Here is a 144,179-nt window from a genome sequence, read left to right on the forward strand (position 1 = left end):
ACAAACAAAAAAACAAAACAATGGACCATGTAGAACCTTCAGTACCTTTCATTATGACATTCATGCCCGTGATGAGTCTACATAAACTTTAGGTAGGCCATATTTTGTCATTTGAAGACTGTGAATTGGATTTACTGCTCTACAAGATGTTGATAAAAACAGATTAGTAGTTTTTCCATTGTGGGCTATGGTCACTAGAAATAATAAGTTTGGTAAAGATTTTTCTTCTAAAGGAAAAAAAAGAGAGAGTGAAAGTAAGGGTAAGGGCAACCAAGTAAAGACAGGATATCCTCCAAGTGGAAAATGCCCTTTATGTCATTCATAAAACAACAGCAAAGAAATTGATTAAGGTATTCTTGAATTATTACCTCTGAAATGTAAAGTGAATTAAAATAACACCACCTCCACATCACTCGGGAATGTGTATTTAGTTCATTTCATCACCGCTCAATATGGGTCCATTTAAGAATCAAATATTTTCTTATTACTTGTGGAAGTCACACACCCATTCTCTCTCTCCCTCTCTCATACACACACACACACACACACACACACACACACACACACTCATATACAATGGCTGTCTGTCCCCTTGGTTTCAAGGTTACTTTAGAGTTCCCCTGTTGCTCACAACACATTTGCATCAAACCACCAGCCAACAGCTGCCAATTAACAAACCGCCTCTCTGTTAATACACACACGTCACCGTCAATTAGAGTCATGGGTGATCTCTCTAACAACAGAATAATACAACACACATACACTGACAGACAACCACTGTATCACAAGCACCCTGCAAGGGAGAGCGAGGTCGGCTTTAGATGTATGGAAACTGTCAAATAACAGCTAATGCTTTAGAAGGGAAAAAATGAACCGGGCAAGTGAGAATGGTGCAACAGTGCAAGAGGGAATGTTCTGTTCCAGGACTGAGGCTTTCAGGATTAGCTTTGTCATGCTGTTGCAAGAGTAGAAACAGTCATTGGTTAAATGAACCCTGACAGAGTGAACAGACACACAAAACACGGCATGAGATGTACACATAAAATAGCGTGGCAATAACACTGTGCTCAAGGCATATTTGTGGAATATTAGATAGATTTGTAGTCTGTATGCATGTTTGACTACACACACAAATGAATTCAACTAAAGTGTTATGCATATGCTGAATCTGCCTAATTTAGCTCCATAACAGGGAATCAGTTTTTGCAAAGAGGAATTTTATGCCATAAGTTTTCAGCAGCACTGTACAAAAGCCTCAGAAGAGGAGCAAATTGCTGCAGGACACACATACTACACAAGCAGGCACATATAATTCTTCTCCTCCTGCTATCTGGTCCACGCACAAACATGCACGCAGTCTAAAATGTGCACATATACACGCGCAGCATAATGATAATTTCCTCCATGCAGCAGCTCAAAAATTGAACTATTTATTATTGTCAATCTTGAGACAGCACAGTGCAGGCATGGTAATGAGAATTTATTAATGTCCACTAGATGGCACCCTCTTCCTTTTCATTTCCAATTTAACTTCTCATTTTTCAGCTGATCAGCCGACTCTGAGGTACACAGAACTACGTGCATGCTAAATACTTAACTAAGATAAAGGGCACTTTACCATATTAGATTTATTTGACCACAGAAAAACAAAACAAAACACCGGCAGCATTCTGAGTCTGTGCATTCACTTAGCTTTGATGTTAATCAATCGTTGCCATGTGGCAGTAAAGATCTGCCACCTACCTATGTTACATTTTGTTATGTGCTTGACTTTGTCTTGGTCTTGCACAATGTGACTGTATCAGCAAGAATATATCAATCAACCGATCAATCAGTACCACTCAGCTTGTGGGAGGTTGACTGTACCCACTATGCATTGAGTCGTACGGTCAATATAGTGACCTTCAAGAAAACTAAAGATTGGGGGAATATAATCAGAGATATTGGGCATCAGAAGGTCCCAGCCATACATTGCAAGTGAGACTGGCTTCTCTGTGAAGCCAAAGGAGGCAAAAGGAAGATCCTTGCAAGCCATGTTTGAATATTAAGTGGTTAAATAGCTTTTTTTTTAATTCAAAATTAAGTTTAATTACTCAGTACAGAAACTATCACTCAAAAGGAATCCTCAATGTGACCTTCAAGTTATTTAATTTATAATTTAAACTAAAAACTAGTTTTGCTATAAAAAAAAAATCCTTCAGACCTCCAATTCAGTTTTAAGGTTAGCTCTGCGATATTTTTACAGTTTCAGCAAAAGAATTTGAATTTATTCTTGTGTAGAGCAAAGAGAAAACATGAACAGTGAACACTCACTTTAGATTCAAATGAATAAAAACTATAAATCCTGCTTTTATAGCTATTAATGAACAGTATGGGTAAAGAACACATTAAATATCTTATGATCTAAATATTATAATTGTTTGAACATCTTTGTTAAACTACTATCAAACTAGAACATTTAATAAACACTATAGTTAGAGCAACTAGTCATTTCAAAGTTAAAGGGGTAGTGAAAAGGCGAACGCACTGAATCATGAACAAATAAACTTCCCATCTGATGTTGTTTAGTAAGGCGCACGTAAACAATGCTGGGACACAATGACGATAATTCAGTGTGACTACTTCTGAGATGTCTACTGAGGAGACTGGATGTTGGTGCCAATGACTATCATTTCTTCTTGCCAGCTTTCTTGGCTTGCTTGTTAGGTGGCTGTGCGGAAGCAGAGGTGAAGGCTGCTTTTTCCAGAGCTGCCGACTGGGCCTCCTCCAGAGCTTGTTTCTCTTCTTGTTCCTTTTTGATGCTCGCTCGATGACGGCTATTAAATGCTTCGCACGCATTGTGAAAGTTCTTACAGCGCTGCTCAAAGGCTGCCTGGAGACAAGAGAAATGGCAGAGAGAAAGTAGTTAAAGAATTAGAGGGAAAGGCAGCTGACTCCTTTTCACTTTGATAGTCACAGTGGCTCATTTCTTTCTGTTTCATTACATTCTTCTGCCTCTCTGTCACTGACCTGCATGTTTTGATACATCTCCAGCTGACGTCTCATTAGCTCCTTCCTGTTGAACGCCTCCTGTTTTCTGCACTCCAACACATGCTCTCGGACTAACCGGTAAGTCTGGATCTTTTCAGTGCGCTCCCTCTGCTGGGCCTCTTCTATGTGCGAGTCCATCACCACAGGAGAATCCTTTTGGTGTCTACATGTATGCACAAGAACTAAATGTATACGGTGTGCACAGCAGTTTTCTGTCACATGAACTTATACCCATCTAATGAGAATGAATAGAAATCTGAATTTATGTTCAAGTACTTTGTACTATAGCACAGTGTCATTACATGCACTGTAGCTACTGTGTCAGGATCAGGTGTTAAACAAATTTTTGGAGAGGGAAACTGAGGATATAGACACGCCTGTGTGTACACAAGTGTGAATCTTGATGTGCCTGCCTGACACCCTTTAATAAACTTAACACATCTCTTTCTCTGCTCATATTGCAGGCCAGTGTCGACAGACACCATTAGCTGGACACACGTGTTGGCACGCACATGCGCACGCGCACGCTCACAGCAGGAGAGGATGGAGAGGTGATGGGAGAGGGGCACATCTCATTGGAGTAACGAGCTCATTGGGTCCCTGAAATAGCTCTCTAATTAAAAGACCCAAATATCATCTCATTTATCCTGGAGAGGGATGGACAGAGGGAGAGATGGAGGGAGGGAACAAGAGATGGTGTCAGGGAGAGTAATGGGAGACCCAGGGGGGACTGTGGAGGGAGATTCTTCCCTTTAAAACTCTTACTCTGACAACACAGTCACACACAGGACATAGACCAATTTGGAAAACCACTGGCTAGTCTGTTGGCTTAGCCTTTGGTGCGCAACGTGGAATTTTGGGGGGATTATGGTGAAACTGTTTCCTAACTATACTCGATCAGTTTACACTGTACAGTATGTATCTATATGCAACCAAGGTTAAGTGAAATGTGATTGGTCAATTGCTAGGCGACTTGTACAAAAACCAAAAAGCCCTTTCCCTATTGATGCTCAAAATTAAGTGCAAATAGTTGTTTACGATGGGTACACATAGATGGGCAGCAAACTCATAGTTATTTGTAACCCTAGATGTGTATTGATATCAAAGATATTTAAAATTAATCTCTTGGTAATCGTCATGAATTGCAGGTTAAAGGACCCGAATGTAGACTCTGGAGGCAGAGGGATAAAACAGAAGGTGAGCCTTTGTTTCACAGTTCAAACTAACAATGAAAACTAGAAGCCCAGACTCTAAATTAGCCCAGCAGATCACAGAGAGAAAACACACGTGGAAGTTAACACAAAGACAGAATTATTTATACACATGGGAAGAGCAGGCCAGGAAAGAGCTGAGGAAAACTAGACACAGTTGTACACAATCAAGACAATGAGGTGGGGGGGAAAGGTAAAACAGGAAATAACTAAGAGTCACTAAATACAACAGACAACTACGCTACCAAAGGAAACTAATCACAAACAGACTCCATAAACAATAACTAGAACTCAAATGCAACAAGAACTGAAAGGCATGAGTGCAAACAGCACAAATCAACCAAACAGAAAACCCCTGGGGGTGACAAAGAACTCGAAATTCTAAATTAAGGACACAGGGAAGGTTAAATAACACAAAACATAAGGAGGAAAAATATGCTAACTAGCCTTTAAAGGAAACCAGAGTAACATTAAAGTAGAAATCTGAACCAAAGATTAACCCACACAATAATCCCAGCCTCAAAATATAGAAATCAGAACCTAAAATATAAACAAAAAAAAAATGTAGCTGCAGTAAAAACTCTCTGTGACAGTTACTGTCAGTCCTTCAGTAACTGATGGTGGTGGTGGAGTTGCTGTATTGTCATTCTGAGGGCTGAGGCACATTTAGCTGTGCTGTTACAAACTGAAGTCAGCTATATAAGAGGAGGAATGGCAGGTTCACAAATGTTACATTTGTGTATATTTTTAATGCATGAACATCAGCCTGTAAATCCAAATGTTTAGAGATTTCAACACAATAAACTACTTACTGTTTTTGCTGTGTCATGTACTAATCACCCTGATGTTCAGAGTACCCACTCAAATCAAGTTACTATCAAACACTAGAATATGAATGATTAAGTGCAAAGATATCAATTCATCCATATTCCTAACTATTTATCCTATTTAGGACTGTGGGATAGAATTTAGAATCACCAGTTAACCTGAGATGCATGTCTTTGGACTATGGGGGGGAAGTCCAAGTACCCAGAATAAACCCAGACAGCCAAAGGGATAATTTAAAAAGATAAAGAAGAACTAAACAGCAAAATAATACAATGCTTATTATGTAAATAATTTCATTACATTCATAAAAATGAAAGGTACAGCTTAAAAAAACATTATGTCAGTAGCTGTACTAAATAGCATCCACCTTATCTCCATACATTACACACACTGCTGTGGCTTGAAGTCCTTGCATTGCCCTTTCAGGCCCTGTTAAGTATACAATGTAACACTGCTGTTCACACTGGACCAATGAGAGCAAAGGTCATAAAGACAGGAAATTACTAACAATGTTCTGCAGATATTGTATAAACCAATCTGTTCCTGAGAACAAGAACACCGACATATTCACCAACACACACACAAAAACACACATGCAAACACACACAAAAATGCCCTAATGCCATAAAGCCTTCCAGCTCTTAATTCAGGTCCACAAATCTACATTAGATAACTAGACTGCATCCTGCATATTAGCCACAGGACCTCAACAGGGGGAGGAAAATGCAAGCATCTGTTTTAAAATACAATGAGATGATGTAACTTTCTTTGTTGGCTGTGTGTCATTTTCCATCTATATCTTCTAAGCTTGCATGCTGGAACAAGCTGAACAATCAAATAGATAGTGAAAGAGTGAAAAGGGACAGAGACGGATAAGTATAGCAGTGGAGAACCTGGTTAAGTGACTGTAGTCCATGTGAGGAAAGGAGCAGGGGGTGTCAGTCAACTTCTGATTGGATGCACTCTGAGAGATGTCTTGACCAGGTCTTGAAGCATCTATAGAAGTACCAATAGGAAAAGCTCACATTACCGTACACCATATGAGTTCACATAAATATGTGTCCATTTACTAAAGATTCATACCAGGATCTTTGTTTTCCTCTGTAGCAGCATCACCACACTCTTTTTGCTGCACTTGTTTAAGAAAATGGAGACGAGACTGAAAAGCCTAAAAGCAAGACATAGTAAATCATTCTGTCTGTGGCGTATGTTTCAGTGTAGCCCACTTAAAAAAAAAAAAAAAAATAGAGTACATTATATATTCCAAAAGAAGACAGAATATATTGAATTAAAAGGGTTACCTTGGCAGAGCGTCCCGGCTCGGCCATTTCCCATGCATTTTTAATGGCTTTAATCTGGTCTATTCTTTCTGTGTCTCTCTTAACGTCGATGCCTTTTTCTTTGCTGTTGTCCGTGACAACACGTAGCATCCAGTTTGGTTTAGTTAGGTCAAGGCTCTGCACAGACATTTGCACACAGAGTGCAAAGAACCCACAGAAGAAAATAACACATGCTGAGACACAAACACTAGAGCGGAAGGTTGGTTTGCTAAAGTACGTATGTCTACTTCAAACTTAGTTTTTTTGCCTTTGTTTTACACAACAGATAACTTTTAGTTCATTTGGAGATCGCTTAGTGTCTTTTCTCCATTAAAGTTGCACTTACCATCAGATTTTTAAAAAAACGAAGGAGGTCAATATTAGAAAAACTTTTAAATGTCACCGTGCTTAATGTGTGAATTTAATGTGTGGCACAGCTTTGAACAAAATGCTGCTATTATGTGGATCATAGGTTTATTGAGTGGTTCTGACTGATGAACCAAGTTCTTATCTGAGACATCTGAGACTATTATTCACACTCACCATGCAGATTATGTTACCATGCATGGTGAGTGTGTTTCAGACATCCTGTATACAGGCAGGCCAGAGATTTGGTTCACCCTGATATGCATTGCCTAGCATTTCATAGCTGGATGAACATCTTTGGAGAGACGTGAACTACACCGTCAAAACAAATGCCTCCATCCTGTACTCCTCAAACTACAACAAGACCTCTGTGACATATCTTAGCACCTTCTCTTAACTTAAAAGTCGCTGTGAAAAATACATTTAGGTAAACATGGCCTTCAATCTGAGTGGGTGACTGTATAAACCAGTATATACATGTGAATGCATGCATATACCTTTCTATAAGCGCTTTTATATTTCTAGTCCTTATGTGCAGTTGACAGACTTGCAGAGTTGTGGCGTTTTGTCTTTCCTGTACCGTACTGTAGTAATACATTACCGTTTCGTTAGCGGCAGCTGACTTCCCCTTGTCTCCTTTGGTTTTGCGCTGGGTTTTGGCTGCATCAGACTTGTGGCCGTCACGATTTGGTGTGCTAGTGGTAGATGAACGCTTTACATCCTCAAGCTTGCTTACTGCATTATAAAGCAGACATTAAGAACATTAACGTTTTCTGTTGTCTTCTAAAAAATCTGCTGTGCATTTAGCTGCATAAATACTTTAACTACGGTGTCCACTTTACCTTACATCTAGATTTAAATTATTTAATGTTCTTATTGGGAAATGTTAAAATTTTAGATTTTTTAAATATTTTTTCTAATGTGAAATGTTAGAATGCTTCAGTTTTGAATGCATGCCATGTCTATAGACATTCAAGAGTATCAGATATTCACATTCTACTTAAACAATTAAAGATGGGGACTGCCACACAAACAGTGCAGGTGCTGTGCGGCTGAACATGTGCTAGATGGCACTGTTGCACTTTAAAAACTGAGTCAGATTCAACCTCCAGCTTAGATGAAGTATTAACTATGAGTCTCACTTCTCTGATATAAAGGCGTAATAATCCATCATTTAGCTGACACCCTGCCATTCTGCCTGAAGAGCTTTGGTGAATACTCAATGACTTACTCCTATCTCAAGACATAAAAAAAAAAAAAAATCAATGCTAAAACTGGATGTAAATATCAATCTGTGCTGTTGTAATTTATCCCAAAAGGATCCTGAAAACTGATTTAAGTTGGACATGCTTGAAGAAATTGTAAGAAAAGACTGTTGTGTGTTCTCATGGTAACGCTGCAAAGAACTGAGGTTGACTCCTCGAACAGTAGGACTTCAGGCAAATACGTGAAAATGTGCATGCATTCAAAAACATAAGCAGTGCAGTTTTTGCGTTAACTACAGATTGTTAAACAGCTTGTTAAAGAGGTTTCAAGGCTTGGCGTGCCATGTAGTGCGTGCGTATCCATGTAGCATGCAGGGAGCATGATCAAGGGCAGAGGCTCACCACTGAGACAGAGTTAAACTGGATGAAATTAATTCACTTTCCTGCTGAGATATTTCCCAGGACACCAGGGGGCAAGAGCCAGCTTCATTTGACATCCCACTGACCCATTTTCATAAGCTTAGGGAAAACATAGAAGGTTTTGTATGGACACTGACATATAGATAGATATGTGGGCTAATGTGGGCATAAAGTGGCAAAAAAAAATCTGAACATGCAGGAAAAACGACATTTAAAAAGACAGAAAAACACTGTCTATTTATGGCAGTCTCAAATGACAGTGTATTTTACACACTGACACGCACATACACACACACACACCCAAACACACATGTCACCTGTAGATTTCATATCATGCAAATGGAATAACTGAATGGTTAAGTACGGGGAACATTGGCATCAGCTCTGGAGAAAACACAACGGGAATTCGTGATAGCAAGCTTTGTTTCCTCTCCAGGCATTCATGCACGCTCTCCCCATGCAGCACCCCGTTCAAATCAGCATCGACAGATGCTGCGATTATTTCATCCCCTTCACTTTTTTATTTTTTTTAAGAAGCTTCAACCAATTTCAAAGACGTGATTTTTCAATTGATCCAATTTGTATAGCATGATTAAAGGCAGAGAACCAAGAGCTGGTGGCAGAGGACGGGATTACTGCCACAGCCAGCGACCACTGGGCACAAGAAATCACACTCTGTGATCTGCAAAAGCAGCTGCATTCATTTGGCTTTCATTAGAGTTGTGATTACAGGCCCATGGCAAGTGGAAGCAAAGAATAAACTGTGCCTGTCTTGGCCCCTGACACTGCCTACTGAGTATCACTCACATTTCAGACTGAGCACAAAATAAACTGTGCGAAAACAAACATTAAGGGCTTAGTAGAAAATCCATTCGGAACCAAGTGCTTAAATGCTGACAAAGTTTTGATGGAATAATAAAAATGAACTGCTTCATGGCCCATTACAGTCCTATCTGTGAGAAGATTCATTGCATTATAATGAACAATCCCATCATAAGTGTATGTTTTCCAGGAAAAAGATGCAAACAGGGTTTCTTTCCTGGCTGTCCCCTTGGAAACCGATGTGGTAATAGTAAATGTCTTGAGTATGTACCTCTTGTCTGATTGTTCTCCAAGTCTTTGACTGAACAGGCAAAAGCCAACTGGGATTCACTCAGATTCCAGGTCTTATAAAGCACCTCTGCCTGCACCACGTACTTGTGAACCTGTGAAGCATGGATGAACAATGTATAACACCTGCAACAGAGTACAATACACAGACACACACACAAAAAAAGGCATATACGACATGATATATGCAGGAATCAAAACTATGAACTAAAGCCAACACAACCTGATAATATATTATAAACATCTGCATCAGTGTTCATGACACAGGGAGACAAAAAAAGACCTAGAACCCACTTTGCTGCTGTGGTAAACAATTAAAGTGCATGTTCACCACAAAAACTGAGTGAAGGCAGAGGGCTGGTTAACCAAGGTTATCTCACGTAACACCCACGTCCATCATGCTGAACAGAAAGGACAGAATTCAGACAAAATTCCAAGAAGTAAATGAAGCGTATAAAGAAACACAGAAAAAGCACTACAAAAAATGAAAGTGGCATATATTTAATTTTTTTCCCATTCACTTACATATATCTTTGAGCCCCCGCCCAAACTCACCCTACACAAGTCTTTACAATTATTCCACCATTACGATGCATCATTGTGTGTGTTGTGAGTCCCTGTGGCAAACAACGCCACCCTATTCACTCACCCTCTGCTTTAAGTCTTTATCTGCTCTAAGCTCTAATCAATAGCTGCTATCAGTGTCATCTGACATTATCTGTCTTAGTGCTACTGACTCACTGTGTTCCCAAAAAAAGATTTTAAAAACACACATGGCATATCCGAAGCGAACGTCTTCACAGGTCTGTAAAATTATGTTTTTGTAGCCTTAATTCACTGCTTTAACTGCGGCATTAACTGTGTGTATTTGTGAGAATTTGCCGAGGAAAAGCGATTATTATTCACCAGATGCATCACTGTAAAAAAAATCACCACAGAAAAGAATGAATAATAATAATAATAATGAATAATAATAACTATTTTTCATTTTCCACTGTGTGTGTGTGCATGTGAATATGTGATGATACACACCTACAGAGCATAACATATGCTTTTGCAACCCTTAAACTAAGACAACAGGTGTGTTAGATGGGGGGTCTTCAGACATTACAGTGAGTCATAAATCATGCACAAATCATGGCTCCCTGACAAGCACTGATAAGTCAGACTGTAAAAAAAAAAAAACACCCCTCCAGTTTTTGCTGCTCTCCTCTTCTTGTCAAATTGTGTCTCTGAGAATGTGAGTGTGGGTGAGACTAAATTTGCGTGTGTGTGTGTGTGTGTGTGTGTGTGTGTGTGTGCTTACAGGCGTAATCTGGCAGAAAAAAATGATATCAACAGGCAGCAAGCACGTGGGTGAGAGAGACAGAGAGGGAAAGTGAGATGCCCATGAAAGTGAGAATAGTTAAGTGTTTGAGCAGTAGCAGATACCACGCAGACAGTTGTCAGTGATACCATAGTCTCTGTGGGAGGCTGGTACTGGTCAGATGAGGAGATAGATTTTTTAACTGCGCTGTCTTCCCCTTCGTTTTGCTGGAGAGTGTTCTCCGAAACAGACTGCTCCCGTTTCTTTTCTTCAGTGTCTGCAACAGAAAGAGAAATCTATTAACGCTGATAAAAGACAAGAATAATGAATATACTAGGAAATATTTTATAAACACTCTAGCATCTGGTCCAAATAAGTGCAAAATTCTAAAGCTCTTCTCCTATTATTTTAACATTTAAAATTAACTCTGAATAACAGGTAGAGTTCCAGCATATTAAGAACACTTGCTCGTGCTTTCCGAAGTGGTTCAAGGGCGGTTTTGTGTACAATTTGGTTTTAAAATGAGCATACAACAGCAGAGCTTTCTCTCAGCATATGAGAGAACAAAAAGTGCCACATTTAAAATGTTTTCTGCAAAACGAAAATCATACTCAAAAGGTCGGGAGGAACATGGAACTCTTTTAAGGAGGATTTTGTAGAAATTGCTGGCCAGCTGTGGATTGTTGGGCAGCTAGAAGATGAAAAGAAAAATGAAATAAAAGAGTAGGAGGAAAGATAATCCTCTTTTTTTAAGTACAGCATATGTTTAAAAAAAACAAACCCTAATAATATTAGCAATATTGACTGCTGAATCCGTTTTAACATTAGTAGCATACTACCTTCCTCATAAATTTGATGTGTCTTGTGTGTGATGCATTTGTCTTGTATATTTGTGAAACACTATAAATGTTACTATAAGCAGAATAAAGATTCAGGTTTGCTGTTGGCGACTGTAGTAGCTCTCACCAACTAAAACTGCAATGTGGAATTTCAAGAACTACTGAACAACTACGGTCACAAAAGGTTACTGAAAGAAACAGTAAAACTGTGAGACAGTTAAATTGGTTTCATATGTCGAGTGTTAAATTATGAAACAAAGATCATCACAAATGAAAGAGATGCTGTCCAAGTACTGTATCTTTCTGTCAACGAGTCTGCCAGATTTTCATGCCAGTAAATGCCACTTTCAATCCAGAACAACCTCAACAACCTTCATCAATAGCTTTGGTTACTGCACCTAATGACACCTCACCTTTGTTCGCCAGGAAGAAAAAAACAGGAATCACCACATGGCCCTTCCCGGTTTTGCCAGCTACTTGTTTCTCATGGTCCAGAATGGATAGACGTATCAAGACATCTGGATGGGAAGTTTGAAGCTGAATGGTTCCTATAGTGTCTGTTGTTACATGTACTCTGTAACTATAAAACACTTCACATTATTAGAGCATTAAACTCTCTTAATAAAATGCTTTTTCCATTTTATTAATATTAAAAAATAACTGTGTGCCACACAATTCTCTTACCGACAAATGAGATTTTTGTTATTTGGAATGTAATAATCCCGGAATTCCTCTACTGAGAATTCACTAACTGGAGTGTCACGGGACAGCTTTGGAAGTGGCTCCTTTGAGCCGATCAAGCACATCCTCCACTTTGCGCCAGAAGGGGGTAATTCAGGTGTGATAGCCTCCGCTACAAAGGTATAACCAAGCTGGGCCAAGGGATAGAAAGTTCATCATAAAATTATAATTTTATTTTAGAAGGGAGGTATATTGGAAAGATAATATCAATACCAAATACTATAATAAAGAGTTTTAGAAGGATTTATTTTATATATAATACTAAAAAAGTTCAAAAAAGGCACCACGCAAAAAATTTACATCAAGTACTTTTTTACAGTTGTCATATCCACACACCTTATTGGGTTGATAGACATGGGGTGCTACTCTGTTGAAGACCATGTTCACCTCCTCTCCTGTGTCATTATTTATGACGTGCAGCAGACAATTAGGGATTGCAGAGTAGACCTTTGGTATCACCAGCATCTCCTCAGAAACCAGGAAAATCTCTCTGTGAACCAGTAAAAAAATTAAGCCGGTAATATATCAAATTCTGCTACTTGGTACTGTTAGTAATGAGAAATATTTTTCTAAACTTTGTTTAGCTTTATCAGCATAAATCTGCTTTAAGCAGAGACATTATCAAAGGAAGAGACATGTCAATTCTAAAGAGACATTTATGAGCAACACCAAAGATAGCACGGCTAGGTAGCAAGGTTATAAGAGGACAACATGCATTTCCACCAGGGTTTTCCAAGACAGCCTAGGAATTCTCTTTCACTGAGTCTACAATGTTCTCTGACCTAAAGACCAAGACCCATGAGTTGGCTGTGTCTGGAAGAGAGACAGTGTAATCAGCAAAGGCGATTTTAGTCCATTCATCTCGTAGACATGGGTAGAGGTCTGCTTTCCTCTTAGAATTTTTGATGATATCCCTGTGCAAGAAACATAGAAAGTTCAGAGCACATTTAGAAATTTCAGCTTAAGCTAAAACCATGTCATGAATACAGTATTAATAATTAATTAACCCTAACATTAAAATAATAATAAAATAATAAGTATTCATTACAAAGTCCCAGAAAACAATCTATGCCTCTTTCATAAGAAAAAACCAAGATGCACTTTGCTTTTTAGTGTGATCTTTGACTTAAGTGATTATTTCTGTTAAGAAAAACACATTCAAATGATCACAACCCCCCAACCCCCTTCATCCGCCGTACACACATTGACCGAGCTTTTATTGCTCATGCACACACACATGCATCCCCAGGCAGCGGGTCATTCGGCAGACGCTGGTAGCTGATTGGAACGGGGAGAGTATAAACAGCAGATGGTACCACTGGGAAAAGATGGAACACAATGTGGAAAATGCTCCCTACATGTCCCCCACAGGCTGCCACAACCAGGAGAGGGAGCAGATTCTGGACATGCAGTGCAACAGAGAGGCTAAACGCATGCCATGCAATATACACAGCATTGGCACCGGAATGCATTTGCAGCACTTTCATATACTTTCAAATATTTGTGTTGCCAAAAAAAACACTACGTTAGCTAGACTCACCATGTAAGCGCACACGGTCAGTACATTTTTATTACTTAGTCACCTCTGTCATACACTTTTATAGACCTCAGTTGTTCATTTACCTCAGCAAGAAAGCTGCATGTTTGTGTGCATCAGATTCAATTGTCCACCACAGGGATGAAAGGATCTTGGACGCACTGAGGTTCTCCTCCGTTCCTGAACGACATGAGCACACGCACAGAAAAGTAGCCTCCATTAAAGATGAAAGAAAAATCCATGTGGCTGTCAAACGCATGAAAAAATAATTGAAGTTGACCTAGTTCAGAGTGGGAAGCAGATATTGCAAAGTGCATTTTTGCTTCACTCAGCGATAGGCTAATAGGAGAAGATTATTCTCACCTTGGCACTTAATTTTCACACTCATCTCACCTGAGAGGTAACCCCTCTGACAGAACGCAATTTTTGACAAGGAATCCTGCATGCTTGCGAGTATGCATGTATCAGTCAATGTGTGCGTGTGCACGTGGGCAAGAGAAATGCTCAGAAGAGACTGCTTAATGCTGTATTTTTTCCCACATGTTCACATGTGGCAAAAGGTATCCCCAGTTTTTCCCGCCACACATCCTTGCCCTCAGCTCTCTTTTCTAAGTGCCACTTCAAACTGACCAGTAAAATGTAAGAGTGGCAACTGAGATTTACAAAAGGAGCTAAAAGAGTGGAAGAAAATAAAGCAAAAACAGCGTGCATAAATACCAGGGAACCACCGAGGTGCTTGAAGGGAACCATGTCATTAACAAGTACTATCCTGGGCAATGTGGCCATCTTGAATGAATGGTTTCTCAAAGTGCTATTAGACAGTCAGTCTCACTCTGAATGGAACTCTAAAGGCTGCACTTTGTGCTTTGATTTGAAAGAACTTAACTATGTTAGGCCAATTTCATAAAAAAGTCAAGCTGTTCAGTGTGTGCATGTACATAACGCTCATATTAATGTCACACGACCACCAGCATTATAATTTCGAGATGCCGGCAGACTGACTCTAATGATGTGGGTATTTTAGATGTCTCAGACACTCAAGCTACATTTTCAAGCCATGGGAAATTAGGCACTCTCTCATTTATGGTGTATTACAGTGCCGCTTTAGGCAAACCCCGCATTAATGAAACTGTCCATACGCCCATATGTACAAGTTACTCAGAGGGGTCACAGTGTCATGCGTTGTTGCCTGGAGAAGGCACGGCAATAAACAGAGGATGGCTGTACATCGCCTTCAGTGATTCCTTAGGAATCAACAAACAGTGATGGACCTTCACATTAAGACGATTACTGTTACATTACCTCTAAAAACACATCCAAATATTTTCACTAAAAATGAGGGAAATTTCTAATTTACCAGAAAACTGTTCAAAAGCAACGCTGATACTAAAACAGCATATTATTCCAAAGCCAGACTGGAATAGCTGCACAACACTGTCTCTATGTAATCTCTCATTTTTCCTAGAAAGTGTCCACTGCTTCCCCGTCTTCTCTTCCCTATCTTTCTGTTGATGTCACTAATGAAGATCAGTCAGTGATGCAAGAACGCTGTTTGCACATGTATATGATGCGCATGTTTCCTCTACGTCTGTGTATCCCCGATGTAGTTAGCCTCCATCCGTCAGGATTTATTAGTAAGAGTGGCAGTCTCATCAATACATATTTGCGTTGCTGCTCAGGAGCTCGATGTACGCCAGCAGGCTAAATTATACAGTGAATGCAGAACTAACAGGTGTTTTGTGTGTGAGGGGTTTTTTGGATAATAAATGACAATCTAAGAATGAAAAACAGGCCATTCTGTGTTTTTGTGGGGTTTTTTTGCACATTTTCTACGCATTCTTAAATTGCTGTAGTTGCTATGTCTCTCTTCTCCTTCACAGAGCACAGAAGATAGCCGCTGTCTACTCAAAAGCCAGTATTTTTTTATCATTGATTTGAAAGATGAGCTTTGAATCACACCACTTTCCTTGAAATATTATATTCTCTGTGTGTGCGCGTGTACATTCAGTTGTTTACCAGGTTTTGAGGCATCAAGGATCTCGCGCACCAAGTGCCCTCTGAATCCAGCCTGCAGAATGGTCACTGCCTTGACCTCTCTGTCTGTTGGCTCCCTGTCGCTCCACATTTCTGGGGGCTCCAAATCTGCATTTACTTAACAAGCAGAATGAGGGCATAAAACAGCAAATTGTGGGTGAATATAAATTAATGAAAAGAGCGACACTGCATGTAATCAAAGACACATTCATTTAATATTCTTTTGATTTAATGTGTAGTTGCAATCTTATGATATTTCTAATGTGAACAATTACTTAGGATGAGTCAGTGCCTTACAGTGTTTAAAGCTACTGAGTTTCGCAGGTATAAAGACTTTTATAAGCTGCACAACTGACAGAAGTGGTCTTTTACAATTACATGTACAATCTATGTGCTTCTAATGTTATGTATATAACATGATAGCATACAATATCTGCAAACAAATAAGTGGCACCTACATATAGCGGGGTATTCTTCAGGGAACAGTGAAGGGTCAGCAGTGAGAGCTTGTACAGCAAACTGCTCATCTGCTTTCAGCTTTCTCCCCAGAGCCTCACGCAGCATGTGGTAAACTGCCAAGTTAAACACCTACAAACACCAGCACACATGCAGTCATGGTAAAAAGAAAACACACCTTCTGTCAATTCTAAGGTTTTACATACCAGGACATAACAAGCAAGCAAGCCTGAGCAGGTCTTAAAATCACCTGAATACAACCTGAGATGAACACCAACATATGGCATATTACAATGTGTCATTTATTTAAAATATAGAAGGAGTGTGTGAAAAACCAAGTACACCTTTACTGCTTCCATTTGAATTAGGAGGGTAGGTAGCAGCCAGGACCTGCTAATCAAATAGACGTAATTAATTGATCATCAGCAAATGTGACCATTTGGGTGTGTGTAACACAAGGCCAAGGAGGAAAGACAGCAGCAATGACCAAATTAAAGAGGATGTACTGTCTTTTTGCTGTGGTTGTACATTTTGCAAAATTGTAACTATGTGACTCCATAACTCCTATGACCAATAGCCTTTCATGTGTAGGAGGGTTGTTAGGCCCCACATCAGTCATTACCATTACCTAAATTCTTTAAATAAAAACCTTTTCTTCCATTGGTATCTTTGTAAGGCTTGTGAAAAATGCATTCGGTTCCAAGTAAAAGACACCACAGTCGCATAAATATGGACTCCAGTGAGGCAATTCAGAAATTCTGACCAGTCAGAAAGGATTATTTCTCAGAGTTATTGTAAATCAATGTCAATTAAGCAAAACACTAATTTTCTATAACAGCCAAACATATTTACTCAATAATAAATTAAGTTTCTGGTAATTCAAAGCCATAAATCAATTTATCTAATCTAAATTAAAGACATGGCCTAACAACTGTAAAATGAATTTTTCAACATGTAGATTTAGCAGCTGTCAACTGTCAATGACTTGCCAAAGGTATAAAGGATGCTGAGCTATGCACTCTACATAGAATCTAACTGTGTGCACCTATGAGCAAACTACCTTGCAGTGCTCCCATTTTTCCTGGGTGGTGCTGATGTTTCTGGGACAGTGAGTTTCTTCCAGACTCTTTCTTAATGCTGGTTGCTGCTGCTTATCACTAAAAGAAGCCACCAATCTGGACAGGGCTCTAAAGATGGAAGAGGCCTGCTCAATGAAATGGGCACTTTCCTATTAAAAGAGAAGAACAGTTGGGAGGCATCTCAGTTTTATTTAGTGTTGGGAGTTTACAGAGAAAGAAAGTAAACAGGGACAGTGTATCACGCTACAATCTGGTGCACTTCCATGGTGATCAAATCAGAATTGCTTATAGAACATTTGCTATATGCACATAAACAGTGATGGGCTAAGGCTACACAATCGACAAAAGAAAGATGAAAAATATACATTCAGCCATACAAAGGTAAGAGAAAATGTGTGAGAGCAGAGTCACTGTCTAACATGATGTGATTTTTTAAATTGAAGCTGGAGTAAGCCCAGTTTCAAAATGCCACAGTGAGGACATTGCAACAAGGGCAATGTTATCCTCTTTGTCACTATGTTCCAATAAGCTCTGCTTTTTTAAAAATAATGTCATGAGGTAGGATAAAAAGTTGCACATATTCTCTTTAGTTTCCCTTTATTTTATTCTGTTTCAGTGATTTCACCAGAAAATATCATGACAGATGTGCTTAAATTGAACAGCATGAGGGCTAGTTTCTTCATGTGTTTAACCACCCCTTATATTTCTTAGTCAGTACGTGCCCCTTTGACCCTTTCTATTTACATATACTGTATCATCAAAGCGATCACTTCTATTTTTGTGAACATTTTCCTGGAGATAAAAAAAGAAAGAAAGCCGTTTAAATGTCAAATCTTATATCAGAAATGTGAACGTGTATCTATTTATTAGCAGCATGCTGCAGAAAACGCTGCAGGATAATATTCTGAAAGGAGCGCCACTGCTCAGAAAGCCACCCATTTACTACAATGGAATTGCCATCATTGTCATAAATAAAGGCACCTTCGTAAGGTGTGGCATGATGGTTTCTTCCTCTCCAAAGATAAATGGTGTCTTGCTGCAGAGGTGGACATGGTAACCCAATGCTGCATTTATGTGGATGCACAGCACATGCCGCCTGATGGGGAGAGCACAAAAAAACGCATTCTGAAAGCAATCACTCATTCATTGCACTTTCCTAAAACCTGTGGTTTCCTGCCTATTTGGCTTGTGACCTTCAGTCTGTCCACAGCGGGCCTGACGTGTGGCCATTAGTTCAACCGCAGAGTGACGTTTCCTTCTTAGATTCAACTATAAAACTATCTAGGATAAAGAAATCAAAAGAAAATCAAACTATTTGTGTAGAATCACCAACTGTTTTTGTCCTACAACCACATTTCCAAAAAAATTGCTTCTGCATTCTGTTTTTATTTACATTTTGCTGTATTTAACAATTAAAGCTACTGACAGAGAACGCGAATAGCACTGATAAACTATGTGATGGTCTGGTGGGAAAACTTGGGTCCTGTAATTCATGTAGTTGTTAATAGAAGCTACAAAATCAAAGAGAAATCCCTTTCTTTTTTTTTTTTGCATTAGAGGAGCTATGTTCCTGTCAAATAATACTGACTAGGTCAGACAGTCAGATGTGCAGTAGCCTAATGTCCTCGCCGCCAAGTACCAAACTGAGTTCACAAGGCCTGGTCAGGCATGAGAGAGTGGAGCTCCACTTTCTTGGCCCCATTAGCTTTACATAATTTAGCCATTACAGCCCTAACTAGATGGATGAGCACTGAGGCGGAGCTGGGCTAGTACTGTGGAAACATTCAAAAGGGAAATAAATGCGAGCGAGACAAAAGAAGATGAGGCGTATGGGAGAGAAGACAGTGAGAAGAAACTAAAACAGAAACTGAGACAAAAGATTAGGCTTAAAAACAAGATGAAGTAATGAAAAAAACCTCTTTAACATTAACAGATTAGCACAGATCATCATGTGAGTGGCGAGACCATAAAGTTTAACATATGAAAATGGGCATACAAAGAGAGCTTTAAAATGATTGCTGCCCAGAAGCAATATCAGATATTATGTCTTGGAGAGCTAATACTATGAGGTTTATGGGCATTGTTAGTTGAGTGCTGTGTGTGTGATTATGGCTCAGTGGTAATTGCACTCCTCCATACCTGCACCTGACCCCAGAAACTAGGCCCTCTGCTTCTAGGCCAAGTCACACCCAATAATAGAGACTAGGACAGATGCTTTTTACTGCTTTTCAGAGCATCTGAGGTAGGCAAGATATCCTCTGCAGGGTACCCTCTGCAGGATACTCTACAGCTATGCAGAACAGATCTTTGCTCAGCTGTATAAATCCCAACAAGTGTGAAACATGAACATTTTCTTTTCTTTGTCAAAAGATCTCACAGGTGCTGTACGAAAAAAAATCACCATCATTAGAACAAGTTTCCGTGATGACAATTACATACCGCTTAGGGTAATTTAGGATTATGAGAGTAAACGTGAAGGAGGAGAATTGAAGTGTTGAGAAATGCTAAAACAGCTGATTTTTGGTTTGAATACATAACTTGACAATGAAGTTAGAAGATAAGGTTTAAAGCTGCATACGGATGAGATTAGAATGGATACAATTGTAATGCTTTTATTTAATATTGTGTGTTGAGTGTAATGTTTTATTAGGAAATCATAGCATCACCAAAATCCTAGGCAAAAGAAACAATGGAGCATAATAAGTACAGTACGATGATACTGCAATGGCATTACTGCAAATTTAATCTAAGACTATCATTTTGATCAAAATACTCTACAGTTCTTAATATTAATCAGTGCTGTCCTACCCCGAGGGCAAGTTTAACACAGCTGCCTTTGTGGAGGTGGTCTTGATGGAGAAAAATGGCAGCTGAGACTGCAGACTTGTCCAGGAGTGTGGCACGGCGATGAGAACTGCAGACCTATGTGCTGCTGACATTTCCTGTTCTGTGAAAGTGGAGTAAAAAAATAAATGCACTGGTGGCTCTCTGCAGGGAACACAATTACAGTGGTTTCACAAAATAAAAATAACCCAAAATGTAGATTAAATACGTCTTTGATGCACGGTTTGTACCTGCGAGGAGAGTTAGTGTTTGTGTTTCCATGTATGTGTGTTTGTGTCTGTGCACTGATAAGCCCTTACTCTCCTCAGCTGCATGTCCCCAGAGAAGAAGAGCAGAGAAGCTGATGAGGATCTGGGAAGGTTGCAGGCTGTCCACACACAGGTAATAAGTGCCTCTCACCTCTGGACACTGCTGGAAGAAACACAGACACAGAAAAGGACAAGTGGAAGAGAGAAAGAGCAGAAAGCCGTCGGGAGACATGGAAGATAAACTAATAGAACGGTGGCTTAGTGGAGGAGAAGTTGAAGGAAAATTCAGAGAAGAGAAGGAAGCATGGTGGCAGTGGGGGAATCAAATAAACAGAAGTAAAAACAAAAAACAGGTGGAGGCTTCATAGTTGGCACCTAAATGAGAGATACAGAAACAAAGAATTAAGTAATGTCAGAAAAAGCAGCTGCTGAGAAAGGCAAAGCAGGAGACAAAGAGAGGGGAAGACTGACAGAGACCAAAAGGGTCAGAAAGCATGAATTTCAGAATAACAAGTCGGGACAATTCTTAGTGTGCAAATGGGAGTGTTGCTGTTGTTTACATGCTTACTTCAGGGCTTGCTACAGTAAGGGATCCGGAGCTAAGAGTCTGTGTGGATGATCCACTGGATTTGATGGCTACTGTTGTTTTGGAGAGGACAGTATTCTGCAGATAACATCAGCTTAGTTAACCACAATATGTCCCGTACAATTACTAATTGTATGTCAAAGCACAAACACATTCAATTACGTGGGAAAATAAAACCAAAGTTTAGTCCCGTAGATAGAATTTGCACAGTCTGTACCTTAAAATGTGATTTCTGAATATGATGCTGGTAAATCTGTGGTTTATGAAACACCAAGAGAGTCCTGAAATTAGAATACAAATAATCCCACTTATTTTTTTATTTTTTTAGCATGAGCGATTATGATATTAATCAGAACCTATTTCTGCATGTGTGTATGTGTGTCTCACTGAAAGCATTTATCAAAGTCCTCCAGGTCAACCCAGGTCTTCTGTAGGACCGGTTTGCTAGTAGCAGAGGATTCCTCAGTTACAGGCTCTTTGATTTCAGTTTGGGGCCTATCTGCAAGTAAAGCTTAAATTGAATATAAGGTGACATCGTTCCTGAGTAATAATACATTTATATACATGCATTTTCTTGCGTTAGTCATTTGGTATAACGTAGTATGCATGTAGAATATAGACACCTAGCTGAAAGTGGAGCCACTGGGTAAAATTCTTGATATCCTCTTTGTCAAAATGCAGGGAGTAACTAAACGCTTTTCCTTTTGTGACTCATAGCAAGTTATCCTAGACTCAAATCATTATCTTAAACACAGCGAGCCGAATTGGCCAAACTCCCACATAATGGCACAGTGTAAGCGCACATGCACATCCTCACTCCCACTCACCGACTCCCACTATCTCAATGCATCTCATAGACATATGCACACATCCCCAAAAAACACACACATGCACACCCATACACATACAAACAGTCTGCCCCCGAGCTCTACTTAAAGCGAGAGTCTGATCAGAAAGCTGAGGTGGCGAGGGCCACCGTCTCTGCTGTTGAGCAATGGTGGTCCGTTAACTCAAACTGCAGGTGTTACTAAGCAACTAAACGGGGGCAGAGAGGAGGCAGGGAATTGGCCGGTTGTCACAAAGCATAATTTCAGTCCTATCTTTTTCAAAACGTCTCGACCAACCGCTACAAGCACGGAGAGGACGATGGTTGGATTGGAGGCAAGAGATAAAAATATGTCTAATTGCATTAATTGGGACTATGTTGCATGGATGCTGTTTGAGTCAAACAGTAATGAAGACCTCCATTACATATGTCAACTGCATAAAAAAAACAGAAAAAGCTGAATTTCAGGGGCATTTGTTATTTGTGGCAGTCTAATATTTGACCTCGGGTAAAGCCATCTTATGTTGGGATTCAAAGACAGCTCGTATTAGGAGCCTGGTGTTGCAAAGGAACAGCTTTTACCATTGGAGATGTCATCACTGTTCTTCTTGTCCTCTGCAGTAACCTAAAGGGACAACGAGAGAGTGAAAAAAGAGAAAGTGAGAGAGGCATGAACTGTGTGTTGCTGACAGAGTAGCACTGGCAGAGATACGCCTCCACCCTCTAGTGATTCCATGCCAGCTGTGGTGTTGGGCCATTCTCACCCAACACTGAGACACAGTTTAATGTGACAGGGTCTGCCCCTCCCCCTGCTAAAAACACCAACAGGGAATACCAGCTCTAATTTACCCCGACTGTCAGTGACAGATGAGGAGTTTTAATGTTGTTTAGCGTGTTGCTTCTCTGAGAGGGGATTTACTAAACAGTTCTGATTTCATGCTCATCTGGCCAGCACAATAAAGAAACATAGCTAACGAGTTATTATCATATGCTTCAAGTAGTATTATGTTCGGTGTGAGCAAGAAGGAAGATGCTGTGGTCTTTAAAAGAGCATTAGAGCTATGAAAAAGAAGTGCAAGAATTAGTACACCAATATCAGCTGGCTCCAACTTTCCTCCAGCCTCCCCACCGTCTTTAAAAAAAAATTTTTTATGTATTTCAAACAATGCTCCCCTCCGGGAAAATTCTGGTGAACGTCCAACAGTTTACTCAGCTCCGAAGAAGAATTATATATCTTCGTGTCGTGTAACTTCAAAGCAACCCCTGCCAAGACTCTCTGATGAGTCAGAGTGAGTGTGTGTGTCTCTGCGTGTGAGTCACCGCATATTTGAATAAGTACCCAGAGACCCAGACAGACGGAAAGAGGCATTGTGATTGGGAGGCACACTTGACCTCCTCTTCATCACTGTATAGCAACACTTTCCTGCTGCAAAAATGTCAGCGCGTATGTCAACGTGTCTTGTGTGCATAAAACTTTAAGCTTTCGAGCTCCAGTCTGTGGTAGGTCCTGTTCACCGACAGCACAGCACTTTGGTGCGCTGCTTGTTTTACCTGTGTAGACTAAGGAGATATTGAGACAGACACAATTTACACACAGGGCTCCTAGCAGTTTAGCTGCTGCTTTTGGCTTTTCAGCAATTTTCCACAAAAAAAAAAAAAAAAAAATCACAGTCATGATGGGAGAAAGATGGCATTATCAAAAGGCACCCCACAGTTTTATTTTTGCACAGACAAATTAAAGCCTTTCCAATGTACTCTTAACATATTTAACATTCTCCCCCTGTGATAAACCGTAATTAGTGATGCAAACTGAAACTATGCAGGTGCTTGGTTGTTTAATGACTACCATACTCATATTAGAATAAAACACAATGCTCTAACGCACACTACAGTTGAGAGAGCGGGCCATTTAGGGCACATCATGTGAAGGCACCTTCTTCTCTCATAGAAATATAGAGCTGAATCAAAAAACCAAAAAGAAAAAAAACCCCTCTCATGTCATTTATAGTCTGTCAACACGTGACCCTGCCATGTGCTTGTCAAGAGCAGGAACACACACTTTAGAGAAATGTGGCCCATGTGACCCACACGCGCGCGTGCGCGCCGGCACACACATCAAACGACACATTAAATTAGCATGTCCACACTGCCCTAACCTAACCGCTCTATAACTGGTCACAGTTACACAAGAGGGCGATTAATATGAACTCTATTTTTTCCCCTATGCTAGGAGTGAAGTGTAATAATGAAGCCCCCTGGAGACGCAGACACTGATGGCTCATCATCTAATTGCGCTCCTTTTTTCATCAGCACAGTACATGACCTCTCCCTGCATGAAACCCACGCATTCAGCTCACCACCACCGCACACCAAAGATTCTCTTTTCCCCGCTTCCCAGTTTCTTGCCCCGCTTTCATCTATTTCAGTGCAAATGTGACTCTGTTTCTATTTTCTTATTTTTTTTAGTTCCCCTAAATATTTTTTAATTGAACAATACAGTTGTCCACCCTTTTTTTTAGTCTTTGTTATCTTTGTTTCTGCCCTCTTCTCTTTGTCTGCATGTGTCTGCTACAACGAATCCCCACCCCCTGTTATTTCCCTTTCCTAGCTGGTTCTCTCTTTAGTGCAGATGTGCCCCTGGTCAGTAGTGGCCTGGCTGGGAGACAACAGAAGTGACTTTGAGACTGGGGGATGGCAGTCGTGTTGTCACTGACACACAGAACTACTCTGAATAGCCTTTGACCGCATATATGCCGGGCAGAGAGAGGAGTGAGGCAACAGGAAAGCAATGAAATGAAGACATAACAAAGGGCAACAAAATTTTTTTGCAGAAATAAAATAATGTCTTCATTCATTCCTTTTTTGGCAGGTCACAGATCCTTAAATTCTATTTGAGGGATAACAGCGGTTCTACAACGATGCTTTGTTTGCAAATATTTGTGAAATCTAAAAATATTTCGCCCTCGTGGACCATAATGCTATATACCTCCATTTTGTCAGTGCAGTTTGGTGAGTTAGTGGTGCATTCAGCCGCGCCAAGCTCAAGGCCTTCTTGAGATTCAGTCTCCTCTTCCTCAGTAATGGAGACCAGAGGGGATCCGTGGGAACACTTCCTGGGAGTGTTTTGCTTGGTCTCTCTGACACATAAAGACACATATTCAAGCACCAAGTTGTGTGCAAATGTAACATATCATAATCATACCATACACAGATCTCATTGCATTCTATAATCTGTAATTTTTCTTTGTTGATCCCAAGTAGATACAAAAAAGTATAGTATTACGGTAGTAAATAGGAACAAATCTCTAATCTTTACTCCACTGTGGGTTTTAAAAGACAAAAACAAAATTCCCATAGTTCACATTTCTCAATTACTATGAATGCATTCATAATAGAGTCGAGATGGTGGTTAAGTAAGATCGTAAAAAAACAGGTGATAATGGTGTATTATGATAATGGTGATGTACTTTGTTGACCTCCATATGGAAGCTGTTATCATGCTTTCCTTTTTCTTTAAAGAGGTCAGGCTCAGGTTACCTATAGACTACTGAAAGACATCAGAAAGGAGAGAAGAAAATGTTCTTTATAAATTTATCAGTTTCAGTGTACGCACAGCTCTGGAACTGAGCCCCCGCTGCTCCTGGTACGGTAGGAGAGAAAAGGGCTGGCAACCTCAATGAACTGCTCTGGTTTTGACAAAGGGATCTCTACAAAAAAAGAGAGAAAAAAAAAACCCTTTACATATCATGCCAGCACCGATTTTTCACACTCTGACTCTTTTTACTTCATTTTCTGTTTTTCACTCAGAGATCAGCTGATGTCAGATATGCCTGAGCCAGCAGCTATTTTCAAAACTGAAATAATGTAGCTGCCCTACTCCTATTTCCATTTCAGCATGCGGTGCTGCATGCCCTCTCTAGTGCAGGTTCTAAATCTCCTGCATTAACACTCACTTTTCGTTGGAGTCATATTTATTTATGACATTCACCTACACGCTATCGCATAATTTGCGCTTTTCTATTTGTTTGATATCCTCCCCTGCATACTCCTCCTGATCCCCCTTCACTGCCTTTTTTCCAAACTTAATTTTAACATCTTTCATTTCCTGTTTCAATCTTCCTCTAACTTACTCTTTGGTTCAGCAGTGACCAAGATCTCCTTGGGCTGACGGATGAGTTTCCAACGGGGCACAGGTGGAGGTTTTGGTGGTGACTCTAGCGGGCATGCGCGGGTACGAGTCAACAGGACAGCATGGCTGTGCAGCAAGGAGAGGCCATAACGACGTAGAAATTCAGAGGAATTAGCCTGCATAACCGACACACATACACAGAAATCATGCATGCAGGAGTCAACCATGAACATTTAAAAAATACTCTGGCAAATATTTAGAAACTGTTCTCCAATCAGGTTTAGGGATGTATATAAGTAAACATTTTTTTAATCTTTAACACCCACTGCATTTTAACAACATTGTGTGAGTATCTAAGGTGTTAGTTTAAAAACATAGTGACATATTAGCACGGAGGACAGAATCATTCAGGCAATAAGTTCAGAAACATCAGCCAAAATACATGAAAATAGAATATGTAAGGCAAAAACAGTGATTGTACAATTCTAATGAGCTTTAAAGTCAATATTTGGTATGATCACTTTTTTATACATCATAAGAAAGTGATCATACCTTGGGAAAATTTTCTCTTCAGGAATAATTCTCCAGGCTTCTTGAAGGACATTTAAAGCTCTTCTTTGCATGTGTTTTGCTCCCTTCTCTGTCAAGATGATCCCACACTGCTTCAATAATGTGGAGCTACAGGCTCTGGGGAGGCCAATCCCTGACTGAGTTTCATTGTGTGTTTTTCCTACCCAGGTATAATTGTGGCAGTGTGCTTGTGATTACTGTCATGTTGACAATTGAAACCCCCGCCAATGAGATGCTTTTCAATTGGTCTTGCATGGTGGATCAAAATCTTTTCTGCATTCAAAATTCCATCATTTGTGGTGGCTATAGCTCAGCAGATCATCTACTAATTTGGGGGGGGGGGGGGGGGTGTTGATTGAGTGCACGGGAAGAATAAAAGGGAAGAATAAAAAAGAGGTATATAAGTACCAGTCCATTTACCATCAATTTTGAAAAGATCTCCAACACAGCTGGCCCAAACCATGACAGAGACTCCAGTGTGTCAGTATGTTTTACAGATGGCTGTAGACACTCACTCTCATGAACCCCACCATACATACTGGTGGCATTTTAAATCAAAAATGTAACATTTGGAAATTTTCCATCAGACCTGTTGCTACTGAATTTCAGTCCAGTTCTTGTGTAATTTGGCATACCTCAGCCTTTTGTGCTGTTTCCCTTTCTAGAGAATGGCTTCTTGACAGCCAGCTTTCCACTGAGACCATTTCTGATGAGCTTTCAACGAACAGTAGATGGCTCAAGTAAAGGGTCTAGTGTGTCTCTCAGGTCCTGTGCCAGATCTTTCCTGGATATTACTTAAGCACAAGACTTTCAGATACTGTTCATTTGCTATAAATATTTTTCAGGCCTCAGATTTTTTAAGGATAAACTGCTAATTATGCTGAAATATGTCAAATTTTAAAGAGCTCTCCTTGTTTTATGCCTGTCAAACTCTGTTATCGTTCACATTTTTCAAAGATTAAACTCAGGAAATGGGAACAAATTATGTGTTTTTGTGACAGACCACTAGTAACAAAGTGCCTAAAGATAGCAAAGAACCAGTTTCAAATGGTAAGTTGTGTGGATACAACACTGGTTCATTCTGTGAATTAGGTGGTTTTATTAACGCTTGAATGATTCATAGTTAAAAGTTAAGTGGCTTAACATACAAAAAACCTTTGGAGAGCCTGCAGAACTATTGCTCAGGAGCTACAGTTAAATAAATATAAAGAAATGAGTCTTGACTCAAGACACAATACGGTATATGAAATGATTACATAAAATTTGTGTATATATACTTTAAACCTGTCACGATGTGCATGTTATAGTTACATCAGAATTTGAATTTGTATCCTCCCAAATTTGCACTAAATACCCAACTAAAATCCCTAGCAAGTAAAATCGAAATTTCATAGTTCCAAAAGTCTGAAGAGCAAAACTTGCACGTTATGACTCAACATATATACATGGTCAACATTTAGGAGGAATATTAAAAAGACATACCATTTTGCGAAACCCAAAGGAACTGTTATGTAGTTGAAAAGGGTAGCAGGCAGCAAAAACCACTATGTCAGGGTCTGCTGAGAAACAAACACAATGAACAATAACAGGTACAATTAAACTGCATTGTCATAAGTGTTAATATACAACTAATTTTATTTAGAGACTAAATGTGATTGATTCTAAATAGTAACATCAATATAGTGAAAGTACCACATAACAATTAAATTAAATCCAACAAAAGAGAAAGCATAGCTGACAAAACATATCATACACAAAATATCTTCCTACAACCTGTTCCACACCCCCTGCCTGGAACAGGGGTCTACAGGCAGTTTGTGGTACGCTTTGGCTTAGTCCCAGTTTGCTGCTGGTTTGCGGCAGCACCTGCTCGCCAACACCTCTAAGGGGAGGGGGTCCATATGTGTACATGTGTCTTTATGTCTTTCTGTGTGTCATTAGTGGGTAGGTGAGAGTAGGGCTGGGTATTGTCACTGATTTCTATAATCGATTTGATTCCGATTCACAAAGTCCCGATTTGATTCCAACCCCGATTCGATAAAATTTTGATTCAGACAGTCAGAAATATTATAATTCTGATAATTTATCAGTACATACCCATATTTCTATATCTATGTATAAAAACAAAGCTGACACTTGTGAGACTTCATCACTGGTGTGAGCATCACAGCAGGTGCCTTTGTGTCAAAGTAACTGAGGTTAAAACACAGAAAAACACGAAGGAGATTTCCCTGGTCTGGATTTTTATAGCAGATAACCTGCCTTAAAAATATTCTGCAGTACATCAAAAACGGAAGAAAACCCATGAATCATATGAACATATGAACATTACCTGATGCTGCTGAGGTGAAGCAGAGCAAAGTTAGAGGGTTTTTTTTTTTTTTTTTTTTCTTAAGAGACACAGCCAAGCGTTTTGCAATTTGGCATGATTTTAAAAAGTTTAAATTTCTTTGGTATTAAACAGCAAAAATTAGGCTTTCTTGTCGGAGGACATTTTTGAAAGAAAAAAAAAAAAAAAACAGACCGATAGCACTGTACACAACACTACACTGGTGTTTAATAAGCAAGTGAATAATGCAGAAAACAGAGATTTGAGATGGTAAACTGTTCTTGAAGTACACTGAGCGAGAGAAAGAGCTGTGCAGGAAGTGTGATTTTATTGTGTTGGAAGCAAAACAGCAAAAGTAAGAGGGAATTAATGACAATGTTTATCAAATGTAAAGTGTAGCTTTGATCTTCTTTTGTTGCTGGTTAAGTGAATTTTGGTCAGTGAGTGATGAAACCTGCAGCATCAGAATCTGTGAGATGTCAGCTTTCACCACCCGATGGCGTGTCTGTTTGTGTGCCGTCGGGTGAACAATCCGCGCTTTGTGTTTACATCTTTGTGCCGAATTTGTTTACCGGGGCGTAAACACATTCGGGGCGATCGTGGCTACCGGGGCGATCGTGGCTCAGGAGTTGGGAGTTCGCCTTGTAATCGGAAGGTTGCAGGTTCGAGCCCCGGCTCGGACAGTCTCGGTCGTTGTGTCCTTGGGCAAGACACTTCACCCGTTGCCTACTGGTGGTGGTCAGAGGGCCCGGTGGCGCCAGTGTCCGGCAGCCTCGCCTCTGTCAGTGCGCCCCAGGGTGGCTGTGGCTACAACGTAGCTTGCCATCACCAGTGTGTGAATGTGTGTGTGAATGGGTGAATGACTGGATATGTAAAGCGCTTTGGGGTCCTTAGGGACTAGAAAAGCGCTATATAAATACAGACCATTTACCATCTGCTCTCATTTTCTGTTTTACCTATTTGGTGGTTGTTGAAATAGTTTTGTGAGCTTTAACCTGAGATTCTGGCATTTCTGGCAAAATAAATTTATATTTAAAAATCAATTCAGGATTTAATGAATCAATATTAAGTTATTCAAGTTAAAAATCGATTTGAATCGGAAAATAAATTTTTTAAGCCTACCCCTAGGTGAGAGGTAGTGAGCGAATGGTCTGTATGAGTGTGTGTGTGCATGGCTGGGGCTCGCTGAGCCTTTGCCCCTGTGGGACATGGTCAATGCTCCCCACTGAAGGCTTCTCCCTCTCACTGGGATGCAGGTGTTTGTTGGTTCCACGGTGCATGGCTGGATGTTCTGGTGTGGTCGTTGGCCCACTTCCTGGCTTGGACCTCCTCCTTGGGACCTGGGATCTGGCTCTCAACTCATGCAAGGGTGGCCCACCTCTAGCAGGGTCAACTTCCCGTTGCTTCTGGTCCTCTGGGACTCTCACCCTTTGGCCGTGGGGCCTTCCTCCGGGGATGTCGCCAAGATGTGTGACCTCAAATCCTCAGTACTCTTGGGAGCTGTGGATTGCACGGTTGTCCTGGTTCCATCTCAGTCTGCCTCTGGCTCCTGGGGGGCGTTATTGCGGCTTTACACCTTCATTATCAAGTACATTTGAGACAAAGACACAGATACTCCCACCCTCTCTCTCACACATTCACACTATAAGAAGATTGTTGACCTATATATCTGTGTATTTTCTCATTTTTGTGTTCCACGTGCTGTATGTTTGTTTTTTCTTAGAGGTGCAGCAGTTGGCAATACATTGTGTATTTCTATTTGCACTCTATCCTTTTATTACATTTACCCCTATTTTCCCAGATTAGAAAGATTAGATTAAAAAACACTATTGTCCTCCACAGGTATAAGCAATGAGGCTATATTTAGGTTCTTTAGGGAATTCTTCCCCCTTTAGTGCATCTTAAAAGTATATCATATAAGAGCACATGGGCCAGGAGACATGGAAAATCAATTTGGCAGACCATGGTGAAGAGTGATGGGAACACCGCCAGGCTAATATAAAGGCTACACATTAAAAATTGAAAAGAGAAGTTGTTCTCACATTGAGTAGTAATTTAGCATTTCACTGGAATTTCACAGTGAGCACCAAAACAGCGAAACAGAAGAAACATGTAGGGTCTTTTAGTGTTTGCACACGTAGAAAAGGACAATGCAGCAGATTTCCCTCAAGCAGAAAATGTTTTGTGAAGTAATACCACCTTCACATGCGTGACATCACATTATGTTAATATGCAACACTTGAGTTATTCCAAACAAGTGGGACTGTAGCAGAGCACGGGGAACAGTCTACTGTCAGAAAGAGCAGGTGGGTGAATGTGAGAGCAAAACAAAGATAGATTTTAATTTATATAGAAGTTGAAAATAGAAAAACATCACACAAGGATTTCTGAATTCACTACTCTGAATATTACATATGCGGGTTTTAATACAAGAGGAAGCTTCCACATAATTACCTCATAATTACCTGTTTTGCCCCTTCACCTTTAATATGCAACACCAAGACCTCAGCTAATTTATCCACGCAATTAGCATTTTGAGCAAAGCATTTAAATGAACTGTACAGCCTTAAAAAGCATTGTATTTCTACTATGGCCTGAAATGACTCCAAGCAACAAATACATTTGTGAGGACGTTTCATTTTTATCTTCCTCAGATAACCACAGTTGACCGGGGAAGCTCTCCTGCCCTGCGGGAGCACCAAATAATTTACCCTTCTAAAGCTCCCTCTGCTGGTTTATTTATGGTCTACCATACACACATTAACCCTCTGCACTCCATAATATATGGGCTGCAGACCTCACAAAAGACAGGAAGTTATTCTCGATGTAACATGAAAGAGGCCCCAGGGCTGACAACGAAGTTCAGAAAGTTTGGCATTTTGAAGTACAGCAAAGTAGTGACTTTAGGTCTTAAGCCTGTCCTGTCCTAAAGTAAATCCCTAGACCAAAACTGTGATTGCTACAAGTTGGATTTCTTTAGCTCTATAAGCATTAACTCTATACTTGTGAACTCTTAAGCAGGACCTCCATATTTAAATTAAGCAGACCTTCCTCTACCTCTCTACCAAGTTTCATGAAATTCAGTTTTGTCCTTTTTATGTCATTGTGGTGAGAAACAGACTGGCTTCTGGTGTGCCTTGGGAAAGGAAATATATATCGCATATAGCTGTTAATTCAGCAAAGGAAATGTAGACATGACATATAAATCCATTAATACAGCACAGTTACAAAGACACAGGACACAGAAATGATTCTAAAACCATCTGCTGATAAATTAATTAACTGAGCAGCAAAGCAATTCTGTGCATACAAATTATGACAGTAATGGCTGACTGCATTGACTTACTCACTCAATTAAACGTGCAAGCAGAGTGTGTAATTGAGACAAAAGTTTGCAAGTATGTATAATTGCATAATTATTTGCCTCTTTGTGACTTTGTGTCTTACTTGTTGTGTCTAACTGAGGCACAATATGTACCTTTACATTTCTCTGACTCCAGTAGCTGATTCTTGCTGTCACTTAGGGTGGAAGCCTTGACTTGAGCTGCATTTGCGGGCTCAGGCTTCGTCACTGGCAAACTGTCATCCAGGTGTTTAAATGTAGGAATGGAGTGTTGTAAGAAATCCCAAATTTCTCTCAAGTACACTGACCTGAAAGAGAGGTAAAGACAACATTATCAGGCTACAGCAGGTTACATTAGTTTCACTGTAATCACTTATTAACTATTTGCCCCGAATAGAAAACACTTCACAATGTCACCAGTACCCTTAATAATGAGTTTTGACACCTGAGTATATATCAATAAAGACGTTGTTTGACAACCATTATACCATGCTCCCGCTTTTTTCCAAGGTTATCCTTTGTAAGGTCTATAGGTATAGATCATTCTCACTAATTTGTGATGCACACCCATTCATTTTGTTCTGGAAGCAGGCCTGAAATATGTTTGAAACTGCTCAGCTCAGAAAAGTGAAACCAGGCTTAACCCTAGTAGTTGTTTGGATTTAAAGCCTTTTTATTTGTAACTCATGCCAACTTTAAGTGTGTCTAATATCAAATGAAGTACACTTTTGCTTAGTGTCTTTGTGACTACTGCAATTTCAGTTCCTCTTCCTATGCTGTCCCTTTGTTTGCAATACAATAGGCTGTTGTATACACAGTCATGTGAAAAAGCAAGCATGCATCCAAAGGAAATTATTGACTTTTTTACTGATTCAGGGGTGGCGGTGGACGGGTGGGGGAGGTGGACTTGATACTACAGTCAGTACATGCAAGAAGTCCCCTGAACATCTCACAAAGAAATGAATGAGCAAAAATAAAAGTCTGTAGTGTTGTTCAGGTATACCAGCTTCACCAGTCTGCACTTTCAAAGGTTTGGAAACAGGTGATGACTGGACAGAGCATGCAGGAGATGAACATGTGTCACCAGCTCATTTCATTTGACTTCTCCATGCAATTAGTTTCTCTATTCTTGCATGAGCTCAATTGGACATGACATGGACTTTGGAGCTTTGGAGCGTAAAGGAAAAGCCAAGTCCATTTAATGTCTGGTCCGAACACTTCTGAAGTTCTCATGCATCACTCAGTATGGTAATGTCTAGAAAGGTTAGGGCTGCGGTGTATGAATAAAAACAACTTGAGCTAATATTGCTCAAGCGGCAGTATTAGTTGCACTAATACACAGTTACTTGTTATTAGTAAAGGAAGAGAGGATGTAAATGTGTTATTTATTTTAGCGTTTTTGACCGTCTTTGTGTTCAGCAATATAATTGAATATTATAAGCAAAGGAAAGAAGCACCCTAAGGGTCCTTTACAGTGTCACATAACATTTAACATAATGATATATTTATTTACTATGTTTATATTGTCAGAACTTCTACCTTGCAGTAACTGAGGTATATCGGATCCTGTGTATTCTGTGTGGGCAAGTGCATAAGTAACTACAACTTCATGTTTCATTAATCAGTCTGAAACACAAGCAAACGTCATGCTCATTTATTGCACGTGTTGATAAGATTCCCCAGGCGACCCACTAACAACAGCTAACCTGCTGAGCTACAGAGAATAACACTCCCTGCCTCCACCACCAAATACTGTTGCCCCATTAAAGCTCTATCACTGATGAGCTGCAGCTCTACACTGAAATTACTCTCCCTCCAGTATACAACATATCTCCTTCCATCTCTGAGGACACATGCAATTTTCTGCATTATTTTTGCCACAGCCCTTAAACTATATAAAAAAATAAAAAATATCAGCCCTGTTAACAAAGACACACAGTAAACGGAACATATATTCCATGTACATCCACTGGATACCTTATTAGTACACTTTGCCAGTACTCGATTGCCTTCAAACATTCCTCTGAGATTTTGGTATTGACATCACAGCACCACACAGTTGCTACAGATTTACTGGCTGCTCATCCATGATCTGAATCTCCAGTTCCACCACACTCCCAAAGGTGCTCTATTGGATCTATTGACATCTGGTGACTGTGGAGGCCATTTGAGTGAAGTGAACTAACTGTCATGTTCACAAAACCAGTTTGAGATGATTTGAGGTTTGAGTCATGGCACATTACATAAAGTCATCGTTGTAGTCAACAGCAATACTCAGGTGGCTGTTGTGTTTGAATGTCTAGGGGACTTAAAGTTTGCCAAGACAATATCCTCCACACTGGATAGTTTCTCTTTTTTTGACCATTTGGAGCACATGGTTGTGTGGGAAAATCCCAGTAGATCAGCAGTTTTTGAAATACTTAGACCAGCTCATTTGGCACCAACAAATATGCCACGTTCAAAGTCATGTAAATAACCTTTCTTCCTCATTCTGATGCTCATTTTGAGCTAAATCAGGTCATCATGACCATATCGACATCCCTAAATGCACTGAGTGGCTACCATGTGATTGGCTGACATATCTGTGTTAATGAGCAGTTGAACACGTGTACTACTGAAGCATCCCGTCAGTGTATAATTTATTGAACAGAAAGTGATATAGAACATACAAAGCACATATCATACTATAGATCAAAAACTATAGACAACCATTTAAGTCCTTACTTTATAGGACGAGTTTCTGGAATCCAGCTGGTGAGGGTGTGGATAAAAGTGAACTCGTCCATCCCCCCGCAGACATCTGACAAACTGAGAAACAAACACATAAGAACTTCTTTTTCTTTTGTTCAAAATATGCAACATACCAGATACACCACTCAAACTACCATTTTTAGCACTGGCACTGTTCTCAAACAGATCATGTGAGGTGACGGTTTCAACGCGGGAAATAAGTGTTTAATATGATTGGTGACAGGGTGGTTAAATCATGAGAATGCTGTTAACTGAGAAGAAATATTGAATGTCTCTTTCTGTTTTCAAACATAGTAAAGAACTGTGTGCTTAGATTGTGTAATTAATTTCCAATCATGCTTTTGAATTACAGCTAATAGGACAACAAAGGTCATTGATACCTAGTAGTATTCTAAGAGTCACAAGTCAATAAACCTGTAAGGCATTATCCTGACCTGGGCATTTTTATGGTATAGTTTTTTTTTAAATACATATCAAGAATATCGAGAATTTAGGTTCAGGCTACATTCAGCATTGTTGAATTTGCATTAGTTGGTCAACCTTGTTACTGCTCAAATAATTCTAAGGAGTGTGTGTGCAAGAATGTCTACATTAGGTATCCTTTTCACACAATTTTCGCTTGAAACAGACAGCTGCCCTTGCTTTAATTGGTCCTTTTGGGATTTTATGACGTCCACATCCAGTCCACATTCATACTATGTTCGAGTAAGTGAAATTCATGAAACTTAAATGGTAATGCCACAGTCTTTAATCCTGCCAAAATTCATTCTCAGCACCAAAGTGAAAGAGCCCTCATATTCAGCTTTTCACAAAAAAATGACAAATACTTTTTCTGAAAAGCAGTGGCGAACACCTGAACAGGTAAGTTAGACATTTATTATATTAAAACCTATGTCTTATAAATTATTATTATTATTATTATTGTGAGGAAGACTCCTTATTTTCTGCCCTAGCGGAAACATCTATGTCTCAACCTTCAAGAGACAACAGAACAGCCCCATCAGAGGCATGAACATTGTCTATGTGCCACCAAATTACACCGTCAAATTACACCCATGGCAAATACATAGGATAAGTCATGGGAAGGTGCAGCCAAGTCAGCAAATGGCACTCCGTGGGGGTTCTTGTGCATGTGTGTAAGCTTCAAATTTTTTCAACAAATGTGGGCAACACACATATGTTTGCCAGCTTAGGGATTAACGTCCTGAAACTAAGTTTCACAGTGAAAATTGGAAACAGTTAAATATCTACAATGCAGTTAGATGGGGAGGAAATAACAAAAACCAAAGTGAGCAGATTTAATGACTTTCTCAATTTTTCATGCATATGTAGTTTATCCCCATACATATTTATTAAAATGAATTAAAATTTAACACTGTACAGTAACCCTGCTGAAATAAAGTAGGTTTAGTATACAGTCTTGGGGTGCATACTGTGTGATGTATTTTTACTGTGGCCTTATTTGCTCCTACTTACAAAAAACCAGAGGTCTGTTCTAAAGCAGCATTACATTAGGATTATAAATTATTTCCCCAGCTCCTTGGGGTAGTACTAAAATACTTATAAAGTTTCTGTCTGAACATATGTTAACTCACTTTGTGTTTGCCACTTTAATTAGAGCTTTAGCCAGCAGCATTGGCCATAACTCTGACTGACAGGTAGAGGCAGGGAGAAGCAGGTTATTGTCCTCATCAAATGGCATAAAATCATCCACTAATATCTTCCTCCAACAACCCTGAAAAAAGAAAGGAAGGAAAGAAAAGACAGTGAAAAATAAAATGACGTAACAATGAGTGCTCCTCAAATAAGAGGGCTAAACCATTGATTTGTGTTGTTTAGATGATTATCTGGCAAATTATTTTGTTATTTTATACAATACATGTTGTTTTTGGACTACACAGTGTGTAGTCCATAAACAACTTTTTTGGAGTTCCAACTTTTTTGGAACTGGGGTTGCATCTTTAGGATAGGACAGCCTTTTGGTATTGCTGTCCCACATTTCTCCTAGCATTTGCCACGATTATGCTTGTGTCTTAAGCCATTATCTGTGTTGTGGTCTATCTGGAGGCCATCTGAGGGAGTTTCACGCTGCTTGTAAGGAAACGCAGCAAAGCAGGTAATAATCACATCTGCAGCTCTCCTTATCTATCAGAACAGTGTACCCAAGTAATGCAAACCCACACAGAGGTCGAACGAATATACCATTTCTCACTTGCTCTACCCTTTTCTCATCAAACCACTGCCCAGAGAAGGACCGGTGGATGAATATACAGTCCAATTGGGGAAATTATAGGACAGATCAAGAAAAGCAGGAATGGGAACGCAGTGTTGACAGGATCCATACGGTGTGAAGAAATTATTCGTGAAAAATATAGGCGCGGAACCACAAAGAATCACATGACTGAGAGAAAAGGAGCAGCCTTTAAGGAAAAACAGAGAAGGAAATGGGAAGAGGGAGATGGGGGCTGGGTGCTTAATGCCATCTCAACAACCATCTGCTAGCGTGCTATGGTTGGCACGCCAACGGCTGCCTACAACCATGTCAGTCTTGTTTGTCAAGGCAAGAGTCACAGTGTCACAGTCACAGAACAATATCACTCTGTCTTTTTCACTCTCTTGTTGACCCAAATTGTCTCTCCCTCTGAAAAGACACAAAGATGCAAGGTCTGCCATACAGAGAGTCTATGGCAAGCCCTCAGACTGTGTACCTGTGCGATGATGTTTTTAAACCTGTGAAGTCTTTACACTTACACATAATCAAACTGAACAACGCTATCATGCAAAAAAATCCTTACAGGCTCTGCCTGCTCTCAGGGTTTTACTAAGTGTAGTTATCAAACTTGAGCTTTGCTCTGTGAGAAGCAGCTGACTCCTGTTAAGCCTTATCTATTCATCAGGCAATGTATGAAGACCAGCCACTTTTGGCACAGCAGCGAGACTGATTGATTTGAGCTCTGAGAGGATAAGGCTTTCTCATCCCTTCCCCCCCTACATCCCCCATCAGTCCGTTACCACTCCCTACTCATGTGCTACATCCTGTGGTCTGTTGAAGAATGTAATGCAATGTTTTGCCATCCAGCTATGCCTATTTAAGAAAGATTCATTAACAAACAGTTGCTGTAAAGCTGCGACTTCCTAAGTAGTGATAAGAGAATTTTCTAGTTTTAAGTTTCTCACCATGTTCTGCATAAACGTCAAATCAAAGCAATTCTCACTAGTAAAATGGGCTTCTTCCAAACCATAGCTATGTCTGAGTATGTGTTTGCATTCTGTCTGCATCCTTACCATCCAGTAAAGTCTGACCATGTATTTGCCATAGCTGTTGAAAAGTGGCACATGACCATTCACCACCTTACACATAGAGTAGATGTGCCCCCAAGGTCTCCATCCCTCGTGCTCTGTAGATGGGCAGTTAAACTGCATCCAAAGAATGTGGATCTCGCTGACAATCCACCTCATCAGCTTCATGGATCATGGAGCAGAGACAGGATGAAGAAGAGAGAGGAAAAAACGGTCTGTATGTGTTAGCGAAATCCTCAATCATCTGATTTTTAATTCACAAAGGGCATTACATTTTCCCCCATATAATTTGTTTCTGTCAGTCAGACATCACTCTCCTGACATTGGAATTAGACTATCTGAGCACTGATGGATGACAGCTAACAACAAGTCAGTGTAAAGTAGAAAACAAATATTGAATACTAACCTCACTACAAAGCAGATGGCAATTGGGGGAGACTAGGTCAAATGTCATTTGATTGTCAACAACAGTGGGAGTCTAAAATAAAGCAAAATAGTTTTCACTGTAGGTAAATTATAATAGACATTTATTCGCTTGAGAATCGTCACAGAAAACTCACAGAAAAAGCTGCACTCAGGATAAAGTGTATTGTAGCATGTGTGCATAGCATTCATTGTAATACAATACTGATGTATTACAATACATACATACATACAATACTGATGTCAAAGGTCACCAGTTTAAAGTACAAGGGACGTACACAGTAAGCTCAACCCAGGGCCTAAACTGGTGTAACCTTACATGGTAAATGGTCTGTATTTATATAGCGCTTTCTAGTCCCTAAGGACCCCAAAGCGCTTTACATATCCAGTCATTCACCCATTCACACACACATTCACACACTGGTGATGGCAAGCTACGTTGTAGCCACAGCCACCCTGGGGCGCACTGACAGAGGCGAGGCTGCCGGACAGTGGCGCCACCGGGCCCTCTGACCACCACCAGTAGGCAACGGGTGAAGTGTCTTGCCCAAGGACACAACGACCGAGACTGTCCGAGCCGGGGCTCGAACCGGTAACCTTCCGATTACAAGGCGAACTCCCAACTCTTGAGCCACGATCGCCCTTACCATGACACTCCCAGAACTGTGTCTGCACTGAATATTTGACAACCAAGTTCATAGATTCTACCATGTTACTAATTAAATATGGATAAATGGGTCAGCTGACTATGAGGCAGGCTGCAAGATTAAAAAAAATGTTTTGTACAATCGCAAGCAACTCTAAGCAAGAACCAAATTTAAACCATATCCAAAAACAACGTTGCTAATCTAGTAATACTTTCTGTGGAAACAGACTGAAGAGAGAATGCTGTAGAAGAGCTGCTGCCTCCATCTGCATTGCTGATGGCTTTTGTGATTCGCCCCTGCTCCTCTTTTATGAAATTAATTAAATGATTTTGACATCTTGAGTGAAAAGGCAGCATGTGACCTGGCAAGGACTAATTCAAAAAACAGGAAGCCTGCAGTAATTGCTCAATACTGCACTAAGAAGGGGGTAACAGAAAAGTGGAGTGATGCAATTAAAACTTCATTGGAGGGGACTAGAGAGGATGTTTCCTTAACTATATTTCACACTGTGTGGCAAAGAAACACAGAAAGTTAAAATAGGTTTAGCCTGCCTTTTTTATAAGTAGATCTATCCTGTAGTCTAGAAAGTATCCAATAATAACAAACGGCCGAAAAGGCTAAAGGAAGTAGGAATTGTCTTAAAATTTAATGTCAACTGACATTAAAATGTGTAAACCTATTGCACGCATATTCTGGACCCTGTATATCATTGTTAACGTTGCCAGGTATATAAAACATGAAATGAACTGCCGATGTCTAGGTGGAAAGCCCTTTTGTATAACAGCAGTCATCAGTGCAAAATCGAGGCAGGCAGGAAACAGAAGCATAAAGGTTACCTTGTCAACAATAAACTCTGCTGGGCGCTTCCAGGTGTGAACTTTCAAACACGGAGGCAGAAGCAGCTTTCCTTCGGGATCCTCAAAAAATGGCTGCATACAAAAGGGAACAAAGTGAATGTGAAGTACAGAAACCATAAATTAACACAACTTTACAATTTATGTAACCCTAGCTACGCATATTATATATTCTTTACAGGATAGTTTGGGTAATGATAAATTAACTGATTATTTTAAAAAAGTAAATATTGTCCTCTCCATATTTACAGCACTAGGACTCCTGGTTGGCTTGCCATCTTCAGGACCTCTGTTTGAGTCCCATTTCTCCCTGTTGACGTCTGCATCATTCCACTCGGGCCAAATGGGGACCCTGTATTTCCCCACACCTCCTAGGCTCTCAGAGGAAGTGGCTGCTAGAGACGCTGCTCTGAAATTATGACATACTTCATTTGTTCTGTGCGAGTTTTTAACAACACAGCTCCACGATTTATTATTTAAACCCAACCAGTTCCCCTTTACCCTCAGACAGCGAAAGAAATACTATAAATACTAAAGTACATCTCTTCTTAAGTGGCTTAATGGTAGCTAACGCTAAAGCTAACTATGTCTCTCCTTTCATTACACTGAACTCACTCCGTCTGCCGGTCGGATAAAGACACTTTGCTCGAAGATGACTCCTTTTTCTTTGCATGTGCCTTGGACATTATTGTGGCAAAGACGCGGGCAACTCACATAGTAAGAGAAGGAGCCTCTAGAGGCGGCCTTTGTTTATCATCGTCTCTCTGTCTTTGTCAAACTACTCTTGAAAGTGTATACGTTGCTACGCAACCGAGCTGTAACGCGGAAGAGGCCTTGAACAGTTGCGTCTTTTGTTGCGTGCTTGTGAAGGATGAACAGATTTAAATTTTAAGCAAAGTTACTTCCCATCTACCACAAGAAAGTGGTATATATTTGTTATATGAGAAGAATTTCTTAACATAAAATTAAATTCAAAGCATTACTACCAAAAACTACAGAATATGCCGCAGAGTTTCATAAGCTGAAGCAGACTGGAGTACCGACAATGAAAAAGGTTACACTAGTGCTTGTAGGCTTAACAGCTGGCAGATCTCTGTGCTAGGTGTGTGGAAGAGCACAAGCTCTAGTGGTGAGAGAACCCTGTCTGATGACTATCACACACTGTTTCTTCAGTGGAGTCACATGTAGCAACCCTGCACACACACATCACAAATACAGCTTCAAACATAGTCGTCAGTGCTTTGAATTACTGCAAGGTAAGTTTAACACAATGGGTATAGTGTTTTCTAAAATGTGGTGTATATAGTTTTCAATATTACTGTTAATAAAGCACTTCTGATCAACCAACAATTGCAGTGTGAATTTCCTATGAAGAGATCCAAGTCCTCACAAGCATTAGCATTAGTGCTTGTGCTCAAAATGCTAATAAGAAATTTGTTACTAGGAGAATAATCCCAGCTCAGCCATGCTTGAATTTCTACATGCCAGAAAAAGCAGGGTATTAATATAATAAGGAATAGTTATACTCCTGTGATCTTTTCGGTATACGGATCGGAATACGTTTACTAATTCATACAATCTATCAGCAGATTAGGCAACATGATTGATTGATTGGTAATAAAAGATTGGTAACGTACACTGTCACAGTGTGTTTTCTTGTTACATATGTTTAGAGTTCCGATAAACACATTTATCAATTCATACAGTTGAGCAGACAAGTTAATCACAAGTGGACAGCACAAACCTGTTCAAATGTTTATTCTAGTTTTGGTCTTGAGTTTTTTTGTTTGTTTTTTTAAAGTATTTCTACATGTAAACGTGTTTAAAAAAAAAATCCTTCGCATTTCATCTGAACAGTTCAACAGATTAGCATCCAAAAAGACGACTGAGTGTAGTCCCTGTAGTCTGTTTCTGCTTTTCACAAATTCCAAAGTTATACAATACATAATCCAACACAATTTAAAAATGCATACTGAAACATACATGAACATACTATCATACTAGTGGAGAGACAATCAAAGAAAGGTTTCCTATTGTCTCATTTAGTACCATCATTAAAGTTTTTATTATAACTCTTATTACTGAAATACTTCATTGTCCGGCTGTATACTTCTGTGTAAAATAAATGCGCGATCCATTGCCTCATTAAAATATGAATCAACTAAGGCACTTTTAGACAAAATATGGCATTAAGACAACACATTTCTAATAAGATAATACTTAACTAAGATGCCCATTTACTTGCTTTTTTACACGGTACTCTAAAAAAAGAGAAAAGCTACAGACACAAACATGGTTTGCTGCTGTAAGATGAAAAATTAAGGGCCATTAAAGTCCACCTGCGTTGGTTCTGAGACACTTTTTTGTTGCTGGGTGACAAAAATAAACAGGAGGCTGAGAGAAAGTACAGCAAAGAAAACACACAGACTTTTAAAGGCTACAGGTTATTTTAGAGCTTGGGTTTCTCAGCCTTTTGCTTAGATTGAACCCTTCTTCAGTGTGATACAGTCTCAAGCCTTCAGAGGCTGTCAGAACAACAAGGGGTGAGTGAGTGAGGCGAGGTTTGTTGGTGGTGGTGAAATGCACTGTAACATTAAGACAGCACCGTAGATCCGGAAAGAGTCGTGTAGATACAAGAAGGGGAGCAGTTAAGGCAAATCTAAATAAAATGTATCTGTGTAAAAAGTACGGATACAGAGGTCAAATGGGCATCAGTGAAGAGAGAAGTTCCTGGAGCTTTGAAGACTCACAATATATATATATATATATATATATCCTCTCCAAGGCTGCAATAGAGAGCAGGAGCCACAGGCTGGATGGGTGCCAAAGGGAGGCTAATGTGAATGGATTGAGTGTTAGCAGCAGCCTGACTTGCTCTCAGCAGCCACAGTCTCCTGGTCCAGTTTGATCCGGTCTCCATTGCTCTCCTCATATGGCAAACCTTTGTCGTTAGCCAAGATGTTCTCTACCAGGAATCGAGCAGCTTCATCCACATTGATGTTGTCCTATAAAAAGGTCAAAGCATATATTAGAGAGGTGAAAAAAAAATAATAATTAAAAAAAAATGCAATTTACAGCACAGTATGTATGGAGACTGGAAATTTCCTCTGCCTTGGCCTGCACTATGGTCCTCAGAGCAGTTTCAGAAGTTCACGAAAGCCCTTTATGTGAACCAGCCTGTTAAAGCAACAGCTGGGTAACAGAAGGCAAAAGTAAGACCAGCAGAGACAGGCTAAAAATCACTGTTTGCCTTTGTCCTTCACACTATGGCCCAAAGCTGTCATAGCATGGGTTGAAGAGGTAATGAATATTTATGGATTTTGCTCAGACTCTACAGTAGCAAAGATGTTTACAAAAAAGGCCTGGGCACCTCAAGTAAAGGCAAACAGAAATAAAATCAAGTCTTAAAATATAATGAGATAAATTGGTTTGTAGCATTTACTCTATTAAAGACTACTGAGCTAATAAACAGTACTTGCTGGTATGCTAGCTCAATCAATCTAGTCTTAAAGTAATTTCTTTTAATAAATTGTAATGGCATGTGGTTGTTGACGACATTATAGCTCATAGCTCACTGTGACTTTGCATTTTCCCCTTGTACTGCCTTAGGGAAAATATGCTCTTCGTCATTTGAATCAGCATGAAAGTTTGGCACTGATTAACAGAATCCCAGTCGCAGGTTGTTGTGGGTTGAGTTTAGTGCAAGTGTGACAGGCTCACAAAACATTAACCCACAGAAAGGAACTGCACTCATCACACGCCCACATAGACATGTCACATGACTCAGTACGTAGCACAGCTCCAGGAACAACAGTTATTTAGAATGAGCTAAATGGGAACAGCTGATTCCAGAGTCATCAAAGCATTCCACAACATGGAAACATAATGGATGTTTGTTATTTGAAATGTACATGTGCGTGACTGTAGGCATTTCCCGGCTAATCGCCTTGTCATTTTGAAGTTTCCAAAAAGGAAGAGGCTCACTGAGGGAGAAAAAAAAAAAAGAGGTCTCCCGGGAGTCTTAAAATATAGAATATTCATGATCACAAAACAAAGTTCTACAACATGTACTAACAACTGAGGCACAGAACTTTTAGCACAACTAACTTTAGCACTACACTTTATTTCAGATGGAAATATTATACATATAGGAACATTTTATAAGTTAATTCATTACCAGTAATGATTCAGTTGATTAATGATTAATCTATCTTTTAAAGGCCCCATTTCTTATCCACTCTTAAAGAGTTATAAGATTTTTCTAAACTTTGTGAAGTATGAGTGTATCCGTTTTCCTTTCTTTCTACGTGGATAACAGTCCCTTAAAAGGGCGTAGAGAACAAACAACATTAACATTAATATATCTCCAAGCGGTAGGATGTGGGACCTTTAAATTAAAGTGTGTGGAAGAGAGAGATGAGAATTAGCTTACAAAGCAAGTGCAAGAGGGCAGCAATCTCAAAGTAGTAATAGCAAACCAGTGACATCATGGCCCAAGTTGAGAAGAAACACTACAAAACATTATCATTCAAACCTTTATCCCTCTAATCCTTGCAGCTCTGGGCTGCAACATCCATCACTGTTATGTGATACCTTATCACACCAGCTGTCCAACAAATTTTTCACCGGATATTGTGCATGCATGCATGCCAAAGACAGCTGGATTGATGATTGTCTTTTTGAAAAGAAATTTAATTGTTCCGATGTATATGGTCATTTTTAAATCATTAAACAGATTGCAGCCCTTAACTCTAATCTAATGCAAATTACTTACAAGCCTCCATATGTAACACTGAATTCTGAATCAAAAATGCTAACATGAACACTGCTGAATGGGCTTCTGACTAAAAAAAAACAAGAACATGTAACAATTTCACAATAACTACAGTCAACCTAACGTGATTACGCCACACAGAAGATGTCTCACTTCTCTTTGGAGTAACTTTTGAGGATTTCCTGTCTGCCAACAATGGTTTAAAAATCTGTTCAGTAAAAGAATAAGCATCTCCTTTTATTTTGACTTTGCTACATGAGCACTGAGCACAAAGCTGTTATTGAACACAAGTCACATTCACGTGTAAAATGTGATTTGAATCCAGCACTAATAATGTTTAACAATGACTCGGCTGACTTTAAAGGAAATATTTCAGCCTGCCTCAACTTTTCATTTCATGCTGCTGTAGGATGTTTTAAAGTGCAGAATAAACATGAGAGGACACAAGTTTAAAAAGAAGAGCGTCAACCAGCTCTAAAGAGGAATGCATATGAAATTAAACGGCTTTTGTCCACTGGCACTTTCTCACCTTAGCCGAGGTTTCAAACCAGCCCAGAAAGCCAGTTTCTTTGCAGAAATTGTCCATTAGAGCAGTGTTGTTGGAGTTCTCTTTCTTCTGGTCACATTTATTAGCGAGCAGCACTGAGGGGATGGGGTTGCCGTTAGCCAGCTTCACCTTACTGTCTAGGTCATGCTTCCACTTAGACACGGCGTCAAATGTGGAGCCCCTTGTTACATCGAACACCACAAATGCCCCCACGGCTTCTTTGTAGTACACCCGCGTCATGTTCCCAAATCGCTCTTGACCTGAGGGGTGGGAAAAGAATGCAGCGGTAAATGCAGAGTTTTTACAAAACAGCTAAAAGCAACTAAAAGATAAATAATATGGTTTGGAGTTTGTAAGAGTGGGGAAAAAAAAAAAAATGGTGGACGTGTGGACCCTGCAAAGACATGTGATAATTCACCTGAAATGAACGGCAAACAGTATCGGAAGAAATAAATATTTAGTGCTTGGACTTGTCATTTCTTACTCCAATTTGTAACAACTTGGTGAGAAATGAAATCATTTCCCCTCTAAATGTGGCCAAAAATGACAAGGATAGAGATGGTTACTATTTGACCTATTTTTCTCATTTGCCACGGGTTTAATCCACACACACTATGAATGACAGGAGTAATCTGCCACTATAATAAGCCTATTCTCTGAAGTCATTCTCTGAGAAAATCTGAGCTGATATTTCACCAAGGCAAAGCAAGGGAAATTACCAGCAGTATAAGGTGTGTCACTTTCAATCTGAATCACTTTTAGTCAGTTTGTCACCCCAGTTCATTAAGAGTTTTACAACCAGTGAAGACCAACTGCTTCCTTTTGTTTTGTTACAGATGGATACTTAAATCAACCAACTATTAAGAATACAGATTTTATACAGAGTGCAGTAGATGCTTTTTAGATGTCAAAACATCGTGGAAATGCTTACAGTTTCATAGAATAACTGTAATTATAACTGAAACCTCAATACTTGAGTACTTCCATTTTCTTATTTGCATGTTTAAAATGAAACTTTAAAGAGGAAATATTCCCTGGGGGTAAGTAAATAATACTAGGAACTGAATTACATGCTTTAACCTTCCTGTGTTATTTCACTTTAGTTCACGTGCGCAGGGAGTTCAGCACATGCAATGCACTTGTTCACTCTAAAATGTTTTTAAACCACATCTCCAAAGGTGTACAAAGGAAAAGGCTTTTTCCAGGGAACATACAAGTGTTACACATCCATAGTGTGCAGATTTATCAGATAACTGAAATACCAAAACTTTAGGTCTTAATTACTTTCCCAAAATGTCTCTGTAAGAATTAAGGGGTTGCCACATCATTAATGGTTCATCTTTATGGTCTTTGGTGGGAAGTCAAGCAGTTGATACTTTGATGCAAGTGATGGATGAAGGGCACCCATTTTTTTTTTTTTTTTTTAAATACAGCAAGCTTGTAGGCAAAGCAACCTCCAGAAGTTAGCAGCAGCAGCAGCTTTGGAACTTGTGATACTTCATATCTCTGGACAGTCCCGATAGGCCAGGAATATACTGACTATAATATTAATAATTATAATAAAATAAAGAGTGCACAAAATTGGGGTGGCTATAGCTTAGGAGGTCGAGTAGGTCACCTACTAATCAGAAGTTACGTTGCAACAGTTTATATCAAGATCAAGGTCACATGGTCTTTGTTATAGGCTTTTGCTTCAATGGGTTTTCGTGTATGAGTTTTCTTGATTAATTGCAGTGAACTGTATCAGGTGCTGGGTTGTTAGTATGCTCAGACAATTGTTGGCAACAATAAAAAAAAATGAAAGTAGGACACAGCTCTATTTGAATTGTTTATGCATGGAAGCCACTGATGTTTCAGCAGGCAAGTATCCTTGTTCAGCAGAGCAATAGAGCAGAGATGAGTTAAACATCGCATTCAAAATAACACTTACTCTGTCAATTTATATATGTATATATTTGACTTGTTAGGTTACTTGATTACCCTTTTTTTTATGTTACAAGGCTTTAGCTCCCACTCATTAAATGGGCCAGTCTAAATATTTCAGTGCAGTGTGTCAGTACTGCGCTAACCTAAAACCACTAGTAGCTAGTAGGACTGAGCACAAGCATGAGCTCCCTTTTTAGACATACAGCTTCGGAGATTCCTCCACAGATTAAATCTTTTTACTGTCTAGAGCCAGTGGTTTAAATTTACCAGATATAACAAAAGCACTTTAGCGTCAACTCTTGGATAAGGATGTTTGCATTTCTACTTTTTAAATCATATCCATCTTATCTCTATGTGAACAGTTTCTCAGACATATGCTCTCTTGCATATGGTTCCTAGTTGTAAGACAACATCAGCTCCACTAAGAGGTCCTGGCTCTTAAATGCCCTTGCATGTAATAAAAACACGGGTCTTTTAATTCTCTAATGGGGACAAATTTACAACAGCACCCAGTTTGAACTTGCCTTTGTAATCACATGATTAGGACTGCTGCTGGTGCTGCTGAGGACATTTTAGTCCATATGCTATGCTTAACTAACTATTCAAATATTGGGTCACCCCCAGAGGTATAGTTACTTATCATAGTACCACAAATGAAGCCTTTAAAGCACCTGCTCGTTTATCATATTAAGATCGAGTGTCTGCAATTACAGCAGGCCACCATAAGCTTGAGATAACATGTGATGTTTTTAGCACATATTTATGCTACACTGCTTCAGGGAAAGTTCCAAGTGTTCAGCGTGTTAGATCATTTGCAGTCTTTACTATTATTGAGTCACAAACAAATAATGAAGCAAAAATGAGATTGAGGAAGTGCGAGCAAAGCTTTACCCAGTGCACTTTCACTTTACTGTACTTACCCAGCCACGCAATAAACTGGAGTGGCGTGGCGCAGTGCGGGTGTGAGCAAGAGAGTGAATACACTGTGGGGCCCACAGGCCTGACGGTAATTGCTCATAATTGAGAGTCTAATTTTAGCTGATATAACCCCAGGTGAATTCACCAGAGACACGACACAGTGGGATAAAGAGCCGATAGACTGAAATAAGGCTTTCATTTCCAAGCCTTGTAAAGCTCATACATCCAGGATAGCGAAGGCAAGGGCAGAATATAGATGGAAGTACTGTCTTAATAATTTTTAAGGCCCTTTTTTCTTTTTATTCATTGCAAGGTAGAATAGGACGACATATGATTTTGCCCAAATGGACGACAGAACAATGCTGACCACTGATTAATTTTGATATTTACAAATATTCTCATTTGTATTAGTTGATTTAAAATATAGTAGAGCATATTTTATTTAGATTAGTAAAAAAAAGAATTTTTTGATTAGGGAACAGTATAACAGCATATTTAAAATAAATCCAAACTTCTCCAAAAAGTCCAAAAACAGACAAGATCTGGAAAAAAAAATAAATCCTGAAAACATTCTTTGTGCCTGCTTGCTGGCGAGAATTGTAACACTGCCCTGAAGAATTTTCTCAGAAAGTTTTATGATTCCATCTTGAATTTGGGGGGGAAAAATGTTGCACAATAAGCAATAAGTTGCTGAACTGTCAAAAATTGGATTAGAAGTTTTTCGGGTATTCCCAAGGTTTCCACATATCACTCACTAACCTTTCAGATACTCCGACTGCTGTCTGGTTGCTCCACATAGCTGGATGCCATACGATCGTCTAAGGGTTTGTTTGGTTTTTTTGTTTGCTTTTCAGGGCATTCCCAAGTTGCTGTGGTTTTTCCCACGTGAGTCACTGACCTTAGGTAACCTTAGGTAGTTTCAGCTGCTCCACATATTTGATTTGGCAGATTTCTACATCAGATGCCCTTCACGATTCAAGAGGTTTGTGTCTCCTTCCAGGATCTTTTCCAGGAACTGGGGATCTTTCACTTGACTGACACATGTGTAAACCACTACACTCTGGAACCACTACAAGTCACTAAATTTAAGTTAAAAGCAAATCCTGCGATGCCTGGCCTTTGTTGTGTTACAGTTCTTTTAAATTATTCTGCTTCAAAATGCATTTTCACCTTTAAAAAAGTTTTCACTGTATGGATTTTCATAGGAAATAAAATTCTAAATGGATACAGACTACAGATTTTCTATCCGAGGTCCATCTATCAAGCTGCTTTACTTTCTTGTAAAAGCAATTTTCAAGGACATTTTACTATTTAAAAAAAAAAGAAAAAAAGAACAAATTTAATTACATTAAAAGCAGTAATGAGTGTCATATGCTCCTAACCCAATCAGCAGAAAAACATGGGAATGGACTGAGCAAGAATTGTGTATTTACTCAGAGCGTACCACAGAGGAGCATGGAAGATCAGGAAAGAACAAAGGTGTGTGCTTCTGCATCAAACGCACAATATTAGGCAACAGCCTCGGAAACTAAAGTGGAAAACTAAATCTAGCCGGAGAGAAAACAAACTTTGTTGAATTTCAAGGGCTTTAAACAGGGTTGGTCTAATTCAGTCGACCACACTGATAAATACGGGTTCATGACCTCAAGTGCAGTTAGACGCTCTGCTTATGAAATCTTCATAAATTTTCAGTTACAGAAGTACTTGATGAAATTGAAATGGTTTAGTTAGATTCACTGTATCATCTCTGTTTGCTGTGTGGGAGAGACTGAAATAAAGCGAAGTCTCATCATTATCCAAAGCCCTAGCAACCCTAGTTTCCTCTACGTTCGTAGATATTGCTATCCTGTGGGTGGGTTACCATAGAAACTGTCCAAGCCAGACATGGCAGTAACAACAGCAGCAGTCACCGTCTGCTGTTAGGAAGCAACTGGCTGCAAAACTTCCCCACACACTCCCCCCATCAGCACTAAAGTAGCAACATCGGGCCCAGTCACGAAGGTAGTCTTCAGCATGAGTTTCAAAAGAGCGTAACACATGACTGGCACGTTCAAATTCCTCAGAGCAGCATGTGAGACATGACTTACTACAGCTTACTACAGCCTTTACCGCTGAACAGTCTGAACTGAGGGAAAATCCACAGCCTTTTTTCCCTCCTCACTTTGTGCTACGAGGTTTTTGTGTGCACCTTAATTTAGAAATTTAATTCATAATTACAGTGCTACTGCCGCTGACAGCCCTGTGGGAATCTGTGCAACTTTCTAGAACGGGTAGAGAGAGGTTTCTTGGTCTTAACCTCTATTGTTGGTGGCAAGAATACACCAAAAAGTGACCGAAATGTCAGCAACAACTACTACTACTACTACAACTGGTGATAACAGCCAAAAGAACACAACCACTCTACCACTAGAGTGTTAAGAGAGCAGACGGTGTATAGAGGTAAATTGGGTAACTTATGAGGTAATACGGCAACTTCTGGTCACTGAGGAAAAATGTGTATTTCCTGACTAGTTGGGGAGTTACGTCGGTCTTGTGTTGGATGACCTTCCTGACACAACGCCATAGGGGACTGGTTACAAAGAGAGTGCTGTATTAAAAAAATCTCCTTGTGATTCCTTTGGTTGTTAGCACATTAGGTTCCCTGTAGTTTGGATGAAAGGCGCCAACTTGCCTGAGTTTAGTCTACAAGTTTTCGTGAAACTTGAAAGAGTGCTGGAAACAGAGACCTTTCACCTTTTAGGTAAAAGTTGTGCCCTACTGCCGGCTCATTTTATACTTTGAAGGTTAATGGTCTTTGTTTCCATTTGTGTTTTACGTCACAAATTCAGTCACTTCCACTTGGCAAGTGGTTAGGAAGTCTTTCTCTGATCCCAGAGCATGCACTGTTCCCTATCAACCAGTGGTTGCCAGGGTGTCAATGACTGGCCTCTAGGCGCACGTGGCTGAATCCTTAATCAATCAAGGACTGATGATCCACTTAAGATATACATTTGATGACAAGCATCAGATTTATTCCCGTTATATACAAACAGATAAGTGGCATATTAAAGGAAAACCTGGGTAAACAACAACAAATCCAGATGTCCGAAAGCAGAGCAGCAAAGAGTGTGAAAATAAAGGTGAATCACACGTTACAGGATTTGCATCTGGACGCCCAATTGGAAACGAAAAGCTTTAGGTGTGAGGCACTGCTCTTCATCATCACCAAATGAGAGAATTGGAAGAATGGTGCTCAGCTTGTCCAAGAGAGCTTAGACTTCAGATGTGCGAATAGATGCCGAAAACCACCAAAGCTGTTCTGGCACCTTGAGGTTGTCCAACACCTTACAAAGACACTTACATTTGGTATTTCCTTTCATTTCGCACCTACCGGTACATTGTGTTTTCTGCCTTCGCTTCCATTTCCGTCGATGGCTGCGCCGCTTGCCACACTGTGTGCTTGAAAACGTCTCAGTGTCACATTTAGTATGCACTGTCATACTTGGCAAAAGGAGCTAAATTGCTTGGCAGTGATTTGGCTTCATTGGGTCGTTTACGAGTAGAGCACAAACAGCAAGAAGATGAATCTTTTAGACCACTGACAGAAAATTAATCAGCAACTGTTTTGATAGCAAATGAATCAGTTGTGTAAATGTTTGAGAACATTACATATTTTGATCACGGGTATATGTTTTTCTCAATATGCTTAATGTCATACCATTAAGTTTTTAGAGTATCAAATCAAACACAATGGGCGACTGAAAAAAAAATCCCTTTTAGTAACGGAAAACTGATTTATTCTCCCTGTTTTCTTGTTATTTGTAATCCAAATGAGTGACTGTTGAGGACAAAAAAAAAAAACATCTTCAGATTACTGATAACATAAACATCAGGCTTCAAATCATCAAATCAGTTACAGCTCCTCGCCAGCCTTTTTGGCTCTTGTGCAAACAAATAGATGAGAGCCTCTTATCACAGAGTGGTTCCTTTGTACAGAACACTTCAGTTTTGGTGTATTTTTGCAACAGAAATTAAAAATTAGACTTCTGATTCTCATTCTTCCTTAGTTTACCTGTGTTGGAAACCTCGTCCTGGGTAGCATCTACTTTTTCAAACCCTGTTAGAAAGTGGCAGCGCTACGAGATAAAGAGAAGTTTATCATCGAGGTATAAAAAGTTCAGGTGAAATGAGGGATCCTAATGGGACAAAAAGTTTGGACTGCAATAGGAGTCACTGCACACATCCCATTAATGTGAAACCGTTCATCACTTCAATGTTTGAGCCCAAAAGGTGCAGGCCTTTTCACTCTATGCCATAGTGGTAATCATTGTGTCCACTGGCTTGAGTAAATCCAGGAGAGAGTAGCAATTGTGAGTGGAAAAGGGGTGGGAAACCTGCATGCTTCACACTGACTTCCCCGATGTTGTACAGTCCTCTGATTACTGTTATTCCTCCTAGACTGTAATCACTAGTGAGGTCGGTAAAAGACAAAGAAGCTCTGTAGTTGCTTTCAGTGTTGCCAAGATGATTATTCCTCCTCCTTTTCTGTACATTAAATGGCTTAATGGCCATTCATTAATGGTCTTAATGACTTGGCAACTACACCTCGAGCTTTTAGCTTTTACACCCACGTGTCGTTACTTATTTTATCCTCAAAGTGTCCTCAAGGCAGGCCTTGATGTAGGTGTGAATAATGCAGTTTAATAACCGTCGTCCTACCTGGTGAGACCATCCAGATCCACACACCTTCCCTAATCTATGCTAGCATGTTCCCCTGTCTTAATTAATGATATCAGCCTATCAAAGTGTGTGTGTGTGTGTGTGTGTGTGTGTGTGTGTGTCAGGCTTTTATTTACCCTCGCAGATCCTCTAATCAAGTGCTGTCGGTCTGTGACAGGCAGACAGCACTTCCTGGCGCTCAGTCACAGATGCCCCTGCACACTGAGCTTGTGCTGCCAGGGCCAAAGTGATGGTGGGGAACTTGAGCCCGCACTGCCACTCACTCTGTGACAGACATGCAAGTTGTTGTGACGACTCCCCCCCGACACCCAAATCTTCGCCCCCTTTCTGTCACTGCTGTAAGCGATGGAATAAATAAAATAAAAACAGCAGTCTTCTAACCATCTGTCCTGATCTGTCTCAGCATATGAGCTTTGTTTGATTGAGGGAGAGGAAGGACCAACTCAACCCTGCCAAAAAGTAAGAATAGAACATATCTAGAGGCAGGGATTGTTTTTGTTTGTTTTTTAATCATGAAAAATTTATATAATAGCCAGACAGAGATTTTTAAAACCCTTGAAACCCTGTTTGGTCGCTAAAATATTATTATAGTTTTGTCTTATTGTTCACTATAACTGTACTAATCCAACAATGTGATAATCCAGCACTTAAGCTCACCAAAGCGGTACGACAGGCTGTGAACCAAGAACCAAGATGAGGAACAAACACAGTGACCAAAAATTCCTTTGAGGTATAGGTTATATAAGTCCTGTTTTTCACTTCTTTAAAAATCTGTAATCAAACCACAATGGCTTTAACCCATTGCATCTAACTTCAGACTGACAACAACAGTAAAAACACAGAAGAGAAGCCAACAACCTTTTTTATCCAAGACTATAAGAATAGTAGTAAAAACACCTACGCCCAGAATTTGCCCTGCTTTAAAACTCCTTCCACTTTTCAAGAATGGCATATAGACTTTTCTCAGTGAAAATCCTCTGCTTTACCCACAGCACATGGGATTTTTGTCTCTTTAGACTACTTTATAGAGCTCACCTTATTCTAGTCTTTAAAAGCTCTGTGATTAACCTTAAAAAAAACTTTGAAACGGCATTTTAGCAACAAGACTGTCAGAAAGGCCAAAAGCTGCAATCTAATCTAGTTTAAAAATGTCAGGAACACAATTTGCCACTTTGATGGATACTGAAATAATTTCTCAGGCAACAGCGGCTCAGGCTGTTAAGTATTTGTTTGCTTTTTTAAACCTTTATGATGATGATTTGGGCTTAAAATCTAATTAAACCTAATTTTGTTGCATTCTTTGGACAGTTTTTTAATCAAGTATTTATTTTTTCCCAATAAATAGTCAATTCATTTAAATAAAGAAAAAGACACACACAACATAACTGCATGCCTATTTACATTGCCATTTTTGAAAAGTGTAATATATGTTCATGATCATGATTGTTTCACTACTGATAAAAAAAAAAAGAGACAAATTATTATTTTTCCATTTTGTAAACCACCTCAGTTTATACTTTGCCTTTTATAAATACTGTAAAATTTCTAAAATATGCCCTAAAATGTGACACTTCCACAACGACTTCCGAGGACACACTCCTAATGGCCCTTAAGTCACATGATCTCATTATGTTCAACACAAAGATAACCATCACAAATTAGAGCTGGGAGTTGCAACGCAGTCAGCACAGTTCTGAATTTCAAAAGCCAAAGTGTCAGATGGATTTTTGGCACTGGGATCAAACATGAAAAGATAGAGGCTAATGGGACAGTGCAGAGACCCCTCACCCACGTCACATCACACCCTCATTCCCCCTGACTGAAGTGCAGCGTAGACCGTGTCTGTCAGCCTGGCTCCTGCTTGCGTTTTGAAGGTCGGTCTTTTTTGCTCACTTCTCATCTTTGCTCACTTCCTCTCTCTCACCTGTCCTCTCAAGCGCGTCATCCTCAGACTCTTTTGTTTACAGTGTGATATTTCTGTGCCTGGAGATGACAAACACTGGGAGTCTGAGCAGTGCCGCTTGCATGCAGGAAACTTGTATTTACACTGCTCTGATTCCTCTCAGCTTGCTTACTCAAGCTGCTGGAATGCACAGGTTGGCCTGTGTGCCAAGTTACTTAAGTTTACTGAAATCTTCTCGGAAACGGAGCCAGGCCGTTTGAATCACAGGACGGTAACAGTGATAGGATATCGTGACCAGTTTAACAAAAGATACTTGTAAACCGTGGTGAGAATTACGCCACAATATGACGGCGAGTTTAGCGAGGCGGGGCTTAGTCGATAATAACAACGTGACCTACATTCCACTGACAATTATGAGCTGCTGTGATCATAAAGTGGGCAAGACAACAGCAGACGTGATCAACTGGTCTTTTGTACTGGAAATTCCCACCATGCTCCGTTGAATTCGTGGCCATCTGCGAGTTTAAAAATTTACTCTTTGCAAAATAGATAAATAAAATCTGCATTTCTGGTTGAGTGTTGTTATCATCTTAAATCATTTTCTGATCAAACATAGCTCTGAAGTCTCGATGTGGCGTGCTCAAGTGAAATTTCCCCAATGTGACACGTGACGCACAGGAAAGTTAGATTTGGTATCCTGTGGCTCCAAAAACACCGGATCCATTATTGAAACGTAATTATAATGACGTCAGCGAGCGTGTCCTTACCTGCGATGTCCCACAGCTGTAACCTGACCAGCGTTTTGCTGTCCCAGTTGATAACTTTGAGTGCAAAGTCGACCCCGATCGTCGCCCTGTAGTGTTGCGAGAAAAGCTGGTGAACGTAGCGTTTGATGATGCTGGTCTTGCCCACACCTAGTTCTCCGATCACCAGCACTTTAAACAAGTACTCCTTGCACTCGGACACCGAGCCCCCGGCCATGCTGAGACTGACAGCTGTTCTCAAAACTCAGGCAACCTCTGCTATCTCGCTCATATAGATGTCCTGCGAGGAGCGACTGAGGACTAGGCCGGTGTTACAGCTGAAGACCAGATGCAATAGAAAGTACTCGAGTTTCCCCCCAACTTTCTAATTCTCCTTTTCACTCCTCCTCCCCTGCCTCCTCCTCCTGACGCTCAACAACCACCTGATAAGTCACAGGACTCAGGCGGAAATGCAAATCTTGATACAGTATGCTTCTCCCTCTAGTGCGAGTACATAAAGCTTTTCGTGCGAAAATCGTGGTTTCTGGTTTCGTATTCGAAGGCACCTTTATAAAAAAAAATAAAATAAAATAAAATATTTTGCGTGCTAAATTCAGGAAATTGCCGGGGCGGGGGTCATTTTAGCACATCTAAGTGAAAGAAGAAAACAAACAGTGAAAAAAAATCCTCAGGAATCCTCAATGGAACCAAACCTCTAATTTGAAACACATGGCTCTCTAGTAAAGGTGCTCTGCACATCCCAAACTATCTCAGTTGAGCCAAAATAATAAAACCACTGTACAATAGCTCATAAAACACCTCAAAATTCTTGTTTTCTTTTGATGTAAAGAAGTTCAAGGATATTCCATTTGAAATCAAGTTAATAGACATAGAAATTTAAAAAAAAAAAAAAAAAAGATCTCGTTTTTTCCACTTTAACTACATGGAAAAAACGTACAGTTTACACCTACAACAGATACTAGGCTGTAGAAACCCATACCATGAAGCTCCCAGTGCACAGTTTTGTGCTGATATTAATGCCAGAGGAGCAGGCATGTTCCCAGGTTTTTAAATGTGGTGGTACAGGTCAGGAAATTGTGTTGCATAAATGTTTTGCAAAGTGGAAAAAAAAGCATGTAGGATTTTTACACAAGTGAAAATTATCATCCTATTCAAGCAGCTTGATAGTGCACTCGTTTCATAATCAAAATATATTTTGGGAAAAAAACACCCAAAGTAAGGGTACACATTATATAGAATCGGATTAGAATTTCTGAATGTGTTACTACTACAATAATTATATATCACAATTACTGGTCCATTGATGTATATTCCAGCTGTCGATGTATTTAATTTCTTCTATATTTTTGTTTGCTTGACCTATAGGATTAATAATAGAAATTATCTTCAAAAAATAAAAAACTAAAGATATAACATTTGCATCTAAAATATAGTGGCATATAAGCAGGAAATATGATAGCATAGAAATACTTACATTAAGTACAAGTATATTAAACCTGAAGTTCAGTAAAGTATTCAAGAAAATATCAGTGGGGGCATGGTGCCACCCCATGACCCCCGTCTAGACATGCCCCTGGCATCTAGGGAGAACGAAATTTAACAAACAGACTTGTTGCATTGATAACATCCTATTACAGTACCAAAGTCAAACAAGAGAGCTCTTTAGAACGACAAGTGTTTGTAAAAGCAGACTGCATGCCTAATTTATCATGTAACTTACCATATAATATAACTTATGACACATTGGCTCAAACATCTTATTTGTGTGATATGAAAGGGCAGTCAATAAGAGGTTTGTAAAAGTGATGACAATTGAAATCTTTGGCCAATTTGAACAACCATTTTCTTGATGCAAATATTAACATCTTGCAACGCAGTATATTATGCATGCCCTCTTTCCCTACAGTTTTCACATTTTGCAGGCAGGTCAGATTGGAACATTTTAAAGAATCAGTTTGGGGGGGGGTCAGTCTATATGTTTGACTCACTAATATAACTTTAGTTTTAGTTTGTTTTGTTTTTTCAGCTAATATAGGCAGTAATCAGTCTTTTTAATATAAGTTTTGTTTTTATTTTACAGCATCTTTCATGTTCAGCTCACCCAAAACATAAAGGCCTATTTCGTTCTAGATTTGACAGTGTTTTTCAGGTGGCACCTGATATATTTTACACTGGTTAAGATCATTTAACAACTTACACTATAATAGACTAAAAACATTTGGAAATACAATACAATTGCACTATGTACTGTGTAGTCTCGTACTTTGAAATTATTTGCATTCTTATAGATAAAAGAACTAAGAAACTTAACCTCAATTAAATTACTTAACTTTATAATGCAAGATTTAAACAAAATCGAAACATGTATCATCTCGTTACAAGAAGCAATCAATCATTGGTTACTTTTACAACCAAATGTGTTCAAGAGGATACAACTGACTCAACTTAAAATTTACCCCAAAAAAACAAACACACTGCTTTTTGACGAGTATCCGAGGACAGTTTCAAAATGTATAAACTTTGTTTTTCTGTTGACATTCTAAATATAGAAACATTTATTAGTATTACAAACATACCACCTGCGTGAAAAACAAGAGATGGCTTAACAGTATTACAAACTTTGATAACTTGTACAACTTACTGTGTTTTTCCATTACAATGACACAGCAAACTCAGAAAATGTGGGAAATATCCACACAGCATGGAAAGCAAAATCTTTTTGTCATTTCCCACGCGCGTAAAAATTCTCAGGGTTATGGTTTAGTGTAAACGGAATAAACAGCATTGCCATCATCTACAATCACCCTATTTACCTGTTTACCAGCTACATCATAAAAATAAATAAACAAATAAAACAGAAAGCGGGGGCTGTAGGCTGATAACAACTTTGCTTGGCACATTGTAACCATAGTCACATATCATACAGCGCAAGTCTTCAGCAGGATCTGAGTTCGTTGATACTACTTTTGTGATGAGCACACCTTGCGGCACATAAATGTAATACTCAAACAACATACTTCACTTTTCTTGTTAATTTGTAATATATAAACTGCAATGAGGTTTGATTAGAGAAAGGGTGCAGTTACTTAATGAATACTCAATGAAAAGTTGATTTTCTTGAATGAAGCTTTGACTGCTATACACATGAACAGACCTGTGCATGTGCTGCAGCAGAAGAGCAGAGCTAATCAAAACTGGCATGAAATGCACTTAAGCTATTGCAGTCTTTAGAGAAAGTTTGGTCTGTGATATGTAAGCGCGCTGCGTAAACACTACTGTGTTTCTCTTGCCGTGTTTTCTTTTTTGCAGACTCTACAATTGCACTGTCTCTATTAAAACAAAAAACCCCAAAAAAACACAGCTACATCTTCTATTATGACTCTCCGTGTTACTTCATTCATTAAAACATTTGGCGTGAGAGCTGACTAGTTTTGGCACGTGTCCCAGTTTTACATTTTTCAGGAAGGCTTTGTGCACTCACGGCCCCTCAGAAATGTAAGCACTCGTAGATAATTTGTGGTCTACCTGTATTTTCGATTAACCACTTACTGATAACAGCAGAGTAATAAATACAGTTAAGCAAGCAAATGTCAGAGCAAATAAACAAATGTTAAAAACTTGAAATGTTAAATCGTATCGTTGCACGTGTTGTGTGTCTGTGTGTGTCGGTGTAATGCACTCTGTGTGATGCTCAAGTCTGCTGACAGCCGCTGTGCCAGCGTTGGTTTTTGCTCTCACAGTGTTGAGGAGCTGTGTGCGTAGTCTCGGAGGATGTCGGCGGTGTAGACCGAGGGGCTACCGAGCATCGAATCGATGATGGGGGAGCCGGTGACAGAGTCCCCTGAATACACAGAGTCTCTGAAAGGGGAGGGGGGAGACAGAGCTAGGGAATCCTCCAGTGTTGCCTTGTTTTGAATTAAATCCTCACCTTCCCCATCCTCCCTCTCCCCTTCCTCCTTGGCGTCATAAATGTAGCTGTGTAAGAGGTCCAGTTCCTCATCCTCAAGCCCCTCTTCTGCAAATGCCCCACGTTGTGGAGCTGAAGGAAGGTGAGAGGGTGTCAAGCTCAAAGGCTCGTTGGCAGGCATTGCCTCCTTGGCAGTGCGGTCATTCAGTGCAGGTGCATGGGAGCTGTGCGTGTCCACCACATCCCTGTGCAAGCGATCTGTGGTGTGGCCTGTCAAGTGGGAGGGCAAAAGAGAAGCCGGCTCATCCAAATCAGACTCCCGCCCTCGCATCCGATCAGTGCTAGTTGGAGTCCAAAGGGGGCGCTGCGCGTCGCCCTCGTCGTCTTCCTCCGTCAGGTTGTACAGAGGTTTAGTGCCAGGTGGTTCTGGGGGGGATCTTGGGAGCCGGTGCCAGTGTTGCAGGTGGAGGGCTCACAGCTGTGGGGGTCGGGGGTGTTAGTTAGGGGCCTGATGACCGCCGTCTGATTCAAGCCGGCTTCCTGTTTCCTCACATGCACAGACAGTCTGTGCCACACATTCCCCCCCCTCGGAGGGTGTCTTGGACCTGATTCAGACCATGACACAGACTTGCCATTAGAACTATGAACGAGATAAAAACCCAAGTTACTATCACAGGAAACCAGGAGGTGGAGGCAGAAAAACAACATCAACATAGCAGCAACATAAGACAACAGAGCAGCAGCATTTCAACATTTCATTGCATGTTAAAATACTTTTGAAGTACGTGACTTGACATTAAGAGCTTTGCTAAGGTGTTCACTCATGACCTCTGAAGAGCATCACATTTATCAGCCTCACAAACAGTGATTCATAATGTGCTGCAGACAGCATTATGATCATACATTTTTGTCAGACATTGAAATAACAGGTTTAAGAGCCATCCATCTCATTTATTTTTGTCTTCTTCCTGACTGTCTAATTTTATTGTTAAAGAGGGGGTGCATGCATTTGCAAAGTATTTCGGGTTGTGCCCGAACTGGCCTGATGACGACACAGTGTTTAGCGGAGAATGAGCTAGGACTGGCTCTAATGTGATTAGTCGGGGAGGTGGTGAGGGGAGGGTGTTCATGCTGAGAAAAGTTAAATGTGAGGTTAATTCAGGATAAACCGAAAGCAGCAGGGTGGCAGATCACTCTCTTGGAGGGCTGCATGGTCAAAAATATTTTTGCCACTGCCAGCTCAGGAGTGCCAGGATCACACAATCAAATGATGTCTTTAAATGAGATCTAGAATCCAGGCAGGTTGGCAACAAATGATCCAAAAGATGAGAACCAATCAATAAAAAAACAATTACTTTCAGCACATCTTTTTGACCTAAAGATTTTTTTTAACAACCAACTTGTCTAGTGCATTGGGGAAAAAACTTGTAGAAAAAATTGATTTCAACTTTAACACTTTTCAGCTGTCTTGTTGCTGTGATTATCTGAATGGTGGATACTTAAATTATTCCCCAGGCTGTATTATAAAATAGACAAACTGGCAGTGCAGCTCTCCAAGAAAGAGGTTGAATGACTCCAAAACATTTGCCAGCCTTGACACTTGACAGTGCGCTCCTCAGTATAGAAGGTTGAAGGGTTAGAAGATTAGATAGGCTGCATAGCAAGGGTAAGAGACAACACTTAAACATATTGGGATCACTCTCCTTCTCTGCCCCGCTCCTTACTTTAGTCACTTGTCCATGTGCCACTGCTGTGGATCTCAAAAAAGTTATATGCAAGTCTTACATCTAGAATCGCCACATGAAATCTCTACTTTCATTATCCCTGGCATGTTTGAATGGCCTTTCAGCTTTAAATCAATAACAGCAAATGTCCCATCTTGACTTTCCTGTTAAATTTCGCTGATGATATTTCATTCTCAGGGGGAGGGGGATGTGCCTAAAAACCAGTTTTTACTACATAAATACAAACACTCATTGGGGTACTGGAAAGATAAAAACAGACCACTGACATGCAAACACATCATAAAAACGTGATAACTTGATATGATTTTTTTTTTTCCAATTTGAGAGTTTAGTCACCTTTTTGGTCTCTAACCAGTGACCCCAGAAAAGAAATCCAAACAGAAAGATGAAAAAGCACAAAAGATTACTCACTTGGCATTGCCTGATACGGGCTTCTTCCGGCGGAACATATTCAGGAAGCTGTTGCTTGTTGACTGAGCCGCCGACTTCCCATCTCCAACGTGCATTCGCACCACGTCAGATGTGGTGAAGGCGCTTCGGACGTTCCTCTCTGGTTTGGCGATGATTATGTACATCTTGGGTGTGAACATGCAGCCCAGTGCCACTGTTACACTCAGGCTGACGGAGAAGGATGTGGTTATGATCTTGTAATTAGAGCCAAAGTAGATTGGCACGAAGGCCAACCAGATGATGCAGGTAGTGTACATTGTAAAGGCAATGTATTTAGCCTCATTAAAATTGGCGGGCACGTTCCGCGTCTTGAAGGCATAGTATGTGCAGCTCATGATTAGGAGGCCATTGTAGCCCAGCGGCGCTACCATGCCTAAGTTGCTGGTGTTACAGATGAGGTAGACCTCACGTATGCTGGGGTATGACTTGATGGGCTCGGGGGGCTCTAGAATGATGAGTGTAATCTCCAGAGTTAGCTGCACACTAATAAGCATAAAGGCAATGATCACTTGGGCCCAGGCGCTCATGAAACGGGGTTTCCTGGTGCAGATCTTTTTCTTGCTGCCAGCCAGAATGCGTGCAATGCGGTTAGTTTTGGTCACCAGGGCAGAGTAGCACATGGCAGATGAAAGGCCCACTAGGAGCCGCTGCAAATAGCAGGAGGCCACTGTGGGACGGGCGATTAATGTGAATGGACAGATGTAGCCTAGGAAAATGCCTGCCAAGATGATGTAACAGAGTTCTCTGCTGGAGGATTTAACCACAGGTGTATCACGGTACTGGATGAACACAAAGGTAACAAAGGAGGTGACCAGGATGCCCACGCAGGAGAAAACCACAGCAACTATAGATTCCACATCTGCCCAGTCAAGATATTTCAAAGGCAGGGGCTGGCAACCTGGAAACAGTAGAGGAAACAGTGTTCGGTCAGTTTTTTTATTCGTCCTGCGGTTAGTTTTACTGAATGAAAGGTGCATTAAAACATGGTGGGAAGCAGTTAGTCAAGGAGAATGAAAGAGTGAACAATGGCCTGATTTTAGTGCCTTTCACAAGCACATATTATTGTAGGGTCTTTGCCTTGTCTTGAAGTGTTAATAGAATACAATAAATAAAAGAACTAGGAAGTAACACAAAAATGTAATAGAAAAAAGTATAATAATAAGTCAAGGTTAACTCATGTGTCATCTGAGGCTTAAACTTCCTGTAATTTTCAACAATTCAATGATTTGCAAATCAATTAAAACCTATATTTTAATTTAAAAATGGCGTAAAGGGTTTGTGTTTTCCCACAAACCCTATGCTGCAGTATTTTAATTGTTGCATTCAGTCTTCACATTCTGTTACACAAGCTTTTTGTGTAACGGTTAATAGATGCGTTTTTTCTTATTTATGTAGTTCCTTGTACACCTATAGCTGCCCATACATGTGCCCCCAACATTTGCGCTATGGCACTGACAGGAACTCATTTGCATTTTTCATCCTACACACCCCAAAGCTCTATTTCTCTTCTGTCATGATGCCCTGCATACTCGTCATCCAACACAGAGAAGAAGTCTGGAGAGCTTAATTGGAGAAAAATGACATCCCTAGACTTCCCCAGCTTAACACTCCATAAATTACATGCTTCTGCTAATAGCATTACAGTGACTTCACGGAGGAACCCAGTTCTGGTCTGCATGCTAAATCCTAATATGCCAAATCACAAGACATATGAAATTTTAAAATAAACCAAATTGTCTTCCTCTGGGGATTCTAATCAGAAAGTTAGCAATGAGCATATCAAGGTGTGAACCAGCTCTTATAGCAGGGTTTCATTTAAATGCAGGGGGAAGTGGGGACAGAGAACTGTTGCTTGTTTTCTTTTGGCCACACACCCAGCTCAGTTTGCAGATGCATTTGCCCTTCTGCATGCAAACATGCACGGGTGGCAAAGATGAAATGTATCTGCATTCACTTATCTAACACAATCCTCAAATCGCTTATTTGTGTTTCTAAGCTCTGGGAAGACCTTTGAATATTTGAAAAATGAAATTTACTCTTCTGTTGCATATTTTCAAAAATACACATTCACAATTGTAGACCCTTGTTCTGTGAATAGCATATTACCTCTCTCTATTAGTATTTTTCAAATGTAATGGGACTGAAGGAAACTTTTCTTTCTTGACAGACTGCTGAAATGTATCCTCAAGCCTCTCATGGCAGTAATAGGATTTTACACCTGGGAATTGAGGGCTCCTCTCAACTTTATAAATCGCTGTCAGAACAAGCACCGGGTCACAACAAGAGCAGAGAGGAAGGAAATGAGCAGCAGCATTTTTTTGAGGGAGTGGTGTTAAGGTTTGAGGAAATGAAGAAAGCAAGGGCATAGGACCTGCATGGTGAAAAAGGTGTTGTTAGACCACTGAGGTGCTGTGTGAATAGCCTTACGGTGGGGGAAGATGACTATTGAGAGAACAGGGGAGTCAGCCCCACTAAAAGTACTGTAGTTGAGCTAAGGGTAAATGCATGAAATGGGCAAAATAATAAGTGTGAATCGTTTCAGGGGTAATGGACAAGGAGTGTGGATGAACAATGTAATAAAAACAAACACAGTTTCTGTTTTTGTTTCTCCTACCTGCCAGGTCATCATCCGGCCACCATCCCAGCTCACACGCCTTGCAGGTAAATTCGTCCTGGACATATTCGTTATCCTTGCATGTGGTGCAAATCCAGCAGCAGCTCACCTCACCCTTCCTAATCACCTGCACGCAGAGAAACAACACATGATCAACAACAATATATCAAAGAAAGCTCAGTAGCCAGTCACTACAGTGAGCTGTGGAAAAAAGCACATCTCACCTTAAGCAACCTAAATAATTAATCAGCACAGAGGGGATATCAAAATGAGGATTTGTTTGTGCGTTTGTTTGAGCCCCAGACAGCGTGTTTAGAAAACAAGGCCGGCTGCTTTTACATTCTGCTCCCAAAGAAGCTGTTACCAGCACTGTGATATGTAAAGCAGGGTGATAAGTGGGGCACGAAACAAAGCAGATAGAGGGGGGAAACATGAGCAGCTAGGAGAGAGGATGCACCCTCCCTCGGGGCAACTCGGTGCATAGCCAGTCTGAAAACAATTGTCCCCAAATGAAGGAAATGAGGGCATTTATTCAGCCTGTGCTCAATACCACTTTTTATTGCTTACTGTCCAAAACGGTCCATCTCCTCGCTCAGGTAGAGTGCAAGTCCCACGAGTTTATGGTGCAAACTTTTTATGTGACATAAGAACTTATCTGTGTTTGTCATATTTACATAGACTTCTCTTTCCCTTCATTATCCCTTCTTTAAATCATTTGTAATGGGAGGAGGATTTAAAAATGTAGGACAGTGTAGCATCAGCAATCTTCTTGCCAGCATGTGATATAAGCAAATAAAGGATTAAGATTCACTGCAAGAAAAATCAATGACATATTTACTGGGAACAGATGTACAGTAAGGGCACCGGTTCAGCTCTTAAAACATTTAATTACAGTAGAGATTAATTGGAAAGTTAGACATTTGTGGTTCCCCCAATGCTTAATCCTAATGATTATATTGATGTCTTTACTTGACCTCCCCCATTTCCATCTGCAACCTTCATGCACATAAACACATACAAAGTAGGTGGAGTGCTGAAGTCCACGCAAAGTTTTTCACACTTTGTCCTAGTGTTGATCTGATTGAGGCTAATAATTTTTTAAGATGGGTTGTAGGGAGTGCTGATCCCTATAGGATAACATATGCCCACATGACTAATCCTAATTTGCGATAAAAAAAGGATTATTACGGTAGATTACATTCTGCTTGTAAATCTCAAAATTCCATTAAACACAGAGACCTTTCTTTCAAACTCAAACATTACCTTCCCATAACTGTACTGCAGAAACAACAAAGAAAACATATTGCATTTGGAATTTAGAAAATGGCAAATGGTTGTGCCCTTTAAGATCTGCATGCACTTTTTTTTTGTTACCAGTATAGCAAGTAGCAAAAGAAATTTAATTACAGCTCCCAAATTTAATTACTAGGTCCTGCAATCTGTGAGGCAGCAAAATATTCCCTATTATTCATCTCCAAGAGACGGAAGGAGTATAATCAAACCAAGAGAGAGAACTAGAAGCGCATACTAAAATTTGGAAATAGCCAGAAGAAGCGAAAGGGATCGCAAAAGAGTAAATATCGACCCAAGTGAGTATGTCCATTTTAAATATTGATATGCAAGCGTTGAGTTAGTGTGGGAAATTACATTAGGTTTTAAATGTGTCTGTATTTACCTTGACAGTTTTGTGTTATAGTGGATGATGTACAAGAGGACACGTCAACGTGAAGATCCTGGTATACGGGAGGGCAGAATGCTTTTAATTGCTGTCCATTTGATTTTATATCCACATAATAAGCGGAACAACTCAAAAGTGGAAACATGTGGTATAGAGGAAACTGCACTACCCACACAAAGAAGGGTATTATCAGCATACAATGATATTCTCTGATTTTCTGATCCAGTGGTTTGAGGAAGAGAAAGAATAGTATTGTTAAAAGGGGTCAACTCTAGTTGATCCCTGTACACAGAGAATAACTATTTCCTGTGCTGAACACTGACAATTTGTCTATAAGTGCTTTATCATAATGATGAATCTTATTCTCCAGCCAGTCTGTACTATCTGTACCAATAATGTCCCAGTCTAACAAGCAGGAATATTCACCCTCTGCCACAAAATGATGTGTGATAGATTAACATGTTTTAATAAAATTGATTTAATCAATGTGCATCACCTTCATTCGGTGTACCTCTAATAAATTAGCAAGTACTTTAACACACCCATTCAAATGGGAGAGAGGTGTGTAACTACCTCATTAAGTTCAGTCTGTATTTGGCGAACCTGTGGTAAGACTTTTGTCCATTGCACCCGATTAATATGAGTATTAATCATATCCAACAGTGGGGGTCCCATTCAGTTCTATCTTTAACTCTTTTACTGTGACGCTGGTATTGACTGACTCAGATTCATTATCAGACAGAGAAGGCGAGTTCTTGAAGAAAATGCAAACATAGAAAGTAGAATAAAGAATTTTAAATGCTGCATTGTGTATCACAAGAGTCTATAAAAATAAGAAGTGTTTAAAAAGCAATGATACTGGAGTATTCTTTACAGATTTTCAGCCTTCAAGCTGATAGATGACTGTGTCTGGGTCTTTTAAAGCTTTACGTTCTTCCGGCTTTGTGAAATAAGAACACCTTTATGCATCTCAACAAAGAATTAAGTTCAGTTCAAGTCGCCGCTATTCTTTCCTGTAAAGCCTCAGAGAATCCGACTTCTTGTTGTGCCTGAAGCTGGATCAAAGTATTTTCCGGCTCAGTTATCCTGCTAGGTCTATTTTTATTAAGGCGAGATAAAAACAAGATTGAGAAATCCATAGGACAGCCCTTTACGTCGTCGCATAAAGCTCTGGTTGTCAACTAAGCCTCGGCTAAATTCTATAAAGGCTTCTTAATTGTTCTTTGTCTTCTAAAATGTGAAAAACTTTGCATTTTTCTCAAACATTAAATGATTATTGTGTCGCTCTGGAAGAGTGTGAAATGTACCGAGATGATATCTCAGAGAAGGATACGGATGAGTTTGTATGGGAATTAACTTTAAGGCGGATCTGAATCCCTACCTTTATCTGTCCTTTGGAACAGGGCTCACTACAGACTGAACGAACCACGTCGCTGCTGTTCATCCACAGTTTGTTGTCATCAATGCTCAAGATGCCCTCGCTCCACGACCCCACGTTTATGTAGTCATAGCGATCATCACCCACGCTCTGTAAATTCATGATGTCATACCTGGATGTTTGAGGAGAGATGGAGGACTGCGTATTAACACACTTATTAAGTGAGAAAGGGAAGGATTTGAGAGGGAGTGGGAAAGGAGAGAATCAGAGTGAAAGGTAATTTAATGATAACAACTCCACAGCTTAAACCTTTCCTCTTATCTGTAGCCGCAAACTGCTTACATACTGAACCAGGATGCACTGCACCTAACCTCCAGCTGACAGAGGAATGACACGGCTGTGTTTTCTGACTGTCAAATGTTGTGCGTTGGACTGTAAAGACATGAAAGTGGCTGCCGCAGTGGACAATCCACTAAATCTGTTCCAGTCCAGACTAATTACATCCTCTCATGCTCAAGACTGGAACACACGTGTGTGCTAACGAGTTGGAGAGTGGGAGAAGGGGAAATGCACTTTATGACCCAGATGGTGATATCAAATCTCTATTTTCACTTCTTGGCTTTTCTTAATTTTTTACTAGCTTCTTCATCCTCTTACCTTCCTGGGGTGTCTCCATTTTCGTCAAAATAAATCTCCTCTCCCGAGACTCCTCTGAAGGATGTTTTGAGCAGGTAGTCCAGAAGCTTGCTGCCATCAATGGGATCCATCGCCTCACAGAGCCCTGTCTGTCCCGGACATAGCTCCTTGTGCATATCATGAAGGCCATGAGCCATGGCGTAGATGGCATTGATGACAAAGCCCATCTTACTATCCTGCACATAGTTCTCTTGCAGACTTTCATTTCCTGTTAGAGATGAAAGAAGAGGTCGTCACACAGTCGCAAGAATTCTGAACTGCACGTGTAGAAAATCTGCTTCAAGGCAGAAAGAGAGAGAGAGAGAGAGAGCGAGAAATTAACTCTACAAATCGAAGCACTGTGTTAACCTTGATTCATTTTTTTTAGTTCTGTCAATCTCTTCCCCTCTTCTTAACCTTGATAACAAAGGGCACCAGATTAAAAAAAAAATCATAAGGAAGACTTTTAAATGCATGCCTGCAACTACTCCTTAAACTAGATTTTTGTGCTGCTGTATTAAAAGATTTATTACTCTGTGTGAATGACAGCATTAGAAGTATGATGAAATTCGAAGAAGACATGAAGAATAGAGAAACAAAGACAACTCTTTTTTTGTGCAGCAACAAAATATATATTAGCAATGATGCCCAAAAGCTCAATAGGAAACAGATGAGGAGAACAGCCAGTGCCTGGGATAAAAATCCTCAGACTGTTTGTGCAAGTTGTACTTTAGTCATCTAAAGGCACTGTCCCACAGTCACAGTGTTTGGCAGAAGGGGGGAAAAACAGATCTCTTCAAAACTACATTTATTGTTGCCTCCTTTGACAGTGCATTTAAAATACTGATATGTTTTGCTTGTGACATCAACATGCACACACAGTGGGGGGAAAAAGGGATGCAACTTCTCACCATACAACATATTTTTCAGGTGTTTGTGTCAGCAGCGTGTGCTGAGTGAGCCATTCCTTTGTGCAGCTTTCCAACGTATATGTCAACTTTTGTTTTCTTTCCTTTTCCTCGTACAGACCAAACAAGCAAGTGCTTTGCATCAGAGTTTGACTGATGAATTTCGCACTCTAAGCCTGCCAGGATGAAGACATCTACCCATCTACTTTATTTGACTAAATCGCAGATATTACAGAGAGCGCTAGGTTTAAAAAAGCATCAGTCAAACTCATCCTGTCTTGGAGGAGTCAAATGCAAACAAAGTGCAGGTGAAATTCAGACAGATACCGTTTTAATAACCGTGTCTAGAAAGATACACTTACCACCTCGTAGATCTTTGGAACATATGAGGTTTGTAAACGTGTGATACAAAGTAGAAAAGCATCCATAACCTTACAGCTCTGAGAAGTCATCACAAACCACTAGTTGATTTTTATTGATCATTTGAATTTAGGAGCCTAAATGCCATTCTGCAGGGTGGATTTGTTTGGAGCAGTTTTTGAATTGTGGTTGAAAAGCTATCAACAAGTCAAGAACACAATTTACCGTGATCACCTTTTGCGAGCAAATGGAGAGAATATTCATGGAGGAAAACACAGGGGGAAAAAACAAATCACAGGTTTTATTAATATTCATGAGTTCTGCTCTCATATACATGATCATATTTAACCCTCTGATCAGAAGAAAAGAAGACGGTGCCTGAAAAACTAAACTCTGTGACTAGTCATTTGTTTAAAAAATATCCACTCCTATTTATGAACGTCAGAAATTTGAATATTTTGTTATGTCCTACCGGAGCAGACTTTTTTGTAGTTCTTCTTTTCCTGGGGATGGCCTGGGAGGCGGCACTGAAAACGATACTGCCAGAACTCTGGGAACCAGGGGTTCCTGGTATTGCTGTCCAGACGCAGCTTTAAGTAATAGTCGTCAAAGGACTTGACCACCTCTGATTGGAGCTTCATTGTGATGCCTCCCTCTGCTTCCTGCTCATAACCCTCCACAACTTCGTAACGGTCTGCCCATCCGTCGCTACAGACAGACAGAAGAAAAAGAAGAGACTATGATCTAATGGTCAAAGGGTGGACAATAAAAGAGTACAAGATAAAGAAGATTCGAGGAAGGACAAAACGTCATAATAATAAGAGGCACTGTTAGACAATGATGATGTTCTGTGCTTGTTACTGTCATAGTTGTTTTATAAAGGATTCTTGAATATTGTAATTAGTACTCAACTACTAATTCAGACTGACAAACCCAAAAAGCTGTTAACAAAAGCTGCTTTGTTCATTCATTCAACACAATGTAAACAACGAGGGTTTGAGACACTTGCTGAATGGATGGATGTCAGAGACCAAGTAGTAAAAAAGTTACATTTAATTTGATTTAATTAAAAAAATAAACTATTATTAATAATGTTATTATAAGGGAAAATTTAGTGTCCTATTTCTTTCAACTGACATTAACTACATGAACTTAGTAGAAGGTTTCACATTGAGGCTATAAAATAAATCGTCAAACTCATACATCATCAGTCAACCACAGGGTTAGTTCAGGTAGGCCACAAGGTCAAAGGGCATAACAGATCAGCTGATCTTAATGTCAGCCCCTATTCCTTTGCACGTGCTCCATGAATACCCAGCTGGGAAATCTCATAAAAGCATTTAAGTTGCTTTAACCTGCCTATAGTTGCTGGACATCTTCACCCCAGCTTCTTCTTCTTCGATCACATGTGAAGCAATGAGCGCTGTATCTTTTGTTACTGTTGCCCGCTATGTTTTTTATGAAAAGCCGCGTTGCTGCTCAAGCTTTACATGTATGTATCTGGGAAGGTGGAGGGGTCCCAAAACAGAGCCATACCTCCAAATATAGTGAGGAAATATTTTACTGTGATCAAAGGCTCTACATGCATTTTAGTTGCAGATGTATCTGACAGGCCAGCTGTCATCCTGTGGTGGGACTCATTTGTCTTACAGGCTGTAAATTGAGCATCACTGTACGAAAGGACGGATTGTTCCCTTTAATCATAATCACATTAGTCAGGGGAGGATAGGTGTTTAGCACAAGCACAAAGATATTACTTACACCAAATCTTTAAACTGAAGCACTGTACTAAATCACTGTTATCCCTGTCCACATCATTAACTTTTAACAATGAAACTTCTCTCAGAGCCAAAGTACATTTTTATTACCTTAATAAAAGTTTTTTTTAAAGACACAGAAAAATATGAGGCTCATGGTGGCTGGTATGCTGTTAATACTGGAGGCCTAACTAGCAACAAAGCAGTGCTAAACTTCAGCAGTGGTCCAAATCTTATGGATTTCTCTGCTTGGGCTGTAGAATAAGTATCCTTTAACAAAGCAAAAACGATGACAGAAGAGTATCATAGCACAAGTCAAAACTTTAAGTCAGGCGTTGCTTTTATTTAAAATAATATTCCATCACAAGTAGGTAGACTGCAGCCTCGGCTCTTGTGCAGTGCTAAATTATCATGGCGGCTTGGAGACTTATCTCACGTCCCCTGCAGCAAACCTCAGTTTAAGAAGACCGTAATCATCTCAGCAATAGTGCCTTAACAATAAATGCAGACTTTACACAATCAAGTCAGCTTGCCTGTTTGTTTACTTTTGTAACCCTCTGCGCGAGAATTTCTAGCCTACTGAGCTAATTTGATTTGGGCTCTAAGAGAGATGGAAAACACCAGTGATGGGGGCACTGAAAAAACAAATTAACAGATAAATAACACCACAATGAACTTGCTCTTTCTCTCTGTCCTATTGAAAGCTTCCAGCAGCACTGCTCTTCAGATTTTACTCTCTTTTACTTCTCTTCTACACTTTTATGTGGGATTCAGTCTACTGCCTCAACGTACCTTCGCTATAGACAGCTACACGCCAATTAGATATGATTCACCGTGGAACCAATTATGCACCTCACACACAGGATGCTCTGGTGATGGATAAGGACGTGTGCATGTTCGTGTAGGTGCAGGTCGAAGTCTCTGACCTTTTCCTCAACAATTACTGCCAGTCAAGAAAAAGGAGACATTGAAACTAATTTGTGAGAATTTATGGTTGAGCTATTCCACCCTTCTCATGGTAAAATCCATGTGGGTTCCTTCAGCCTGCAGGAAACTAAAAAAACATCCTAAAAATAAACCTCACGTAATCCAGACGTTGTTAAAGTAGCTCCAGCTGACCCCAAAGTCCAACCTTTTGATCCCATCACCTCTCTACAGGCTTTGTGTCCTAAAAGAAAACCACACCATCATCAACTTCCTGACCAGGAGCTGGAAACTCAAAGAATTATGATGGAATGATAATCAATTAATTAATCAATCCTATGAATACTCAACTGGCACATTCAGCACCAGGTGATGTATAACCATACTGATAAAAATAAAAGGCATTTTATATGCACAGTATGATAAAGCATTGTGCAATGGGTGTATGCTCTTGAATTACAAAATACGTAGTCCAGGGGATAAAAAAAAACAGTTAAAACTTAATGAATAAATAACTAACTGTTGTTGTTGCTTGCGCAAGATGAGTTCCCAAGTTTCACAGCCTAAGGGAAAATAGCGTGTCGAAGTGTGATACTAATTCTTTTGTACTGCTTGCCAAACAGCAGAAGGGTGAACAGGCTGTGACTGGGCTGGATATTGTCTTTTAATATAATTTGGGCCCTGCACCTTGACGATGTCGCTGATGCTCAGTCGATGAGTACTGGCGTGGTTCTGCTTTAATCACCTGCTGCTGAGGCTTCGGGGTTTTCTTTTCTTACAACACAATCCAAACAGTTCTGAGAGTTCTGGGTTGGATAAATGGTCCCGTCCAAAAAGCCTGCCCAGTCTTGGGTTAGAAGGCTCAAATAAGAAAAGGGTATAATACTGCCAGTCTATATAAGACGTGAAATGACAAGATAAATAAGCTATATTCAATACTTTCAAATGATAGGTAATAATTTTATATTATGCTAATATTCCCCAGTACCATCTTTGCAATAATGTGCATGCTGTAGGTTTGTAGGTTACTTTCAGTGTTTATTTTTAGGCAAGAAACCTCCAGAAGTACTGTACATTACAGCACTCCATTCCAAAGCCTGATGTTGAAACACAACGAGAAGGTCCGGGGTTTGAAACCACGGGCTAGTTGAAGGCCTTCTTTGTGGACTTTTCTCCCCATGACTGCCTGCGTTCCCTCCTTTTACTCCGGCTTCCTCCCACAGTCCAAAAACATGCATGTCAGGTTAACTGTCAATTCTAAATTGGCTGTAGGTGTGAATGTGAGCGTGAATGGTTGGCTGTCTCCATGTGTGAGCCCCGTGATAGACTGACAACCTGTCCAAGGTGTACTCCCACCTCTCACCCCAAGACAGCTGGGCTAGTCTCCAGCACCGCGACCCTGAAATGGATGAGCATAAGAAGATGGATGGATGGATTCCAATTCAGCAGCTTTGGAAAATGTAAATGTAAAAAATATATTGTAAGAAAAGCTTTTCTCATCTTGTTTGGCTCCATATCTGACTTTAATCACTGGTCATTTTTCTTTTTGTTTAAGAACAGCTCAGTGCCATTTAAGCATGCTTTAGCCAGAGTGGAGTATCTAGGAAGAACAGGTTTGCATATTTGCATAATTAATTAATCAATTTGATATCAATTTATGGATTTGTGAGCTTGTATTGACATATTGCAATGCATGATAGGTTGACAAAGGTATGCTTTGTTGAGCATTTTTTTCATAGCTTGTAATGAATGTTGTTCTCCAAGATTCATTAAATAATCCTCTGCTGCATGCAGCTAATATTGCTAAAGACAGCAACAGTGTTAGGTAATTGTGAGTGGGCAAAATTACTGCAGTATAAAATCACAACATAACATTTGTTTTATGTGGGTAACTACAGCAGGATATATTTGCCTAATATGTTAAAATATTTGCAGTATTTTCTGCCGTATATTTGGAGAGCATAATTCAGCTGAGTCATCCTTTTCTTCCTCGTAATTAAGTCAAGAGTTGGAGAAACGTGAACTGCATTAGTCCTGGTCACATTTACTTCATTTAGTCTAAGTGAATACAGTCCTTGTCCCTTAACCCTCCATTTCAGTACATGTAGTACAGGGAGAGGCACAAAGGCTCATACACTAGCCTGCATATTTCCATTTCGATATTCCGAGTCACACATATGTTGCAGGCTAACTGCATTTAATGCGCCCTAATGTGGTCAGTACACTTCAGGTTTTATGCCAGAGAAAAGCCGACTGTTCGCGGATAAAAAGACAGGAGGGGCGTAGAAGAAGAGATAGATGGAGAGACAGAAGTGCTGTTCAACACGCGACATGAATAATGCACAACGCACAGAAGACATGCTCGACTGTTTCTCACAGAGGAGTTTGTGATGAGGTAAAATGACATTCTCTTTTCTCGCTCGCCTCTCTCAGGATGGCGTCGTCTGGCAGGGCTCCAAACAGCTCATCAAAACTCTCGGGCCACCAGAGGGATGCCTAATGGGATCAAATCTGATTTAATGTCACCTCAATGTTCACACCGCATATCGGAAGGTCAATTATTACATAACCGGGGTTAGATATACTACAGGAACACCTGTTTAAGCAGATTAAGGAGTCACTGCTGTTCAAGAGCGTTACTTTTGCAGTTTTCCCACTGAGCGCCAGTAAGAACGAACACTGAAATAATATTAATAATAACACCTGAAAAGCCTCTATTTCACCAACCAAAAGTGATCCATGTGACTCTTTCGGAGGTGATCATATGGGTGAATTCTGATCTCCTACCTTCATGGCTGAAGCGTGTGCAAGGTAAGAAAAGAACTGAAGATGAACCATGGACAACACTGTAAATAGCATTATAATGATATTAAGCAGTTATGATGTGAATCTTTATTCATGTATCTCTTTTTGTCTCTTTACAAAACAGCCACTGGAAACCTGTCCAAGAAATATTAATCCAAATCCATGATTTGTTAAAGAATTAGAACAAACTGGGCATGAAAGCACTGGGCTTAAGATTTGATTTCAAAGTCATTGATTATGGCAAAATAAGCTGCCGATTTTCTATATTGGATCAGTTATGATGTTATGTAAAAGTAATTAAAAGAATTTGGAGCTAAATTTTAAATCTGACAGGAAGCCAGACTCGGAAAAAATCGAGATAATGATTTGAAAAAAGCTGTAGGATCTAAAATTAAGATGCCGCAGTGTAATAGTGGTATAAGATTACACTGATGCTCTTATAGGCAGGACTTGATAAACACCGCTCTATCGTGTGGTCCATGAGTGTATGTCTGCATTCACAGATCAATAAAAGCTTTTAGAATAAAAGAATAAAATTTCCCATCCCCTTTATTCTATACTTTCCAAATAAATCTACTGAAATCTAATCAATCTAAGTCGGTATTTATCTCGGCAAGTAAAGTCAGCAAGCTGCTATCCCTTCAACGCCATATGCTTAGCATTAAGACGAGCGCATTTTGATAACATACTAAGGCTCGATGATGTGTGGCATTGTTTAGAGGAGCACAGTGTGTCGACAGCTGTATAATTAATAGAAGTGTACACAACAGAGAGCAGACCGAGAGCTCCGTTCACTCTGCCGGATGATCTAGTTCTAGTTTGATAGCACATTTGTATATTTATGAAGCCATGAATTAATTGGCAGGGCAGAGATTTAATCACATGCACTGTTTCCCCTGGAGGATGAATGAGAAGAGTTACTTTAAAAAGAAGAAGGGGAGGATAGGGGAGTCAAGAGTTTCCTAATTGCTCTGTACAAAAAGTTCAGTTAGTTAATAGAAAAAAAACTTTTAATCTGTCTGCTTGTCATTCGCAGAAATTTTAAATCTTTAAGGTGTAGCAGAGGATGATGGACAAAAGTTCTCACTTTCAAGGCTTAAATCTCATACTGTTTCTCTTTTATACCTTATTTTGGTGTCATTTATCTTTTTGCACATTCTCCAGTTAAATTTAGTGATCTACATACAAGTGAATGCAATTTTTGTGCTTAGTATTCAAAACAGTAGAATTATTTACGACGCCTCATTTCTTTGGGTTTGAAAATGGGAAATGGTACAAAGGTGTATTGAATCAGACAAACACGGAAAGCCAAAAATATACTTTGTCATATTTGTCTAATTTTAACGAGCTTGTGAGTAAGTAGTTTGTATGACCACCTTTGTTCTTCAGCACAGCCTGAACTCTCCTAGGCAAACTTTCTTGTCATTTCTTTGAATAGTTTTCAGGAATTGTTCTTCAGGCTTCTTGAAGGACATTCAAAGCATTTTGAATGTCCTTCAAGTCATAAAGAAGCCAACGTCCAAAGAAAAACTTTGAAAGCCCTTCAGAAGTGCTGGAGAACTTACTGGAGAACTAGTATATACTGTCGTATACTACTACTGCAACCAAAAACCTCAAGACTACTAAATGAAATGAAAACTGATGAAATGAACTGCACCCAAGCGTCTCAGCCTGTAAATAACAGCTATTCATTAAACTCTTTACAATTTCTAAACTCAAGGACAACCGATGGACATACAGGCTAGTAACATACCACCACACCATACCATAAAAACGCATGCAGAGACGTTACAAATAACCCAGCAGCTTATTATCCTTACAAGGACCACTTTTGTTATGGTGACTGACAGCATAATACCGCATTTCTATTACAAACCTCACCTGAACAAAAACACAAGCATCACATGTTATAAGGTGAACATATGACTTCGTGAACTGAGTAAAAACATAATGAATTAAAATATTCCAATAAATAAAAAAATTGTCTCATATATTTTCTTAAGAGCAGTATTTAATTAAATGTTTTTGACATTTTCAATGCTGCTATCTTTGCTTCTTTTTCAGGTCTCAGTTCTCCATCTTCATCCCGATCCCACAACGCTCTTAATTAATTTGAAACTGTTCAGGCGGATGAAGATCTCGTCACACCAACGCCGGTCTTCTTAGCTAAGCACTAATCCTCTGTCTACCAAATTCCGTCTCCCCGCTCTTCCATTCTCCTCCTTTTCTCTTATTTCTCTCAATCTGCGTTCTTCTGAGTTAAAACAGAAGTGGTGGTGGCTTGTTAGCTACTTGGCGGTATAACAGCAAGACGCAGAGGCCCTGGGTTTGCTGGGAAGCCTTTAAAGCCTATCCAGGCTGCTTTTATTTATTCATCATGCTCCAGTTTGAGTTGGGAGATCACTGTCCTCCACAATGACAGGAAACACTGCTGGGAAAAAATAGCGTTTGCTTTTTACTGCCAAGAGATGTCAGTTCAATAAAAAATCTCATCACAAAAATCTCAATGATATTTTATGAATACTTGATTAAGTTAATGCAGAATTTCTATTAAAGTGTGAGGAGAATGCTCTTTTAGATGTTTTTCTTTCCATTCTCAGCATATTTTGTTACATTATTACTATATAACTAAATACTTATTAACCAGTATCATTTTGATTAAGGTGTAAGTTTGAAATTTTTCTTGTACAACTGTACAAGTAACATGTTAGAAAACTATAATGACTATCATGATGCCACATGTACCCAAAAATCTAATAATGCAATATTTTTGCTTTAAATGTAATGTTTAAACAGAAAGGGCAAAAAACCTCATTCTCTCCTAAAGACAAACTGTAGCCTTACGTAATGTTTATTTACATAATACACTATTTTATGGGGATGGTTTTGTACCATATTAACTGCCCACGAGAAAAGAAATACTGTAAAAGTAATAAATATTTATATGTTATGGGAAGCTAAGCCAGCGAGGTAGGTCTGGATCCATTTGGTTCACAAAGGCCTTTTAGGTAAAAACATTACATCATTGATTTTTTTCTTCTTTTCTTTTTTCAATTCACTGCCGATTGCCTCTCTTTTTACTCAGCCTGCTGCTTTACCCAGCCGGGGTTGGGGGCGAGCACTATCCGGCGTTACATGAGAATAACTCAGAGCCCAGGATGATAAATTCCAGTCGCTTATTTCATCTGAGAAACCATCCAACACTTGAGGCGGTCCGACTGGCAGCGATTCTAAAAGGCTGGAAAAACAATGTTTGCTATTTAAATTGCAAACGGTTGTAAAAACATTGCTATTGATTGCTTTTCTTTTTTCTGTGATGTTTTGAGTGAGGGTTCAGATTTTCTATGGCATCTTTCGCTACTCTCTTGGTCCACTGTTAGCTGTCTGCAGCAGAAAGCTTCTCAGCTTCTACTAATCTGGATCTGACAACTGTGTCCAGATGCAAAGCCCGAGTGCTATTTTTGATCGCTCCAATGTCATTCACCCGTCGCTGTGCACTTTGGGAGCACCGGGCTTGAATTGCAGAGAGGGAGATGTCCTTGACAAAGTGTGGCTGCTTTCAATTAACATCAGAGGCGTGTTATAAATATTCAAATGTAGCTCATTGTGCTCCCTTGCACAGTGGAACACAAACAGATGTAATCGTGAATTCTGACTCAACTTGAATATACTTTCGGAGCCACAAGTGTTCGCGAGCCAGGCTCCATTACTGAATGATCATCGCCAATGTTTTCTTATCTTATAATTACCATCTTTGTTACTGTTGTTGCTGGGAGGAATTTTTCAGATGTCAGCCATATTTTCTGAGAAGGGACTATTGTGCTGTATTCTGTGGAGCCCCCGCTGACAGACTGAGTGACAGATCTGCAGCGAGACGATCATACCAACTCCATCTCGAGGCCAAACAAAATCTCCATGGCGACTGCAGCACAAGCAGCGCACGAGCCTTTTGTTCCAGCGGTACTGTAAGCCCTATTCTCCTAACAAACAAACATACTGCCCTTAATTCATGAAACTTGCGCTAAACTTTACGGGTCACAAAAAAGTGGGTCACGTCACAGACTGAGGATCTCGCCAGGCCTCGTGTTGCCTTCCACACCTTCGCTCTCTATCTCGAATCTTTGCATTCAGAACTGATTTATCAGTCACGACTTTGCTGCAAACTGGATGTCTAACAAAAGGAAGCTGCTGCTTGAAAGCAAACATGAAGCGCATCACCAATAAAGAGGAGAATCTGAGATGGTGAAAACACTAATGCAGTACATGAAAAGCACTCTTCTGAAGTGTTGGATTTAAGTTTGAAACCATCACCAAATGGGGAAAAAAAGATTTTAACTCCTTAAACTTGATATCCAAAGAGTTTCCTTTACCTTGCATATATTTTTTTTTAAAGATTTGACTCAGTGAGAGCTATTATGGGTTACGCCCAAGCAGAATAAATCAGAAATTTAGCCCTAAACCTTTCTGAATCTACAGTTCTGGATGGCAAATATACCCGTTTATTTTGGCGGTGTTTTCAGTGCTATATTGCCAGAGATAACATCGCTCTTTGCTGAAGCCCTGCAATTTGCCAAATTACTCGCAAGAAGAAGTCAATAGGCAAAATTCCACATCCTCCACGCTTTCCTTCCTGAGATGGGGAGGAGATGAGAGCCTTAGAGATGATAGAAAAAAGCCTCTAAATGTGTCCCACCACAACTCCTCTCTCTCAGTCTCTCTGTCTCTCATTCCTGCCTTAAACATTTCATTTATTCCGGCTCAGCGTCCCCTTATTACAGAAAATGGAACAGGACAGGCAAATGCAGAAATGCACGTGACGCACACAATATGGGCTTGCAGCTTTCTTCGCACCTCAGTGCCGTCTCAAAAGATGCAGTCATACTGCGTTAATGACCGGTGCCAAGCTATTGCAGAGGCAGAACATCCGCATTCCTGTGTCAGTGTCCATTTTGTCAGGAATAAAACACAAACAAGAAGTGAGCAGTCAAAATGGGACCAGGACCAAAACTGCGTTTGTAAGACAGGGACAGAAATGAGCGTTACATGTGGAAAAGCAGCTTATGCAAATGATGTTTAGTAATAACAGCATTCAAGCAGCATTAGCGGGAGAGAGAAAACGAATGATGCTAATTGCAAGAGAGCAAGCAGGCAGGCAAATGAGTAGGTGGATGCACTCCATGCTGCCATTCAGAAACCAGGCACGGTAGGCCTACTGGGGAAGAGACTTTAGAGGCAATGATAATGACACCGTACAGTAAATGTGCATCCAGCTTTCGAACATTTCAGAAACTACAGCTCAGCAGACAGAGCTGAACGGAAATTAACATTCCAGATTCAGAGGTTTCCTGAGACTGTGAGAGAGTCTAATGGTGTTGGCCCCGAGGAGCCCTCAGTTAAACACACACGGCACACAAACACACACACTCACTACGCTGTCAGATTCGTTAATGATGCATTTCTGTCACATCTGCAATCTGCAACAAATACTGCGAAACATGCTGCTATGTTATACGGAATACAAGCTTTACAGTAAAACACTGTCAGCTGTTTGGCTGCCATTATGCTGATCCGAGTGTAAAATATAACTCAATATATTATATATCACTCTGTGTAAAATGTAGCAGTATCTGAAAAAGACAAGGATGTCTTTTTCAACTTGTCACATTTTGAGAATAAAGTTGAAATTTTAAGAAAAACGTTGTACTTGTGAGAGTAAAATCCACCTTTAAGATCAAGGCTGGCATGCTTTCTAAAGAATAAAGTGAAGTCAGCTTCAGTTTGCACAACACAGAAGCTAAAACCAGTGAAGTCAGTGTCACGTGGCTGCAGTTTATTGGACTAATCTATGTGTTGTGGCAACGCCTTCATCCCAGATGCCTCACCTACCTAAGCTCTACACCTTCACGGCTAAACAACTTGTACAAGTGTCCTATTGTGCATTATGATGCAACCTAGCCTCCCTGTACTACACAAAGATTTAAACATCGATGAGCCCACCTCATTTTCTGAGTCCTAATACTGATTACCCCTCTGTGCTAATGTCCTGAAAAGAAGCAATTTGCTTGTTAATAAAACCAGTTTTAAAGTAAAATTGTCAGGGCTCTGTGTGCGGGCAGGCGGAGAGGAGGATCCAAGCGCAGGACTCAGACACTGAATTGTAACTCAAAACCTCAGCTTTATTGCTGGCATGAAAACAAAACATAAACTGAGCAATGGTACTGAACACTGAAACGCTGACACGAAAACACACAGGCATAATCTGATGGTACGACGCGACACCGGGCACGGGAAAACACAGGGCTTATATACACAGGGTGGTAATCAGGGAATGGCCAACAGGAGGGAGACACAGCTGGGAGAGATCAGGGCTAACGAGACAGGGGGAGCAAAGCTGCACACACTAACATAAGACATAGACTTTCACAATAAAACAGGAAACAAGAAACCACTAAACAAAGACGCAGACACGACACAGAGAGACAGACTAGACACTGAACTGAAACCGCAATAAACATGAGAACCCAAAACCTAAGAACTAATCCCTAAACCAGAATAACTGAAACACAGATTCATCATAAAACCCAACAAAGCACCAGAGAAACATAAAGAACAATCCATCATACAAAATTAAACCAAAACCATAACAACTCAAAATACTGGGTCCAACGGACCCAGAACCGTGACAAAAATATGATGAACCCACCAGCACAAGAGTTTTTATAGAGGAATGTCATCTTTATTCTGTAATTAGACATTACTCTGAAATTAGTACTTCAACTTTATTTTGAATATATTGACTTTAATCCCTTACTCAATTATTTTACTTCTAATATTTCCCCCCGTTTGCCCCTAATGTCATATAGTACGCCTTTGTAATCTTTAGGTAATTCAGCTCTACTGTCAAAAAGCAATTTCCAGTATTTTTACAGCAAATTCCTGACTAACTAATTTAATTAAATGTATATTTTCTATGTAATTTTGTTATGTATGGACAATGTAAAACGTTACATAATAGAACTTTTGTCAAATCAAATTTACTTGCTTTGATATCCATTCCGACTATACCAAGCACATTTTCCTTAATGACTTTTTAAATAAATTAAACTTTGATTTTATGTATTTCAGCTGCTTTTAATAAAAGTTATGATTTCATGTTTATTGATGGTGCAGAATCATGTTTTTGATTGTGGAAGTTACAGCTTACATAAAAGTCTACATTTTCAGATGTACTGATGAGAGTTTCCATTACATGATGGTTCATTTTTCTGTGTTTTTGAAAGCGGGCACTGTGCACATTAAAAGTTAAGAGAGCCCGTTCTCGAGTTAGACAAGAGGTGTAAGTGACTCAGCTGCAGACTTGTAGTTCCATCAGAATTTGCAGGAGCTTTTAAATATATGGGATAGAAAGGTTCAGTGTACAATGATATGTCCAAATTAGACTAATTCATTCATTTTGTTAATTTACTTGCCAACATCCAAGGAGTCCTTTGTTTAACATAGATATGGGTAAATGATGCTGCTGTTTTCCCTGTGAGATCAAAAATGAGAGGAATTACTCAAACTATTGAGAAGCAACAAAAAAACTGGACCAGTCGCAGTATTATGATAATAAACTAACACAGCCTGCTCCCTCTAACGTTTCAGTTTGTTACCTCTTTTTCTTCTCCTCCCTATGTGTCTCCATAAACGTCTGACTAAGCTACACTTACTCTTTTCTTCATGCTTTGCTTATGCTTTTACGTTTCACTCTGTCTCATCTTCTGCGGAACATATTATTACCTAATAGAAGAGAAAAAATTTGAAACATCAGTGTTTTCTTCATTGGAATGAAGTAGATAATCTATGTTGCCACTGTGCCTCGGCAGCTCCCTGACAGAATATATGGATGGAATAAATATTGTCTCTTTACGCAATGTGTGTGTGTAACATATGCCTGCAGCAACAAAGTAATGGAAGCAAATGATTGGCAAAATCATGATTGACAACAGAGAGAGAAAAACAAGAGGCCCTCTGACTGACAATACGAGAGTGGAGTGGATGTAAAGTGTGGAAGTAATGCAGAGCAGCGACCGCAGATAAGGGATGAAGTGGGTCGAGCACGTCGCCACACCTGGCCCTCGTCTGAAGAGCAGGTTAGCTGCACAGAACAACAAAGGCTCTCAGATTCAAACATCCCCGAATGCCCACTTGTAGTTTATGCAGCCACTGCGGTATTGTGTTTGTGTCTGCTTCTGTGGTGCTCTGTGATCACCGTAAAACACGAGACAAGGAAAAGAAAACCGCAGCGTTCCCTGCTTTTGAACACTGCAAACATTTCGGTCTGGTGCACCACTTACACTCCTTTATTGTTTTTAATGCCAAGTAAAATGAAATGGGGACGTGCATAAAGTTTCAAAAGAAATTGGCCGCAGTATCTGCCTCACTGGTTTTGCTTCATTATCCTTAAAAAAATACACCAACTATGTTAAATTGGTGTCATATTTTACACTCAAATATTCTCAGTTGTACCCTTACCACAAAAACAATGGGATAATTGTGATGAAGTGTAATGCTTTTTACTCGCACTTACATTTTAATTAGTACACTGATTGGCCTGATGAGGACAGTATTTGGAAGTTTTATTATTTTGGTGAAAAAAAGCAGTGAAAGCCTCAAGTGTGCCTGTGTGATTTTGAAAGAAAATTATGCTCCTATTCCATCCTGACTGTTGCTGATATTATTCCTGGCTATGGCCTGTTTTAACTTTTCTGATATTAAGCATTTTGTGGTGATTTTAGGGAGATATAGTTGAACTTGAGACCTTGAATGAACTTCCGTGGTGTAGACCATGTGAAGGACATTTTTGCGGTAATACAGAGAAGCTTTTTTGACTGGTTACTGAAGCTAATGAGGAAGTTCAATAAGGAAGGATTACAATCACTTATCTGCCTGCTTTCCTGTGTGTTCGGTCGTTCGTCTATTATTTACACCACTTCCGCTTTCCCATGCTGTCAAACTCAATGTTGACACCAATGCTGACACTAGTTGAGTCATCTTTTTGTCCACCTTCTTCGAACCAGTCAGTCACCACTCCACGTGCTTAAAATCTCACAGCTCATCGGTCACCGTCCCTTTCATGCTTTTGTCCACTCAACCCACCTCCTCCCACCGTGGTCACTCAGATCTGTCCTAATTCCTATCACCAGGATTACGTTCTGCTATGTGGAGTGGATGTAAAGTGTGTAATCGCCAAATAGATTAATTGAATTCTGTATCTCAATAAATCGTGTTCGGTTCTTCTTGAACTGGTGTCTCAGTATATAAGGCAGAAAGAAGATTATTACCATATTACCAGGTTTAACTTGATATTATGAGATGTTTATTTACACACCCAGCAGGCATGGAGCAACATTTGTCATGTTTTTGTGCTCAGTTATGTTTAAAAGCCACTTGTTAACTTTGTCTGCCTACCATTTGGTGCTGGTACTGGGTTTTTTGTGGCTCTTTCCACTGAAATCAGCTACCTGCTGCCACTACAAACAATGCGGGGCTGTAAGACTAAAACAGTGCGCTGAATTATTGTCAGCTCTTCATTACAAGTGACCTACTTTCCCACATATTGCATAGTGCCAAGAAATTGATCACGGCATGCAAAGTCATCTAAAGTGTGCAGAGGACTTCTTTATTTCTTTTCTTTTCTTTTCACTGGGCCTTTTTTGCTTTTTGTGGTAGATTACCACTTTTATTAGAACTCGCACACATGCACACACAAAAAAAGCACAAACATACACAGATGCACACGCAGCTCGTAAAAGCTTCCTCAGAGGTGAAAGCATAAACTACGAAAACAAGCTTCTCTTTGATAAGCCTGTGTGCCAGCTTCATTCATGCACACACATGGCTTTGCATGTGTTGGCCCTCACTCTCTCCATCTCTCTCTGTCTCTCTCTCTCTTTGACCCAGAAGCATTTCTTCTGCCCATCGAGACTTTCACAGAAGCTAAAAAAAGACACACTTTTCCCATCTCCTATGGAGGAAAGAGAAAAGTAAAGATATGGGAAGCAATGCAGCCGATCCCAGAGTGTCATTATAATAGATAATTTAAAAGGCTTGTAAAAAAAGAAAGAGTGCCATCCTCTGCTATGAACCTAAATATGCACGTGTGCATTGAACATGGCATATTCAATCAAAAGAGACGCTCCTGATGAGAGCACCACTTGTCTTCTCTTCATATACCGAGGCGAAACATGGAACAGGAAGTCAGAAAGGCGTCTTCGTTGCTAATGGCAATGACAGGAAACAAATGCTCTAATCACACCAGCAAATCTTTAAGTGTGTGCAAGAGAATTAGATTCGGCAAACAGTCACTGACAGATTTGATCTAATGCAACAGCAGTTTTTTTATTCACAACCTAAAGACAGCTTAAAGTTTAAAGATAAGCATTTTTCTTGGTGACAACTTGTAATAGAGGGCACCTCAACGTCGCAAAGACAAAGGAGCTGATAGTGGACTTCCGGAGGTGCAGAGGAGTACACACCCCCATCACCATCAACGGCGCCGCTGTGGAGAGAGTGAGCAGCTTCCGCTTCCTTGGTGTACATCTGGCTGAGGATCTTACGTGGTCAGTACACATAAACAAGACAGTGAAGAAGGCACAGCAGCGCCTCTTCTTTCTCAGGAGACTGAAAAGATTTGGCATGAGCCCCCGCATCCTCAGGACCTTCTATCGCTGTGCCATTGAGAGCATCCTCACTGGATGCATCACCACCTGGTATGGCAACACCACCGCTTACAACCGCAAAGCTCTCCAGAGAGTAGTGCGGTGCTCTGAACGGATAATTGGAGGTGAGCTTCCCTCCCTCCAAGACATCTACAGGAAGCGGTGCCTGAGGAAAGCGGGGAGGATCATCAAGGACTCCAGTCACCCCAGCCATAAACTCTTCAGACTACTTCCATCAGGAAGGAGGTTCTGCAGCATCCGGTCCCGTACCAGCAGACTGAGAGACAGCTTTTTCCACCAGGCCATCAGACTGCTGAACACGTCATAGACACCTCACCCTCACTACTGGAACTTCAACATTATGCACTCCATACTGTACATTAATGCCACTGTTTTGCACATACCTACCTCTGTATATTTTATATTTTATATATCTTATTTTATTGTTTACTCTATTTCATTTGTAAAACATGTATATACACACTCACACACACACACACACACACACACACACACACACGTAGAAAAACATATTTAGTACACACATTCAGTAATGTATATACCTTTATATATGGTACATATATTATTACTTTTTAGATTAACCATTTCTATATTTTGCTTGTTGCACGTTATTGTATTTTGCACAACTCTGTTGCTTGTGAAGCTTGCACACAAGAATTTCACTCGCATGTACTGTACCAGTGTACCTGCACATGTGATGTGACAATAAAGGTGATTTGATTTGATTTGATTTGATTTGGTTAGTGATCATACCACATGAGTGCAAATGCCATCAACAGTTTGTCCCAAATTCATTTGCAAGTCAATCAGAGCTTTACTTCATATCATTCTCCTGCTACTTATCACCTTTTTCTTTAGCTTTCTACATACTGCTAAGTAATAAAGGGAAAATTGTCATGACAAGACCAACAGAAGTATAGAATGTATCTTAAATATTTTTAACTTCCCTCCCTTGTAAAGTGGTTCTCAGCACCAGAACAAACAGTGTCCATGGAAATCCACTAACACAGTATTTCAATTCGCCATGTTGAAGCAGCTGGGGTCTAAAGCAATGAAAGGTGAGGCTTTGGCTACACAAATAAAACTTATATTAGACTGATATGTGACTGTATGCTATTGCACCTTATTGGCTTCAGTTGAGACTGATGCAACACTTGAACATCAATGGTAATAAAGAGGAAGTGATTCTGTCTAAACACACTACTCTGTAATGAAAACCACCATCTAGTTAAGAGGACGAGTTTACTGATGTCAACAAATATAACAGAACACACAAGTCCATTTTTAAACTTCAGCTGCTGACTGACACGTGTGAGGTAAACACTGAAATGCACATTGAGTCCTCCTTTAAAACATGTTTCATGCACAGAGCTTTGATTCCACATTAAATGTGCTTTGCAGAGTTTGTGACAAGAGCGTGCAACAAACAAAGAGCCAATAGTTGTTAACTGCAAAAGGATTTTCACGTGCAATTAACCCATTTAACATCCAGTGTTGAATTGGTTCGTACATTTTTATAAGTGTAGAACAATAACAGTTTTATTCTGTGAGAATTACCTGGACTATGACCAAGATTTTGATATGAGTGAACATACAAAAATGAAGGAAGTCACTGTACTGTATTGTTTTTTCTAGGCTTATGAATTTGATTTGCATTCATTCAGGATTCAGCTACAAAGTCATCCTCAGCAGTCTAATCATCATCAGTAAGGACTCTGTGAGCACAGGCTTCCTTAGCCAGCCATTTAGCCATTTAAGTAACTTAACGGTATATGTAAAATATTACATTTAAGGTGGATATGTTTTGCCATATGTATCAAAATACATATTAACAGTATTGTGCATATGGCTGAAATAGTCTACAATAAAGAAGTGCCAAAAAACCTCTTCCTTCTCTGAAATGAAGAGTGAAAGATGCTGCAGGAATGAACTGAAAATTAGCATCAAATACGCTGTGACTTTTATTGACAACTGTGAATGTTCCTTGAGGATGATTTCATGGTGTAATGTGACACTATAAGTGTGTGAGACAACTCTACTTGCCCTTTTCCAGTGACTAAGCCACCACCAGAAATGACAGGGACATGAAGGGAAAGAAGAAATATGGAAAAGAAAGGACAGGGTGAATATCTAAGGAGGATGTGTAATAATAAAAAGGATTGATTCTTATAAAGAAGGTGGATTCAGTATGATCTTCATGTATAATCACATTTGAATATAAGAAATGACTGCTCCTGCCTTAAAATAAAGACAAATATGACGAAGCATGGACATGGAGAGAATGGACTTGAGGCATTGTTTGCAGCTTTTTTGGCAACAGAAATGCCAATTATTCATTGTTGGAGAACATTTCTATTCAGTGCTATTGGTATGTGGTCTAATTCTTCTCAGTTGCCTTGGCGACATGCACATCAGGAGGACAACGCAGCATCTCGCAGCCTTCCAAAGGCAGGCTCTAAATTGTTCAATAAAAGGCAAAAAAATTTAAAATACCCACACACCTGCCAACAAGGAGGAACTCTCCATAAACCCCGAGCCGCCTCATGGCCATCAGCAGACCTCGGACAGTCATGCCCTCGCAGAAACACACCACCACACGAGCTTTGGGTAGTCGCTCCCGTAATTTCCTCAAAAGGCGGTCATAATGTTTCTCCCCTGCGTTACTGTAGATCTTGTCCGAGTGAGCAATGCACAAGCCTTCTTGAGAGGCCAGCTCCTTGAAAGCCTCCATGCCACTCTCCCCATAGTTTCCTGCAGGTGACGCAACAAAAGAGACAGTGAGAATAGCAAAATTTTAAATGGCGTCCAATAAAATGTATCTTCAGTGTCTTGTAATCCCATTTCTTAATGATGGGTCCATTTTCAGTCATTGAGAGCTTAAAAGATGACGCTTTCATCTGTGATTGGGATACAATCCACATCTTGGTGTTTTGCATTACATGCCTTTTTATATGCAATACCACACTGGCATCATTAAATATGAGTAATTGCTTTTAACCACACATCTCTAATTATTGTGCTGATGGACAACAAGTGTTTAAAGCACCCCACCCCCCACCCCTCCCACCAGTTGTTCACTGTAACAAGCCCTGACCGAGTTGAAGCTCTGATCCACTGATAATGAGTGTGAGAGTTGGCCGGCTAGTGATTGCAATCAAAGCCAAGAGGGGTGAAGATCGTTGTCCTTGCTTAACAGCATGCTATCCCAATCAAGAGCCCGGCAAAGCTGCTGAGCCTAAATCTTCTATTTTCATGTGAACTACTTTTCTTGACTAATGCGTCAAGAGCTGGATTTCGGATGAAGCCAACGGATCTTTAGCAAGATACCTGGATTGTACAGACAAGTCAATCAGCTGCGCATGCAGGAACACGAACTTGCATTTGATTGTGCTTGTTATCAAAAGGGAATTAAAAGCACCTTTAAATAAAAATGTGTAAACATTTGGCTGTGTGATTGGCTTCACTGCCCCCACCCCCCTCCCCCCCAAACATGGGTGATGGAGAAAAAGTATTCTGTCTGTGCATGGCATGGCTTTACAGAGCGAGGAAGACAGCAGCTGACACAGGCATCACACTAAAGCATTTATTCTGACACAATGTGGCCATGTGTTGGTTTTCCGATAGCCCTTTGATGATATTTTCAATTGCCTCGTTTCATTCTTCCACTGGTAAATGGAAATAATGATATCCAATTATTTTACTCTTTCCATCTCAGCTGTGAGACAGGTGGGTGGTGGTGCATTAGTTGACAGGCCTTTTGACAATGACCACCAAAAACCCACTCGGAGCATTGCAACCAGACGGATGATAATCGGGACAGGTAATTTATGCAATTTCACAGCCCTAGCTGTTGCTACTGGCAACAAGCTGCAATTATAACTTGAATAAGGTGGCAAGGAGTAGGAACTCGTGGGCTTAAGACAGTCGTGACCACAGTTTCAGAGATAAATAAAGATAGCTCAAAACAAATTAGTGGATTTACACTGGACTTCTCAAAGGTCGAGTAAGGTCGGCATAAGGCAAAATATATTAAGTTTGAATAAACTAAAAAATAGAATGCCTACGGTTAATTAAATATTAAAAGTTTATATTGTGCAAAAGTACATTACTGTAGTAATAACTGAAAAAGTGATGCCGTACGCAATGAAATTCACCCTCCCCTGACTGAGCTCTCATCAAATATGACTTCAGTCCCACAGGATCCTGCTGTAGGTATATTGAAGGTCAGACAGCTGACGCCACCTAGATGTGCCTCCAGGTACTACACCTCCCTAACTCCCTATCTTCATCTATCTGATAGCAACCTGTGTCAAAGCCCATCTGCAACACCTGACTATAATAGGACTTTCCAAAGATGTTTTACACTCCCCATGAGTATGCAGTTCCTCAGGGGGGATCCTGGGTAATGTAGCCTGTCACTCATAATTTGGGCGCACAGTCGATGACTGTGTGTTCACCAAGACTTTAATGAAAACCCATGGACATAATTCATGTCACAGTAATTACTTTGTCTTCCCAACCTGTCTCTCCTTTTTACCTCCCGTCTCTGCCATAATGCACTGGTAAGACTTCTTGAGACAAAAGTGAGCCCGCTGTGTGAGACATGATATTCATTTTAATTTATATGCACTGAGAGGAATTTTAAGAACTAACGTCATTTTTCAGTCCAGTCTCACCCTTCACATTTAACAGTTTAAAATTTCCACAAGAACACCTACATTTTTAATGTTAATAAAGGTCCTGCTAGATTTCTACTTTTTCAACTTGTAATGATGACTTTAATAACACTGATGAGAAAGTCCAGCTTTGGATCCCAATACTGTAACATCATGCCAATATGAAGAAAAAAAACAACAGACGGCCCAATATGTAGTCACCTTACACAGTCGTGCATGTTTGTTTGTTTGTTTTTTGCGAGCAAGGCACCCATAATTCTGTTTTAGTGTATATGAGATGCTTTGCTGTACGTGAGGCCAACACAACCCTCCAAACTAATGAGGGTCTACACTTAATACAGAGATGTGGATGTATTTGCCAAAAAAGCTAGAGACTGTCAGGAAGGTGCAACGTGATATTCAAAGAGAAGTAAAATAGTAATCAAATGTCTTAGACCAGCTACCTTGAATTAAAAAAAACATACTCGTGAAGCTATTTTTAAATATAAATATAAAAATATATGTAGTAGCCCTTCACACTTGAACAATCAAACACCCAGGATTGGCACAACATCTTATACAAAAGCTGGACATGTGTCACTGTCAAGCTCCAAACTCTGTGATCAATTACAGCATTGCTGTGATGCTTCACTATGTTGTCCACTAATAGACTGCGAGACTATGGGTGAATTATTCTACTGTTGTGGTGATGTTAGAAATGAGCAGTAATAGGCTCTCACCCTCAGTGTGCACTGCAGACACATAGGTCCAGTTGTAATGCTTGACAATGTCCAGCATGGCCCGAGCCTGAAGGGTGTCTGAAGGAACGACCCTCAGGAAGTACTTGAACAAAGTCTTGTCACTCAGGTCGATGCTGGTGGCAGAGTAGGCAATCTGCGGGATGTTGAAAAGCTGCAACAGGTTTTGCACCTGAATAGCCACAGAGCTGGATCCGGGTCCGATCACACCAGCGATAGGTTTCTTGGTAGGTGGTGGCTGGTTGGATGGGGTACCGTCAATGCACCATTTGGACCCGTCCTTATCATCCCGGATGGAGATGAGGGAGTCCCGGATGAACTCGATGCTCTGCTCCAGGGCGACAGACGAGTGCCAGCAGGAGTCCCGGATCTCACAGCCAAGGCTGATGTTGGGGAGCAGGTTGGGGTCGGCGTTAATTCGGTCCAAAGTGTGGAACATGGCCTCGACCCTCTGTATGCCGTATTGCTCGCGCACGTCCCCGCACTTCCGCTCGGCCACCTTCTCAGCAGACGGCTGGTGGTGGACGGAGAAGAGCGCGCCGATGATCACGTCTCCGTCCATGCGAGCCACGGAGCGGGAAACAGCGCGTGGGACTACCGACCGCTCATAGATGCTGCTGCTGTGGGAGAGCACGAGAACCCGAAAGAAACACGCGGGGAGACACAGGAGAGCTAAGAGACCCATCTTTACGCGTGCCATGTTGCGCCACATCGCGTGAGCCGTGCCAACTGTGCAGGCATATCATCTGCTGTCTGCCAGTACTTCCACGCTTATCCCATCCATGACCTGCGAGCACGACACCTGGGAGCCATCCACGCACACCTGCGGGGAAACAAGACAAACTGCTGTGACGTGCAAGCTAGGAGAAACGAGGACAGATGTGCCAAACGTTTATGTATAAAGAGTTGACTAAGCACGCATGCTCCTTTACATCAACGCCCTGCTTCACATTCCTACAGCTGGCAGCCCTCCTTATCCCGCTATTATCAACCACCAGATGCGAGATGCCATTGAGCAAGGCATTCAAAACGGACACCCAGCTGGTCTATGGCCAACAGTGGTTCAACAGTACTACTGTCTGGTCTGCCAAGCCTCTACATCTATTTAACACGTGCGGAGACAGTCCGTTACTTCAAAACCTCTCAGACAATACGGTGTTTTCATTGCAAATGATCGCTTGCTATTTTGTGCGGATGCTGGCTCTGCCATCCACAAGATCAGGCAGGCTGCCGATTTCAGGACCGTGGACAGCGCGCTTTCCAAACACGTTACAAGGACGTCTTTGGGACTACTGCCTGCACTCGTCATCCCCTCACAGACGCATTCTTCACGATTTGACTCATCTAATTTCTAATGAAAGCCGAACAATAGAAACTATTATACGAATCGGCATCTATGTGAGTTTAATACGAGGAAGCCTACAAGATAGACGATATACATATAAACATATTATTATTATCCGTCGTCCAGCCTAAGGTACCTCTCGGTTTAAATGAACAATAATAATAATAATAATAATAATAATAATGATGATAATAATAATAATAATAATGATAAACAAACTAAGCTGTTACCTTTATAATAGGAAGCATGACATGACATGTTCTTATTGTCACCTTTAATCAGTCCATGTTTCCCATTCTGCTACACACACCATGCACATTCAAACATGTTTTTTTTTCTGGTGTGTCAAAACTTACCTGAATCCTTGAGACATGTCGCGTGCCTTCATCCGTCTTCTGTAGCGCGTGGTCTTCGGCGGTATCAGACTTGAGTCTCTCTCTCTCTCTTCCCCCCTCTCTCTCTTTCTCTCCGTGTCTCTCTCTCTCGTATTTCTTGCTTGCTCTCTCGACTCCAAACATGAAAATGAAGATCCCCTCTGCAAGTGTCACCCCTTCCCCCTCCCCCTCCCCGTGTCTAAGCCAATAAATCTTGCAATGTTTTATGAGAGATAAGAATACGAGCATATGAGCAAAATCTGTATTTAAACATAACGCACAAAAAAATGCATCTTCTGAGCGTTTTGTGACGTCAGATGAGCAGGGCACTGAAAAAAATTATTCTGTAGCTGTTCATGTGTGCGTGGATGTTTGTGTTGGATACAGGCTTTTGTATGTCATTATTTCAATTAACTTGTATTTTGTCACTTGTTTTATTTTGAAAGGGAGAAAGAACATCAGATTAGTCTGAAGTCTGGCGTTACCCACCATTTTCAGTCATTTGACAGCTGAAGAGAGTTTTAGGACGCTGAGATGAGAAGTGCAAACAACAAACAGAGAGGAGCCTGCTTCTCATATCTCCACTCACTTGAGTTTACTTGAGGCCTCTGGCTCCAGCACGAAAAAGAAGCCGTGGATGTTTTCAGCACGGAGTAGAGTCTGTTGCGCCATCTAGCGTTCGGTTGAAGGAGCTCGATGACTTATCAGTCATTAGGTCAACAAAAGCCGGCCACGGATCTCAGCTTTTCGACCCTTAAGCAGATTCAAAGAGCTGCAATTAGGACGTAAGATCTAATTTTTATGTATTTTTAAATAATTACTCCCTGTGAGTTATGATTACAGAATCTGAAATAATTTCGCTTAAATCTGGCGAAATTGCGAGTGAATTTGGTAATTGTTTCATCTTTACCCATCCATTATCATAAGCAAAGGTTTCCCTCCCGAGAGGCATGTATTCTCAAGTAGTGGGCCCTTGTCGTGACTCACGCCAGGCGGTATGAATCAAAAATAAACTTATACAAAGGCGTCACTACTGCCATTGCTGGTGCCCGGGGCTCCGGGAGCGAGCATCTGATATTGAACCTGAATAGAAGTGACATGTTTAAGAAGGAGACACTGCTGGATACTGCGGCCGGCTGTGGGCGGGGACTTCAGCCTGAGTGGGTGGACCGCAAGGCTTTGTAGCAACCACTTAAGAGTGATATTATTTAGATTATGCAATATTAGTGAAAACTGATTTTTTTTAAAAACCCTAAATTTATTTTATAAACTGGGTATTGTATGTTTGATGTCCATTTAGATCAGGGGTGTCATACATAAGGCCAAAATCGGCAAGGCCAAGACAGGACAGCTTTAGAAAATGTGAACTTTTAATTGTATTTTCATAAGTTTTACAGCTTTTCAAATTATACCCTCTCCCTTTAGTTGGATTCATACCACATATATACTTCGCTTCTTACACTGAGTCCAAAAAAAGGACATTTTCTGTGAAAATGAAAACTTTATATTTTATAATTATAAGACAGTCTGGGAAAAATAACTGCTGGAACCTTTTCTGTAATTTTACACATTTATCATGTTTTTTATGGGTCCGGCCCACTTAAGATTAAAGTCACCTTATGTGGCCTATGATGCAAAATGAGTTTGACATTCCTGATTTAGACTTTGCATTGTTTCCACCTTCTGCTATTAATACAGTGGCTGCTTATGCTTGTAAAAAGAGACATTTAAAAAAAAATAGATAAATCACCCACAAAACACTCTTACCTAGCTATTTTACATCTTCAAAACCTTACTGTCATCAATCAACGTTTTGAAAAGTCTTGTGTTACCAGTCCTTATTTTGTTCCGCTTGCAGCAATGTCTGCCCTTCTCATCCACAGCAGACGATTGATAGCCTCTCTTAAAAACAGAAAGTAAGAACTGCTTAATAAGCAACAGTGAAAAGAGTCGTACATAAATATCTGTTTTCTTGTTGAAATATTTTACATTAACCCTCTCGCGAATGTGCACAGATAGACGTGGTTTTCAGGTTGGTGAGGGTGGGTGGAGTGATAAAGATGAGAATTAAAAATAATCTACACAGAGCAAGAAAGTTTTCACAGTTCTGTGAAAAACTAAGTAGTATAGACTACAACCCTCTATAAAATTAAAATTAAATGGACTCGATTAATTGATCATCAATAAGTGTGAGCACTTTTATAAACGCCAACGTTTTGGCAGTTTGCTGGTCTAGAGCATTAAGGTGCAAAAACCCATGAGCTACATCTCAGACTCTACAAGCGTCAGTTAGTATGTTAAATGTTAAAGGTCACAATTAGAAAAAGACAGGACAAGTGTCGCTTATTTGGAAGTGAAAAGAACATCGCAGTACAGCTTAGGTTTGTCAAGTTGCATCTGAACAACCCACAAGACTTCTGGAATAATGTCCTTTGGACAGAAAAGATCAAAGTTGAGATGTTTAGCTTTAATGCACAGAACCACATTTGGAGAAAATCAGACAAAGTACATCAGCATAAACACCTCAACTCATCTCTTAAGCACGGGGGTGGACCGGTAATGATTTGGGCTTGTTTTGCAGTCAAAGGGCTTGTGCACCTTGCAGTCACAGAGTCAACCATAAACTCCCCTAGATTCAGATGCGAGGCCATCTGTCCAACAGCTAGAGCTTGGCCTAAACTGGATTATGCAACAGGACAATGATCCCAAATACAGCAGTAAGTCTGCAACAGAATAGTTAAAAAACAAAAGAAACAAGATGTTGCAATAACCCAGTCAAAGTCCAGACCTCAACCTGAGTGGACTTGAATGCATTTTGTTTGTTTTATTTAGTTCTTTAAATTAAATGACAGTGAGACTTCGGTTGATATGATGTTGATATGATGTAAAACAGCCATATTCCCACTGCATGGGTTTGTTTCAGCTTTGATGTGTCCGTGAGTCAGCTCCCCCGGGTCCTGTGGTGCTGTTATGTAGGTGGCCTCGACCTCTAAACGTGGCATGTCCTTCTGTTAACAGCAATAAAGTGAAGCATAGTCCATCTTTTTCCACCTGGGAGGAGGCTTAACAAAAACAACAGTGCAACAGTGACCTCTCCTGTTTGTTAGCGATTACTGCATGTTATTCAAAAAATGTTTGTAAAGCTGCATTCTCTTAGACATATCAGACCCAAAAGTTTATATGACTTCTGTTTTTAAAGAGGAGCAATTTTCAGTTTAGCAGGTCATTCATTTTCTCACTTTTTCGAAAAAGTTAGAATCACCAGCACATGGGAAAATCAGTAATCTTCTTTCAAATGATCGTTTAAGTCATATTTGTAATGTTTTGTGGACTTAAGGCCAGCAACTTTATTTGTGAGTTATTTTTTTGCACGGAGACATAATAAAATGAACAAATAAAATAAATTTATAGCATACATTAAGGAGCTTCCGTCATCAATTCATACACGGTACATTGTAAGGTATCCAGAAATTACTGAACAGAAGCAATCAAGGAATACAAGTTATTATTGGAAAAAAATCTTTTTCACTAATGGCTTAATCTATATAAAATTATCAGGTTTGTATTATGTAATATGCCAGTTTTGTTAGTTAGACTTGCAGTTTATAATGAATTGAAGTTGAACTTAACTTAATTATTGGACCCTCTTGTCCATCCTTATCCACTGGTGTTGGACGAAAGTCCTGTTAATCTTACAGAACCCAACACCATTGGATGGGAGCATGTATAGAATCAGCAGTGGGATGTAACTCAGTACATTCCCTCAGGAACTTTACTAAAGTACTGTTTCAGTGTAATTGTATGTTGTTACTTTCTCCTTCTTTTTACAATTGTTGTAAATATTGTACTTCAAACAATTTCTCTCTCTCTCTCTCCTTAATCACATTATTAAACACATAATTAAAGTGATATACACACATTACTGAAGTAACATTTGTGTGTTCCAATGATATATGTTTGGGCTTCCAAATATATTTTTATAGGTTTTACAAATTTTAATGCTACAATGTCAGAATAACCCATGACATAACAGTACAGTTTTATTCTGTCATAGTTATTATAGATGTCATGATGTATAAGTGGAACTAAATACTAACCATAATGTGTACTTTTTTAAAATTTAGATTAATTGTTCAGTTAAAAACACCAGATTGTCAGTATTGTTTGCTTTTTACATCGTTGCAAGACTCCTTGTATTCGCCTATGTAGGCAACTCCCGTGATTATTCTCAGCTTCCTTTTTTTTTCTTTTTTTTTTTTACCCCGTGGAAAACAGATGTGCGCTTTGGTCAATAAAGTTTTGAACACAAAAAAAGAGAGAGGCTGAGAGGACATGTAGCTAGCTAGTGGCTATCATTAGCACTTTCTCTATAGCTGTAACTGCAGTTAACAGCTGGGTTTGTTGTAATTTTTTTAATACTTTTGATCGGACTTTTTGCTGCCAACATTACGATCAGGTAAGAAGTGCCCTGCATGCTAACCCGGGTTTATACCGCTGTTGTTTTGAACCGTTCAACTTCCGAGCTAGCTAGCTGTTTTTAGCTAACAGTATGAGCCTGCCTGCCATTGTTACAAAAACAAGTTGATTTGATGGGGAAGGCGCTGATGACAACAAACAAGCTTGCAGCACTGGAATCGGTATATACGACTGTACACGGTAGTAAAAGCTTCTCGTCTTTTTTTGCTCTTGTTTTAAGTAAACTTAGCGGGGAACATTAACTAGCCACGCTGTGTTTTTGTGTTACATTTGTTGTCAGTGAATGCGCTTATTTGGGTCACACATCTGAAAAGAGATGCTGGTAAAAAAGTAAGTAGTATTGTTTTGCTAAAATATTGTGGTTGTTAGTGGCGTGTTGGGTTATGTATTTATACATGCTGCAAGGTTTAGAAGTGACGGGGTAGCGTATTTAACTTTCAGATGGATTTGTTTGTATTCACTCGTTTGCTTGAAGTGGTTACAGAAACAGATGCTCTGAGTAACTTGCCACTGGCATCAGGTTTTTGTTTGTTTGTTTGTTTTATCTTTTTACACGTGAGATTTAAAAATGGCTGCACCGTAAGTGCCTTTTCTACATGTCCAGCTTCGTTGGATACATTTTAGATGTGTTTTCAGCTCTTAAAGATGCCACTAGCTGATCTCCAAGTCCTGGCTACAAAATAACTTTATTTAATGTGTTCTGATCACAATTTCTGTTAAAGTCTTTAATATAATCTAGAATCATTCATTATGAGCCAACACACTTTTGCATTTTATGCCCGCAGGAAGTTAAACTTTAAGTGCACTATCAAATGCTAGTGCAACAGTGGAATTACACTGGCTATGTAAATTCTTAAAGATGAAGATTTATTTTGCTCCTAAATTTGATTTAATACAATTTATTTGTTTTGTAAGATTTTTTTTGGAGCCTTGCCAGTGATTGACATAATAGATACAGCAGTGTGTTTAATATACTCAAAACTAGTATGCTGTTTTTCAGTATAAGTTAATTTGTTACATTTTTAAAAAGAACACACTGCCGACTCAAATCATGCTTAAAATGAGGGAGATATGTTATTCTCCTGTCCAAAATGTGAAAAGGAAAAGGTTTCAGCGTCCTGCACTGACCAGGGAATTTTCCTAATAAGGTACTGTATGAGACAGCCTTTTAGGTGTGTCACGTGACTGCAGCTGAGTTTGTTATTCTTTGGGAGAGAGGGCACTGTTTCACAGTTACCATGCAGGCTTCATTCATGGAAAGAAGAAAACTACAGAATATTTAGGTTTGCTTTGTCACTACTTGGCTACTATGTAGCTTGCCATCACCAGTGTGTGAATGTGTGTGTGAATGGGTGGATGTCTGGATATGTAAAGCGCTTTGGGGTCCTTAGGGACTAGTAAAGCGCTATATAAATACAGGCCATTTACCATTTACTACTGATTTTTTTCCCAGTGCATTCATATGAGGCATGTTATCTTGTATGCAGAGGGGCCAAGTATAATGCGGCGCTCTTTCATGAAATAATTTGTGACAATAAATTTAAAGGGTTAGCACACTTCTTTTACTGCAATGAACTACAGTAAAAGTCTCTTTTAAATGCAGTTTCTGCTACCTAGAAATATCATATCTGTTGTATTACCTTCTTTTCTTGTTGCATGCTTAAGAAGCTTTGATGCTTTGCTTACACACTATTTGGTTGAAATAAAGATCTTTAGTCCTGAGGCATGGCTCTCATGTGTGACATCTACTGGTTTGTTGTAGTTATAGCAGCCTTTCAAGACTTGACCAAAACTCTAGGACAGCATAATACTGATTTTATAGTTTCCTTTATTTTATGTGTACAAGGGAGGGTTCAGATGGCTACTTTTTTTTTCAATTCTTTTATCTTTAATATTTCTCATTTTGAAAGAACAGCTGTAGTAAATGCAGATATGCAATGTGCAACATACTTAATGTGGTGCCCAGATGGCCTGCATGTCAGTTATTGTTGTTAGCATGAAGAATTACCTTGTGGTATGTTCCCAGTGACCATTACGAACTGTCTTTTCAAGATAATGCTATTTATTCTAATTGTAAAACGCAAAATATAGCAAAAAAATAAAATCTTGGTTTCATCATATCACACTGCATTCTGTTGCTTTTTGACTCGAGCTCTGATACTGTATTAAAGCAGTTTGCTTCACAGATGTGGAGCAGACTTTGTTGCCTATGTGTCGTCACCCTACACTTACTGCATTTGATCTTTTGGCAGGACTTTGGACTGTCTTCTTCCAGAGTCACTCCCCATCACTCTGGTCTGAAGATGGAAGAGGACCATGTTCACTGTATGTCCTGTTTTAACCAGAGGTGCACGGTCAAAGCTGAAACAGGACTTTCTTGCGAGCTTATAACGTGTCCTTTGGTTTGTGGGGCTGTTTTTCACTCCTGCAAAGTGGATGAACATCAGCTTATGTGCCCACTGATGAGGATTCCTTGCCTAAACAGTGGATATGGTTGCCCTGCCACCCTGGTGCGCAACCAGATGTATGCTCACCTGGAAGTGTGTCCAGCTGGACTTGTGTGCTGTACTATGGAGTGGAACAGATGGCCTGTTAGCTGCCTGGACTATACTTCCTATGAAAGCCTGAGCCGTGGTGTGGAAGAGGTGGAGCAGCTGGACATGGCACTTGCCCTTCAGGACCAGCGTACACTGCTGGAGTCCCTCAAGGTGATTGCCATGGCACCTACTGCACAAGGAGAGCCACTTGTCAGTGTTAGTAAAGAGAACAGAGCGACACACTCCACTTTACAAACGTGTGCTCCTAAGGCCTCCTCATTTATTCAGTCACCTTCCCTGCTGCCAGCCACTCATCAAGCACAACCACCCCCACCAGGCTCAGCAAAGGAGAAAATTTTCAGTGGAATTAATGGCTTGAATGAGGAGCACTTTGGTAAACTGTATGAGGCCACAGTTGAGACTGCAAGAAGCTTAGCTGCTGCTTTAGACTTTGTTAGCAGTGCCAGCTCTGGTGAAACCAGCGCAGAGCGTGTGAACAAAGAAGCTGCTGTACAGAAAAGTAGATTGAGCAACAATGGAGACTTTCAGAATGGACTGGAAGACGAAACACCTGCAGCTTCAGATAGTTTGCATAAAAGTGGCATTAAGGAGGAAAGTGTTTGTTCAAGCTGTTTGAGTGGAAATGGGTCTCTAAAAGAAACAGACGTAATGATTGTGAATACAGCCAATGGACCATTTTTAGGGGCACCTGAGGCTTGGCTTGAGACGGCCTGTCCCATTGAGGTTCAAGATAACTTGCATGCTGATGACTCTCAAGAATTACTTGCCCGTCAAATGGCACCTCCACTCCATGTTAGAAAGCCTGTGGCACAGAGGGCTGGTCATATCGTTCTAGAAGATAGAGGGCTCTTTCTTTCAGAAAACCATGGGGTCGAGAGGAACTACCAGACCTTTAGGGGCCCAAGCCAATCTTCATTTTCTAATGGTCAGATGGGTATCACTCCAGGCAGGTCATTGCCTAGGTTACAACCCGTAATGGAGGACAAGGCAGTGGATACTTCAGAGCTAGAGCAGGATGACGACCCCATGGGTCTAGGAGAGATCGATCTGATCACAGCAGCCCTGCTCTTCTGTTTAGAGGAGTCTAGAGAGTGCAGAAGGATCTCTGATACCGTCTATATTGATGGTTACCATGTTAACTTTGGCACACAGACTTTCACCTTTCCTGCTGCAATCTTAGTAACTAACACCAGAGTGGGTGACATGGCCTCTGCTTCTGCCTGCGACCATGCTGCCCCACAGATCTCCTACCCCAGCCCTTTCCGTACCCTCCGCTTAGGTCTTGTCCTGGAAGCTCTGGAGGTCGAGGCAGTCCCCCATAACCGTTACCTCCCTCCTAACCCCCGCTACCAGCATATGTTCCCCTTTGTCTGTGGTCAGTCATTCCGCCGGGACCAGTTTTCATCCCATTTCACAAATGTCCACGGTGACATTCACGCTGGTCTCAATGGTTGGATGGAGCAACGCTGCCCCCTGGCATATTATGGCTGCACATTTTCCCAAAGAAGATTTTACCCATCTGTCCAGGGGGCAAAGGTGATTCATGACAGGCACCTCAAATCCTTTGGAGTCCAGCCTTGCCCTAAAGCAAAACTTCCAGGTGACTCCCAGTCAGACCAGTTTAGTGGGCTTCCTATTGAGATACTGTGGCACATAGCTGGATTCCTGGACAGTTTCAGCTTGTGCCAGCTGTCATTGGTATCAAGGACTATGAGGGAAGTCTGTGCCAGCCTCCTCCAAACCAGGGGCATAGTGGACCTGCAGTGGGAGCGAAGACAAAGCCCTGGTCCTCATGGCACAGTGTCATGGCAGACGAAAAATAAAGTAAGCAGAAATCCAGTGTACTGCACTGTATACTGGTGTGTAACTATTTCTCTAAAATAGTTATTAAAATTTCTTGTTAGCACCAATGTATATAGCTATTGTACTACCTATATTAAATGTGAAAGATAATAAATCAAAAACTACTTTTTTTATTTACTACCCCAGGTGTGGCGATTCAGCACTGCCTTCAGCCCGGTGTTATCGTGGGGCTTCACTGATGTCCCCAGCATGTCGAACCACCTTAAGAAGTGCCACTTCAACACTGTGGAGCATAAGACCGAGCCTGTACCCCTTCCTGCCATGTGCACCGCACGGGATGGACACTCACTCCGTCGCGTCCTACGTCATGTTAACATCTGACCAAACACGACCGACCAGTCAAAGCTGCATGAGATTCACTGTCGTAATGTGTGAATGCTGCAACTAAAAAAAGAAAATCTCTTCCTGCATCACACTAGATTATGAAGAAGCCTTAATGAAAACACACTTCACTTGCCAGGTTTGTTGTGTGTGTGTGTGTGTGTGTGAGGTCCCTGTGGAGAGAGAAATAAAACAAGCATTTCACTTCGCATGGATATGATCTGAAAATGCGCACTTATTCTGATAAGATGAACTATATTTACAGATATGCACAGTGGATTTATATTATTCTATGTGATATGATATCTATATTAACAGGAATTTAAATGTTTTCACACTCTTGCCTTTCAGTAGTAGCCATGGGGAAAAGCAGATTGTTGTTTTTGGTTTTTTGCATAATTTCTGTCTGCCAGAAGGTATGCCAGCACTTTATATAATATTTGCTATTCCCTCCTCAGTGACCCTAAATGTTATAGCTCTGATCTCTTCAAGTGTCAGCCAAGTGCAAACTTGTTGTCTGGGTGTGTAGGATGTCCGGATGTGAGTGTAAACAGATGGATAACACAGTAATGCATGTGCTTTAATACAGTTTAATAAAGTCTTTACAATTTTTGTACAGTTCTTTCTTATTTTGGAGGGTTTGTTTCATTTATTTATTTATTTCTATTACTGTAACTAGGCTAGTATAGTTAAATCACAGTTAAATTATTAATTAAAATTGCATAGCTGTGTTTCTAAAACTAGTATTTCAGAAACTTCTGATCTACTGGTATTTCCTGCAGAACCATCTCCAGAGTTTAAAGAGAGTGGTCTTCAAATATCAAGTGAGCATCAGTTCCCTGGACATGTGTTTGCCATGTGTTCCCTAAACACAAACAGATGAACTATAGTATCAGGAGACAGCACCGGCTGTTACTCCAGTCAGGTACAAACTGAAAACTGAGGCTACAATTTGCAGAGGCTCACCAAAATTGGACATTATAATATTGGAAAAACGTCTCACAAGTCTCCATTTCTGCTGCAATACATGTCTGTAAACATGAAAGCATGATTCATCCTGCCTTGTATCAACAACTCAGACCACTGCTAGTGGTGTGATGGTGTGTGGGACAGTTTCTTGGGACACTTTGGGCCTCTTGGTACTGATTGAGCATCATTTAAATAGTGTACCCATCTTCCGATGGCTGCTTCCGGCAGGATAACGCCAATGTCGCAAAGCCGATTTCATCCCAAACTGGTGTCTTGAACGTGAAAATGAGGTCGTCGTACTCAAATGTCCTTCACAGTCACCAGACCTCAACCCAGTAGAGCACCTTTGGCATGTGGTGGAACAGGAGGTTTCATCCTGGCTGTGCTGCCGATAAATCTGCAGCAGTTTGCAGATTTTTTTGGCCATTATTGCAGTCTATGGAAAAACAGTGCATTTAAAAACTACAGCTACATCTATTATTGTCATCAACTCTAGGCTGACATTTACGCTACAATTTAGATTAACCTCAGCTAAATTAATTCTAAAACATTTTCACCACTTCTTTTTCCAGTCAAATATCAGCATTAAAATATTCATAAACAAATACAACAGTATTTATATTCTCTTGGTGAAAATACAGGAAAACTGTGGTATTTACTCAGTTATAAAAAATCATCTACATTTTTTAATTGTTTAAAAATATTTCTGTTGCATCTAGTAGTAGATCTAGCATCGGCGTATTTATATTTTACATTTGCATTTAGATTATCCTTAATTCAAAAAGCACATCTACCACTAATGTGTTTGATTATTAATTATATTTAACTAATAATAATTACTGTCTTTTGGATCTGACAGGATCAAACGGTTCATGAAAAACGTGTCTTCAGTGTCTGTACAGCTGCTCATCCTACCTAGTTGCAGGTATGGGAAAAAAAGTCTGACTAAAGTGAGCTACAGCTCCCTCTGTTGGCCAGTTTGGACTCAATCCCCAACTTCTGCTACAGAGATGTAATATGCTACTTGCTACTTCCATATTCACAAGGGGTTGTCACAGTGGGTAGCTTTACATGTTTAATTTAGCAGGGGTTTATTGCACTTCCTAATGCAACCCCAAAAGGGATTTGTTTCTCCTCCCGGGATCATATAGTGAAACATCATTAGCAAGTGAAGATTAAATTAACAGAATAAGCATATTGCCACAGTCCAAACTGATCTTTTCCAGAGGGAGAAAGAGTTGAATGCAAGGCCAAGATTAGTAGCATGTTGTTGCACAAATGTCTTTAAACTGATTATTGAGTGATTATTACTGAGTATTGCAATGTCTCCACAAAAAGACAGTGGCTCCCAGGAATGGATCAGTGTGGTATTATCTCACACAGCTTCTTTGTAAGTGTTATGTCATCACTGCTCCGTTGTAATTGGTTTGCACAACCCACATTGCAGTAAGTGCCAGAGATTCGCTGATAGTAGGGGCAAAGACAGCAGCAAGGTAAATCAGACCTGAGCTCAGAAGGCCAAAATTCTGAGAGGGAACTAAGCATGCATAAAGTGAGATTTGAAATTAATTGTGGACATTTTTTTATTATTACAGGTGCTGGTGTTGAGCCATTCTTAACTGTGAGGAAGTAATCTTTAGAGTCACAATGGGACAGACACAAAGCAAGTATTCAGACCGCAAACAAGAAAGACTTAATGCAGCTCCTCGCTGTAAATCTGCATCATGCAAACTTGAGGTTTGAGGTTGAGTTGAGTGAGCTGAGCATGCAGGTTGCAATAGGTAAGGGTAAACGACCACATATACATGACTTTATTTTGACAGACATATACAAGGGGATAAGTCAGTGTAGCTCTAAGAGGGTTACAGCACATACCAACACTTTCTAACTATGACTGAAAAATCACCTTAAAAACAGAGATGGGCAGTAACGCGTTACTTGTAACGCGTTACTGTAATCTGATTACTTTTTTCAAGTAACGAGTAATGTAAGGGATTACTATTGCAAAAACGGTAATTAGATTACCGTTACTTTCACGTAGGAACGCTGCGTTACTGCGTTACTAAAACCGTGATTTTTTGCGAGAACGTCTCATGACAGTGACGTAAGCGAGTGCGACGTTCGTGACAACAGCTGTGTGCAGATCATAATATATCGAGTGCGGGACAGAGTGTAGCATGCAGCGTTTAAAGCGTGGAAGTACTGACCTTATTTTTGAGTTTGATTCCATAAAAAGTGACAAAAACATTAGTGTCCGTTGTGCGTGGGAAGAAAACTTCTTTTTACAGCGAAAAAACCCCCTAGACGTCCAAGCAAGCACCGAGTGTACTACGACGTAATGTGAAATTCACAGAGAAACTCGCGGATTCTTCCACTGACCGCTGCGGCACACCTGCACCAGGGTAAACCTCCACCTAATCCAGTCCTGCTTTACAGGTGAAAATAGAGCAACAGGACCGCTAGTCTTTGATTTTATTTATTTTCTGCTGTGTTTTACTTGCATCTATTTGAAAGAGTGAGTGTAAACACAAAAAAATATTTTATTTTATGTGCTGGAATGTGCAGAAAATAGGTTTAAATGTTAAACAAATTTCTTCCAGTCAGAGAATGTTGCATATAATTTAATTTTTGCTTGATGCATAAAGTTAAAAGATTAAAACTAATAAAACAAGTTATAAAAAGAGACTTTTCCATTTGATTACATTTTGTATGATGGATTATGCAGAAAAAGTAGAATTGGGCTGAAAGATCTATCGCTTTATCACCTATTCAGGTTGTAAATCGTGTTTTTAAAAAGTAACTAAGTAACTAAGTAATTGATTACTTTTGAAAATAAGTAATCAGTAAAGTAACGGGATTACTTTTTGGGGGAAGTAATCAGTAATTAGTAACTGATTACTTTTTTCAAGTAACTTGACCAACACTGCTTAAAAATCAAAATTGTCTCATAAACCTAAATTTCCATTTCTTATCCAATTCGGGGTTGCACATTGGCTGGAACCTATCTCAACTGACACTAGACAGTTTATATTTATATTGATGCTGTTTATTCAGTGTTGGGGAGTAACGGAATACATGTACCGCCGTTACGTATTCAGAATACAAAATATGAGTAACTGTATTCCGTTACAGTTACCGTTTAAAAAGGTGGTATTCAGAATACAGTTACTTTGTTGAAATAAATGGAATACACGGCGGTACTTTCCTGTTTCATATTGTCGCGGGTCAGGACTGTTTGGGTTTGTTTGACAGCTACGTTCTGTTGTTCCAGGCGGCAGTGTTACGGTTGCCATGGTTACAGGGTGACGCTCTCTCTCTGCGTGTTTCCTGGGTGAGAGAGCGCTTTTTTGTTGTTGTTGTTGTGCTAAGCTAAAAGGCAGAATGCTACAGGCATAGCTCTAAAGCATGTAGCCTGATGGGCAGTGTAGTCCGTGCTGCAGGGAGAATGGACTGCCATACCCGTTATGTGTCTGTGAGCGAGGGAGGGAGACAAGGAAAAGTCCGAGCTGTCACGGAGCAAAAACGGGAGCTGGAAGCATGTAAATATAATAATAACCACAGCAGCCAAGAAGAGTGCCTGACGAGCCCATTTGTAAGTAAGCTATTAAGACTCAACTGTACACTGTGTTCGTGTTTTCCTCCGGAAAAAATAAGTTCAGTTGGAGCAGCCTTTCAACGCCTCTCTCTGTCTCTGGCAAGCAAAGTTGACCCAGACAACAAAGTAAAGCTAGTTTTCGGCTACCAGCCCGACATGAACCCGACGTATTAGCCAGAGGTCCCTTTACTACGTTTCGGAGCCGCGGACCTTCAGTAACAGTAATAAATCACAGCAATAGGACATTCATGTAGTTGTAAACAGCATGATAATATATTAAGTATTCCAAAGTATTCAGAATACGTTACTCTCATTGAGTAACGTAACGGAATACGTTACAGAATACATTTTGGGGCATGTATTCAGTATTCTGTAGTGGAATACATTTTAAAAGTAACCTTCCCAACACTGTGTTTATTTGATATTAAATGGATCTGCTAACCAACGGGAAAACAATAATTATCTGGAAAAATGTCTGTGGGGTTTTTTCCAAGTACAGAGTATGCATTCATCTAAGGAGCTGCCCTCAGGCAAACCTGATTAACCAGGTGTACCTGTTAAGTTTTTTTTGAAAAAGGGAGAAATGTAACTCCCACTTGAATTGAAACCACAGATAAAGCCGACGACTAACGCAGCTTCTAAGAGGAGAGTAAGAACGGCTCCAAAGCAAAGGTTTGTGTACTCACTGTGCTTGTGCTTGCTATGATAGCTGATTATCATTGCATTTTAGGTTTAATAATGCACCCGGGACAACATTCAGTGAAGCTGGGCTTAAACAAGAATTTCGTTCGATGAATATTTTTAAGTTTACAAAAGTTAACGTCTTTCTGTTGTTTGCTATCATATTTTTGAGATTTATTTTCTTCTCCTACACTTTTTCAAAGACATGACCATGGCGGAGTACAAGCTAGAGGTGACAACGGGTGACATGAAATATGCAGGGACAATGGACAACATATACATCACCCTGTTTGGAACAGAAGGGAAGAGTGACCGAACTAAGTTGGACAACTTGGGCATCGACTTTACATCCGGCAAGGTAAGTAAGTAACAATGTTATAAAATAGGGGGCCCTTGTTCCTTCTTCCAGGGGCAAAGTGCAGCCATGTTTTGAGTCACTCTTAGGGACTAGGGAGAGAACCTATGGTTTGGTACACCTTGCTAGTACTGGGGAGGAAACACTATTTTCCTCCAGAACTGCCTTAATGCTTCATTATAGAGAAAAATTCCTCCGAGAATTTGAGCCATCTTGCAGTTGCACCAGATTTTCCAGCTGTACATCCATGATGTGCATCTTCTGTTCCAAAACATACCAAAGGAGCTCTGTTACACTGATGTCTGGTAACGGTGGAGGCCATTTGAGTAAAGTGAGGTCATTGTAATGTTCAAGAAGCATGTTTTAGATCATTTGAATGATGCTCAAGTGATACTACGAGGCCCAGAATGTGGCAAGAAAATTATTCCCGCACCGTTACACCAGCAGCAGCCTGGCCCATTGGTATAACGCAAGATGAATCTATGCATTTATGTTGTATTATGCTTTCATTATGCCAAATTGTGACCCTTGCAGCAGAAATTGAGACAACTCCAATATTCACCCAGGCTTTTGAAGCTCAGTTTGAATTTCAGCAGGGTTTACCATGTCTATATCCCAAAATGAATCTAGTTGTTGCCATGTGATTGATCATATTTGTGCGTTAATGAGCAGCAGAAAAGGTGTACCTAATATAGTGGCCTGTGAATGTATGTTGAAGTCCACTAAATTCTGTTTTTTCCTAGCACTTGAAAGCTTTAACTTGAGTGACTGCACTATTGCACGAGTCTCTAGCTTGCTTTCAACATGCACGTATGATAAAGTTGCATAATGCAATGAGTTTGTTTTTTAACGTTTGTTTTATATTCTGACTTCCAGACAGGAGCATACACCATAAAAACCAGTATGTCACTGGGAAAGCTTCTTCTTGTCAAGGCTGAGAAAGATCCATTTTTTCTAATCTCAGAAGATGAGTGGTACTGCTCCAGAATAGTGGTGACCACTCCAGAGGGAGATGTCGTTCTCTTCCCCTGTCACAGATGGATCTCCAGGGGAGAGCTGGTGGAGCTCAGAGGAGGGCGAGGTCTGCTAAAAACTTAAATGGCAATTCTTTACAAGTTAATGATGCTGATATTATTGAATGTTTTTCAAACATTGTTGTATTTTGCTTTTGACTATTTATTTTTTTTTATTTGAAACCGTTTTTATACCTCACAGCTATGAAGGTTTTTGAGGATGATCATCCTCTGCTGATTGACCACAGAAGAAATGAGCTACTAGATAAAAAGAAATTGTACCAGTAAGTTTACATGCATATTTATGCTGCTAATACTCTTACTTTTGTGTCTTTTAACATTAAACATTGAGCTATACACTTGACTTCACACTTTCTTTTGTTGTTGTTGTTTTTAGATGGGAGATCACTGATGAAAAGCTACCACACCACAGCCATTTTAAAAATGTGTCTGAGTTTCCAGCTGAAGTACGTTTCTCTGCAGCCAAATCAGATGAGATGCTTCATACCAAAAGGATGACGTAAGTTAGGAATTCAATCTGTATCTTAATAGATTTTTTTGAATTGTGAATTACTGGTCATGTATCTTGTTTAAAATTTTTCTTACTCCTCCTCACTTAGTGGTGCTGAACTGATGTTCAAGGGGCTCGCTGGATCTACTAAACAATGGACAAACACAGATGATATGAAGAAGATCTTTTGGTTCAAAAAGACTACAATATCAGGTAGAAAACACTATCTTGGTGAAATACATCTACATCAACGGCTGACGCGTCAATAACTGTCAGCAGCTAAACCTGAAGAAATTAGACTGTTTTATAGGGTCGTATTATAAAGGACAGTCTGAATCTTGTTTTTCTTTGTTGTTAGCAGTGATTATGAGCAGGTACTCATTTGTAAAAGCTCAATGATTACTGACAAGATAGGAAACAATATTTTTTTGCCAATGTGTTTCAGAGTATGTCATGCAACACTGGAAGGATGATGACTTTTTTGGATTCCAGTTTCTGAATGCTATAAACCCGAATGTGATCAAGAGGTGCTCAGAACTTCCCCCAAACTTTCCCGTCACAGAGGAGATGGTGAAGCCATTCCTGAGAGATGGGACCTCCTTGAAGCAGGAAATGGGGGTATGAATGAAACGTAGTTTTAAATTTGCTGTCTCCAGTTAACTTCTGAGCTTCTGTTCTCTATTGTTTGTTCAGAAAGGAAATATCTTCATCTGTGACCAGAAGATCATGGATGGAATACCCACCAGGACGTATGATGGTCACCCTCTGCATGTGACAGCTGGCTTGTGTTTGTTCTACATGAACCCAGAGAACAAACTGATGCCAATTGCAATACAGGTATTTTACTGAGAGAACAGATGGCATTCATATTATGAGCTCTTTTGTGTTGCGCAGTGATGACGTGCGTGTGGAGCCACTGGTATCATTATGCATTTAAGTTGTAGTTTTTCTCTCTTTTTGTTTGTATTTTTTCAATATATTTATTATCTTTATTTTCTTATAAATTCAGCTGCATCAACAGCCTTCTGAGCAGAACCCCATCTTCCTGCCCAGTGACTCTGAGGCAGACTGGCTGCTAGCCAAGCTGTTTATTAAAAGTTCAGATCTACTGGAACATCAAGCAGTCTATCACCTCATGAGCACTCACTTTCTGGCAGAGGTCTTTGCTATTGCTACTTTCCGCTGCTTCCCTGAGATTCATCCTCTCTACAAGGTAAAATGACACCACAAATTTACAGGTGTGGTAATATAAACTATAGAAAAACCTATTTCAACATTAAAAATAATTTCTTTTCTGTTAACAGAACTTCACTTTGATTTGTTTTCTAACTTGTATTTGGTATTTTACTCTCTGTCTGCACAGCTACTGATCCCACACTTCCGTTACACTCTGAACATAAACAACGGGGCTCGCAACAATCTGTTGGGACCTGATGGGCCTTTAACCATTGTATGCATATGTACATCCCAACACTCTCATAGTTCTTGTATTTTATATTTCAATAACTATAAATTCCAGAAACCTACCAAACTACAACTACTTAATTACCAATAGAGTTCACTTGGATATGAGGGGATAAAAGAGCTCATGAGACGGGGTCTCTCCAGAATGACCTACAGCTCCCTCTGCCTGCCAGAGAACATCGCTGCACGAGGACTGCAGTCAATCCCCAATTTCTACTACAGAGATGACGGCCTCAAGCTGTGGAACATCATCAACAGGTCAGGATTAAATTAACTGTATGGAAATAATACAGTTTTTAAGCAACAGCATTGCAATACAGCTGCAAGATGTTTATTACTAGATAATATTAATCTGATTTTGTTAGTTTGGTACACTACACATTGCATTTATATTTTTGCAACTACAACAATGATTAATTGATGGAACTTGGTGTTAATATGGTTTTACAATGCAAATTTAATATAAAATTGTATTTACATGCATATATTTCATATTTTTACCAGCTTTGTTAAGTATATAGTGGAGCACTATTATCCATCAGACAGCGATGTGTGCAAGGACACCGAGCTGCAGGAATGGATCAATGAGATATTTACACACGGCTTCTTAGGAAACAAACTCTCTGGTAAATAATAAATACCCTTAATTATATTTGTCACATAAAGCTTAGGTTATAATGAAAAAAATAGTGACTGACAGCCAGCGTTCTGTTAACAGGGTTTCCGGCATCCTTTAATACTGTTGAGGAGGTGATCAAGTTTATCACCATGGTGATCTTCACAGTGTCAGTTCAACATGCTGCACTCAATAATGGACAGGTATGACAGCAGGCTATGTAATTATGTTTGATCAAGTACAGTGAGTCTTTGCATCTCCAATAAGGAATTGATTCAGCTGCCTTTTGGCCACAGAGAAGTGTCTCTAAACTATTCCATGTTTCCCTGGTTTGCATTTTTGTAAAGGATGCATACTGCAGCAGATCCAGAGAAACACCTCATAATTTTACAAGAAATTTAGGAGCATTTGGCTGAGTAAGTCAAGTCATTGCAAGTTACTGCACCCAGTTCTTTGGATCATTGTCCCATCATGCTGGGATAAGCTGAGTTATCAGATTTTATGCAAACATGTGAATGTTGTCAAATTCTGACATTCTGAAACCAACTACATTTTCCAGATATTCAACTTTCACCTAATGCTATCATAAGGTGAAGCAAAAATCAAAAAACACACATTATGGCACGCAAAATCTTGGACCACATTTATCATTTATATAACTATATAAAACATTTAGTAAAATCTGCTTTGTCAGTTATTCTCTCCGACTATAATTCCCTTTGCTTTATGTATCAGAAAAACATAATAGAAGAATAATAGAATTTGCTGTAGCTCTGAAGCTATTGGTGGATAATGTTTAACATGAGAACAGATATCTACCCTTATTTACACAGATTCAATAGCTATGTCCTTTGTTTGAAAAATAAAGCAAGTCATTTATAAAAACTTCTGTTTCATTCTAGTTTGACTACAGTTCCTGGGCGCCCTGTGGCTCAGGCTTGCTTTACAAACCTGCTCCAACCACAAAGGGGCAGTCAAGCATGACGACATTATTGGAGACTCTTCCAAATATTGGGGAGACCGTAAAGTTTGCAGGAATGCTTTGGGTACTTTCCCACAAGTATACAGATGTGGTATGTATCGTTTTTTCTTTTCATGCTTTATTTATATTCCTTTAAAAAAAAAAGAGTATCACAAATAAAATATTGTTAGTCTGACTAATTTTGCCTCTGCAGGTTCTGTTGGGTCAGTACCCTGATGAACGATTCGATGAACCTACCCCGAAACAAATGATTAAAGAGTTTCAAGCAGAGCTGTCCTACCTGAGTGAAGAAATTACAGCAAGAAATTCTCGGCTTGAAGTACCCTACACATATCTGAACCCGACTGAAATAGAGAACAGTGTAACCATTTAGTCAACAATACATTGTATCCTGCTTTCTTTGTCTATAATTCTGGTACATATAGTACCAAGTGAGGTGACGCTGGCAGCTTCTCAGGTTTTATGTTAGTTGTATCATGATAAATACGCATGTTCATGTTTTGTATCTACTATGTATTACATAGATTACAAGATTAGTTTGGGGACATTGGGGGACATTTTTTTTTTACAACAAAATGAAAAAATGGTTTTTAACTTGTCATAATTTCATGCTTTTTAAAGAATATACATACAGTTAAAATAGTTTGTTCCTATACGCCTGAAAGTAGCATGCACATCTGAGTATCTAACTCCAGTGAGTTCAGACTGTCACTCCTTTTTTTGGTTGTAGGAGGCACATGATAGACACATAGTGTGTGCATAGCTAATGTTACCAAGGATAATGCCTATTACCCTAACACACAGTTGTTAACTACTTATAGATATATAAAGGTTAGTCCTTCTTTTATAATGCTGAAGATTTAGACCAGGGGTCTCCAACTCCAGGCCTCAAGGGTCCTTGATGTTGAGGGTCCTTGATCCAACACAGCTGATTCAAATGGCTAAATTACCTCGTCAACATGTCTCGAAGTGCTCCAGAGGTCTGGTAATGAACTAATCATTTGATTCAGGTGTGTAGAGCTAGGGTGAGATCTAAAACCTGCAGGACACCAGCCCTCGAGGCCTGGAGTTGGAGACCCCTGATTTAGAGTTTATAGCACAGTTGTATAAAATAAAAAGCACCAGTAATTACCAAAATCATTTTTTATGTTTTTGTAATGGTTAGTGCACCAGTATGCACGAGCTGATTCGTAAGTATTGTTATCCATTAATTTTCAAATTTACTGTTTTATAAAAAAGAAGAAGAAATAGTAAAGCTCATTATTTTTTAATTAAGATACCAAATTTTATTATTTACTCGTATTCCTGAACAGAAAAAAAATATGCTTGATTCAAGTCCAATGTGTTGGCTAAAATTTGGGTATAAAAATGTGGACTCACTTTATTTCCCTAATAACAATATAATTCTTAATTTTAAACAACTTTTTGAGAAATTTCTAAAATATTTATTTTGTGTTTTCATGACAGATGGCTTAACAATCATGTTAAGCACTGTACAATATACATTTTTTCACTTTCTTTTTTTATGTGGTTCAGAATTGACTCAAAGGGATCAGCCAAACAGTGTAAAAACGCTGGGAAACAGAAAAATTATCAAAAAAAACCAACCCAGTATGCAGGTACAGACCTGCAGGCAAACCTGACACACTACACAAACTGGCTTTAAAAATAACAACCACAAAGAAGGAAATTTATTCACGACAGAACGGTGGGAACAATCACGCTTTGTGTAAAGCTGTATGTTTTAATTTTCCTTTGCACGCATTACGCATGTGAGCTGTTGTCACTAGACCACATATACATCACTTTATGTGGAACAGAAAGGGGAGTGGACAATTTCAGCTGAACATTAAGACAGTGATTCTCAAAATAAATCTTGGAATTTTGTAAATAAGGACTGTGACTTTAAAGCCTGTAGCTTTTTAAGATTAGCTTTCTTTTATCACAAATCAGATTATTTTCCAGGTGATGCCTGAGGGGGGTGGATATCTTGGAAGAGAAGAAAAACACACCCGAAACAAACATCTTGCCTGACCAGTACTGTTTTCCAGTAATGAGAAACAGATTTAAGGGAAAAAAGCTGTCCAAACCTAACCACTTGTTTCTTGGAAAACTGATTTCAGTTTAACCCTTGTGTGGTGTTCGTATTTTTGTTACTCAGCCAGTGTTCATGGGTCTGGTGGACCCGCTAGCGTTTTGGCTTTCCAATTAACACTATCAAACAATTTTATGTTAAATTACTCAACAGATGTTTACTTCATCCCAATTACGAGCCATGTGAACAGCAAACATGGTTAATTTTTTCCCTTTACCTTTGTTCGATCACATTTATGAATTAATGTGCTTCTCGTTTTTTTAAATAAAATGTTATAAAAAAAATAAAATCAGTTATAATCAAGTGTAAATATCTTTATACCATATTTTGCAGGTTTTGATGGTATATACTGCCTAAAGGGGCAACGGCCTCTAAATGGCATGGGTCTCACAGACCTGAACACCATACAAGGGTTAACAAGCCAATTCCAGTGTAACTGTGGTGTACCTTCTCTGGAAAGGCCTAAAAAGATTACACCAAGACTGCAACTTTGTTCTCCGTTCCAGGCTTTCACTAGCAAAGGCAGACAGACACACTGGAGTGGCTAATTAAAGAATTTACCCATTGCATTAAGTAAAAAAAGACTAATAGTCAGTATGTGGGAGATTAGGTTTGTGCTAACATATGTAGAGGTATAGGAAATGCTACATTTTCCCTCTAAAAGTGTTATGCTGTAATAAAAATGCTTTGTAGTCTGCTATAATCCATCTTAACAGGTGTCTATTCAGTTAATTGAGACATTGAAGTCACATGACAATTCTAGCCCTGTCATAAAGCAGAAATTGTTTATATGCTAATAAACGCAGGTTTGTACAATCTTTGTTAGCTAGCATGAATTTAGCTAAGGTTAGCTGTGCTAGCCAGCAGGACAAAAGTAGCAAACCAACAGGAGGTTCACATTTCTAACCCACTTTATTTTAAATCTAATTCATTATTAACCACTCTCTCGTAAATGCAGTTGTCCTTCATTGTAAGAGGGTACGAAAAAACTTGAATGAGAAAAGCAGAATATGTTGGACCAAAGGTTTTTACTTGACCACAGCAACTGTGGAAAAAGTCCCCTATCATATGAGATCTTTGTTTGCTAACTTTTTCCAGAGTATGTCATAGAGCACTGGAAGGAGGATGATTTTTTTGGATTCCAGTTTTTGAATGCAATAAACCCAAATGGGATCAAGAGGTGCACAGAACTTCCCCCAAATCCCAGTCACAAAGGAGGTGGTGTGGCGGTGACGTGTCATGTGCCAAAGATTAGGAAGAGGGGCAGTTCAGGGTTTGGTAATGCACGGTTATTGCTTTTAGAATAGAATAGAATAATCCTTTAATTGTCCCACAAGGGGAAATTTGGTTGTAACAGCAGCCAGAAAGACACATATACAAACAAACAGTACACAGGACACAGAACAGAAACATACACAATTTTTTCTTACATATTTACATTAAGGACAATGGTTACTATAAACAGAGTACTGTACAGTTATTAAATTAAATATAAATAACTACAGATAAGAGGCAAACCAGGTTGTAGTGCGAATCGGTTGATTAACTTATTGCAGTTACAGCGCAGATGTAAACATCTATGATTGTTGGGAGCAGTTCTGATTGTACAGTCCGACAGCTGCAGGGAGGAAGGACCTGCGGAAACGCTCCTTCATGCATCTAGGATGCAGCAATCTCTCACTGAAGGAGCTCTGCAGTTCAGCAACATTTACATGCATGGGGTGGGAGACTCTGTCCATCAGAGATGTTATTTTGGCCAGAGTCCTTCTGTCTCCCACCACCTGCACTGGGTCCAGGGTGCATCCCAGAACAGAGCTGGCCTTCCTAATGAGTTTATCCAACCTCTTCCTCTCAGCTGCCGATAAACTGCTGCTCCAACATCCCACACTGTTTTTCAGATGTCTTCCAACAGGACGGTAAATACAGAAGATACTAGTGAAAATTTGCATTATGAATGGTTAGGGTTTTTTCAGAAGCATTAGTACAATATCTTTCAATATATTTATTATTACAGCTGCATCTACAGCCTTCTGAGCAGAACCCCATCTTTCTGCCCAGTGACTCTGAGGCAGACTGGCTGCTAGCCAAGCTGTTTATTAAAAGTGCAGATCTACTGGAACATCAAGCAGTCAATCACCTCATGAGCACTCACTATCTGGCAGAGGTCTTTGCTATTGCTACTTTCCGCACCTTCCCTGAGATCCATCCTCTCTACAAGGTAAAATTTGGTGAGATACACTATAAAACCCTTCTATAGTGATGTTTCTATATTACTTATATCATTTTATATCATATAGAGGACTTTACCCTGATCTTTATTCAAATTTTTACTTTGATAATTACTTTCTATGTGTACAGCTACTGATCCCACACTTCTGGTACACTTTGCACATCAATACTGTGTACAACTATTTTTGGACCTGATGGGACTTCAAGCAATGTGTGGATTCTCTTTTTTTATGCAATATATTTAGAAATTTCAACTAACACCTGATTAGCAACAGAGTTTACTTGGATATGAGGGGATAAAAGAGCTCATGAGACGGGGTCTCTCTTCCTGCAGCTCCCTCTGCCTGCCAGAGAACATCACTGCATGAAGACTGCAGTTGATCCCCAACTTCTACTACGCTGTGGAGCATCATCAACAGGTCAGCATTAAATTAAGAGTATGAAAACTGCTACAGTCTGAACTTTTTTTTCAATCATTATATAGTTAACAACAACAGTTGTCTTTAGGCACTTTTATATTGTAAAGTAGCGAGGGTGAAGTAGAGAAGTATGAACTTGATGAAAGACTAGATTTAGAAAGGGCAATAATATGGTGTCACTCGGTGGGGAAAGAAATAAATGGATCATAAAGACAGCCATAAATGGGGTGGGGTGGTATAGGGTGATGGGCTACAAGAGAAAGTAGACAAAAGGTAATTTGTGACAAATGCATGAGGACTAAAGAAATGGGAGGTGCTCAAGCATATAGACGCATAACTGTTATATTAACTTTAATCAAAAAAGAAAGCTTGGTCTTAAAAGCCATTCAAACCCAAAGCGAGAGCTGGTTCCATAGGAGAGGGATCTAATAGCTAAAAGGTCTGACTGCCATTATTCTTTTGCAAACTCTGGTAAACAAATAAATTCTGGATTTAACTGGAAGCCAATGAGTAGAAGCTAATATGGGAGTCTCGGTGAGTACTCTCAGGGCAGTGTTTTGGATCCGCTAAAGGTTTTTCGGAGCGTTTTTAGGACAGCCTGACTCTGAAGAATTATAATAGAGTAGCAAAGGAGTAGTAAACTACTTTGTCACTCAGAGGCAGGATGGCTTCATTTCAGCAATTCACAGTAATACTGGAGGCCATGTCATTCAGGAAATCCATTCAAGCATTACATAAACATCTACAAATTAATTCATTAATAAACAGTCTTGCACATTGTTGGGAGTGTGGTGATTAATTCTTAATTTAAAAATGCTGCAGTGATGTCAGATTCATTGAAAGTCAAACTGTCATGTTTTTGCCAGCTTTGTGAGGAATATAGTGGATTAATACTATCCGTCAGACGGCGACGTGCAAAAAGACACAGAGCTTCAAAAGAGGATCCACCAGATCCATACTTATAGTAGCATACTTATACTGTTGAGGGAGTGATCAAGTTCATCACAATGCTGATCTTCACAGTGACAAGTCAACTCGCTGCAAACAATAATAGACAGGTTGGGCAATGAAATGCATAAAGTGTTTCAATTAAAACATCTTTTATATACAGGTTGTCAATTTTAGATCACATTTTATAGTAAGCTAAATTTAAAGTCCAGAGATTTCCTGATGATTTCCAGAGGAAGCTGTGTGCACAGCTGTGAAGCTTATTTACTCAACACTTCTTTATCTAGCTTGATTACCACTCCTGGGTGTCCAATGGCTCGCTCTTGCTGTGTGTGCAGACAATTTTGGAGACTCTCCCAAATGTTGGAGAGACAGTGGAGTTTGCAGGAATGGCTCGACATCTCTCTCAGAAGTGCACTAATGTATTAAGTTTTACATTTTATCAATCCATGATGCACAACCCTCACTAGCCCCTCCCCCCAAAATCACCACCTCCAAAGAAAAAAAAGTAAAACAACATATACATATATATATACATATATATATTTTTTTAATCACGGTTCTGGTCACAATTCTTAACTGAAACTCCTTCATCCATGGACACTTATTGCTTATTGTGAAAGCTTATTGCTTTCACTAATAAGCCCAGACATGAAGGTAAGACCAGATGTTTGGTATTTGTACAAACTGAGGTCCCTGATCAAAGGCCAAAACTGTGAAGTAGAGAATGGCCAGATGTAACAAAAAGGTTTTGTAATTCAGGTTTTTAAAGATCATATCACTAAATCGGTTGTCCTTTTTTCATTACTTTACAGGTTCTCGTGGGTCAGTGCGCTGAAGAGCGATTTGATGAGTTTGCCCTAAAGCAAATGATTAAGGAGTTTCAAGCCCAGCTGTACAAACTCAGTGAAGCAATTACAGGAAGAAACTCTCAGCTTGAAGTACCCTCCACATATCTGAACCTGATTAAAATAGAGAACAGCATAACTATTTAAGAAAGGTGTCAGCTGGCAGCACCAGGCTAACCTGCATGGTAGGAGGTTAATTCATACAACGGATGCCTGACAAGGTATTTTAGTACTAGAACAGTTTTTTGGTTGTAACCGAAAAACTTTTAGTGTTTTTATTGAATAGTTACAGGCTTTTACACTTTTTTTAAACCTTACATTCATGTGGAAAGAAGAGCAACAGATTTGTGGAAGGTGGATTATTCTAATGTGGTATTGTCACGGCTGCGGGAGCAGACACGTGGAGTGGTGAGAGAAAGGACCCAAGTGCAGGCATTTGGACCGCAGAGCTTTATTTACAGTGGGGAAAACGAAATACAAGCAAGAGCTAAACATGGCAGTGACTAAACTAAAACAAAACCTAAACTGGGTGAAACTAAAAAATGATACAAAGGAACAAAAGCCTGGGACTAGAAACCCAGGACATGAAACATAAAAACCTGAGACAGAGGAAGACACAGGGCTTAAATACACAGGCAGGACAACGAGCGATTGGGGAACAAGGTGGCAACACAGCCGGGACAAATCAGACATAACAAGACAAAGGAAGCAAAGCAGAATACCCAGACATAAGACAAGGACTTTCAAAGTAAAACAGGAAGCACAAGACATTCGCAGACTCAGAGACACAGACTTGACATGACTGACTGGATATGAAACATAGAACACAGGGAAGACACAGTTACTGAAACCAGGAGCTGGAACTACAAATATAACATGAACAGAAAACCATCAACAAAACCAAAGCCATGAATAACAAATAATCATGGAATATAACTTAAACACAAAAGCCATGACAGGTATAGTGAAAAACATGAATTCTCCAGAGGGATTGTGTTTAGAGTCTCTTGATTATACAAACTGATCCTTGCCACCAATTGCACGCATGTCCATATACTGCGGATGCTCACATTAGAGGAGTTGGTCACTTCTAAAGTGCAGTATTAGAAACACAGTGCATGTACAGCATATAGCATGCATGGTGGCAGTGTACAACAATTATTCAGCTTTAACTGATCAAATGGTGAACTGCATGTACGGATCATAATTTCATCCGGTCAGATGAGTGGCAAATTCTGTGCATGATGGCCTAAATTCTACTGACAAGAGAGCACATCCACAAGTCAAAAATGAGCAGATCTAATAAGGGAAAAACAAGTAATCTAACAAACTGAATACTATGTAAGTGCAGATTTTACACATGCTCAAGAGACGGCTAAAGAAGAATCAATACAGTTTATAAGGTTGACCCTCTTTATTTGAAATCGAAGCTAGTTGTGCAGTCTTAGAGGCAGCTGTTCTCTAGAGGCAGGTAAAGGGCAGGATTCATCTAGAAAAGTGCTGCTTTATTAAAATTCTTCTACTTTAAAAGATGTGTGTAGAAGAACACAAATCACCATTTAGGGTCGAGTCAGGTCCTGAGCATACCTCTGTTAATTAAGTTACTGTGCCGTGTGATTAATGCACACATTGCTGGTGTCGTTTTCTGCTGCAGGATTTGTTCAAGTTTCTGTTATTGCCTAATCTCTGAGTAGAAATGTGATTAAAACCCTGAAGCACTGCAAACCTATCGGCTCACTGCAACACAGAACCTGGCTGCCTAACACGCATCCTTGCTTTTCTTTGGATTCTCCTCCTTCTCGTGCACCACATTACTTCTACTCTGTATAAAACCAGCATTTTGTCATTCTTCTTATTTTTGTTATTATTACTGAGGACCAGAAATATTTGGATCTCAGCCCTATACATGCAGGGTGATTCTGAAGGATTAGAGGACAGAGCCCAAGTTTTGGCATGTGTTTGTTCTGGTAATACCTTCTCTCATTCCAAATAAATGAAAACACCTAATGGCAACAATCACAACCACACCAAACAGCTTAAGATGTGTTTAATTTTTTTTTTTTTTTTTTTTTTTTTACCAGATTAGCTAAATGTAAATATTTTATTTCTTTACTTGGAGAGCAGGTATGGTGGAGCATCACTGTGGTGACCTCTAGAAGCACTACATGTTTAAATGTAAGCATACAGTAAATATCCACCAAAGTTTTGAAGGTCAACTTAATAATTTATGGATTAAAAACTGACAAAAAAACCTGAGAACTTACCATTACCAGTGTGGTGGTTTTGTCTACACATAAAATGTACTATATAAAAATGTTAAATATTGTGTCAAGTTTGACCTCTGACTTGTTCTCGGTCAATAGCTGATCTGAAGGCCAAAGTGATGATAAAGCTATGTAGAGCTATTTAAAACTATGTTTCTCACTGCCAATGTTTGTGCTGACAAACTACAAGCATAGAGGGAATCCTATTCTAAATATTGTTTTTAAATATCACATTACTTTGTGCTTCTTCTTTTTTTACCTGTTTTTCAAGTTCGAATGAGGTCAAACAAATTTTATTTTTAAAGCTGTACTTAAAATTCAAGTGCCACATTTAGAAAATTATACTGGTATCTGGGTTTTCTAAATATCACGTTATAGTTTGCAAAAAAAATCATGTCACATTTGACCTCTGATCTCACTTTCGCACTTCACGTCTGCCTTTCTTTCAAATCTAAAAATCTTTAGTTAAAAGTATTGTCAAGAGAAATATAATGAGCTGCCTACAGTAGTTAGAAATGCACTGTTATATAATATTATATAATAAACTTAAGTTATTAGTGTCCAGTTATTTATTAAGCAATAGATGTTATCCATCTGTCATGCTTCCTTTTTTATTGCACTACAAAAGTACGTAAAAAAAAGAAAGAAAAGAAAATGAATGTATAGAAAATATAATACTTTTCCCTTAAGAGTAGATGCTGCCCAGAGAGTAATGTGTTTTCTGAAGCGCAGTATTTTGAGCTGTCCAGTCTCACGTGGCTTCTGCAAGGTGCCCGATAATCCTGGCAGAGTGGGACCTCATTCTCTTTCTCTTGTCTTTGCTGCAAACTGAACTATCCAACTGCACCCGGTTATTTTTAGGCTACACCATACAGTCACAGCGTCGCGAATGTAACGCAATAGCTGCTATAACATTATAGGCCATAATAACCCATAAGGTCGCCATACCAATCGGCTGAACAGATTTAGGCAAGCCTGCGGTCATGTTGTTTAGATTCGGCGTCATTCTCACTCCGGAGTCCTCGGAGGTCGACGTCTTTGTTTTGGGTTCGCGTGCTGAAATGGGGAACTGGGACCCGAACAGAGCGGTTCGGATGAAAGCCACACAGAAACTCCCGTCACCCGCAGAACCGTGTCTGTGGATCGGTGAGGTGCACCTAGCCGAGCCCCACAGAGACACACTGTGGTTCAAGTTCATCCAAAGAGTCAGAGGCACCTTTATCTGGGAAGGTACCTGTGCACTTCTGGTTTAATGTGCATCACATCTGGTTCACACGTAGACGCTTTTCCAAACGTCTCACAGATTTGCTGTAATTATTCTAAGGTTAGCGGGGAGAGACATAAATATGACTGCGCCATGTTTGGTTGCTATAGTGCAATGTTTTCATAGTGCCACATGATGGCGGTAAGTGACACTAAATGTTCAGTGGCTAACAAATTGCATTGTATCTGCAAACCTAAAAAAGTTTAATATTTCTGAAAAATCCGAAAAAACTATTGAGTCTTTTATTTTAAATTAACAGTTGAAATTCAGCATGTGAATATAACGGTTTACAGTTAGAGTTCAGCATTTATACTTCATCATCTGCACCCAGGAATGAATGCACAGTAATGCAATGCTGGATTCCTCTGAAAGTTTCTTTAACATGCAAGCCATATTTAATTTTATGATATTTTTGATGTAATATAAATGGATAAAAGGATTCTCATTTGAAATTAGTCATATGGTCTTAATGTTGGACACAGGGGCGTAATTTCCAGGGGGTTAGGGGGTTATGACCCCCCCCCCCCCAATAATCAGACCCAACCAATATACCCCCCCCCCCCCCCCCCCAATAAAATTATGAATTATCTTGCATAAATAGGCTGTTGATTTTCTTTACTCGTTTCAGGTATTACCAGCAAAATAGTTGCATGTTTAATCATCTAGGAATCTATCTATTTATTTAGACAGAGATCTTGACCCACCCAATGTTCAGCACAAAGTTACGCCAATGGTTGGACAGTTTATAACAAGGGTGTCAAACATAAGGCCCCGGGGCCAGAATCAGCCCGGTGAATACTCCAATCTGCCCCACTGGATAGCTTTAGAATATAAGAAGCAGGGCGTAAATTTTTGACTTTTTTTTTCTATCCTTATAAGTTTTACAACTTCTCCTGTTGATAAAGAATTCCCCCCCCAGTGGCTATTTATAGTACATCACAGAAATTAAGTTATTTAACAGTTAAATAACTGAAAAGTGCCTGTTTTTTGTTTGTTTGTTTACAATCTACTATAGAAATGTATGTTTTTTACAATGGTCCCAGAAAACTGAAACTCATTTCTATTTTTATGTAATTTGACATATTTTTGTCATACAGTTTAAATCATGCTGACACATTTCTTTTTCATTTACTACAACACCATTTCTTTATCATGTAGAAAAACTGAGAAATACTGTTGAAATCTGTTTCATATTTCAAGACATCTCAGCTAAACTTTACACTGGGCCACATGTGACACACTGTTGAAAATGAGTTTGACGTCCCTGATTTATGTGCATTAACCTGCTTGTCATCTTTGTCACCAGGAAGCGGGCCAAGCCATGACAGATGGTGTACATATGATGATAAGAATGTGGTGGACGGCGTGTATTGCCACCCGATCGGCCACTGGATAGAAGAAACAGGGCACACAGATGAGATGAGGCACACCACCAACTTTTATTTCAGTGTGGCTGGTCAGAAGGCCATGCATTTCTCCAGGTAATACAGTACATATACATGCTTTCTGCATGATGTTCTAATCAAGGGAGCCTTAATATAAGATAATTTGCAGTGTTGTGCGTTCGTACACTTCTCACAATTTCGGTAAAGAAAGTTTTTTGCACTTTTACTAAGTAATTCTTTGATGATCACAGTTCAGTGGGTTAGGAAAGGCTGGTTTTATTTTATTTTATTTTATTTATTTATTTTGGTGATTGATGTTTGTGACAGAAGGATAGCAGCGAGACTGAAAGGGAACATTTACAAGATGGTAGTGAGACCTGCTGTGATGTATGGTTTAGAGATGGTCGCACTGACAAATTGACAGGAGGCCAAGCTGGAGGTGGCAAAGATGAAGATACTAAGATTTTCATTAAGAGTGACCAGGATGGACAGAAGTGGAAATCAGTATATCAGAGGGTCAGCTCTGGTTAAGCAGTTTGAACACAAAGTTAGAGAGGCAAGGCTGAGGTGGTTTGGACGTGAGCAGACGAGGGATAGTGGACAAAGAATGGTGAATATGGGGCTGCCAAACTGACCACAGATGTTGAAGTAAAGGTGAAGGATGCTAGCAATAAGGTCAGATGGACACAATTGGTCCATCTGGAGGAACTATTACCCAGTAATGTATCTAAATGTTAATTATTAAGCAAGAAGCTAATAAATAGCTCTTTAATCACCATTTTAAAACACATTTCTTTTACTCTGTGTTGCATCTTTTCTCTATAATTGTTACATCTGAGAAATCAACTGTGGCAGCTTTGAAATTAATAATAAATTTTATTTGTAAAGCACAAAAATGGGCATTTCTATTAAAATAACCCACTTGACTCAAGTGCAACATCAAACTAAGATTAAGAAGCAATGTGATTCCATTGTAATTATATCGTTAACATAGAAATTAACGATATAAGTTAAGCTAAGAATGACAAAAAATCTGAAATCTACATTAGAAGATGGTCAAACAAGATTTTAAAAAAACAAGCCTTACAATATAAATGGAACAGTGATTTAAAGAAGCCACAGATGAGGCGATGCGTATTTCCTCAGACAGGTCATTCCACTTCTGAGGAGCTCTAACAGCAAACGCCTCCTTTCTCTTTAAGCATAAAGTGAGAACAGTTAACAGGTTTCTGTCTGAGGAGCTAAAGAACAAGCCTGTTGGATATTTTCATAACATGTCATGGTTGTCAGTGGGTGACAGGTCTGGGCTGCAGGTAGGTTAGTTTAGCGCCCCAGACCCTTTTGATACGGAGCTTCCTTCTCTGAAAATGGTGTTATTGGGATGACAGCGAATGTTGATCCAACTATGTAACTCATGAGGCAAAAGCCAGCTCAAGCCAGCAGTAAAGAAAAAAAAGTATAGCAAAGTCAATCTGGCAACCTAATGGAAAATAGGGTGTAGTTTATAACTTAATAACCTGAGGTGTAGAGGTGCTAGTACACACATCTTGTTACCCTCGGAAAGAGCCTGAGAGTCACCTGTGGTCCATCTGCGTTTCAAACAAGTCTCACCTCACTGAAAGTAGCTCCATGTTTAATATACAGATGTGGGAATGATTTATATATCTGTTCTGCAAACTCTCTGCAAGTAAGTGAATAAAACATCTTCTCAGAAATATAGAAGTATTCCTTTGGGGGGTTCTTTGTGATTTTTAGCCATTTGGACATTAATATATTCTTTACACCATGTCTAAAACTTCCAGATTGCCACTCGTGTTGTAGCCTGGAGCATATACAAATGGAGATCCACCCCACCGCTCACTCCCAACACCACACTTCCTCTTCAGCCACATACGCACACACACATGCATACACGTAATAATGAAATGCAATGGTTTTTTAATCTTTTCTGCAATATTTGCCTAATAATGCAATAAAAATTAGTTAGCTCCTCTGGGGGAAATTAATATCTATATGATTGTTTCTTTGTTTCAGAATTAAGTTTTGGTAATGTTGCCTTCTTTTGTCGGTCTGCAGTTTTAAGAGAAGCCAAAACAAGGCCAAAAAGAAAAAGGTGGGAGGTCCCTCTGCTGCAAACTGAGCCTTGGATATTATAACTCTGTGGCATGTGTCTTAAAAATTATGCCCTCAAATAGTTACTTGAACAACCTTGAGAATTGCATCACCCTGTCTTCTTACACTTTTCCTACAGTTTTCAAACTTAAGCATATTCAGTAACGAGCCTTGTGCTTTCATCTGTATTGTCCATGAACGCCTAATTTCTTCTCCATTCTGACACTAAAACGTCAGAGAAGATTTTTTCGAAGTACTTCAGCATTAGTCATGTCACAGTACCCTTTCTTCCTGATAGTTGTTGAGTTTAAAAACCTTCATTCTTTACAGGACAGACAAAGCCTGGTTCTCGTCTTTGTTTTTTAACCTTGCCGTTCCTCATTTAGTTATAACTGCTCTGTCACTTTTAAAATGATTGCCCATAAAAAAGGTAGACCACTAGCAGTTGTATTATCACCTCCTTAACCTTGCTTGGGTTCTTAAGAGAGAGGAGATGGCATCGTTCAGAATTCATTTGGATTTCTAAGGCAATTCATACAGCGCCGGCTACTTGACTGATATGTTATTCTCTTGCATTACTTAAACTGGATTTCAAGATGGTTTAAAACTGTCAAAGTGTAAAAGATGAACTTTTAAGTACAAGTGTATTGTTAAACATATGTATATTAAGAAAGTTAATCTTATAGTGTTGACTTACTATCCTTTCTTGGGTCAAAATAGGTGCAAATAAGATTCCAACACCTGTTGTCAGAACATTTTCTGTCTTTTGCTACTCATTTCATGTTCAGGTTGTAGCCAGTGAAAATGAAACTTCTGTAGATGTCCTTTGCCTAAGAGCTGGTGCCATAAAAAATATTATAAAATTATATAATAAAAGTTATTTTAGATAGTTTGAAGGATGTGCAGTACTGTGCGAAAGTCTTGAGGCATCCTTCATTTCTTTATATTTTGCTTACAAGGAGCCAGACCCTCGTGTCAGGTCAGTGTTAAGCCTCTTAACACTGACCTATGAATCATTCAAGCATAAAAAGGGCACCTAACTCAGGGGATGAACCAGTCTTGTATGTCTCCTTCAGAAATCTGAGGAAACTGGATTAGAGAATGACGAAAAAAACAAGTGGCAGACCTAAAAAATAAAAAAAACCCTGATGAACAGTATCTGAAAGTCACGTTCTTAAGAAAAATCCAGCACACACCTGTCAAAGGCCCTAAGAAATGCACGAGGCCCAACAGTTGATCTATCGACTGTTAACTGAAGGCTTCTTAAAGATGGTCTTAATAGAAGGGTGGCCATCAAGAAGGGAAAATGAAGTTAAAGCTGAGGTATGGCAAATTACAGTCAGTGGCAACAGGTCCCGTGGAGTGATGGATCCAAATGTGAAATGGTTTTCTTTGTTGGTTGTTGGGAATCTTATCAACATTGATGGAATTATGAATGCAGGAAACTACCATCAGATCTTTATCCATCATACAATATCATCTGGAAAGCATCTAATGAGCAGCAGTTTCATTTTTCAGCATGCCAATGGTCCCAACCCCACTGCCAATGCAGTAAAAGCATACCTGGATAGAAAGAGACACAAAAAAAGACTATCAGCCATGGATTGGCCTCCCCAGAACACTGCATATCCACATAACTGCAGCAATCTTGAATCATCTTGACAGAGAATGGAACAAAAGGTTGCCACATCCATAAAATCCAAACTCTGTTTCTGCCTTATTTGCTGTATTTCCATGTATGTTTAGCATTTCAATAAAACTCCGCAACCATTTCCCATTTTCCCAGCAAAATACGAAGAAACCTGGGGTAGCTCAAGACCTTTTTTTTACAGTACCGTATGTCCATGTTTCAATGAAGGCTACATATTGGTCTTAAATCGCAGAGACCAAGTAGTTACACAGCCTACCGGTGCATGCCCTCCTTTTGTAAGGCACAGACTCGGTGCCATGGCATACCAGGCACTTCAGAAATTAGCCCCAGACCCCTGAGGCAGCAAGCACATAACTTGCATAAGAATGAGCTGGCTTGGCTTGTGCCATCAGGTTTTAATTTGTGTCCGAAGACCTTACAAGGCTTATGTCAAGGACCTGTGTTCAATAGGAAGCACTGTGCCTTTGTATCTTCCCTGTTAATAGCTTTTTAAATTAGTCTCTCAGACCTTGCATCCATATAGCCCAAAGTGTTACACACACTCTGCAGTAAGTCATTATAACATTCGCGGGGAGACCACTCACTTTGTAGCTGGTAAGTCATCTGTCAAGCTCATATTTAGAGAGAAGGCCCAAGGCTTACTCAGCCTTTTTTTATGATGTTTATCATTTTTATTTCAACAGATTGAGACATTTGTTTTTCAGTTTGATTCACAACTAAAGACCAGAGGCAAAAATGGCATCTTTCTCATAAGATAGGATATTCCTGCACTTTTAAGTGTATGAGATCATGAAAAGGAAAAAAAAATAAACTCTTAGAATCGTTCAGTGCATCTTTTGTTTCCATTTTAAAATAAACTAGTAGGCAAAAACGCTAGACACATTAGAAAGGTAACAAGAAATAAGGTTATACGCAACTTGTTGTTTTTCAGTTTATATTGGCTGCTTGGTTCATATAATAAGAGTCCTTCCATCCATCTGTTTTCTTAACCACTTATCAAGGGTCATAGGAGGGCTCCAGCCTATTTCAGCAATTGTCAACTGGTAACCAGTCCAACACTGGGGTAATAGAGAGGGGCAATTTATGCATTTAGAATTGCTAATTTGTACCATAGACAGTACTATGAGAGGAAGGCACAGTGGAAACAACCAGACTCCACACAATTCATCCACATATGACATATCACTAAACGGTGATATGATGAGGTTTGTGGGGAGGGAAAAACAGAGGTGAACAGGTGACAGGAAGTTAAGCTCCAGATACTTCCACTGCAGAGCTGCTCTGGGACGTTAGGTATTAAAGGTGTCGCCTTTGTTTTGCCTGTCACGTCCTAGTTGTTGACTTTATGCATGCTAATGAACACCAGCGGAGTCTGCCTCAAACCAGAGTGGTCGGGAAGAAAATTAGGGGGATGAGGGGTCAATAAAGCATCATGAGGAACAGTGTGAAGAAGGTAAGACAATGACACATAAGTGAACCACTTTTGCTTACTGTTGACCTATAAGGGTCAGCTTTGTTCTGATAGCTCTGTCATTATTGCTTTGCTTATAGGAGCACCTTGAAAGTCCTAGTCCTACCTATTTCACTGTCAATCAGCCTCTGTTACCTATTTTATTTGTTACCCACTGAGAGTTTTGGGCTCTCTTTATTGATTTTAAATCATGTTTTCACATTTCATTCTTCTTTATTCTTTATTATGCATATTATATACTTGATAAACACATAGAGACTGTGACACTTGAAAATTTCTTAATGGATGGTCTGGCTAGTAGGATCTAAAAAAAAACTGAGATGAAAATGCCTTGTTCGAAGGTTAGAACATTTAGCACATAATCATCACTTTAACATACAAATAAATAATCAGTGTACACGTCTTTTTATTGACCCCAGGGTGCTGCCACGTATTTGGCTGGGCAGCTGCCCTCGACAGGTGGAACACGTGACAGTAAAGATGAAGTATGAACTGGGAGTCACTGCAGTGATGAACTTCCAGACAGAGTGGGATGTGGTGAACAATTCCTATGGCTGCCGGCGTAACCCTGACGAAACCGTGACCCCAGAGACCATGATGCATTTGTACAGAGACTGTGGCCTTGTGTATGTGTGGCTGCCCACATCGGACATGAGCACTGAGGGTAAGGACGATTTTCTGGTCATGCAAGGTTGAAGAAAAAACCCTTTTTAATTCCTAGTAGAACCTCTTAAATGTGTTTAACCCCATTTCTGATTTCCATCTAGCGCTCTAAAACATTATGAACTTGGAGCTATTCAAAGGTTCCACATGAGACTGGGAATTCTGTTCGGAGCCTTACAGTCTTCCCGGTTTTGCAAAAGTGGATAAAGCCTGATGGATAGTAAAATAAAAACAAATTGAAGATGTTCAGTTAAAAAAAAAGTTTTATAGTCTAGGTTTAATCCATGTGTGAGAAAAGCAGGCCTTATGCCTTAGATCAATTTAATTTGGATATTCATCAAGACAGAAATGCCCATTTGATAGCAACTCTTCCACAGATGACTGAGAGTGTGAGTACGGGATGAGAACAGCCTGTATCAGCAATTATATTCCATCAGCAATTACACAGAGCAGGATATTATAGAAGGAACCATTCATTACAAATAAAGATGCAGATTTGTTTGAGTGCAGTGGGACAAAAACTATACCTGTGGCCTGCAAGTAGAAAAAAGTGTTATGATTAGATAAATTATCAGCATATTCTTAGACACTGGTACATGTATGGATATTATATCCCTGTAATGTCTCAGTTATTCTAAGATGCTGGTTTGTTCTGTGAGGTCATTTTTATCCCAGGTTGAAATATTTCCAATATGATGGGAACGGTCTGTCCCATGGTCTATTCATATGGAATAAGTGATCACTGTATGCTTGGATGAGGGGGAAAATGACCTCAAAGTCATCACATTCCTACCTAATTGAACACTAATGAGGGATTTTCAGCATTTCGGTATGTTTCTTTATGACCATCATCAAAACATCAAATGAGAGACTATATTTTGGAAAAATGGCCATGCATCCCTCCATTAGAGGCACACTGAAACTGTTCTGGCAGGATGCTGTGGCCAAACACTTTAATAGCAAATTTTGTTGGGGGTTTTTTTTCCATTTATTACCAATCTGTGGACCTCCATTGTTGGCCAGAAACTTTAAAAAACACATTTGAGCTATGGGAATGCATTCAGTCTTTCTTACCTATAGTAATTACAGCTACAGGTAACTGCCCCCAGCAAATGCACTGTTTATTTCTGTTTGAGTAATGTCAGTATAAAAACCACAGCCTGCAGCACAGGAGCATTACTTAACTCGAAAAATGTAAAGATTTAATCCATCAGGAATTAACTGACCTGTTGCTGCATGCCACAGACTGCAGTAAAGACAGAAATTATGGAGAGGGGAAGAGGTTTCAGTCCTTTAATTGAAATAATTAGGATAAGAAAAATACACAAATACACAGTATCTCTTTTTCTTCGGCAGGTCGGATCAGGATGCTTCCTCAGGCTGTATTCTTGCTTCATGGTCTCCTAGAGAATGGTCACACAGTCTATGTCCACTGTAACGCTGGAGTGGGGAGGTCGACTGCAGCTGTGTGTGGCCTGCTCATGTATGTCCTCGGGTGGACCCTGAGGAAGGTGCAGTACTTTGTAGCAGCAAGGAGACCAGCAGTGTACATCGATGAGGAAGCTTTAGTCAAAGCTGAGGCAGACTTCCTTCAAAAGTTTGGCCGGCTGCGCTCATCTATGTCTGACCCTGAAACATGAGATTCGAGTGGCCTTGTGCTTTAAATCTGAAGCTGAATCCTTTGGACTTTCTGAGAAATAAAATGATTAAAAACACAAAACAATCCTTGACGTGCAAAATTTTAAAAAATAAAATCTGTATCTCGACTTTAATCCAATGTATGTAAATAACTCACTTCTGCCCAAGTATCTGAGAGTGTTCTGGCAGCAGAAACGTCGCAAGCAATCAATCTAACTGGTGTGTGAGCTTTTAAAAGCTGGCGTAGGCAACATGTTTTTGGCGTCACTGGGAAAATAATCCGTAATAGGCTTTCAGCGTATTGTATTTTAAATGTTCTTAAGAGTTACTTGACTCCTGCTCCTTCACTGGGCTCTATTTTCAGGCTTCAAAAACATCTAGTCCGTTATGGGAAACTTTAGTCAATTGCAGGTTTTTTCAGATCAAATAAAACAGATTTTTTTTAAAAAGCAGTAATTTATAAAGTCCTAATAGGAAGCAAAATGTGGCAGTTCAGTGGGTACTTTTTACACCGCTGACTAATCTTCAGCTGTATGAATATCGTGCATACACCCATGCTCATCTGGTTGGAGGGGATTGGAGAGAGATGACAGCTGCAGGAGGAGATGTGGCTTTTAAAAAAAATCTGGCTCCCCCTCTTTCAGGGCCTTAACTCAGCCTTTAAAAATATACACTTGCAAATTGAGGACTTGGACTCAGCACATGTCCACGTGGGTGTTTGTAAAGGCCTTTTCTTTTAATGCTTTTTTAAGTTTTAATGAATAAACAAAGCTGACGTTCTGAGCAAACATATAGATGCTCTTTTAAAAGTTGAATGCAACTAAATCGCAGGAACTGTGCAGGGTGATATTTCTCATTTCCTGCGTGCAGTCAATTATTAAGAGAAACATAAATTTTCTGTGTTGTTTTGTGTTTGTTTGTTTTTTTTTTCATTTCTGAGAATCTCGTGTTTCTTTTCAGAAAGGAAATTTGTAATTTCCCAGGTTTTAGAGATGGAACTTAATGCTGCATGAAAATGACTCTGTGCCAAAGCTACAAATGAAAATTTAAAACTAATATATCAATAATGTCTCTCCCTGTGTGTATGAGAGGAACTCAGCTCCCGGGCATCAAAGAATATAGCTCGTTCTCTCTCTCACTCTGAGCGCTTGATAGCATTTCATGTTTTATTTACCTGACAGATGCTCTTCCAATCATCTCCTGAATAAGAAAAAACATCTCTTCTAGACCGTTTTAATGCATACATAACAGCCCATTAAGACACGGAGCATTATTTGTTGTCATTTCTGAACATTTGACTACACTGTTATTGTGACGATGCTGCATTTGCTTTTCTTCAGAAGATGTTTTTGTTAAGAAAAATTAGTGAATTAGAATATCAAAGATTTCTTCCCTCGAGCACAAATCTGTATACTTTTTTTTTTTATTAGTTTCTGTGAGTCTCTGCAGAAGGCAGCACCATTATGAGGGGATCAGCATGGATGGGTGGGTGGATAGAGCTAAGCACCTGTGCTATTGAAAGTGAATCATCACGGTTTTCTAAAGATCTAAAAATATTCACAAAACTGAACTTGAAATAAAATGCTTTTCTATATTTATTTTCTGTTTTTTTGTTTTCTAAGGTATCAACATTGATTTGACAGAAAATCATGTGTTATGTTTGTGTATACTTTACTGTATGAACAGTATATTAGTGGATTGCTGTCAGCAATTGATCACAAAGCATCTGAACACCATATGATTTGCTGTTGCATGTAGTTGCATTCAAATTCAAGTACAGAGACGATTTGCAGCTGACACAGAACATTTAAAAAATGAAAGAAAAAAAAAACACCAGTGCACCAACACTTGTGTTGTGCCTATTATTTTGCCCTGCAATAGCTGTGCATGGCATCAGCTTGTATATATTCTCTTTGCTCGGTCTTCTAGATCCACTTCATGCTGAAAGCGTCACAGATCATTTCTTTTCATTTCCTTCTGCAGTTTACCCTGTTTTTTTATGCCTTCATGGATCAACTAACTGAGACCGACAAAGTCTTCTATTTTATCTTCACTGTAAAATGAAACATTAATAATAAAACTGAGCAGTCATTTAGAAGTAACATCATCTTAGAGTTTGAGCCACATTGCGCTTCATGCTGTTTGTCATCTTTCTGTCCTCTGCTTTTCTCTCTTTCTCGTCACTCCAATTAGTAGCAGCAGGTGGCCCTCCCACCCTGAGCGTGGTTCTGTCTGAACCCCCCCCCCCTCCACTGTTGCGAAGAGCTTATTCATTTAGATGGATTGTTTCCATCTCTAATGTTGTGGGGTGTTGACTTCACAGTATACAGGGCCTCGAAATGACTTTTGCAGCCATTTAGTGTTGGGTTCAAATGTTCGGACACATCTAAGCAATCACATCTCCCCCCTGTGAGTAAGCTCTTGGCTTAGTGTTGATAATGCGTTGGTGTAAAAGGTGGATAGCGTTCACTGACTTCAATTAAAATCTAACAGAGTACACTTTGTACTTTGTACTTCAGTGCAGTCCTCAGCATTCATGTTCAGTATGTAAACTAAATAAAAAAGGATTTACTATATGATGCTAAACTGTGAAAAATAATGAGCACCAACACAGTTTTAACCTTGTAAACTTGAATTAAGCATTAAAGGATACAGTTAATCTTAAGTATACCCCCCACAGCTTTAACAGGCCAGGCAGATCAGCGGATGGGCCCGTATTTAAACTAATTGGACACACATTATAATATTTTGAGTTTTAACAGCCAAAACTGAATTTCTTCACATCCTAAGTTTTCTACGCATCGAAGACTTTCATAACTGGTGAAATCTAATTAGTTGGAGAAAACGCCACATTCTGAAATAGGAGAAATGCCAGTAAGATGAAAACAAAATATCTTAGCTGCGCTCAGGTACTTTGAAATGATCTCACCAGCTGTGAAGACTGAATCCCATCATTGTTTGCATGGACGCTGAATCCCAGCAGTGTATCAAAGAGAGAAATTACCCCGGATATCTCTTGTAATGCCGGCAGGATCAAAATCAGAACTTCAGACAACTTTCACAACACACCCCTGCAGCGAGTTATAAAACATCCACCTAAACTGTAGACGGATATTAAAGACTATAGACTGATCCTGTAATTTTCTCAATGACCTGAGCTGTGCCACAGGTGAAAAAGAAATTAAACTGGGAAAAGATTAAGTGTTAAATTCAATACTCTGTAACAGCTCGAAATCAGGCTGTTTCAAATCAGTTCAATAGTTTTAATTCATTGTGAATTTTGAAAAGGGCAAATCCATGACTTGAGACGCAGTACTGATGGAGTGCAGGCACAGTTTACGCCTCTGGTCAAATACACTGATATCAGCCACAACATTAAAACTACCCACCTAATGTGCCGTCAAAACACCTTGGATCCACAAGGACACAGTCAGGACACTTCTGGGGGTTTGCTCCAGGATGCTGGTAACAGAGTTGCGGTCTTGGTTTGTTTGGGCAAATCCTGCAGATGTTTGATCGGATTGGTTTCTGGTGAGTTTTGATGCACTACTCCTTGTCAAGCCATGGTTTTGAAATGTGACCTATAACTGACACGGTTCAAATTATGCAAAGAAAATGACAGACCAGACTAAATCTATCACATTCTAATACATAAATGTCATAACTTATAGTCAAATAGTTATTAAAAAACCTTTTACACCAAAAAGTACTTAATCTAAAGAAATGCTCCTTTAAAGTATATTTTTAAAAATTGATGTTATTGAAGCATAATCAGCATACGATCGAGTCAAAGCTTTTTTAATGCTAAGAGAAAAGAATTAATAAAAACTATACAAAAAATGTACACGAGACAGCCAAGACAGTTCCTTTGAGGCACTTCAGAGTTCACAATTAGCTGAATAACTTCCATTTACGATCACCAATTCACTCAAACTGATAACCCAAATGTCTATCTTGAATAGTACAGACTAAGAAAAACGATAACATTTTATAATTTTAAAAAGATTTAAAAAGATGTATATATCCAACTGTGGATGTTTGCATGGCAAAAGGTAAATAGGATCAGAAGCAAAATTATCACACACTTCCAAACAAAAACTATTATACAGAGCACTGAGCCACACCGTCCATGGGCGCCCCCATTTTGGGTGTTGTGGATGGGAAAGAGTTGTTGAAGCTAAATTGAGACATAATCAGCAGGGAGAAATATGGCTTCCTGCTGAGAAAGAACACTATAGGTTCAATGTTTATGTTGAGAGTGTTGATGGAGTTGCACTGTTCCTTTTAGAAAGGCCAATCCATGGTTGATTATGATCAGACAGAGATCTTTACAGATCATTGACAGCTAGTGATAGTGGTTAGACATTTTTGAGATGGTATTGGAAAATATGGTGGATCAAAATCAGAAAGTCTTGTCAGGTCTTTGCTTGATTTTTCCCCGTTTGTCATCTGCTGTAGATATCTTTTTAGGCCTGCAACTTCTTCTTTTGTACTCTTCTTGTCCAGTTTCCTCAAATTTTTTAAGGACACTTTACACACCATGCTCATGTGTAAGTTTTCAGATTTTTGCACAGTACTGTAGATTAAAAACAAATCAAGTTCTACATTCAAAGACAAATGTTTGTCACTTTCCAAAGATTTTATAACAAGGCTGTTTTCAGTAACGTGCCAGACACTCATACCATATCTTAAAAGGGATAATTAAAAGTCTCCTGCTTCTTGCTTTTGTGTTTCTTAGATATGATGAGCACAGTTATTTTCCATATTTAAATGTAAATGTTTTTATCAAATAGAAATAAGCTGAATTTGTTTTTTCCAATAATACTTTGGTTCTTATATTTTGAATATGAACTTTGTCCTTTGAAAAAGTACACGATTCATTTTCAGTGCAGTTCTATTAGGTTGAATGTTCACTCACCATCAAGAGGAAAAGCGTTTCCAAATGTCCAAGAAAGCCTACAAGTCACACACGCATAGAGCCACAAATGATTTATATTCATTGCATCAGTGTGGGTACCCCTAGTAAATTTACTTAATAGATTCCTAGTCCATCATTTGCATGGTCTGGGCTCCATTTTCTTGAGAAAAATCCAGCAATGAAGAATTTGGTATTCACTTTCCCCCAGGCAGAAGTCCAACAACCCTGGCAGATGCAGACTGAAGTGTTTGTCAAGTTCACACTCAGCTCAAAGTTCAGTTCATGCAGAATGAAATGAACCAAGTCATGTTCAGAGTTACAACACATCACAACAAATGCCTAGCTGTGGGAAGGAGGGGGGGGGGGGGGGGGGGGGGGTTGTACAATGTAGTTTGCACGGACCCCGTGTGCTTCTGTGCATAACTGACAATGTTAGGGCATGTTCCTAACGAGACAATGGATGGTGTCCTGGGGATCTCCTGCCAGATCTGGATCAGGGCATCACTGAGCTCTTGGACAGTCTGAGGTGCAACCTGGCGATGTCGGATGGAGCAGAAACATGAAGTCCCAGAGGTGTTCTATTGGATTTAGGTCAGGCGACCTCCAGTCAGTGGTATCAATGCCTTCCTCCTCCAGGAACTGCCTGCATATTGACAAAGGAACCCACTGTCTATACATTTCAACAAATGTAGGAAGATGTCATTTTAATGCCTAATAGCAGTCAGGGTGCTGTTGCTTTGCCTGTAGAGGTCTGTGCGTCGCTTCATGTATATCCCTCCCCAGACCATCGCTGAAACCACCATCAAACCGGCCATGCTGATTGATGTTACAATCAGCATAATGTTATCTACAGCTTCTCCAGACACTTTCACGTCTGTCACGTGTGCTCCGGGTGAACCACTGGATGCCAGTGGTAGACCTGATAATTCTGGTGTTCCATGGTAAATGCCAATCAAGCTCCACTGTGCTGGCACCTGACATACTCTGGCACACTGGAGGATGTTGGGCCAAATGTCTCTGATTGTTTGGTCAGAGACATTCAAACCAGCGGCCTGCTGGAGGTCATTGTGCAGAGTTCTGGCACTGCTCTTCCTGTTCCTTCATGCACAAAAGAGCAGATATTAATCCTGCTGACGGGTTAAGGATCTTCTGTTCAGTTTTCCTGTAATGCTTTTATGTCAGGAAGACACAGCAAACCCTCTGGCGTTGGCACGCATTGCTGTGTCATCCTGGAGGAGCTGGACCACTGTAGTTTCCAGGTATCGCCTCGTGCTACTAGTAGTGACACTATCACAACAGTCAAAAAAAGATAAGAAGGGAAAAAATGTCAGTGGCCTCCACTTTTAAAACCATTCCTGTTTTTTGATGTTTCATTGTTAATTTCATTAATACCAAAAGTAGTTGAAACTGATTAACAACCTCCTCTCTTACTTAACCAATCAGATCAATATCTCAGACATTTAATTGACTTGATGCAATACCCTGATTTAGTGGGTGTCCCTTTAATAGTTTTGGGCAGTGTATGAACTTCTGACTGAATAAATTGAATGGCTGCTTTTGAAATTCATGCTTCAGTGGCTGGAAGCTTCCTTAGTTGGATTTTTAAAAGCTTTGGTTTAATAAATGCAGCTTTGTGTGTGAAGTTTGACAAGGCTATTCTTTGTCTGACAAAGAATTCTCTCATTACACGCCTATCTAGAGTTATTTAAAGTAATGGCACCAAACTCTTGTTCACTGTTGCTCGACTGCAAAGAATCTTTTAATTTATAGGCACAAGTTGATGAAATATTAGCGACTAGAATCCCTGCCTCCAGTTATGATACTCGGGCGTTGCACTCAGTTTGAGAACCTTACTGTTCATCAGAAAGAAAGGAGGGGTGGTAGGTGACGTAAAATGAGGAATGGAAGAAGTAAGTCATTTGCTTTGACAAGTTCTCACCACAATCAGTCACCGTGTTACTGTAGTCACTCGCTTTCTGTAAAATCCATTCTTGCTGTCAATACCCCTGTTGTTCTTGCGGTCTGTTACACTGCCGCTGCCATTGATCAGTGTCAGCTGGACAGATTGCGATGTGAACATGTAAAAGGAAAACAAAGCTGTTGTGCCATAATGGAAAACAAAAAGGATGGTGTGTCACAGAAAAACAAAAAAAGGGGGGGAAAAATGAGTGATTGAGTTGTGTGTGGTGCACAACGCTGACCAAATAGGGGTGTATGTATATGTACTCTGTCATGAAATGTTGCAGGAATATGTCAAATTCTGCAGGTCTATATAGATGAGACGCCATTTGTCATGCTCAGAAAAGACTGACAGCTCTTCACAGGTAGACACTACGTTTATCGACCTTGGGCTTGGCTGATAGAGATGTTTCCCGAGTCAATAAATCCCATCTGTTACCTGCAGCTCCACTCTGAGTCACAGACCCGCCTGGGACCTGAATTTCAATCTTTTTTCTTACACCGAAAATCAAACAAACAACATTTTACTGTGATAGTGCTTTCACGCTGTAACTCTGTGGTTGTGTGTGTGTTTGAAAGAGGATCTACTCCTGTCCCTCTGAAACTGGTGACTATTATGACAGGAATAGGAGCTCACAATATTCACTACGACCCAGCCTTGTAGGAAACACTCACTAGTGTCCAAATTGTTAAGGTGTTTCGCATTTTTGATGTCCTTTTGATTTTAAGATGCCACTGAGTTTGAGGAGGATGAAAAAGGAAAGAAAAGACATTGTTTGTATATTGAGCTTCTGGTCAATATAGAGGACATTCTGCAGCTGCAAGGACAAGAACTAAATTGCTCTATTAAAACCTCCTTTGCTATGAGAAAGTGACAAATGGTGCACCTCAACTATTCTTCAGAGGTTACGCAGCTCTAGAGGTAGGTCACAGGCCACAGAAAATTAAAAAGGGAGGTTGTGAACAAACACAGTCTGAACTATGTCTCTTGTTTCCTGCTGCTTTTTGTTGCTTAACCTTGTTTCTTGTTTCACATGCTCTACTTCCTGCCCTCATGTGTTTTCCATCCCTGAGATTGCTCTCCCAACACTGCCCCTTTGTCTGAGGTCAGAGGGGCTATTGATCAGGACCTGAAAAGAAGGAAGCAGAAGAAAAATCTCACAACTAGTATTGACATAAGAGCTATGGACCATCACTACTGAAAAAGAATGTCATGGTCGCTGCACCACTCTGAAAATAAATATGAATTCATTTATTGTAGGTCTTGAAGCACAGCATTTTGGAGAGGGCATGGTCAACTTAGGTCTCACATCAATGATCAGCTGCTGGTAACAAAACATGATGGTAAGTACTTCCCTGAAAAAAGTTGCCAAATCATGAACTGGAGTGAATCATTTGAAATGTGTTTTTGCAGTGTGATTAAAAGGAAACACCGAAATGAGCTGCAGCCGGACGAGCTATTTTTCAAACAGTATTGGTCTGCACTACACCCCAGGTGCTTGCAACAACCTACCTCTTCACCCTACCTCCTTGCCCATTCTAGTGATTTTTATTTTATTTCAGTCAGTGTTTAATAGTAGATTAGGCACAAAAGGTGTGGTAAGGCCCCAGAGTGCTGTAACTGACAAACAGATTTGTAGTTATATAGCACCTTATTACTCTATTTGAGTACCCAGAGCATTTTTTTTTAAATCTCAAAAAGTAGAAGCACTTACTGTTCACATCAACTCAGTGGATAGAAATATAAAGTTCACCGGGGAAGATACAAAGGATAATAGTTTGCCATTTGTTGACTGTGCTGTAGACACTGAGTACACAAGACTCAGCTGTACATCTGCCTCTAAAGGATAAAGGTCACTCTTTCGAGGATGTCAATGTTCACATTTTGGACAGAGAAGACAGATGGTTTGAAAGAGGAGTAAAAGGAGCCATCTATCTCCAATGTGAGCGATCGTCTTTGAACAGAGGGGGTGGCTTACGACACCATGTCTGTCTGCCACCTATATTTCAGTTTTGAGCTCCCTTCCCATGTGCCTCAATGCCCACTCACGTCTTTCGTCAGCTGATCCCAGTAAGGCAGGGTCTCCCAATGGTTTCACCTGAAACCTCTGCTGATAATGACCCACACCCTTTTTCACACCTTGGTTCATGTGGCGAGGTACATGATCAAAAGTGGGTCAATTACCCACTCAAGGGACACCTCCCACTAGAGCTTAAAGACTCTGGACTCGCCACCATTTGGTCTTAGAACCAAGGAAGCTTATTGGACTTCAAGAAACTCAGTTCAGTCGCTTTTCTTTCCAAACTCTGCTAGAGTACCATGACCTGGATGACCGAGACCCTACACAGACATTTGACCTCAAAGACTTTTTCTATCCCTAAGCTCTTTTAACCTGACATTCACACACACTTAACGATGGATGCATCAGGGGCAACTCAGGGTTCAGCATCTAGCCCAAAGCATACTTTAACTAGACGAGCCACTTATTGAACCACAAACCTTCCAATTAGTAAATTACTTTCTCTACCTCCTGAGCCACTCCTGCCACACTTATTGGAAGCAGCAGGGCAACAGCTCAGGAAAACGGTTTTCGTAAAATTTGTCTGTGAAAAAAGTGAAAAAATGATTTATCCAGGTATCTCAGGTAACTAACTGCTGGCAAGAGGCATGTATTTGTTATTTGTTTCTCGTTTACTGTTTTGAATTCTTAATTTAGATATTTAGATATAGTTTGAGTTCCTGTTCAGGTTTATGTTCAAATGTTTCAAGTTTCATATACTCGATTTTATTTCTGGATTATTTTGTGGTGATATTAAGCCCTTGTTTTTCAGTATTTACTTGTTACTTCTTACTCTAACTTAGTCTCTAATGGTTCCTTTTATAATTGGTAGTTGTTGTCTTCACTTTGTTTCCTTGTGTTGCCTCATTCTGTTTATGCCTGTTCCCCTTTGTTCCTTTGTCTCGTACATGTTTAGTGTTGCATTTACGACTTCCTTTATTACTTGCTGTCTTAATTTGAATGGCTGTTCTCTTCAGTGTCCTGGGTTTTTATTTCTGTCTGTCCTCCCCCGATTCCCTGATTATTTTCAACTTTTGTGTTCATTGGTGTTTCTCCTCTTAGCAGATGATTTGATGCCCTTGAGTTGTGGATGCTCTTGTTACAAGATATTTAGAGAATCTTTTTTTTCAGCACCCAATGCATAGCATCTCTTGTGTAATGGTTGTGTATTTTCTGTGGCTTTGAGATCAGTCTGAATAACAGTGTAGGTGAACTGAAGTGCTCCCCACTCAGTGCTCTAAAAAGCAAATTTATGCAGGTATTATGGCTTTGCAGGCAGGTTTTACTAGTAAATATCAGTTTGGGTTCGTTACCATTTTACTACTGTTTATCGTGTTAGCCACATGTGAGCCACTGAAAGTGTGTAGCCTATATTTTACTTTTATGTCTTAGATGATCATTTAAAAGGCAAGTATTGTCTTTTCATTAAAGTATTTAAGTACTTTTAAAGTATTTTTAAGGATAACTATCACATGAAATCATGCATAACCAATGTATATTTGATAGTAAATATGGTTAATATGGCTGTTTTCAACAGTTGTGTTAAGAATGCTTCCCTTGTGTTGAAAGATAAAGGTGCGCTCTAGTTTTCTTTTTCTCTATACCCCCTTTATTAAACACAGTACACTACAGCTGCACCGTAGAATGACTGATAGTGGTTACGTTTATTTTCTTTTATCTAAAACTGATAAAGAAGTAAATGAAACACTTTAGACACCTTTGAAGTTCTGTCAAAAATATACAGTTCATGAGTTTGTGTAACTTTTTGGGAAAATCTGCACTGAAGGAATTCGGGACTATTACATTTCTGTGAATCACATTTTTGGGGGGATAATTTTGAGTGTACGACAGTCCAGGATGAGAGGAAACACTGAGTGTAAGAAGTAAGTCTAGATATTTTCAGGTAAAAGAATGGGCATATATGGAAACAATGAATTCAAACATCAGCTTAACAAACAACAGTTAGTAGTAAAACTGGAAAACAATACAGAGAAATGGAACAACAGTTATTTTTTATCTACTTTATTAAGCTACCTGCTATGTATGTGCATGTGTGCAGCGTTACAACAGGTGGGTGATGCTACACATAAAATCACAGCCCTCTTCTATTGCGTGGGAGTCACTGCGAGTCCTATGACGGTAAGACAGAAAGTGCTCGTAGGTAGACTATGTGTCCGTGGTGTCACGATGCAGCCTGCAGCTGGACAAGAACAGCAGGCAGCAGAGTGAAGTAAGGTGAGATGATCTGGACATTCTAGTTATCAGACAGAAAGCAGAAATGAGATGAGAAATAACAAGTTCGGCACTCATTACAGCAGATAACCACGATGTGGTCCAATATTCAGGAGTAGCCTACAACTAAATATCTTACACATGGCACAAGAAAGCCTGCACTTTTTCTTCATAAGTGCAACAAGAACACAAGTTAAGGACCACAACAACACCGGTCTTGAATGAATTACCTAGGAAGTCAAAATGTCTTCTTGCTGCTCGTGACTGCAAAAACCTGACAACTTAAAAAATGCTTCATTGTTGTGGGTGCTGCTAGAATAGTCTTTAGCAGTGCATTAAACTGTACTCCAACGCACTTTTCAAATTGAGTTGGTTTATGTTTTCTCTTGCTTAACTAATATCTATTTTCTAATCAGACTAAAAGGGTTTTGATTAGAATATCAATGCAAATGGAGACCTGTGGAAATATTTTTGCAAAAATGATTTATGTAGTTTTATTTATTTTGTTTTTTCAAGACTCAGAAGCAGATTTATGGCATAATCAATCAGCACCTCAGACTGGCTGATACAGTATCATTAAACCATTGTTTGTAGTTGTACTCAAAACAGCTCACAACTATTTTTCCCCGAGTCTCGTGGCAGATGGACATCGTTGACAGTTTGGCAAAACAGTAATGCTATTTATGCTATCAAATCAGCTTTAATGCTTTTCCTTTAATTTATTTTGACAAATTATGGTTCTGAGCCACTAATCCATCCTATGATTTAGCAGTAAACAACAGCGTTGACATGTCAGAAACTAATGTCCTGTTTGTGTGTGTCTGTACAAACTGTACCATACATATTTGTCAGGCCGTCTGAACTAAATAAGACTGGACAGGTATAAGTTACTATGTGAAAGGAGCTTGTTTGAAGACTTTTTTAGCACATAATTAAGCCTTTAGAGAATGAAACTAGAGATTGTGTGACCATGCATAATAAATAGGCCTGCCTCCTAGCTCTATCGCCATGCCTGAATCAGTGATGCCAGATGCCCTAGCTGACAACTCAGTTAGCATGATAATCATAAGATCAATGAGTGGTAAATGATCCAGTGAAAGACATACCCATCATCTTAGCACATCTCTGCAGGGAGAAGGCTAGCATGTGATACGCATTCGTAGTCTGTTTTCACATTCATTTTTGTTTGTTCATGAGGGTAATTTTTCAGATAGCACGCTGAAATATTCCTTAATTTCTGTCATCGCATGAACAATTTGGTCTGCACCTTAATAAAAGTATGTATTGTTGATTTCATATATATATTTGAACTTATTCAAATTTAAATTTTGCAATAGAACCAACTTAATCTCCGTGCACAGTTTTTCCAACATCTTATTTACAGTGTAACAGGAGCGCTGACTTAACCATGTCTGTGAATGTATTACTGATCTTACAAGAGACTGCTAATACACTTAGGGAAACACATCAGCTATGGCTCCCCTGATCCCACCGTGTTGGTCGTAATCATAGAGCCCCAGAAGGCCACTGGGGGAAAGAGGGTGACCTAAAGTGAGCTGACAGGGGACAGAGTGTGACTCTAGTATGCTTCGTCACACTGCACATCTTCCCACTATTTGACATGGACTCGCTGCCAGAACAGATAACACTAACCACAGAGCAGAGAAGTAATGTGCCAGATGA

At 39.8% G+C, this 144,179-nt stretch overlaps 7 protein-coding genes and 1 long non-coding RNA gene across 16 annotated transcripts in view; 3 read left to right on the forward strand and 5 right to left on the reverse strand.

Moving 5' to 3' along the window:
* Window positions 1-293: 293 nt before the first annotated feature.
* adgb (androglobin) lies at window positions 294-41,185 on the reverse strand. 5 transcript variants are annotated; one of them, XM_025898826.1, is made up of 35 exons: window positions 40,947-41,185; window positions 40,581-40,740; window positions 40,314-40,406; window positions 38,814-38,885; window positions 38,393-38,569; window positions 36,703-36,842; window positions 35,081-35,164; window positions 32,492-32,664; window positions 28,167-28,243; window positions 26,116-26,290; window positions 25,599-25,692; window positions 24,972-25,122; window positions 22,568-22,610; window positions 21,547-21,658; window positions 21,377-21,440; window positions 21,142-21,237; window positions 20,625-20,733; window positions 20,290-20,428; window positions 18,463-18,577; window positions 17,463-17,630; window positions 16,405-16,534; window positions 15,929-16,063; window positions 13,999-14,092; window positions 13,158-13,289; window positions 12,712-12,865; window positions 12,319-12,506; window positions 12,048-12,214; window positions 10,921-11,072; window positions 9,473-9,584; window positions 7,356-7,489; window positions 6,371-6,526; window positions 6,153-6,237; window positions 5,963-6,065; window positions 3,010-3,193; window positions 294-2,872 (listed from the first exon to the last, which is right to left on the reverse strand). In XM_025898826.1, the coding sequence occupies exons 1-35, from the start codon at window positions 41,015-41,017 to the stop codon at window positions 2,669-2,671; spliced, it is 4,443 nt and encodes a 1,480-aa protein (XP_025754611.1). In that variant the 5' UTR covers window positions 41,018-41,185; the 3' UTR covers window positions 294-2,668. The 5 variants fall into 5 exon arrangements, with proteins under 5 accessions (XP_025754611.1, XP_025754610.1, XP_005454715.1 ...); XM_025898825.1 differs by having other exon boundaries at window positions 20,625-20,736; window positions 28,167-28,240; window positions 40,947-41,183; XM_005454658.4 differs by having other exon boundaries at window positions 20,625-20,736; window positions 40,947-41,183.
* A 1,104-nt stretch (window positions 41,186-42,289) lies between these two features.
* On the reverse strand, window positions 42,290-56,317 carry rab32a (RAB32a, member RAS oncogene family). The gene is made up of 3 exons (XM_003449937.5): window positions 55,886-56,317; window positions 45,635-45,912; window positions 42,290-43,336 (listed from the first exon to the last, which is right to left on the reverse strand). Exons 1-3 carry the CDS (start codon window positions 56,097-56,099, stop codon window positions 43,187-43,189), a joined length of 642 nt encoding a protein of 213 aa, XP_003449985.1. The 5' UTR covers window positions 56,100-56,317; the 3' UTR covers window positions 42,290-43,186.
* Window positions 56,318-58,193: 1,876 nt separating this feature from the next.
* On the reverse strand, window positions 58,194-60,181 carry LOC112842403 (metabotropic glutamate receptor 1-like). Its single transcript, XM_025898828.1, has one exon. It carries the CDS (start codon window positions 60,118-60,120, stop codon window positions 59,617-59,619), a length of 504 nt encoding a protein of 167 aa, XP_025754613.1. The 5' UTR covers window positions 60,121-60,181; the 3' UTR covers window positions 58,194-59,616.
* grm1a (glutamate receptor, metabotropic 1a) lies at window positions 58,195-93,080 on the reverse strand. Of its 2 annotated transcripts, none has more exons than XM_005454654.4 (9): window positions 92,919-93,080; window positions 91,200-92,040; window positions 88,306-88,555; window positions 70,070-70,305; window positions 68,312-68,558; window positions 67,658-67,826; window positions 64,599-64,725; window positions 61,946-62,882; window positions 58,195-60,394 (listed from the first exon to the last, which is right to left on the reverse strand). In XM_005454654.4, exons 2-9 carry the CDS (start codon window positions 91,927-91,929, stop codon window positions 60,286-60,288), a joined length of 2,805 nt encoding a protein of 934 aa, XP_005454711.1. In that variant the 5' UTR covers window positions 91,930-92,040; window positions 92,919-93,080; the 3' UTR covers window positions 58,195-60,285. The 2 variants fall into 2 exon arrangements, with proteins under 2 accessions (XP_005454711.1, XP_003449935.3); XM_003449887.5 differs by having other exon boundaries at window positions 58,195-60,429; window positions 92,919-93,079.
* Window positions 93,081-97,192: 4,112 nt separating this feature from the next.
* LOC100701472 (F-box only protein 30) lies at window positions 97,193-102,770 on the forward strand. Of its 2 annotated transcripts, none has more exons than XM_003449886.5 (3): window positions 97,193-97,392; window positions 99,665-101,794; window positions 101,960-102,770. In XM_003449886.5, exons 2-3 carry the CDS (start codon window positions 99,716-99,718, stop codon window positions 102,152-102,154), a joined length of 2,274 nt encoding a protein of 757 aa, XP_003449934.1. In that variant the 5' UTR covers window positions 97,193-97,392; window positions 99,665-99,715; the 3' UTR covers window positions 102,155-102,770. The 2 variants fall into 2 exon arrangements, with proteins under 2 accessions (XP_003449934.1, XP_005454710.1); XM_005454653.4 differs by lacking the exon at window positions 97,193-97,392 and adding an exon at window positions 97,455-97,592.
* A 4,356-nt stretch (window positions 102,771-107,126) lies between these two features.
* Window positions 107,127-119,056, forward strand: LOC100701198 (hydroperoxide isomerase ALOXE3). Of its 3 annotated transcripts, XM_025898577.1 has the most exons (18): window positions 107,127-107,390; window positions 107,603-107,757; window positions 108,631-108,835; window positions 108,970-109,051; window positions 109,165-109,287; window positions 109,388-109,491; window positions 109,724-109,896; window positions 109,972-110,115; window positions 110,288-110,491; window positions 110,642-110,728; window positions 110,834-111,000; window positions 111,247-111,368; window positions 111,461-111,561; window positions 112,261-112,431; window positions 116,291-116,351; window positions 116,450-116,653; window positions 116,999-117,083; window positions 118,847-119,056. In XM_025898577.1, the coding sequence occupies exons 2-16, from the start codon at window positions 107,605-107,607 to the stop codon at window positions 116,467-116,469; spliced, it is 1,917 nt and encodes a 638-aa protein (XP_025754362.1). In that variant the 5' UTR covers window positions 107,127-107,390; window positions 107,603-107,604; the 3' UTR covers window positions 116,470-116,653; window positions 116,999-117,083; window positions 118,847-119,056. The 3 variants fall into 3 exon arrangements, with proteins under 3 accessions (XP_025754362.1, XP_019200991.1, XP_005454708.1); XM_019345446.2 differs by lacking the exons at window positions 116,291-116,351; window positions 116,450-116,653; window positions 116,999-117,083; window positions 118,847-119,056 and adding an exon at window positions 112,534-112,934 and having other exon boundaries at window positions 107,603-107,761; XM_005454651.4 differs by lacking the exons at window positions 116,291-116,351; window positions 116,450-116,653; window positions 116,999-117,083; window positions 118,847-119,056 and adding an exon at window positions 112,534-112,934 and having other exon boundaries at window positions 107,129-107,390.
* A 2,843-nt stretch (window positions 119,057-121,899) lies between these two features.
* On the forward strand, window positions 121,900-133,422 carry epm2a (EPM2A glucan phosphatase, laforin). The gene is made up of 4 exons (XM_003449884.5): window positions 121,900-122,373; window positions 123,714-123,888; window positions 129,446-129,690; window positions 131,046-133,422. Exons 1-4 carry the CDS (start codon window positions 122,127-122,129, stop codon window positions 131,327-131,329), a joined length of 951 nt encoding a protein of 316 aa, XP_003449932.1. The 5' UTR covers window positions 121,900-122,126; the 3' UTR covers window positions 131,330-133,422.
* Window positions 133,423-142,052: 8,630 nt separating this feature from the next.
* The window catches only part of LOC102078241 (uncharacterized), a 2,908-nt gene continuing 781 nt past the window's right edge, over window positions 142,053-144,179 (reverse strand). The window contains exon 3 of the long non-coding RNA XR_266517.2: window positions 142,053-142,518. This is a non-coding gene — a long non-coding RNA (uncharacterized LOC102078241). The remainder of the gene's footprint in view (window positions 142,519-144,179) is intronic.

The sequence above is a fragment of the Oreochromis niloticus genome, linkage group LG15, assembly GCF_001858045.2.
Source record: "Oreochromis niloticus isolate F11D_XX linkage group LG15, O_niloticus_UMD_NMBU, whole genome shotgun sequence".
Lineage (NCBI taxonomy): Eukaryota > Metazoa > Chordata > Actinopteri > Cichliformes > Cichlidae > Oreochromis > Oreochromis niloticus.

Bases quoted from the DNA above. Each gene is read 5' to 3' on its own strand.
- grm1a (XM_003449887.5), bottom strand. From the start codon at position 91,929: ATGTGGCGCAACATGGCACGCGTAAAGATGGGTCTCTTAGCTCTCCTG. The intron at 67,827-68,311 runs GTAAGAGGATGA...TCAAACATCCAG, and splicing joins AATGGAGACACCCCAGGAAG to GTATGACATCATGAATTTAC. The intron at 64,726-67,657 runs GTAGGGATTCAG...CTCTGCGTGCAG, and splicing joins GTTCCAAAGGACAGATAAAG to GTGATTAGGAAGGGTGAGGT.
- LOC100701472 (XM_003449886.5), top strand. From the start codon at position 99,716: ATGGAAGAGGACCATGTTCACTGTATGTCCTGTTTTAACCAGAGGTGC. The intron at 101,795-101,959 runs GTAAGCAGAAAT...TTACTACCCCAG, and splicing joins CATGGCAGACGAAAAATAAA to GTGTGGCGATTCAGCACTGC.
- adgb (XM_005454658.4), bottom strand. From the start codon at position 41,017: ATGTCCAAGGCACATGCAAAGAAAAAGGAGTCATCTTCGAGCAAAGTG. The intron at 38,570-38,813 runs GTTAGTATTCAA...TGATCCATGAAG, and splicing joins GCCATCTGCTTTGTAGTGAG to CTGATGAGGTGGATTGTCAG. The intron at 32,665-35,080 runs GTAAGGACTTAA...CCTCTCTTTCAG, and splicing joins CCAGAAACTCGTCCTATAAA to GTCAGTGTACTTGAGAGAAA.
- LOC100701198 (XM_005454651.4), top strand. From the start codon at position 107,605: ATGACCATGGCGGAGTACAAGCTAGAGGTGACAACGGGTGACATGAAA. The intron at 109,052-109,164 runs GTAAGTTTACAT...TGTTGTTTTTAG, and splicing joins GATAAAAAGAAATTGTACCA to ATGGGAGATCACTGATGAAA. The intron at 109,897-109,971 runs GTATGAATGAAA...TTGTTTGTTCAG, and splicing joins CCTTGAAGCAGGAAATGGGG to AAAGGAAATATCTTCATCTG.
- rab32a (XM_003449937.5), bottom strand. From the start codon at position 56,099: ATGGCCGGGGGCTCGGTGTCCGAGTGCAAGGAGTACTTGTTTAAAGTG. The intron at 45,913-55,885 runs GTAAGGACACGC...CCCACCCCTCAG, and splicing joins ACAGCTGTGGGACATCGCAG to GTCAAGAGCGATTTGGGAAC. The intron at 43,337-45,634 runs GTGAGAAAGTGC...ACCTTTTTATAG, and splicing joins GGTTTGAAACCTCGGCTAAG to GACAACATCAATGTGGATGA.
- LOC112842403 (XM_025898828.1), bottom strand. From the start codon at position 60,120: ATGCGAGGGCGGGAGTCTGATTTGGATGAGCCGGCTTCTCTTTTGCCC.
- epm2a (XM_003449884.5), top strand. From the start codon at position 122,127: ATGTTGTTTAGATTCGGCGTCATTCTCACTCCGGAGTCCTCGGAGGTC. The intron at 122,374-123,713 runs GTACCTGTGCAC...CTTTGTCACCAG, and splicing joins AGGCACCTTTATCTGGGAAG to GAAGCGGGCCAAGCCATGAC. The intron at 129,691-131,045 runs GTAAGGACGATT...TTTCTTCGGCAG, and splicing joins ATCGGACATGAGCACTGAGG to GTCGGATCAGGATGCTTCCT.